General features: G+C 40.5%; 1 protein-coding gene and 2 long non-coding RNA genes across 3 annotated transcripts; 1 reads left to right on the forward strand and 2 right to left on the reverse strand.

Moving 5' to 3' along the window:
- Nucleotides 1-6263: 6263 nt before the first annotated feature.
- On the reverse strand, nt 6264-31722 carry LOC114229143 (uncharacterized). Its single transcript, XR_003615232.2, has 4 exons — nt 31584-31722; nt 29910-29976; nt 13264-13344; nt 6264-6309 (listed from the first exon to the last, which is right to left on the reverse strand). It is a non-coding gene; the product is annotated as an uncharacterized LOC114229143 (long non-coding RNA).
- Nucleotides 31723-41921: 10199 nt separating this feature from the next.
- LINGO2 (leucine rich repeat and Ig domain containing 2) lies at nt 41922-43846 on the forward strand. The gene has a single exon (XM_008160024.3). The coding sequence runs from the start codon at nt 41922-41924 to the stop codon at nt 43740-43742; it is 1821 nt and encodes a 606-aa protein (XP_008158246.2). The 3' UTR covers nt 43743-43846.
- Nucleotides 43847-43848: 2 nt separating this feature from the next.
- Nucleotides 43849-113956, reverse strand: LOC129151629 (uncharacterized). Its single transcript, XR_008558268.1, has 3 exons — nt 113753-113956; nt 47595-47700; nt 43849-44603 (listed from the first exon to the last, which is right to left on the reverse strand). It is a non-coding gene; the product is annotated as an uncharacterized LOC129151629 (long non-coding RNA).
- Between the last annotated feature and the right edge of the window lie 30223 nt (nt 113957-144179).

A 144179-nucleotide genomic window follows, 5' to 3' on the forward strand; every position in this document is an offset into this window, starting at 1 on the left:
GGTGTCGGCCTTCTGGAATGACCTCATGTCTTTCCAAAGTATTTCAGCATTTCATCCCCCAGTGCCTGCCAGAACCTTCCATTCATGATATAGTTTTTTCTATGGTTCCTGTAGACACACACATACGCACAGTTCAGTCCATCAGTGATTTCACAAGTACTTATTGAAAACACACTGTATACTTTGAAGATGAATCAATGGATAAAATAAAGTTGTCATATAAATGGAGCTTATATTCTATTGGGAAGCTAGGCAGTAAAAAATGAGCAAACAAATATACACTACAATCCTAAGGAGTGAGAGAGGCTTGAACAACAATAAATCAGGGTGAGTGGAATGATAAGTGGGCCTTTGATGGGAGTCCTGGACTTAGGGAAGGATTAAGCCGTCGAAAGATCTGGTTATGAGCTTTCCAGGAAGAAGGAAGAGAGATTGCAAATGTCTCCAGGTGGGAAAGATCTGACAACTTTCAAATATCAGTAAAGTTAGTGTAGCTACAGAAGAAGGAATAAAGGAAGAAGAAGGGGAAATTACCATATTAGCCTTGTAAACCTGGTTTAAGTATAATATAAGAGTTTTTTTTTTATCTTTACTTGGAAGCAATAAGGGTAAAGAGTGGGGGAAGGGTGACGTGATTGCTCTGAATGCTACCTGAAAATGAGAGGGGCCAGTGTGTGAGCAACTGTCCAGAAAGGCAATGAGGAGGCTACAGCAGTCACCCAGGCAAGAGAGACTCATGGCTTGAACTAGGGAGGGAGTGGAAAGAGTAGTGAGAAATAGTTTCTTTTAAAGAAACAGCAATTAATCCTATTGCTAATAAATTAGATGAGGGGGTTGTGAGAAAGAGGGTAATCAATATCACTCTAGATTTTTGCCCTAAGCAACTGGATGCTTTGTGGTACCATTTACAGAGATGGAAGGAGCGGGGGAAAAGAGCAGGCTTGAGGGGAGGTCAGTCAGGTTTGGGGGTTTTGGGTTTTGGGGTGTTCTGTGTGTTTTTTATACTTCAAAGAGTCAAATGAAGTTGAGCACCTCATTCTATTGTAAGTGGAACTGAAACTGAACAATAAATGGGTCTGGGCTGCCTGTCACTATTTGAGCCAATTACCATAAGCAGATACATGATTGAATCATATGTGAGTATTTATTTCAATAATGCTGGCAATATGGGAGAGCAGCAGGTCATCCACAAATATCTGCTCTGCTCCTCCCCATAAGCCAGCTGCTTATGTTGGGTAGAGGGACAAAGATTACATGGGAAAGTAGGAATTATGGGGAAGCAGCCAAGTTATAATGGTTACAGGTTATAGGCAATGCAGGCTGGGGTCGTAGGTGGTGGGCACTCCCGGGACCAGCTCATTTCAGCAACAAGGTTGCTCATCTTTCCATGATGATAGGCAGTTCTCAGAAAAAGGAGACTGTTCTGCATTCCTGTCCTGGGGCGTACAACTCTCAGCCAGATTAGAATGTGCTTTCTCTAATCAGAACAGTATAATCAAGGTTAACAGAGCATGATTAATATTTCTTATAATTATAGCTAGTCTCCACTATTCTATTTCTGCCCCTAACAGAACTTTATAGCTCCACATGATTTTATAGAATCTTTCCAAGGCTAGAGTCTGAGCAGCAGATAATATCGTTTATGTGTAAAGCCAGAGGGTAGCCTACACATGTCGTGTCACTTCTCCCGTGGCCAAAGGAGGTTTCTGGCATTCAAAGTAAACAATTTCAAGGCCAAGATGTTGTTAATTTAATACAACAGTGATTGATCTGAGCTGTTTGGGGCATACTACTTACAAAGCTGAAGTTGAAGGTCTAATCTATATTTAAACCAATGAGATTTGAAGAGAGAAACTGTTCCCTATCTATAGATATACTTCATCCTTGAAAATGTTTATCATTCAGATTCAAAATTAAAACTACGTATTAAGATCCGGTATGACAGAAATTGGGTCCACTGTGAATGTTGTCTCATTTCATAAATACCATTTAGGGTTGGGTTTTGAACTCTATTTTATTGAGTAGTAGACTGGAATGGAGAAAAGTTAATCATTATCCCAGGCTTATAAAACAAGTTGATCATAAGTGATATTGAGTGAAAATAGCCCCAAGAGCAGGTCTTCCTGACTCTAAGTTGAGGAAATGATTGACAGGAAGCCCTTATTCTCTTGGATGGTGGGAGAACACCCATAATACCCTCTATGATATTAACCTCACTCCTATAATGTCTGTGAATGCCTTACTTCCTCATGCTTCTGCTGCCTCTCTACCTGATTGCAGAAGTCCTGGGTGCTAACTTCAAAGTAGTATTCTGCCCTTTGCCCCAGTGTCTGTCTGTCTGTCTGTCTGTCTGTCTGTCTCTCTCTTTTTCTTTCTCTCTCTCTCCCCCCCTACTCTTTTCCCCCTCTCCCTCCCTCTCTCCTTTCCTTTCTCTCCCGACCTGTCTCAATCTCAATTTCTTTTCTTTCTTTCTCTCTTTACTTCCTTTCTTTTTCTTTCTTTCTTTCTTTCTTTTTTTTTTTTTTTTTGGAGGATGTACTGAAGATGGTGGGGCAGGGGGGTGCACAGCACGTCACTAGCAGATGTCACACCAGGTAGTGGGCTATCTTCTACTGTCTCGCCCCTCTGTCTCCTCTTGCTGTTTCCTCTCTCCCTCTTCAGAAGCCAGTTCAACCCAAGGCTTGTACATAATTCTGTCAAACCAGATACCAGGTACCATCTATCAACAAGCAAAATACTCTCCCCCAAAATAGAATTCCCTTTCTAAGAGACATTTCTGAGAATAACATGTTTCTCTGTTATAGTAAATATGGTTTTTGAAAGTTTCCCAGTGGAAAGAAGTGTCTCAAGCTAGAGAGGGAATTGAAAATCCTCAGTTCCAGCCAGAATGACTAAAGAATGTGTTCAGTTTGATTTTTACTGTCCTCTGGCCATGGCAATGCTCACCTCATTACAATCTGTTTGTACTTGCTATTTGATCTACTTTTTTTCCATTCTGTTTACTGAAATATTCAGGGAAGTGTTGGAGAATTACAAGGAGATTTTGCATATGCAGACTATATTTCTCTCAGCCAATAGAATAATAGTAAAATAATATAAACATGAGGGATAATAATAAACACTGATTGAGCATTATAAATATTTCCCACCTGCTATGTAGCCTTACTATGTGCTAAACTTTTTCTCATGTTTTATGATTTAATACCAATAATACTCCTAAGAGTTCAGTATTATCATCCTCAATTTACAGATGAGGAATCAATGACTCAGAAAGTTGGCATAATTAGTGTACCAAAATGTGCACAGCTGATTGCTGAGGCCAGAACTGCAGGGAAGGACTTTGAGGACCTACCTGTAGTGTCTTGGCTTGGCAGTCTATGAGAAGAGGGAAAAAGGGGGGGGGGGTATCCTAACTTTTTATGTTGGATACATACTGTGAACTGTATGCCTGATGCTTTGTTATGCAGAAGCTAAATTTTTAAGAGAGGGAAATAAAACCATATTTATTTCTTTTTCCAGATTTATTGAGGAATTGGTATACCAAAAAAACTGACCAAAATAAATGTACACAATTGGTGAGTTTGGACATATGTATACACTCATGCTAACATCACTGCAATCTAGGTCATAAACATTTTCATCACTTCAAAAAGTTGTCTTCTGTCCTCTTTGTTTATTTGTTTGCTTTGTGATAAGAACACTTAAAATGAGGTCTACCCTGGTAACAAATTTCGAAGTACACAAGCAACTCTTGTTAACAATAGGCACTATCTTGCAGAGTAGATCTCTGGAACTTATTCATCCTGTATCACTGTAAATTTTGAAATACTATTTTGACCAACTAAAATGATCACACTTTCACATCAAAGCAGATTCAGAACCAAAAGGAAGTGGGAGAAAAATAATACACATTGTATATACATGATGCACATAGCTGATGTGTTATGACACTTATCTTGAAGAGTGAGAAGCGACTGGCAGACACGCCCTCTCTCCTCATTCAAAAAGAAGGATGACACAACAGTTCTGTTGTCTCATTTCCATGTATTTATATCACATCTAACTGTCAACTAAAATAATTCAGAGAGTCAAGAGACACATGTACCTATTTCCTTTTAAAACAGAAATGATTACTTCAGTTTAATATCTCTCCAAAATACCATTGTTTATGGCTTTTGTCTTATAATTAAATACCCTATTCTCTTCCCTTCCCCAACTGTGATAATTACAACTTGAACAAATAATTTAAACGAAGTCTTTCCTCATTTGTAAAATGGGAGTAGTGCTAATGTCACCATATAGGGTGTTATAAGGATTTTAAAAAGTGATAGAAGATGAATATAAACTAGTAGATTTTTGTCAAGGTCAATCTTCTCACCCTACTCTTCCTCTAGAATGTAAAAGTTTAAAAGGACAAGAACTAGCTATGGTGTCTACTTCAGAGCTAGAGGCACAGAAATTGACAAGCACTTCATACCCTTCTTCACCAGTTTCATTGTTTTGATGATGATGATAATATCTCTACTATTAGCACCTACTTTTTGAGATAGCGCTAAGATTTATAGAGCCTATACCTTGCATGCATTTTCCATAACAAGATGGCAGAATTTGCTCCCATTGCTCTGAAATTAATTCCCCATTGTCTCTGAGACATGAAACGATGCAGGAATCATGATATATGAATATATTTCAAGGACTGCTTGCATGTATTTAATTAGAAATTGTTATGTGTTTTTATGTGTCTGGTTCATTGTGGGATGGAGTTGGGGCAACAGAGGAGGACAAGGTGGGAGAGACACAGTGTGACTGTGCGCTGCATGCACAACTGATTGATGATGTGCATACAGCACTTCACAGTTTACAAAATACCCTATTTCCTGTTTAGCTCCTCTCAGCTGTCAGGAGGGGTTGGTGTTATTATCAGCCACAGTTTGCAGACAGGAAGAGGCTGAGCTTCATCTGAGTGACTTGTCCAAGATCACAGAGCTGGGTAGAGATTCACACCAGGTTCTCTGCTCCCAGCACAGACCTGAAGCCAGGATAGTGGGGTAGTGAAGGGTACCTCCTCTTTACCCAGATTGCTCAGTATTAACATCCCAATTTTGCCCCTTATTATCTGTGTGAGCTAAGTTAGGCAAACCACTTCATTGTTTTGTGCCTCAGTTTCCCATTCTCAAAATGGGAAGAAAACAGAACCTACTGCATTGGGTTGTCAGGGGAATTGAGTGAATGCATATCATGTTCTTAGGTCAGAATTGGCATGTAGGAAGCACTAAATAAATATTAATTTGTGCATGCGTGTGTAGGCACATGTGCCTGTTGTTATTTGCATACCTGTGAGTGTTTTCACCACCCTGCACTGTTTCTCCCATTTCTGGAAATCTCTCACACATTAGCTGCTAAAGTATATTTCATTTCCTTTATACAAAAGAGCCGATTCCTGGCAGTGGCCTGATTATAAAGTACGTGTGGTATATTTATGAGGAAATTGTTGAGTATGCTTTAGATCATCCATTTGGGAACAGGGCCCCGATGTGTAAGAGTGGAACAGAGACAGAATTCTGACCTGTAATATAATCTTCATTAAGACGCTTCTCAGATAAAGCCCCGACGCTTCAAGAGCTGATTGCCAGGGTAACCCCGCGGCCCACAGGACGCACTGCAAGCTGTAATTTAAAATTTCATGCAGGAAGGAAAAGTGACTGTTTTCACGAAGAGTCAGTGGATCCAACGCAAGGCAGGAACTGAGTGTCTGCCCAGTGCAGTGAGCATGGAAGCCGCAGTGTGGCTCTTGCGTTCTTTCCTAGTCAATTTTATTGATTAAACTTCAGACTATCTAACCTGGTGCATGGTGCTTGGATGTCTAAAACTAGCCTTTGAACAAAGTGAGGAGACTCAATCTAAACAGCCAGGGAGTAGAAATACTGTTTGAGATGCTACTGTATTTGCTTTATAGCCGCCTAAAACCAAGGTACCGATGTGAGTCTCAAAAGGCTTTAGGGTCACATGTGCTACATTCTGTTCTTGTCTTGGAGCTGCCGCGCTTGACTCGCTGGCCCTTTGCTAACGTCGGTGAGCATGAAGCTCAGTTCTCTGAACAAGGCAGGAGCAGCAACCTCGGGCCTCCCCGGTGGGTTAAGGCAGCTCCTAGGCTTACTGGTCCAGGGACACTTCCTTGTCAGCCTCATCCTTTATCCTTTCCCATCATCTTTATGGTCAGAGAAGACCAGGACCGTTTGAGTCCATGTTTTGCTTTTTCTTACCTGGTGATAAAGGACAAGTCACTTCTCTCTGCCCCAATTTTCTTACCTGCAAATGGAGATTAAAACTATGACCTTACAAGGTTGTTAAAGGGATTAGATGTAAATCATATATGGGGAAGTGTTTGGGACATAGCAGGTACTTAAATGTTAGTTCAGATAAAGAGAGAGAGAGAGAGAGAGAGAGAGAGAGAGAGAGAGAGAGAGCGCAGGAGAGACAGAAGGCAGTAGCATTAACTGGCTTTTAGAGAAAGAACTTCTAGAAAAATATAGATGGGTGTCTGGCTTGTTAATACAATTTTAATTTGACTGAGATCAATGAAAAGCTCCATGTGTTGACTGCAAATACATACTCATCAGCAATCCCAAGGAAAATCTATCAGGGTATTTCCTTTTGTTAAAGAGCAATATAAATATTGATCAACTCTCCTAATTGACCTGTGGTTTGCTTTCATACATTAAACTCCTGTCCTGCAATTACCTTTGTTCATAATTCATTATGTCACATTAGAAGCTAAACATGAACGCAGGGTCTGCAGCCAGAAAACAGTACCGCTTAAAGGGCCCTTCTCTTATTGCCTTCTTATAACCCCGCCCCCCAACCTGCCTGAGCCTCTTCACAGATGGTCTGAGCAAGAGCGAAGGGAACATCCTCACCCATCCCGGGGAGGCCAACCTCTTACATCTGAAATCAAAGCAACTGCATGGCAGAGCCAAGGAATAGCCCCCTCACTCTGGGCCAGAAATAAACAGCACACCAACTACGGAAAAAGGAATATGGGACTTGATGACACAGGGAGAGATGGGAAAGTGCCAAGACAAACACCTGCTTCATGAAGATGGCTAAGGGCATGCTGATCATCTGGCTAATGGTGGTCAAAGCATTGAAGATACTCACTTTAAAGGCAATGGCAATACATTCAATCTCCTGGATTTAGAAGCAAAAGGGTATTAATTTGTGATACTGGCTGCCCACAATCCAAGACAATGTGCCTCCAATGGCTATGTCTTGCTATGTCATTCTGGAAAGGCAGTTCCCTCTGAAGACCTCAGATTTAACATGCAAATTGACTTTTAAAAATGTACTTTTATTGATTTCTGAGAGGAAGGGAGAGGGAAAGAGAGAGAGAGAAACATTAATCATGAGAGAGAATCATTGATTGGCTGCTCCTGCACACACCCCTACTGGGGATCAAGCCTGCAACCCCGGCATGTGCCCTTGATCAGAATCAAACCCCAGGACCCTTCAGTCTGCAGGCTGATGCTCTATCCACTGAGCAAAACCAGGAAGGGCTGCAAATTGATTATTAATGAGTTTCTTGCTTAGTCACTGCAAGGACACAATGAATAAATGACATAGAAAGGCACTTGGCACCTGCAAGTTCAAATACATTATAGCCATGCCTTTCTCTACCTCTGTTTCTGACTGGCTTCATGACTACACATTATTTTGTTTCTCCTGAGTAAATAGGAATCCTTCTTTTGCATCTTTGCCTGTCAATATCGAGACGAAAGTCTTGCCATCAAGTGAAATACAAGCTAAAACACTCAGTAGGTGATGTTGGAAATAAGAACTATGTATGTCTGGCCCTGTCTCCTTCACTGTCAACATAGGGTGGGGCTGGAACCCAGCCTCCTTAATTAGTGCATGACAGTGACTACCCACATGAGAAGCACACTTTGATGAGTGTAAAACAACATTGGTTTTCATTTACATTAAGGGTGTTTTGGATGTTGTTGGTGTTTTTTTGTTTACTTAATTCTGAGAAAGAGTTGGTTTCTGTTTTTTCCTTGGTACACCTTTATCCTTTTATATGTGATAATGGATGATTTCTACTTATTATAACAGGAAATCTTTCATTTTAATATTGTCACTGATATCAAAGGATCACAGTAGAATACTCTTCCAAGTTTTGATGGCATTGCAGAGGTATGCTAAGGAGGAGGTAAATGCAGCATCCTGTTTTATGTAAAGATGATATATTTTATTATACTTCTACTAGAGGCCCGATGCACTAAGATTCATGCAAGAATGGGCCTTCCTTCCCCTGGCTGCCGGCACCGCCTTCGCTCTGGCCCAGAGCTGCCTTTCCGCCTTCCCATGCTGCACACAGGCCTGGAGTGGCTGGGGCAGTGCAGAACACCATCTTTGGTTGGTTAATTTGCATACTCACTCCTGATTGGCTGGTGGGTGGCATAAAGGTACAATCAATTTGCATCTTTCTCTTTTATTAGTGTAGATTTTATTTTTCATTTTCATTTAGGTAGATTACTCTCAGGAGGAGAATATAAAGCAATAGAAAACAAAATTCATAAGATAATTTAAAAACAATTTAGTTGGTACAATAATTTTAATATACAAGGGTAGGCAAAGGTAGATTCACAGTTGTGAGTACATATATTGTTTTCCATATGAACAACTATAAACTTACTTTTGCCTATCCCTATATATATTTATATGCAAAGGCTTTATTCCTGAAGACCGTCCAATGTAATTCTTTCAGATCATACAGCAGCCCCCCCACCCCAATATGCACAGGGGATGCATTTAATGACCCCCAGTGGCTGCCTGAAACCACAGATAGTACTGAAACCTACATATACTATGTTTTTTTTCCTATATACACATATACCTCTTCGCTTACAGGAAGCACTTTACAGCTTCTCTTTGGTATATCGAAATTGCCAGTGTAACCATATTTGGGGACCATTATTACATAGAATAAGTATTACTTGAACACAAGCACTGTGAGACCAGGACAGTAGATCTGATAACCAAGATAGCCACTAAGTGACTAATGGGTAGGGAGTGTCTAGGGTGTGGAGACGCTGCACAAAGGGATGATTGTGGCTGGGTGGGATGGAGTGGTAGGGCTTGAGACTTCATCACACTACTCAGAATGGTGCACAATTTAAAGTGTATAAATTGTTTATTTCTGGAATTTTCCATTTAATATTTAAGGGCTGAGGATTACCATGGGTAACTGAAACCTCAGAAAGAGAAACTTTGGATAAGGTGCGACTATATGAAAAACAGAGAGAGGAAATGACAACCCCAAGATCACTCAGTGAACAGTGACCAAGAGGATACCAATCCTAGGACTTTCACTTACTGCATTTCCTACCCACACATGTTAAACTCACAAGAAATAGAAATTGGTGACTGCAAGACAGTAAAGTGGCAGTAAAGATGGCAAATCCTGGCAGGAGAGTTGCCACTCACCCAGCTCTGCTAATTGACCTGATCCTCCTTCCTGGGGAGCCCCCACACTCAGCCTCAGAAGCCACCAAAACCCAGTACTTCAGGTCATCATTCCCGGGGAACAGAGCTGTTGTGCAATGTGAAGCACATTTCCTATTTCTGGCTTAGCAATTAAGTGCATGGAGTTTAGAACAACATTGACCAACATTCAAATTCCACTTCCACCTCGTACTAGCTGTGTGAACTTGAACTTAACCTCTCTGAGCCTTGGCTTCTTCTATAAAATAGAAACAATGTTCTTTTCCTCTTAGGGTTGTAAATGATGTGTAGCTTATATTGCATATAGTAAGCTCTCAACCAATAGTATCAATTATTAGTCCAAAAGAATCAACAACTTTTCTGTATTTGTCATTTCAACTTTGCAGCCTTAGATTTGGTCATTTACATTTGGGCGAGTGTCATAGAGCTTCCCAGTGGAGTTTTCTTTTTTTTTTAATTTAATAAATCTTTATTGTTCAGATTATTACAATTGTTTCTCCTTTTCCCCCCCATAGCTCCCCTCCATCCGGTTCCCACCCCACCCTCTGCCCTTACGTCCCCGCCACTGTCCTCATCCATAGGTGTACAATTTTTGTCCAGTCTCTTCCTGCACCCCCCTTACCCCTTTCCCCCTGAGAATTATCAGTCCACTCCCTTTCTATGCCCCTGATTCTATTATATTCACCAGTTTATTCTGTTCATCAGATTTTTAATTCACTTGATTTTTAGGTTCACTTGTTGATAGATATGTATTTGTTGTTCATAATTTTTATCTTTACCTTTTTCTTCTTCCTCTTCTTAAAGAATACCTTTCAGCATTTCATATAATACTGGTTTGGCGGTGATGAACTCCTTTAGCTTTTTCTTATCTGTGAAGCTCTTTATCTGACCTTCCATTCTGAATGATAACTTTGCTGGGTAGAGTAATCTTGGTTGTAGGTTCTTGCTATTCATCACTAGGAATATTTCTTGCCACTCCCATCTGGCCTGCATAATTTCTGTTGAGAAATCAGCTGACAATCATATGGGTGCTCCCTTGTAGGTAATTAACTGTTTTTCTCTTGCTGCTTTTAATATTCTCTCTTTGTCTTTTGCTCTTGGCATTTTAATTATGATGTGTCTTGGTGTGGTCCTCTTTGGATTCCTTTTGTTTGGGGTTCTGTGTGCTTCCTGGACTTGTAAGTCTATTTCTTTCACCAGGTGGGGGAAGTTTTTAGTCATTATTTCTTCAAATAGGTTTTCAGTATCTTGCTCTCTCTCTTCTTCTGGCACCCCCATAATTCTGATGTTGGTACGCTTGAAGTTGTCCCAGAGGCTTCTTACACTATCTTCAACTTTTTGGATTCTTTTTTCTTTTTGCTTTTCCGGTTGAGTGTTTTTTGCTTCTTTGTATTTCAAATCTTTGACTTGATTCTTGCATTCCTCTAGTCTGCTGTTGGGTCTCTGTATAATGTTTTTTTATTTCAGTCAGTGTATGTTTAATTTCTAGTTGGTCCTTTTTCATATCCTCAAGGGTCTCGCTAACTTTATCGGCCTTTTCTAGGAAATTCTTGAAAAACCTTAATAACCATGGTTTTGAATTATATATCCAGTCACTTGTTTTCCTCCATTTCTTTTGTTTGTGATCTGTTTATTTGTCTCTGCATTTTTGCTGCTTCCCTGAGTTGGTAGGGTAGCTTTGTGTGCTAGGTTTCCTATATGGCCCAGTGGGTTGGTCTCCCCAGTTACCTGAGGTGGACACTCTTGGTGTACCCCTTTGTGGACTGTGAGTACAGCCTTGTTGTAGTTAAGTCTTGATTGTTATTGGTATCACTGGGAGGAATTGATCTCCAGGCCAATTGGCTGTGAGTATCAGCTGTGTCTACACCGGGAGACCTTCTGTGCTGGAGACAGGCTTATAGGACCAGACTTGCAAAATTGCAAAAGCCTCTGTGGTCAGCTTGGATGGGGTGGAGTCTCAGGGCTGAGCAGACAGTCTTGGCTTCCCGTCAGCCCTGCCCTTGCGTGTGTGCCTCCAGACCTCTGCCTTTTGCGGCTCCCTTGAGTTTCTACCTGACAGTCCAGATTCCCCCCATAAGAGCATGGGTCCCCAGGGGCTCACCCGGAACTGGGGTTCAGTGCAGTTGGAACTGGGGTTCAGTGCAGTCAGGAGCTTCCGACTCCCTTCCGCTAGGGAAAGGCTGCGGCAACCTCTGCAGTCAGTCTTCTCTGCACGCACTCACGTGCACGCGCCTCCAGACCCCTGCCCGCTGCAGCTCCCCTGAGTCTCCGAGTCTCCATGAGCCTTTCTCTCTACCTAACAGTCCAGACTCCCCCCGTATGAGCCTGGGTCCATGGGGTTTCAGCCGAAACTGGGGTTCAGTGCAGTCGGAACTGGGGTTCAGTGCAGTCAGCGGCTTCCTTCCCCCTCCCTCCAGAGAAAGCCAGCCAGGCACTCAGTTGCCCTTCCTCTCTGCGTGCATGTTTCCATACCTCAGCCCTTTGCAGCTCCTCTGATTCTATGTGAGCTTTTCTCTTTCCTTCTATTTGTAGAATTTCCACTCAGTCAGCTTTCCTGTGGTTCTGGATGATGTTCATTTTGTCTTTTATTGTAGTTTTGAAATTGTTGTGCGAGGCAGCAGTTTAGGTGCTTACCTATGCCGCCTTCTTGGTTTCTCTTCCTGGTGGAGTTTTGGGCCTTGGTGCTAGATTCTGTATTAAAGATCATTGTACATCAGTCTAGAACGCCACTTAGAAATAAAATGTAATTAGTGACCTGTTTGCTCCATTTTCAGCTCCATGTTCTATGTCTTTCCAAGGTATCTATTGCACTGAATTGCAGGCCAGCTAAAGATGGCTCATTTAGAGACTAAAGCAGTCAGGGAAGTTTTTAGAAAATAGGACAGGATCAAGGCCAAGGCTGAATCTAAGCCGAAGTGCTCTTACATCCCATCCCAGGAGCCGAGGGCGCAAGGGACAAACAATGCTCAGAGCGTAGCCAGGTCTGAGGGGCTCTTTCCCTGGATGCCCTTCCCAGAGACCCTGTGCAGGCAGCGGGACCTACTAGTAAAAGCCGTCACACACACACTCAACTGAACCAAAACTGATGTTTCCATCGCAGCCTACTGGGGCTTGTTTGCCGAGCCTGGATCTGGGGCAAACAGCTTGCCACATCTCTCGCTGCCTCGTCTCAGCACTTATTTTATTTCAGATCCATTTCTTTCCTATTAAAAATAAAAACAGCCGCAGTCACTCTTAGGCATGAATTGTTTTCTGGAAAGCGCTGCGCTCACATGAGGTTGTCAGACAGTTGATTTGGAGAGTGACATATTCAGCTCCCATGTGATGGGGGAGCAGTTCAGATAATCATTTTAAATATTTTACCAACACAGTAGTAAAATATTTAAAATGTGTATAGTGATAGTGCTGCTGTTCATCATACTCACATGCCTTTTTTTTTTTTTAGTTCCAATAAAACTTGCCTGTTGAGGATATGCAGTCAAGAGCTCTCCCTAGAATATTATCATTTGTAATAGATGCTCCTGAATTGTTTATTTTTATTTACACTAGTAGCTGGGGAATCGTGGTAACCTGAGGATGTGCAAAAACAAAAACTAATTGTCAGTTGAGGAGATAAGGGTAAGCCACGGGAAAACTTGGTGGGCACCCTTGGAGTGCTCTGGCTCCTGGAATAATGAATAAATCCCCCAGAGGGCGGGATTATTCCCAGTAGCTTAGTCTTCCCCAGCTGTCTGTTGGGAGGTAGAATTCTCACACACTTACTGTTAGGAGTGACTGTGGAACTGGGCTTTGTTTCTGGGGTGTGATTGTGAGCATCTTTTCTCCTTCCTGGTCTTCCCTTCTCTGAAGGAGAAAAAGCGAAAACAGACTCCAAACCTGAGCGTGATGCCGAGTCTATTTCCATGAATATTGCATAATTATTGAGAGACAGCATCTTATGAATTTTCAGGTGTTTGCCTCCGATTCATTTTTTCCCCATTTGCATAAAAGTCAATTGGCACAGGAGTCTGTGTTGCTGCCCTAGTGGAATCTTCTCAAGGGATTTCTCACAGAGATTTATGTGCTGGAAACCAAACTTAGATTTTAAAAATATATACAGAAGGTTCTGCAAAATACCATGGGAGTGCCCAGCTCATCATTCATTCCTATCACACAAACACTTCTTTTCCAGCTAGGCTGACTCCTGGCCCGGCATTTACTCACCTGGAAACTGTACAAAGGGTACAGCATTGAAATTTGTACCTTCCTACAACCCAAGGACTCTCCTTCCTACAACTTAATCCCTCAAAAGAAAGAAGGTAAAATTTTCAACAGCCTCCTTTTAGAAGGGGGGGAAGGGTATGTGGCCTATAGGGCATCAGAGAAAAGTACAGGTGACAGAGCCAGACCTGTGACTAGCATGTGCACCGGCTACATTTCTCATCTGTCAATCGGGGATACACAGCATGACCTAATTCACAGAGTCATGAGGAAGAGTAAGAAGATACACAGAAAGGCTCAGCACCATATCTGGCATATAGATTATAACTATTACTTCATTACTAAGGGTGTTGTTGTTGTTTTTAATTCCTGCTGTTTGGTCTCAAAAATTACTCTGTGGAAAAGCAAACTCTGGACCTGCCTAAGTTGAAAGAAGTAGTTTAAGTCGAGATGTGACAATTCTGATACAAAGAAGAGAAGCGACTTTGCTTCAAAACTGGACAGAATGTGATCTCTTGTGAGAATGAGCCCCCTTTTCCTCCCAGAGGGCTGCCTTTCGGGTAGAGGAGTGGAGGGCAGCACCTCTCCGGGTACCACTCAGACTCAGATGCCAGTTTCATCTTCTGGAACAAAGGGCAGCGAGGCAGGCTGTATGTTGGAAGGGAACGCACCTTCCTGGATTGTTTTAATTCATTGCTCAAGCCATCACTTCACTCACATCCCTCTTATGTTTGGGCAGGTTCACACGTGGCAGTGTACAGCCTGTGGGAAGGTAATTAATAACAATTCAGATAAAGGGAATGGCTTTCCTTTTGGCAAGGGCATCGTAGATCAATTTGAGTTGAATGTGCCCAGTTCTGTTGGAATAATAAACTCTTTCATAGTAGTAGAGATACTATAAAATCCATACACTTGTACAACCAGAATGGGATTAAAGACAGGCAATTAATCTCCTCTGCATTTTCTTATTGGGGAAATAGATTTTTAGACATAAGCTTTGTATAATTTTTAAGTAATTTAGAAACTCGTGCTCTATTTGCTGTATAAGAGATTTCTGTCCCAACTAAATGCAAAATGTTGTTAAAATGTCATAAATGTGTAATCAATCCATGGAAGCCAGATTTAATTACCTTTTACATTAACTTTGCACTTTAGAAATCGTGTCATATCTAATCCCATTTGACCCAATGATGTAATGAGGATAGTCATTTTTGTGCCCACTGATAGATAAGGAAATGGAGGAAAGGAAAATGAAGGGTCTTACCCAGCTAGTGGTGCGTCCAGGTTACAACCCAAGTCTTCTACCTCAAAGTCCCAACAATATCCCTATAAAGGCTTTCCAAGTGGTATAAGCCATAATAATGCCTCCCATCTCTCTGCATATAGACATGTTGCCTTTATTCTGTTGGCCCAGTGAAGAGAGCAATTTAGGTCGCATCAAACCACTAGCACAGCTAGAAATTGGCTGTGGTGGAGTATTCACACCCTGGAAATTAGCAATGAGTTAGGTTTCTGCCTATGTGCCATCATGATAACCAGCACAATGTAGATTCTGGAATCTACCACAAGGATTCTGACTTGGCAGGTTTTATTCTGGGTTCTGAATTAGTATGCTTTGCATAAAACCCACAGGTCTATATTTCATATATACATTTATATTTAAATAAACTAAATAAATTAAATATTTAAATATATTTAATTTATAGCATTATATAACATATAATAATTTTAATATATCTATTATTTAACAATATTTCAATTTTCCAAAGTTTTTAAATTGTATATCATTTAAAATTCAAAAGGAACATTAGTATATAAAAGAAACTTTTGCAGACTCACCTCTGCCTCTTATCTACCTGGTTCCTTCCCCGGGAAGTAACCGATATTATCTTTGTGTTCTTCCAGGGCTATTCTATTCATATAGAGGCAAAGATATATTTAAATTTTTTCTCCTATTTTACACAAATGTGGATCATTTTACATAAGCTCTTCAGGTGATTCTGGGATAGGCAATGTGAGGGCGTTCAGTCAACTCTTCTAGCAAGGGTGTCGACTCCTCTAGAACAAATGGATTCCCATGGTAATCTGAACCAGCAGTCTTGAACTTTAGTGTGGGTTGGAATTACCTCCAGGGCTTGTTAGAGCACAGATTGCTGGGCCTCTGTGGCCATAAAAACAGCAATATGTGGTCTTTATGAGATTGTGGACACTGTCCTAAGCATATATATCTTGTTTGGGCAGTGATTCTATGAGGTGGATACTATTATTATTCCATTTTACAGAGGGAAAATTGAGGCAGACAAGTTAAGTAACTTCCCCAAGTTCACTAATTCAGGTGGTAGGTGGTAAACCAGCCTGACTCACAGGCTTAACCATCAGTCTGTGCTGCCTTCCAGTCCTCAAGACACTTCCTTTCGAATCAGCAGCAGCAATTATGATTAAGAGCCTCTCTCTCTACATTTCCACCTTTCACTATGCTTCCAATTGTGAACATGTAGTAACACAATAGGTAAATATCTACTTTTTTAACAGAAGAAAGTTTTATTTAAGATATGCAAATATAATTCCTTTTGTTAGTTGTTAGTTTCTCCTGTAATGAATTTGAGATATTTCCAAGTCACTAGTAGCTCCTCTGAAACAGTCTTATAAAATAAGGCACACCAGTATTTTGAACCCAGCAACAAATGTTTAAGAATACAGTGGATTTGCTGCCACATTTGATCACAGAAAGTTTATATACAATACATAAATTATTGCCCAGACTCATATGAATGGAGCTATTTAATTTTAAAAAGTAGGATCCAGTTACTCTGTGTGTTGGGTCCAACTCATACCAGATTTGCAAGTGTCAACTGTTACTTTTTCGCAGTTTATAAATGTGCTGATTCCACAGGTCAGCTAGATGGCTGTGGTGGGAGTATTTACACCATGGAAATCAACAAAGGCTAGAAAACAGGCCTTTTTTTTTTTCCTTTGGATAACTGGTTGTTAAATATTTACCAGCATACCACTATTCAGTAGGCCTTGTATCCCAAACCAAATACACACACTTTCCTTAACAGAGACTTTTAAAGAAAAAGATAGTTGAAATAGTACATACATTGCTAAGACTGGCACATCAAATAGAATGTTAATCACAGTATTGACTTAACTTTAATGACTGAATTCTTGCCAGTAACCAAAAATGTGGATCAGACCCACAGAATTTACCTCTCAGCTATTAAGTATAGAAATAATTATTTCTGAAGTCAAAGCCCCTAAAGCTAAATGAATGATGAGAAAAAAGTGCTCCTCTGTCCTCGCTCTGATAGTCCTGAATGCAAATCACAAGTCTAGACATTCAATAGCGCCTCTGGCAACAGAATGAGCAACGTGAAGTGTGTCTGGGGCAGGTCTGATAAGTTAGTATCATGCTTCTAAATCTCCCATTTTTGACTCTTGTCACAAGCATTTCCTAAAAGCAAGTAGCATTTGGAATTTTCTAGCATTAAATAAGATTGGCAGTCTCCCAATTAGGTTGAGATTATGCATCCTATTGGCCTATTGACCCTCTGTTTTGGTAAAAGTGATAAGCAAGGCACTTTCTCTACTCACTTCAGTGATGGCTGCAGTTTCAGCTTTGAGTAAATGTCTTTGGTGGTTATTTTAGTTACCTACTCCATGTTTGTTAAACCCAGCTGTTGATGATGGTCAGTAATTTCATCCGGTAAACCGAGAGAATAGTACTTTGACCGGGAACTTTGAGTGCTGGGATAATCCCTGAGTGAAAGTGTGTAACGCCAAGTGGCAGTGGCATAGCCATGGTGACCAGCATTGTGAGTAGGGGGAGGAGCAGGATTTTCAAGGGCTTTGTGGTTATCCCAACAGAACCTGCAGGCTTTGCTGACTCCAGATGGCTCTTTCCTATGTTTTCACAAGTTCCCATTGTTCTTCAAAATGACATTGAACCCCCAGCACTCAAAAAGCTGCCCAAAAGCTTTCCCTAAAGACCTGCATGACTCCCAGTGAAAGTGCAGAGAAATAAAGGCCTTCATGTGGAGCTGTTTCCTCAGTCCCAGAGGAGTGCAGAGACCTGGAGTGGGCGCGGGTGGGAGGGTGTCACTTCAGCTCAGGACAGGCCCTTTCCTGAATCCCCACCATGGCAGCCTGGGACCCTCATCCTCTCAGGTCCCAAAAGGACAAAGCCAGCTCTCTTTTCGAAGTTCTGTGCTGTGTGTGTACAAAGCATTGTGAGGGGTGTGGCAAGTCATCACATACCAATTACAGCGGAAGTGTGGAAGTTGGCGAATGACTGACCACATTAGCGAGCAGAGTGAATCAATTACTCTCCATATAATGGCATCATTTTTACTTACTCCTAAGTCTATTTGCGCTCTTGAGTAAAAGGGTGGAGTTACTTCCTTACATGTTACCTATGTCATGGCCCCGCCCTCTGGGAATGCACCTTCCAGCAGTACCACACTCGCGTCCCGTTTCAGAACCTCAGTCCCACAGAAGCTGCATCTGGGAGCCTGAGGCTGGGCTGCACCGTGTCCGCCTTCCATCCAGTGTTTTCCTGGGCAGTAACTGACCTTTCCTATGGATGACTGCCCTCTTTAAATGCCTCAGAACTCCAATCTCACAGCTCTCTCTTTAAGTCAGGGAGGCAGTCCCGCCTGCTCTAATGAGGTATGACTTCCTTAGAATAGTCTCCAATCTACACTGCAGTGATTTACTGATCACCTGAATCAGAATCGCCTGAGAGTACTACTAAAAACAAAGACCCATGGGGACTTCTTGAACCCAATAAATCATAATTGCACCCCCTCCCTGCTCTGAGAAGGATTCCTGGATGCACTAAAATTGCAGACCTCCATGCTGTCCGTTAACACAGGTCTGTAGGTGGTGCTCAAGGCAGTGTTGATGGAAGTGAGGGAATGAGAGCTCTGGGAAATTGAGGAGCATTCCAGGTAGAAAAATTGTTTTGATTTCTTCTCACAGCCCCAATGCCATTCCATATGTAATACCCAGCAGTGGACTGGCATGAAAAACACAGTAAAGCCTTTTATTCCTTAAACTGGCCTAACTGGTGAAAAGATCTGGGCTTGGTGGTGAGGTGAGTTCAAGTCACAAGGTTTCCATCGCTGTACATGTCCGTCCATGTCATCCCAACCCTGCACTGTGAGCAGACAGAGGTTGTTTGAGAATGTGTGGGAGGATTTTTGAGGACAGAGAAAGGAGGATTGCGATAAGAAGGGGAAACTTTCCCTTGTTTGACAAACGTGCAGAAGGTCTGTCTTTCTTGTGGCCCAGGTTTTCCAAATGTTGCTGTTCTCATCAGACAATTTTATCTAATTAACATCTATTTTTCACCTCTTTATGCAGTAATCAGCTTTCAATTACCGGAACCCAGCTGCTGATGCTAAAAAGTACTGAAAAAAGTAAATTCATACATTAAATCCTTAGATGCCCTCACAATTTCCTAAATCTGATAAAGGAGTTTGATTCCTTGACTCCCCCCTCTTTCTTTCTTTCTTTTTTAAAATATATTTTTATTGATTTCTGAGGGAAAGGGAGAGAGAGAGAGAGAGACATCAGTGATGAGAAAGTATCATAGATCGGCTGCCTCCTGCATGCCCCCTACTGGGGATCAAGTCCACAACCCCAGCATATGCCCTGACCAGGAATCAAACCAAACCATGACCTCCTGGTTCATAGGTCTAAGCTCAACCACTGAGCCTTGCCAGTTGGTCTTCCCCCACTTTTACCTACATTCCTGCATTCCCTTTTTATAGATCCTTTTGTGACTTTGGTTCCATTCCAGGACCTATTATTAAGGAAGAAGGTCAAAGAAAAGAATAAAAACAACCGTGAACAGTAACAGAAGTTTCCATCTAAGGATAATAAGAGACGTAAACATTTACATATTGCAGCCTTTTTTATTTGGTTTTAAGGAATCAAACCAATGTTGAAGAGCATTTTTATCTAAAGGTAATATTCATGCATCTATTTGCTACAAAGAATTTTATCCTCCAGAGGAAAACTGTTGTTATCCGTTTGCACATGCTTTGTGTTAGCTTTATAAGAGATGTGGTCATTGAAATCCTTCCCAAAAGGCCTTGCAAACTAACTCAACTAATGCTTAATTAAATGGCTAATTATTTTGATAATGATTCATCTTTAAAAGGTCAAATGTTTAATTCTGTCAAATTACTTTCCATTTGCAGTATGTACATTTTATAACAATTTGGCCGCCTTAAGTCTTTGTTTGAATAAGAAGAGGGGAAGGGAAGAAAGAGAAGGAAGGGAGGGAGGTGGAAAAGAGAAGACAGAGAGAGGGAGGACAAAGAGAAGGGGAAAAAAGGAAAATGGAGGAAGGACAGAAGAGAAAAGATAGATTGTGGCTTTTTATGACGGATGTGAAAAATGTGGTGTAGATCTCAAACTTGGTGTGTGACTGCTATTTTAAGTCTAAAGAGAGGAGTGGAAAGCCAGGATTTGCTTAGGGCTTGCTTCCTATATGCCAACTATTTTATGTGCTCCCGCTCATTAACCTTTTGCACTCGGATGTCGAGTGTGACGGTTATTGAATGTATCAATAATTCGAAATATAAAAAAAATCCAAATAAATAAGTTTGTATGAAAAGAAACTCCAGTTTTTTATTCTACTGCCACGCTTTGTAAAATCTGGGGTATTTAAAAAATTAAATCCCGAGTAGAATAAAGGAATCGAGAAAAAAGCAAGCGAGTGCAAAGGGTTAAAAAATGTTAAATAGTTGAAAGATATAAAATCCTTGACATTAGGAAGCTGAGGCTCCCGGAGTTTACATGTCATGATTAACAGAGTTATTACCAGTTGCAAGATCAGGCACTGGAGCCAGATATGATTGTCCAAGACGTCCTGTTCCCTTTCCATGTTATCTATGGTTGGGCTTCTGTTTCCATAGCATACCAGCATGTCTATGATTTCTCTTTTTTTCAGTCACAGTTGATGTACATTATCTTAGCTTAGTGACTAGACATAACTTAGGAAGTGATCACCCTGATAGGTCTAGTACCGACCTAGCACCACGCATAGTTATTCCAATATTATTGATTATAGTCCCTGTGCTGCACGTTACATCCCCATGGATTTTTCATAACTGCCAATTTTTACTTCTTAATCCCTTTCACCTTTCACCCATTCTCCAACCCCCTCCCATCTGGCAACCATCAATTTATTCTCTGTATCTGTGAGTTAACTTCTGTGTTATTTGTTCATTGTGTTTTGTACATTCCAGATGTTAAGTGAAATCAAGTGGTATTTATCTTTCTCTGTCTGACACTTCCCTTAGCCTAATAGCCTCTAGGTCCACCCATGTTTCCACAAATGGTAAAAGTTCATTCTTTTTTATGGATGAGTAATATTCCATTGTATCCGTGTACTACCTCTTTATCCATTTATCTATTAATGAACACTTCGGTTGATGTAAATAACGCTGTAATAAACATAGGAGTGCATATATCTTTTCAAATTAGTGTTTTGGATTTCTTCAGATAAATACCCAGAAGTGGGATTGCTGGGTCATATGGTAGCTCGTGTGTGATTTTTTGAGGAACCTCCAAACTGTTTTCCATCGTGGCTGCACCAACTTCAATCCCACTAACAGTGCAGGAGGGCTTGCTTTTCTCCACATCCTCACCGACATGAGTTTGTTATTTTGTTGATAATAGCCATTCTGACCCTTGTGAGGTGACATCTCATTGTGATTTCAATTTGCATTTCCATGATGATTAGTGATGTTGAGCATCTTTTCATAGGTCTCTTGGCCATCTGTACATCCTTTTGGGTGAAATGTCTATTCAGGTCCTCTGCTCATTTTTATATTGGATTTTTTGGTTTTGGGGGGATAAGTTGTATGGGTTCCTTATATATTAAGGGTACTAACTCCTTATCAGATGTATCATTTTCTAATATCTTCTCTCATTCAGTAGTTTGTCTTTTTGTTTAGTTGATGGTTTCCTTAGTTTGGTGTAGTCCCCTTTGTTTATTTTTTCTTTTGTTTTTCTCACTGGAGGAGACATACACAAATAACATTGCTCAGAGTAATGCCAGAGAGTTACTGCTTATGTTTTCTTCTAGGATTTTTGTGGTTCAAGTCTTACATTGAGTCTCATCCATTTTGGGTTTATTTTTGTATATGGCTTAAGAAAATGGTCTAGTTCTATTCTTTTTGCAGGTATCTGTCCAGTTTCCCCAGCATCATTTACTGAAGAGACTGTCTTTATGCCACTGTATATTCTTGCCTTCTCTGTCATGTATTAGTTAACCCTATAGACATGGGTTTATTTCTGGGCTTTCTATTCTGTTTCATTGATCTATGTGTCTGTTTTTATGCCATTACCATGCTGTTTTGATTACTATAGCCTTGTAGTATATTTTGGTGTCAGGTAGCATGATACCTCCACCTTTCTCCTTTCTCAAGATTGCTTTGGTGATCTTTTGCAATTCCATGTAAATTTTAGGATTATTTTTTTTCTAGTTCTGAGAATTCCTTTGGTATTTTGATAGGGATTTTACTGAATTTATAGATTGTTTTGGGTAGTATGGACATTTTAATGATGTTAATTCTTCCAACCAATAAGCATGGTAAATCCTGCCATTTATTTCTATCTTCTTCAATTTCTTATAATTTGCTGTGTATAGGTCTTTTACATTCTTAGTAAAGTTATTCCTAGGTATTTTATTCTTTTTGATGTAATTAGAAATGGGATTTTTTTTTTAAATTTATATTTCTTGCCCTGATGGGTTTGGCTCAGTGGATGGAGCATCAGCCTGCGGACTGAAGGGTCCCGGGTTCAATTTTGGTCAAGGGCATGTACCTTGGTTGTGGGCACATCTCCAGTAGTGGGTGTGCAGGAGGCAGTTGATCAATGTTTCTCCCTCATCGATGTTTTTAACTCTCTCTCCCTTCCTCTCTGTAAAAATCAATAAAATATATTTTTTTTAAAAAAAACAGGCCCAGAGCAACCACTGTTTAAAAAATATATGTATTTCTTGACAATTGGTTGCAGACTCCAAGTCTTTGAACATGAACTCGACTTCCAATTATTACATTGATAACATGAAAATAGCACAGTCCGTTGAAGGGTTCTTAGACTGAAGTTCATAACAAGGATTAACCCTTTGCACTAGCTTGCTTTTTTCTCGATTCCTTTATTCTACTCGGGATTTAATTTTTTAAATACCCCAGATTTTACAAAGCACAGCAGTAGAATAAAAAACTGGAGTTTCTTTTCATACAAACTTATTTATTTAATGTAAGAAAAGCCCAAATAAAGGAGGAGGGATGGAGGGAGGGAAGGAATGGGCTACCAATGCTAACTGTGTTGAGTCACACTCGACATCCGAGTGCAAAAGGTTAAGTCAAAGGCAATATATTTCCTCTGGGGTTACTAGAATTTGTAAGTATCACTCTTCCCACAGCAAAAACAGAACCCTAAAATCAATGTTTTACTTGAGGTTAAAATGCAACACCTTACTGTTAGTCCTCTGTCTATAAAGATAGCAAAACTCCCAAAAGGCAGGAGAGTCTGCTCAATCCTGGTTCCAGACCTCTTGCTTGATGTCAGACAATTTTCCGCTAAAACTGGATTAATCAATTAACATAAAAGGAATATATTTTTCAACAGATTTACATTGAAAGCACTCAATTAATTTTAAAATCAGCATCCAGGAGAATAGTTATAACAGAACCTGTGAACCCAAGGATAACACCAGCCTATGGGTGTCACTGAGAAATTCTAGATGCTCCCAGGATAGTGGCCATGTAGCCTGCTTTGCCTGGGATGGTCAACTTTTTCACCTGTTGCCCAAAATTATTATGCAGAGTGCGGCCACCCTTCACAGAAGTTTCCCAGTTTGCATGGTATATTTTATGGTCTCTCCACTTGGAGAACACCCAGATCACCAGAGCAGGCACAAAGGTCCCACCTTGGGTTTTGCCATGCTGAGAGCATGCAATGTTAATACATTGGAAGACTTTGATAAAGCCAAAGCCAATAAATTATATAATAAATTCTGCTTGCATGATTTATAAAATATGTTGAGAGATAGCACTTCTTTGCTTCTCTGCTATGGCACATCTGGATTTTCGCAAGGAATGGGCAGAGGAAACGTGAGTGGGCTATGGAGTCACTGACAGACCTGGGTTAGAACCCTAACCCTGCCACTTACTCCATGAGTGGCCTTCATCTAGTTGCTTGGCTCTTCCTAGGCCTTAATTGCATATTCGGATGAGGGGGTAGGAATGCTACCACCTACCACCCAGGGCTGTTTTCACCAGAACAACTAGGGCTTTAGAGCCAGACAGACCTTAGTTTAAGACTGGTGGCTGACAGAGGGGAGGGGCGTTAAGAGGCGGGTGGAGAAGATGAAGGGATTAAGTAGTACAAATTGGTAGTTAAAAAGAGTCATGGGGATGTAACATACAGCATAGGCCCTGGGGAATATAGTCAGTAATATTGTAAAAACTATGCACGATGTCAAGCGGACATTGGAAATATCAGGGGGAACACTTTGTAAAGTATAAAATTGTCTTATCACTATGCATGTACACTTGAAACTAACACAAAATAATATTGAATGTCAGCTGCAATTGAAAAATAACATTTAAATTTAAAAAAATAAAGACCTTAGTTTAAATCACACCTCTATCACTTCTACGCTGCATGACCTTGTGCAAGTAAATTTAACCTAGAGACAGTTTCCCCATCCATACATGGTAACAAGAACAATTCCTACCTCAAAAGAGGTGGTTTTGAGGATTGAATAATGTAATACATATAAAGTAAGCATGCCATAAATGTCTTATTATTCTAAAATATAATATGGGGAGATATTTAATAAGGCCCAGACATAATTTATATCTGAAATTTAGTTAATATTGCCTTTATTTCTGGCCACACATTATAAGTTACCAATAGGCCTACTTGAAATTACAGTTTTCTTCTCTGAAAACCTAACAGCTTTCACCTGGTTTCAAATACTTGGAAGGTTTCACCTACGCATAATGTGTGAATTATACCCCTGAAGTTGCTGAGTTAAGACTTCAAATGACATTGCTTCCTATAAAACGAAGTTAGAATTGCCAGAATCAGTTCTTTATGTAAGCTGTTTTTCACCTTCATTTTTAGTCGTGAAAATCTCAATTTGCTGAGCCATTTATTGGTGTGTGTTTTTTTCAAGACAATTATCTAAATGAGGATAATTAGCATGTATATTGCATGAAGGTAAACTTAATATTTAAAATAATGTGATTCCCTATGATTCCAGAAATATTTACCAAAATACAAATAAACTGGCATATATAGGAGCAGACAAAAATAAAAAGTTTTACAGTTGTGAGCATGCAAAACAGTTTAATCTTGTATTATTTTTTCCATATTAACAATTGTAAACCTACTTTTGCCATCCCCTGTATATAAGCTTCCCTAGTATGTGTGTATCTATACTATATATACAGTATACTGTATATATAGTTGTGTGTTTGTGCATGTATATATAGGGTGTCTCCATAGAATGTCTACACACACTTTGAATAATTATAAAGGCAGTGTTTATTAAAATACACTTCATTTTCAAACTTGAGCTGTTTTGAGGGGACACATAGGTACCCACTCAAACTCACACACATACATGAATACATATGCCATTCCAATGTGATTTTAACATACTAATGTATTTTTACAGTCTTTTGTGTGATGCGGATTTTATTTTTCACTTAATATTCATAATAGATGATACAAATTTATTTTTAAATTTCCATGTCTGCATATATATAAAGTTATCAGCCCTATGTATATATTTTCAACTAAAAGAAATAAACCAAGAAGTTGAGATTCAGATTTGAATGATCTGTACTCTTATTAGAAATTACTCAATTGAAAGAAGACTGTATATTAATCCTCTGTCTGTAGGGGTTGATGTCAAGCAATAAGATGAAAGAGTTGCTGAAACTGCCTGGAGGGGAGAGTGCTAGAGGAAGAAGCTGGAAGTGGTAGCATGTTGAGTGTAGTCGAGGGGCTTCTGTGCAAGTCCCCGTTCCAGCATCTGTTAGATAGTTGGTTGATTCTGTCTTGTTGCTCTGACGGAATTCTGATAAATGGTCAGAAGTGAAAGGTCCATTATATCAGTCTTTTATGTATGGGATCCATTCCAGTGTGATACTCTGATTTTAGGAGGTACAATTTATTCATTCAGTTACACTGAGAAAATGAAGATAAAGCATTCCTTTTTCAGCTTACTGCCCATCTCTGATTGCAATGAGGAGAAAGACTTGGTTTTAACACTGCTTTAATCTCAGCCATTTTCCCAAATGGAGAACAGGTCTCTGGTTCAGAGCTTGGGAGGTGAGAATTTTTAGCCAGAACATAACATTGTATATATTTTTAAATTACTTTTCATTCTGATTTTTACTTTTTTAGAGTATTTAGGTTTTAAAAATGAGTTGATTTTAAAATAATAAATAATAGTTCATGTGATACACAGATTCAACGAAAGTCATAACTGGTATCAAATGGCTGGCATTTGAAAACTGCTATTGTTACCTAACTAGAAAGGGTTACCACCTTCTTGCTTAAGGTACTGTGTTGAGCGAGAGCACTGTTCTCCACTTTCCTTCTTCAGGACACAAATTGGCTTTAAAAAGCACATTCTTACATGAGATGAGCTACCGCACAGGTCAGACAGGCTGATGTGCAGTTGCCCTTCTAGCACCCATGACTTGAGCCCTTCCTTTCCCATTGACTGACGCTCCACTTGTGGACTGGAGGCACCACAGCTGAGAACTGCTATTCCAAAACGGCGCATGGGTACCAACTCAAAGAGCATGGCTTCTAGTAGAGCAGATAAGACATGTGCATCCATAACATAGGGTAGGAAATAGTAAGGTAGTGATAAAACTCTTCAATATTCAAAGGGGAAATAGAAATAGTATCCCAAAAGGAGACTTACCTTCTGCCCTAACTTGGTAAAATGACAAATGAAATGAAAGATATGGCAGGTCATGTCTGCATATTAGTTATCCACTAGGACAGAGGTTTACTGTGATTGAACATATTTTTATGTTCTTTTTTTTCCTCCAAAATGAGTGTAGTATAATGTGCATTGAAAACATTTTTTTAAAAATGAACCAAAAAAAAGACTGATATAATAAATACACACTACTTGTAGCACAATTTAACATATTGATATATTTTTACAGTCTTTCGTTTGATGGTTATTTTTCACTTAATATTCATAATAGATTATACAAATTTATTTTATTTTTAAATTTCCATCCTTGCATCCCCTCCCCTTTAGAACCATCAGCTTGATCTCTATTTCTGTTTATTTTATTTTTTTCACTTATTTTATTTTAGATTCCACATAAAAGTGAACTCATATGATATTTATCTTTTTCTGATTTATTTCATTTAACATAATACTCTCTAGGTCCATTCATGTTGTTGAAAATGGCAATATTTCATTTTTTATTGCTGAATATTATTCCATCATATTTATGTACATCTTTTTTACCCATTCATCTACTGATAGACATTTAGGTTGCTTCCATGTTTTGGCTATTGATAGTTACGCTGCAATGAACATAGGTGTGCATATATCTTTTTGAGTCACTGTTTTAGTTTCCTTTAAATACCCAGATATGGAATTGCTGGATCATATGGCAGCTCAATTTTAAATTTTTTGAGGAATCTTCATACTTTTCCCATAGTGTCTACACTAATTTACAATTCCACCAGTGGTGTATGAGAGTTTCCTTTTCTTCACATCCTCATCAGCATTACTTGTTGATTTATTAATGATAACCATTCTGACAGCAATGAGGTATTCTGGTCCTCTGCCCATTTTTTAATCAGATTGTTATTTTGGTGTTAAGTTGTATGAGTTCTATATTTGGATATTAACCACTTATCAGATGTTCATTTGTGAATTTCTTCTCCCATTCAGTAGCTTGTCTTTTCATTTTAATAGTTTCCTTCGCTGTGCAAAAACTTTTTTGTTAAATGTAGTCACATTTGTTTACTTTTTCTTTTGTTTCCATCCCTAGAGAAATATCCAAGAAGATATTACTAAGGGTGTTGTCAAAGAATTTACCTCCTGTGTTTTCTTGTTTCCTCCTAGGAAGTTTATCATTTAAGGTCTAACATTTAAGTCTCCATTTTAAAATCATTTTTGTGTATGGTATAAAAATAGGTACAAATATATACCTTACTTTTTTCACGTAAAAAATTTCTCTGTGTTATTAAATATCTCATCCTATCTAATAAAAGAGTAATATGCAAATTGACCATCACTCCAACACACAAGATGGCAGCCCCCATGTGGACACAAAATGGCTGCCACAAGATGGCCAGCAGGGGAGGGCAGTTGGGGGGGGGGGACCAGGCCTGCAGGGGAGGGCAGTTAGGGGCAATCAGGCTAGCAGGGGAGCAGTTCAGCATCGATTAGGCTGGCAGGCAGAAGCGGTTAGGGGCAATCAGGCAGGCAAGCATTTGGGAGCCAGCATTCCTGGATTGTGAGAGGGATGTCTGACTGGTAGGACTGGGCCTAAATGGGCAGTCGGACATCCCTCAAGGGGTCCCAGATTGGAGAGGGTGCAGGCTGGGCTGAGGGACAACCCCCCATGCACGAATTTTTTGTGCACCGGGCCTCTAGTATAATCATAATTTTAATTCCTACATAATAGTTTAAGGGGATGAGTTACAGATAATGCAATTATTTCTCCATGCTAGACATTGCTTTTTTTCATATTTTATTATATTAAATAATGTTATAATTGCATTCCAGTTTGGGAAAATATTAACTATATTAATATTTTCCCAAACTCTGTCCAGTAAATAAGTTAATTATCCTATATAATAAAAGGGTAATATGCAAATAGACCAAGCGATGAAACGACTGGTTACTATGACATGCACTGACCACCGGGGGCAGATGGTCAGTGCGCTCCCACAGCAGGGAGCACCACTCAGCCAGAAGCCAGGCTGACAGCTGGTGAGCACAGCAGCAGCAGTGCTAACAATGCCCAACTGTCAGCTTAGGCCCACACCCTGTGGGAAGCAGACCTAAGCCGTCAGTCAGACATCCCCGAGGGCTCCCAAACTGCAAAAGGGCGCATGCCGGGCTGAGGGACCACAACCCCCCCGCCACCCCCCCCCCCCCGCCACAGTGCATGAATGTCATGCACCAGGCCTCTAGTATTTATAATTATACTATATTTATAATTATACTAGAGGCCTGGTGCACGAAATTCGTGCAAGGGACTTGGCCCCTGCCCACTGTGGCTTTGTCCAGAAGGAAGGACGTCTGGTCTAATTAGCTTATTATGCTTTTATTATTATAGATTAATATAATTAACTTGTTTACTGGACAGAGCTTTCCTACTAGATTATTAAGTGTCTGAGAATGAGAATTGCCTTTACTCATTTCTATGTCCCCAGCTTTCTTCTTTGATAGTTTCCCACTCTTTCATGGAGGGAATTCAAGCAATTAGTTGGTAGCCATTAGTTACTAAAAATAAGGGAAAGTCCCCAAATATCTTCTAAAGTTAGAGGCTGAACTCTGTTACGAGTGTCTTAGAATGTAAAGAATTATAAGTTCTTGCTTAGACTATTCCAGATCCTCTTTACAGCCTATCCCTAGGATGGATTACATCAGGAGATTTTATTTGTTATATCCTGTAAAACTCTGCATGTTGCCTTCATTTTCTTGTCTAAAAAAGTAGCTAAAAAATGATAATTTCTATCACCTAGCCATCTAATAATGATTGAGTATGAATTAAGAACAGGCACATAAATGGGAACTTTAGGTGCAATTCTCTAGCAAAGATAGAGAATTAGTTATATCAATAAATGCTAAAATTGAAGCATTTTGTGGCAAGCTATTATGGTGTTTGTTTCTAAAACATGCAATTTTGCATTCAGCTTTTTTTTACATCTGTGATATTTTAGATGATAACTTTTCTAGATGCCTAAACCTTTATGGAATAACATAAATAATACAAGCTTAAATATATCCATAATAATATCAACTTATGTTTATTTGGCAGAGAAAACCTGACTACTTACCAAACCTGCTTTCTCTTCTTCATAGGTATGTAGTTGTGCCCTCATGCCTGAGTTCTGGCTGATAAATATGAGCAGAAATTATGAGTGCTCTTGTCAGGTCTGATTTATGAAAAACTCACCCGTAATCCTTTTTGGCTTTCCCCATGTGGAATGGAAAGGACTCTGATGATCTAGAAGAGGGAGAAGCTGCAAAACACATAGGCAGAAAATACAAGAATAGGCACAAGTCCCTCCGTTTTCATGGAGCAGAACTAATAAACTACTGATTTAAGCCACTGAGATTTCAGGCTTTATCTGTTACAAAAGCTGGCAGAAATTTCTATCGGTTCATTTCCAGAGTCTTCCAGATGGGATTTAAAACAGCTATCTTGTCTGAACAGCTTTAAGCAAGAAAGAAGCTAAAATGTCTAGGTGCCTTTAGCACCAAGTAATTAAAACCAGGTAATCTCCTGAGAGACTCACTCAGGCATACACACACTTCAGAGAGTCCAGCTTGCTTAGAACAGTAGATAAAATGGAGGAATCTGAAGGAGGAACTACTTAACAGAATTCTCCTTCATTTGATCTTACTTTCCCAAGTAAAACTTACTAAGCTTATGAAAGAGAAGAGTTATTTTCTGAGGTCACACCTTTTATCTGGGTGAATCTTGAGGACTGAACAACAATTACCAAAAAAAGATTATTTTGTTTGTTTGTTCAATCCAAAGTGAGAAACATATTTCAAAACTTATTAACAGGAATGTTTGCCCTTCGCTATGGTTACCTCAGTTTTCTCATTTGTACTATGAGATACTTAACAGACCTTACTATCTACCGAGACAGACGAATCCAGTGCCTTCAAGTTACTTAGGAGGTGACTACATCAGGAAAGGTTTTTCATTCTTCCTTCAACTAAGAGATTTTATGTCTAAGAGATACCATTTGCAATATTCATGTTTCTATAAATAAGATAATCAACATATATAGAGCTCTGACTTTATATACATTTTTACATCTTATTCTCAAAATAACTCTGTAGGATAGTTGCTATTATTCTCATTTTAGAGGTAAGAAAACTGAAAATAAGAGAGGGTTAGGATTTAAACACGTTTTTATTGTTGCATATCTGTGCTCTTATCCAATTACCTTATACTGCCCTCCAGATTTGGAGCATTGAGTATCACATTTGTGAGGCCATCAGCATCTTATGCTAACTACCCTTTAAGTAATCCTATTAATTTCAAAGAGACATCTCAAAGCTAGACAAAAACTACTTTCGTGTTTAAAAGATTGAAGTAGAATAGGCATACTCATGTCCAAGTATTTCTATGTAGGCCAAAAGGAGACCCAAAACTGTAGAAGAGCAAATAATTTGCATTTCAAAGAGACCAAAATAAACACAAGAACAGAGGGCTCTCCAGTTTCAGGAAAGATTAAACAAACTATTAATGAATGACTTAGGACAAGCTTTGATAATTGCTTACTAGTCCCTTGAATACAAAATAAACTCCATGTTTTGAAATAGATACAGTCCAGGAGAAAGCTTGTTTGGAACCATGAAAAGGATACCAAAGCATAGTCTGGAGGGAAGAGGAGGAAATTTTAGGTTCTTCTCTATTTTTAAAAGGATGCACTATTATAAAAATTGTGGGTTTTTTTTAATAGTTATAGTTGCTATCTATTTGAGATGAGATGTATTTGTGATAATGTATAAGGATGGAATAAGTACAGGGTAAAGGTTAGGGCTCTGCCTTTGAATTAAAAAAAAAAAAAACCACATAGAAATACTGGCTCCATTACTGACACAGGCTAACCTTAGAAAAATGATTCAACAAGCCAGAGGGTGCATCCCCTTCTCCTGAAGACAGGTGCTTCAACAGGACATGTGGAATCTTTCAGAGTCTTCCACTCTAGTCAAGGGCACATCATGACTTCTGTGTGGGTTCTTCCTGCAAAAAATCTAGAGAAAAAATGTTAAGCTAGTTAGACTCTTCTGTGGTAAAAGAATATTATAACTATTCTTCATTGACAAAGGATTTCTGGGCAAATGAGTGCTCCCCATGCCAAATGAGGACAACCTGCATGAGAGAGCCAGTATGGCTTATCAAAGGTCTTTTCAATAATCTCCCATTGAGGGGCCTCAGCAATACTAGCTGGAAGTGAATATTCCTAGGGACTGTGGAATAACTACTCAACAAACCAGGACAGAGATTCACTCATCCAGATCAAGGGAACTACCAATGAGACATCCCTTGATTGTGGGTCCCAAAGAGCCCCAGAAATTGCCCCATGAAAGGAATCAGCTTTAAAATCTGCCATTCCCAGAGAACACTAAGTTATCTATGACAGTTCTAGTTTAAATATAACTTTTCTGATCTCCTTACCTCTCCTCAATAAATTATAAAGAGACAATAGAGGGGGAGGATTAAGGTCCTATTTGACCACATCTATGACTGCTGCTGGTTCAATTTACTAGTTGTATGACCAATTTATGGCAATTTCACTGCATTAAAATACATGAAGAGCTAATTTCATACAGAGTCTAGCATTATCTATATAGGCTTCTAACTAGATGATAATTGCAAGCATTTAATACTCTCCAAGAAACTAGATATCAAAATGTCATCTTCAGGTATTTATAGAAATGCTACTCTGCATATGGTGAATTGAGAGTTATCTACAGTGGTGGATAACTGCTTACCTATCTGCATGAGCCACTGAGTCATTTTATCATTGTACTTGTAAGTTTTAAAATAATTTGACAATAATATAAAACCTATTGGGTGCTCTCCAAATCTGGTTTCATGTTGGCTATTTCCACATTAAATGTTCAAGTTGAGCCTTAAGATTGAAAGTTTCCATTTCCTCTTTACCAAAATGAGTAAAACAAAAAGGATAAAAATACAATGCTTTGGAGGATTACTGGGAATCATATAGAAAGATAAACTTTATATTGTAGAAAAACAGTTTAAATCAATTGTTTCCTGCGAGATAGGGGATTTTGCAGTTCAATCTCAAGTTCATTGGGTCCTTCAATGAACCTGGTGACTTAAGACTTGCTCACACTAAAATGGATTTTTCATTTTCAAATGTTTTATACAACTTTCACAATTCTTCATTATCTAACTTAGGCACAGACCAGTAATTCTGAGTTTACAGTTTAGACACCTGAAAGTTATAACCTCAGATGTATTTTAGACACCTTTATTCATTAAATCATTTCTTTTACTTTTTCCTACCTCACCTCCCTCATCACCCACCTCTCTCCATTTGAGAAATAACTTTACTGGGGCGAAAGTTACAATCTATGCTTTGGTATCTTTTTCAGAGCTAGTGTGAAGGTTTAAAGAGATTTCTGTGCTATTCATTTATTGTCTTGTGCCCTTGTTCCATTGCAGTCAGAGAACTAAATTAATCATAGAATTCCCAGGCTAAGCAATTTATCATTATCTTATCATCCATCAAAGCAGTGGTTTCTCTTCTAAACTTTCTTTTTAAACAACCTACAACCATCATCTCTTTCCTTTCTTATATTTTTGAAAACAGCGGCTGTCTGAAATTCTTCATTTCTCCTCCATTCTACCAATCTATTTCTCTTTATCATTGTGTCACCCATTTGAGGACCTCCTTCTGCAGTGTCCCGCTAATCAGTCCCCAGAGGAAGTCTATGTCTTTCTTTGGCATGCATTCTGTCTTACTGGATATTGCTTCAATTATCTCATAAAATTTTAATAATGGCAGCTATTTATGTGCTAAGCATCTGAAATATACCACCTGTGATCCTTTCTGCTTTATTTTCACAAATTAACAGGAAATGATGAGAAAAAATGATGGTATTAGCCTACCCATGTCCCATAGCTAACAAATGTCAAACTCAGGATTTGAACCAGGTATTTCTGAGTCCAAATGTTTGCTATTTCTATTCTTTCATATTGGTTCTTTAAATCTACTTCCTAAAGTTTTTGTTTGTGTTTCTTTAACTAATAGAATGGACTACAAATACCTCACACACAAAAAGTATAAGTTTGAAACTATCCAACTTCACATAGTAATCATTGTGCCTGAGCGTCCCTTTGATCAGGAGCAATGGAGAGTCCCTTGTCAGATCCCTACAGATTTTAGTTTCCTGCTTTATTCTTAATGAAACGAAGTTCAACTTGTCAAACCTTGGTCACAGTTGGACATTATGAGAAAGCTTTGATTGTACAACTTCTGACAGTGAAAGCTAAACGGAGTCAGCAGTTTGCCCTTCTGAACTAAAACTGAGATATATTTGTGATGAGAATAATAGAGCACAACCCTCCTACACAGTTTCTAAACTACATCAAAGAACTATGATGAGATATGGCCCAAGTTTGTCTACTTCTGCCGAGACAGTAGTAGAAGGGGAGAGGTATTCCAGATCCCAAGGGGCCTGTCTGCCGCCTGCTTACTAAGTACTTACCTATCCTTCTTTGTAATCATCCTTCACTTTGGAACCAAAATAACCAATTTTAAGAGGAAAAAAATGCTAGATACTATCCAGCTAAGTTGAGCTTCTTTCTGGTTAAGTTGAAGCCATGATTGGATTAGATGCTGTCATTTCCATGTTAGACAAACTCGGGACAGATTAAGGGATTTATGCAAGAAAATAACCTTTCCCGAAACTAACCTTTCCCGAAACCACAACTGAAATAGGATGCCAGCTATCTCCTTATCTAACTAGTGATGTGTAGCTTGAACAAACACTGCCAGAAAAGACTGCTCTAAAAAGTAGCTTCCTCTTCACCATCAATTTAAAATAAACTGAAATGGGGGAGGAACCAAGATGGCGGCACAGTTAAACAACTAATCTGCTGCCTCACACAACAATTTCAAAAATACAACTAAAAGACAAAACGTCTACCACCCAGAACCACAGGAAAGCTGGCTGAGTGGAAGATTTACAACTAAGAAGAGAAAGGAGCACAAACGCTGAAAAGCTGAGGTACGGAGGCACGTGAATCGGGCTGGCGGCGGGCGACTGGGTGCGCGGCTTTTCTTCAACCCACAGGGAGACAAGCTCCCAATCACTCTGAAATCCAGTTTCTGGGGACACTCGGGGGTCCCAGACACCTACGGGGAGAAGCTGGACTCTCGGCCATCGGGTAGGAAAGTGAGAGTGACTTTCTTGCAGAGGTGCGCCCAGCAATCATTGTTTACTGCGCTGGAGCGCGGGACGCAGGGACTTGGAAAAGTGGAAAGGCAGAGACGGCTGATGCCAGCCATCGCCGTTTGCCACGCCCTAGCCTAGTGACGCCCTGAGACCCAACCCCACACATTCTACAAACCCACGCAGGCTCCACACAGCGGCTTTTGCATATAAATGGCCTGTTCTGTGGCAGCTCAACCAAATTAACTGCAGCTCCAGTCAGACTGCTCCAAAACCACCCAAGCAAAGGAGGAGAAAACTAGTCCTTGCTTTAGCTCCTGCTGGGGGACACACAGTACACAAGGGTACACCAAGAGTGTCCACTTCAAGTAACTGGGAGGCTGACCTGTTGAACCAATAGGACACCTAGTACACAAAGCTACCATACCAACTCAGGGAAGCAGTGAAAATGAAGAGGCAAGGAAACAGATCACAAACCAAAGAAATGGAGGAGAACAAGTGACTGGACATAGAGTTCAAAACCACGGTTATAAGGTTTTTCAAGAATTTTATGGAAAAGGCCAATAAATTCAATGAGACCCTTGAGGATATGAAAAAGGACCAACTAGAAATTAAACATACACTGACTGAGATAAAAAATATTATACAGAGACCCAAAAGCAGACTTGAGGATTGCAAGAATCAACTCAAAGATTTGGAATACAAAAAGGCCAAGGACACTCCTCCAGAGAAGCATGAAGAGAAGAGAATTCAGAAAGTTGAAGATAGTGTAAGAAGCCTCTGGGACAACGTCAAGCAAACCAACATCAGAATTATGGGGGTACCAGAAGAAGAGAGACAGCAAGATGCTGAAAACCTATTTGAAGAAATAATGAACGAAAACTTCCCCCACCTGATGAAAGAAATAGACTTACAAGTCCAGGAAGCGCACAGAACCCCAAACAAAAGGAATCCAAAGAGGACCACACCAAGACACATCATAATTAAAATGCCAAGAGCAAAAGACAAAGAGAGAATCTTTCAAGCAGCAAGAGAAAAACAGTTAGTTACCTACAAGGGAGCTCCCATATGATTATCAGCTAATTTCTCAACAGAAACCATGCAGGCCAGACGGGAGTGGCAAGAAATATTCAAAGTGATGAATAGCAGGAACCTACAACCAAGACTACTCTACCCAGCAAAGTTATCATTCAGAATTGAAGGGCAGATAAAGAGCTTCACAGATAAGAAAAAGCTAAAGGAGTTCATCACCACCAAACCAGTATTATATGAAATGCTGAAAGGTATTCTTTAAAAAGAAGAAAAAGAAGAAGATAAAAATTATGAACAACAAATACATATCTATTAACAAGTGAATCTAAAAGTCAAATGAATTAAAAATCTGAGGAACAGAATAAACTGGTGAACTTAATAGAATCAGAGGCATAGAATGGGAGTGGATTGATAATTCTCAGGGGGAAAGGGGTGTCTGTGTGGGGAGTATGGGAAGAGACTGGACAAAAATCATACACCGATGGATAAGGACAGCGAGGGGGAGGTAAGGGCAGAGGGGGGGGGGGGGGACTGGGTGGTGGGGAGATATGTGGGGAAAAAGGAAAAACAATTGTAATCTGAACAATAAAGATTCATTAAAATAAATTAATTAAAAAAATAAAATAAAATAAACTGAAATGCACAGTGTATAATAAAAGTTTTATCTTGAATGTAGAGTCATATAATTGTAATAGGAAAAAATAGTTTTTCCTGCCCTACCAAAGAAATGCTAAAAAGTATTTGAAAAATATTAAGAAGTATAAAATCATTTATCTGCCTAGGGAACCCACACATCTTGGCCCCGTGATAGACATATAGGAGGGAACCAGAAATTCCAGATTATGTTACTGCTATTAAGCTTGCCATCTCAGTGAATGACCAGGTCCCATCCACTTGACAAAAGGCTAGAAATCATCTGTGCCTCTCTCTCCTCACAGCCAATCCTTAACTAAAGCATTTCTATTCTGCTTCAAAACTTCTCTCAGATCCGTCCATTTATCCAAGCCTACTTCTATGACCCTGATCGAGAGAACTTTTATTCTGTCTTAAATTAAAGCAACAGATTTCTGAGTTTCCAGCCTCATGTTTTTCTTTCCTGCAAGTCTATATTTTTATTGCTTCAGTGAGATTAATCTTCCCAAAATGTAAATCTGATCATATCGCTCTTTTCATAAAACACTTTAATGGCTGGTCATTGCCCTCAGAATAAAGGGCAAACAGTCTATCACAGTTTACACACCCCTCGTAAATCATTCCCCTAATTATCTTTTTAGCCTCTACCCTCTCCTGTTTTGCTCCAACCATTCTGGACTACTTTAATCCTCCCATCACAGCATGTTCCCCAAGATTTCCATGCCTTTGCACACATACTGTTCACTTTTCCTAGAACACACATCTCACTCCACCAGGATTGAGGGGAGGGATAAATGGAAATATATTGCTGCAGGGCTACTATATATTTTCCTTGAAGCAATTTGTAACTTTAAGTAGATTGTAATAAATTAAAGATGTATACCATAATCCCTAGAGCAACAAATAAAAATAATGTAAGTAACTATATAGGAAATTAAAGGAGAAATTGAAATGTAATATTAAAAAATAATCTATAATAATAAAAGCATAATATGCAAATCAATCAAATGGCTGAACAGCAGAATGACCTTCAGGGTGAAGCCGGGGCTGTGAAGGCCTACTCTTGCACGAATTTCATGCATCAGGCCTCTAGTAAGACAATAAAGGAGAAATAAAGGAACAAAAAATTCAAGAAACAAATAGACAACAAATAAAGTGGCAAAATCAAATTAAACTATATTAGTAATTATACTTAGTTTAAATGGATAAAGCAATCTTACAAAAGGAAGAGATTGCAAAGATCGTCAGACTGATTCAGAAGCAAGAAGTAGCCACGTGCTGCATATAAGAGAAGGTCTTTACTACAAAGACAAACCTGTTGAAAGTAAAAGGATGGAAAAAGTATACCATGAAAACATGAAGCTTAAAACCACCAGAGTGGCTATCTCAATCATTCAAAATGACCTGAAGACAAGGAGTAGTACCAGACACAGGATGGACTCCTTCCAGTGATAAAAAGTCAATACATCAGAAATTAATCATGTGCTTAATGGTAGAGCTTCAAAATACATGAAGCAAAAACCTACAACACTTAGGGAAATATAGACAAATTTACTTTCATAGTTGTAGATTTTAACAGGTATCTCTCAGTAGTTGATAGAATAACTTCGAAAAAGTTACTAAAGACTTGGAAATCTGGACAACACTATCAACACTATTAATGACTTTTACAGGCCATTGCACCCCAAACAGCAAATACAACTATTTCAAGTGCACATGGAATGGTCACCAAGATTGATTTCACACTGGTCCATGAAACACTCTCAGTGGATTTCAAAAGATTGAAATTTTGCAGAGTATGTTCTCTGACCACAACAGAATTAAATTAGAAGTTAGAAATAAGATTATAGGAAAGAAATAAGATTATAGGAAAGACTTAAATACTTGGAAATAAGGTAGGTAACTCAGTTCCCAAACCATCCATGATTCAAAAAAGAAAGCACAAATTAGGAAAAAATGTTTTGGCTAAAATAATTTTTTAAAATATATATTAAAATTTGTTAAATGCTTGGGGGATAATTATAGTTTTAAAAGCTTATACTAGAGAGAAAAATAAATGATATAAGGTTCTGCCTTAGGAAAATAAATAAAAAGAATAAACTAAACCCAGAAGAACCTGTACCAAACATCTGTGTATATGAGTTACATTATTTCCTTATGGTACATTTCTAGGGGAAAAAAGGTTCATGAGATTTACTCACTTTTGGAGGTGATGGATATAATATTGCATAAACCGTGTTGATGATTTCACAGATGTATGTTTATCTCCAAACTCAAGTTACATGCATTAAATATGTACAGCTTTTTATATGTCAAGCATACCTCAATAAAGTGTTTATAACCAATTTTTAAAGATTAACAAAGACAAAAAGTGACTCAGTCAAAGAGATGAACATGTTTAACATTGATATATTTAAAGTCAATATATTAACTAACCTCATTGGTGTATCTGAAGCTCCTGAAGATTGTACCAGTTTATATTCCTTCTCTCGGTTCCTTCTGCTCTTGTTAATTCTGAGTAAAAATAATTATTGAACTTTGTCAATCTGACAGGCAAAACTGATGTGCCCCTGTTGTTTAATTTGCATTTCTTTGCTTACTAGTGAAGTTTTTGATCTTTTCAGACATTTTTTAGCTGCTTTTAGTTTTTATTACATTCACCTCTTTTCCTTATTAATTATTAAGAGCTGTTTATTTAGTACTATCTTTAATCTATTATGAATCTAAAATGTATTGTTTAGTTCAGCAATTGCCTTTGTGTGTGTTGTTTATTTGCTCATCTGTTATTTTTTAAATGCATAAAATTGAACAGGTGGGTTTTTTTATGATTTCTAGTTAAGTCATAGAAAATGCATTTCAACTCTATTATAAAATTATTGAGCTTTCTTCTTGTATTTTTATTCTAAATGTACCTGGAATTTATTTTATTGGAATTTATTTTAGTGAAGTTTATGTGCAACTTTTCCACTCAATATCTAGCCAAGTATAGCCAATCATTTATATTTTTCTCACTGAATGAAAGTGCCACCTTTCACATACACCAGTGATGGGCAACCTTTTGAGCTTGGTGTGTCAGACATCGCCAAAAAACTGAGCATAACTCGGGTAGTGTGTCACTTTGAGGAAAAAACATTATTTCGCAAATGTTTCATCCTCGGCATGCGGCCGCCTCAGTGGCCGCGTGTCATCAGAAATGGCTATGTGTGTCAGTGCTGACGTGCATGTCATAGTTCGCCACCACTGACATACACTGACTTTCCAAATATATTTAGATATAATTCCTGATATTTGTTTCATTGACTGTATATTTTTGTATCACTATCATGCTGCTTTATTATTTATAATTTTATAAGTTATATTTAAATACCTTATAGGGTAAGTCTGTGTTTATTACCATTTTTAAAAGTTTTTGATTATTCTCATATTTATGTTCTTCAAAATAAACTTTAGAATTTTTCAAGTCCAAAAAGTAATCTTGGTTAGATGTATATCTAGCTATTATCAAATCTTACTATTAAAATATATAGTATATCCTTTGATTAGTTCAGTGTATTTCTTGTTAAGTTTAGTCTAAGGAATTTGTGTGACTTTTTTTTCAGAGATTCTGTGACTGGAATTATTTTTTACAATATTTTCTGCTTTATATAATGTGAAAAAACAATTAGATTTTATAACATGTTGATTTACTTAATTCTCCTATTTGTTAGAAATTTTAATTAATTTTCTTTAGTTTTCAAGGCAGACATTAATTTGATCTACAAACAATAGTTTTACCACATCTTTTTCAATAATTAGAACTCATATTCATATATAATTGATTTTGCTAGCACTTTCTGTATCTTTGCCTTGTTTCTACATTTTGGCAACATTTTTCTAGTTAGTTATTCACCATTAAGGTTGATCCTAGTTTTCATTTATGGATGATTTGTTTAGATGTAGAGAGATATACCTGCACATAGACAGAGACATATATGTAAACACTGTGATTGGAGACCTGTACTCTTATTAATTGTTGTTTTACAATTCAGGAGTAGACACTGAAGCTTGTCAAATACTTTATCTAAAAATATTGCTTTAGAGTTGTCACGCCTAAGGAAAGGTGTTTATGGATGAAGTGTACGCCGGGAACCTCGGGCTGAAAAGCACAGCTCAACAACCACCTCTGGTTACTCATGTCTTCTTAAGTATCTGCAGTTAAAACATACTCACTTCTGATCTCATTTGCTACCTCTTTGGTTTCAGTTTACAGGTTCACTGGATTTGAACTTGAATATGAAAGAATGATCGCTCATTTATTATTTAAAAACATTTTTCTTAAAATTCTGACTCTTCCCACTCTTCAGTATTTAACCTCAAAACTTAAGAAAACATTTTCATCATCATCGCTATGTTGGTGCCTTGTCCTGATGACAAACACAAAGAATACACAGAGATTTTGAGGCTCTTTTTATCTCAAAAAAGAAAATCCGTTCATACATCCAAGTTACTGAATTCTGAAAGAAGAAGTATACTTTGTAATTAAAGGTTCTTTTTTTAAAAATATATATTTTATTGATTTTTTACAGAGAGGAAGAGAGAGGGATAGACAGTTAGAAACATTGATGATAGAGAAACATCGATCAGCTGCCTCCTGCACACCCCCTACTGGGGATGTGCCCGCAACCAAGGTACATGCCCTTGACCGGAATCGAACCCAGGACCTTTCAGTCCACAGACCGACGCTCTATCCACTGAGCCAAACCGGTTTCGGCTAAAGGTTCTTTTTTAAAGTTAAAGAAGATATTATATATGTAAGGGAAAGTCTTATACTTGGATGTAGCCTTTGTTTTATCTTTGACCCTATGGCCTGGTGTTGTATGGAGCTTCTGTTGGCTTCATTTCGAACACAGGACAGCATCCCAAACAGGAGAGGTGCAGACACTGATTCACACTGAGCAAGCAGGTTTTGTCTTCGTCACTCCCCATTTTGTTCGAGTTCAAATAGAGCCTTTTGTAAAATGTATGTGGCTTTGCCTCACAGTCTATGCCGGACAATGTGCAGTCTCTGATCGTTTTCAAATACTGTAATTGTCCTAGCTCTAGGAAGCTACTGTTATCATCCCCATCACCTCCATGTTTTAGCCAAGAAAAGCGGGGTGCAGGGAGGTGAGAAACTTATCCGAGACCATGCGGCTCACGTTGGAGGCTCTCAGATTCCAGTTCAGAGCTGCGTGATGCCCAGCCCTGCGCCTCTCCACTGGACTTCTGCCTTTTGGTTTCCCTCTCCCTTTTTCCATGCGCTGGCTCACCTTCTCTCCTCTCTTCTGCCGCTTCCCCTGCAGGCCCGTGACCAAGGCGCAGACTAAGAGGTGGCGTCATGCTTCACTCGGCCGTATCATGCTGGCAGCCGCTCCTGGGTCTGGCTGTGGTGATCATCTTCATGGGGTCCACCATCGGCTGCCCGGCTCGCTGCGAGTGCTCCGCCCAGAACAAATCTGTCAGCTGCCACCGCAGGCGCCTGATTGCCATCCCAGAGGGCATCCCCATCGAGACCAAAATCTTGGACCTCAGCAAGAACAGACTGAAAAGCGTCAACCCCGAAGAATTCATATCGTATCCTCTGTTGGAGGAGATCGACCTGAGTGACAACATCATCGCCAATGTGGAGCCGGGAGCATTTAACAGTCTCTTCAACCTGCGTTCCCTCCGCCTGAAAGGCAATCGCCTCAAGTTGGTCCCCTTGGGGGTGTTCACCGGGCTGTCCAACCTCACCAAGCTGGACATCAGTGAGAATAAGATTGTCATCTTACTGGACTACATGTTCCAGGATCTGCACAACCTGAAGTCTCTGGAAGTGGGGGACAATGACTTGGTTTATATATCGCACCGGGCCTTCAGCGGGCTGCTGAGCTTGGAGCAGCTCACCCTGGAGAAGTGCAACCTCACCGCGGTACCCACGGAGGCCCTCTCCCACCTCCACAGCCTCGTGAGCCTGCATCTGAAGCATCTCAGTATCAACCATATGCCTGTGTATGCCTTTAAAAGATTGTTCCACCTGAAACACCTGGAGATTGACTATTGGCCTTTACTGGACATGATGCCTGCCAATAGCCTCTACGGCCTCAACCTCACCTCTCTGTCGATCACCAATACCAACCTGTCCACGGTACCCTTCCTGGCCTTGAAGCACCTGGTCTACCTGACCCACCTGAACCTCTCCTACAACCCCATCAGCACTATCGAAGCAGGGATGTTCTCTGACCTGACCCGCCTTCAGGAGCTTCACATCGTGGGGGCCCAGCTCCGGGCCATTGAGCCACACTCCTTCCAAGGGCTCCGCTTCCTTCGCGTGCTCAACGTGTCTCAGAACCTACTGGAAACTTTGGAAGAGAACGTCTTCTCCTCCCCTAGGGCTTTGGAGGTCCTGAGCATTAACAACAACCCCCTGGCCTGCGACTGCCGTCTCCTCTGGATCCTGCAGCGGCACCCCACCCTGCAGTTCGGCGGCCAGCAGCCCATGTGTGCTGGCCCCGACACCATTCGTGAGCGGTCCTTCCAGGATTTCCACAGCACTGCCCTTTCCTTTTACTTCACCTGCAAAAAACCCAAAATCCGTGAGAAGAAGTTGCAGCACCTGCTCGTGGACGAAGGGCAGACGGTCCAGTTGGAATGCAGTGCGGACGGGGACCCCCAGCCTGTGATGTCCTGGGTGACGCCCCGAAGGCGTCTGATCACCACCAAGTCCAACGGAAGAGCTACCGTGTTGGGTGACGGCACCTTGGAAATCCGCTTTGCCCAGGACCAAGACAGTGGGGTGTATGTGTGCATTGCCAGCAACGCTGCTGGGAACGACACCTACACAGCCTCGCTGACTGTGAAAGGATTCACTTCAGACCGCTTCCTTTATGCCAACAGGACCCCTATGTACATGACCGATTCCAATGACACCCTGTCCAATGGCACCAATGCCAACACCTTTTCCCTGGACCTTAAAACAATACTGGTGTCTACAGCCATGGGCTGTTTCACATTCCTGGGAGTGGTTTTATTTTGTTTTCTCCTCCTTTTTGTATGGAGCCGAGGGAAAGGCAAGCACAAAAACAGCATTGACCTTGAGTACGTGCCCCGAAAAAACAATGGTGCTGTCGTGGAAGGGGAGGTGGCTGGACCCAGGAGGTTCAACATGAAAATGATCTGAGGGTCTACCACGCACACTTGGCTCTGTGTCATTGTCCCGTAGGACAACCTGGCACAGCCGATTACTAGGTCAAAAGGCAGCTTAGTGCAGCTGCCCCTGTGTCAGAGCAGGGTCTGTGGGAGCAGGAGGACTGATTATGGGGACGCTCCACCTAGAGGCAGGCAGGCTGGTGTCCAAGCCCTTCACACAGTGGGATACTAATTGTTTGCATTGCAAATATTGGCATTCTGGGGATCTCAGTAAGGAACCTGAACCTTGGCTCATGCTCATGGACGGTTATTCAACATTTTCTACCACTGCAGAAACAAAAGAAAAAAATTAAAAGGAACAACCTACAATGTAGGATTTACATATTAAAAAAAGACACATTTGTCTAAAATATACTCTACCGAAAAATTTGTATCTATGATTATCCTTTATTAAATCCTTGCATCATACCATACTGTTGGTTCGACACCACAAAGAAATCAATATATTCTTTATTCTTCCATTTTTTTTGAAGCATATATGCTGTATATGTTTTAAAGCAATATGAATGAGAGGTTGTGCTTTTAGTTACTCACCACTATAGATCCAAGTGTGACTTCACCTTCCTTTACATCCAGATAACCCTGAGACCAGATCCCCGGAGTTGTGGGCGGAGATGTGTTGAAAGATGCATTTGTCTGATGTAGGATGCCAAGAAATAGGACCCAAGGCAAAAACTGCTCGACTCTGTTAACTTCTGTTACTATAAATAAAGGCATGTGCCTAGTTTTGATACAGAATGGAATATTTTTTATACTTGTGATATCACACTGGACCAGTGTACTGTAACCAAGCCCTTGGTTTCTCCAGAAGGTGATAGGCCACTAGTTGTACCTGTAAAATGAAGGTAGGTGGTAAGAATGAAAACAATCCATTCAACGACAACTTGATATTTCTTCCATCAGTTGCTACTAATGGGTTAATAGGAAACAAAAGAGTATATACTTATTATATAGCATACTCATGGGGTAATATTCACCTCATAAATAAGATCAAGAATTCAGATGTTCAAAAGCTCGCTGGATAGGTTCTTCTCAGATGCCAACACAAACCAGGGTGATCCATCCATGCAGAACATGATGTTAATACAACTAAGAGGCCGTTTAAAACATGATAGCTGTCTGAAGACTGGAGTGTTGCCAAAGGAAGCATCTAGCAGCTCTGATGTTGTCTATCCAAGTACTAGAGACAAAGTATTACTTTGAATGGGCAACTTCAGGGTTTCTCCCTGCTTCCTTACTAAGTAGAGAATTGGTTCTTGTTTTGAAAATTATCCTGTGTAGACCAAGAGGAATCTGTCTTGTTTTTAAAGAAGTGAGGAAAACAAGGTGAATTAAAAAGTGCTTACCAATTTTTCCCCTCTGACCCAAGGATATTGCCAATTCAATTTTTTAAATGATTGTTACTCAAAGTTAAAATATTATAGTTTGGTTTTTTTAAATGGCATCATGCCATTGCCACCAGTGATCTGGTTCAAGTAAGATATGGTATAATTTGCTAAATGTTGAGTGAATGGATTTTCAAAATATATTCATATGATCTCAGAAAGCATTGGATATAGAGGGTATTCATGAATGTGATCTATTTAACAGCACAGAACAGAGAGGAAATTCCTACAGTTTGCACATGTTGAGAGAGACCTGAAAAAGAGCCCCCTTTTGGATAGCATATAAGCTGGCATAGAAGGTTTGCTTCTTCACATCAGATTGGGGGTTTGACATTCAAAATCTGGCATTTGTTTTAATATTTAAAATCTTGAGTAACTTTAATAAAATTAAATTGCCCCAATAAAAAAAAAAAAGTAGCAGGTCCAGAAATTGTCTTGCCAATTGGCTAAACCCATTCTCCCTTAATAAAGGGTGGAAAATGAGATAAAAATTGAAGACTTGCCTGTTTGAGTCATTTGTAATTTGACTTTCCTGATGATTATCATAGATCTTTCAGAAATTAATTTTCCAATTGTGTAATTACCTCATTTTATCTAACAATACAAATCAAGGTCTGTTGTAAATTCTAGCAAAATTCCAACTTCTGTGCAAAAGGAATGGGTCTTTCAAAATTAAAACACACAGAGAATAAAGATAAAGAAGGTAAAGTAGAGAAACAGTCTATCTTAATTTTTCAGTACTGTGTGGAGCAAATACTTAACTTTGTTGTACAACAACAAAGACAGAAACATTGAACCATTAATTAAAGGGCTTTGTAATTTAACTGTTTTCAGTCAAAATTGATAAAATTTGCTTATGAAATTGGATTAAAGTGAATCCATCCTTGAAAAGATTTAGTTTTTTAAAAAGTTAGTTATTTTATTGGCAGAGGAGAGATTACACTCTCTCAGGGTTTCCATATTCTGGTCCATGGGAAAAATAGCTACTAAGATATTAATAACCATTCTTCCAAAAAAAAAACAAAACAACAGTCCCATAAACGAAGTTGGAGAATGCTGCATTCTGTAACCACCTCTTATAAGTTCAAAATCTATGTGAGCCTAATAAATACTCCAAGAATTCCTGTAAAAAAGATTTCTCTTTAATATTGTTTGTCTTGGGGTTTCTCTAACTTATTTGAGCATGAAGCACTTCTTTTCATGTTGTAATTGTAATCTGGAAAAACCAGCTCTGCAGAACCCACTTTGGTCAACATTAAACTAAAAAGTAGCTCGCTTCTAAAATACTCCTAAACCCAATGTTCCTAACAAAAGAAAAATTACATATTTGAATTGGGCTCCAGTAGATTTTAAAAAAGCATAATTCTTATATAACTGATCTGATTATATAAATGTACTGGCCAGATATTTCTAGGAGAACTTTCTGCCCGAAGCATCATAATCATGGATTTATAGGTAATTGGTCATTCAATTTTCTACTCTTTCATGGTTGGTGCAGATCTTAGGTTCCTTTATACATCTGCAAAGCTCTCATCTTGGGCTCCGCTGCCTGGAGTTCTGGGCTCTAGGATTCAGTTTCACAAAAGGAGCTTCCCCTCATGACTTCAGATTACCTCTTCGTAAGATCTAACTAGGTCATGTAAGATCTAACTAGAACATGGCAGAGACGAACAGCTCAGACCAGCACATGGCCACATTTTCCCGTGAGGAGCCATCTCTGAGTCATCCTCTTCCTAGAGGATTTGTCTCTTAAGAAGTTGTTTAGCCCAGCATTAGTACTTGGGTGACGGGTTATTTGTCTGTGTATATTCAGCATTTCCAGAAAAGTATTTATTCTCTCTAGACATTAAATCTCTAGAAGGAAGAATTGCCTGACTAGAGCCCTGATGGTCCGAAACAATTGACTCATGTCCCAAAATGTCTGAAACCATCTTATGATAACTCACCAAATGATGTGCTTATGTGTTGCTGGCAAGGGATTTCTCCTCTTACAAATTCTCATGTTACTCACTTTTTAAAACCTCTTTCATTTTCATTGTGTTTATCATTATGAGTTTTCCAAATATTCTCAAAGTTTGAAAATGCCAAGTATTGTATTGCCAAGACTGGTACTTCCTAGTTTCTGAGGACACTTGTCAGAACTCCAATTTTGTTCAACTTTCTAGAAAGTTTGCTCATCACCAACAGCTCCCCAGTAGGACAAAGACATTCAGAATTTGCTCTAAGGTGGATTCTTTTTTTCTTTGTCCTGTCAAATTTTCTGTTCTCAGTTCTGAGGAGCTCAGAATTATAATAGAAAAATATTTAAATCGCACCTGCATTGAAGCCTGCCTTTTGTCATTTTCCAAGACTCAAGTAGGAACAAAATATCTGTACAAAAGAGAAGATGTGATCTTGGAGAAGAAAAATTGAGTAGAGCCCCAAGTAAATTAACTTACCCTGCCAGGGTCTCCCTTCATCTGCATGTCTGTCAATACATTTGTTGTAACTTCAGGGACTGTGCTCAGAAGCTGTTCAACAACACAGAATGTGTCTTGGGGCTTTCTAGGAAAGAACAAAAATACATTATTTTCAGTTTAGAAGGCTAAGAAGTGACAAAAGATATATCAAGAGTTTAAAGAAAGGTTGGAGGGAGACACTTGGATCCATTTTAATTATATTCCCTTTATTACTAATTTTGATAGTTTTCTAACTAGCGAAAAATCAGAGCTTATGTTCTTCTTTAACTTTCATAGGTGTCTTTTATACCAGTTCCCTGTGTCCTGCTCAACCTTATATAGCTCACATGAGCTATTCCACTTGGATTTGTGGCATGTGAACCGAGTAACAAAACCTTTGGGACCACAGCCATTCACACTACTTGGTAATCAGGCAAATATTTATCATCTTTGTTGCTGCGATTAAGGTATGAGACACTCCCCATTAGACTATACATCATATGCCTGGTAATTTCCACTGACTTGGCAACACTGGCTTTGGAAGTTCCATCCTTTCTGATAAAAATCTTTGATATTTTCTGATTGAAGAGTTTTGGAGTTATTCTGCCTTTATGTGTGGAAAGCCTTGAAGGATGAAATATTATCTGACTTGTTGATTTTAGAATTGCATCTTTAGGTGAGGCAACAGAGGGTGCTTCTTGGTACTTTAGCACACTTGACATGACTCAGTTACTCCTTCAAGAGCCATTCCCATTCTCAGTTACTCCTTCAAGAGCCTTCTCATTCTCACTCCAGCAAAAGTAGGACAACGGGGGAAGGACAACTTCGCAACCTAATTCTACAAGGTCAAAACGATAGCCTTGACATTTGGGCAACTTACCCAACAAAAACTGGTCTAGGGACATAAGTCTGGACTTGTAAGGTGTTAGCCAAGTAAACTATGCTTTAAATGAACAATGATAGGTTTTCACATCTGAAGTTGGTTTGTCTGTTTTGGGAGCAGTGAATGTAGCTGCAAATGTTCTAAAAAAAATGTTAGAGAATAAAAACTGCTTATCTTGTATAAGCTTTTCAACAGATTGCCCAAAATAAAATACTTTCATCCCCACCCCCCAAAAAAAGGCATGATTTAAGAAGTTTGCAAAAAGTTTGGTTTTTTAAAAACAGGCCTGGAGCTGATGTTCCTCTTTCAAAATATGGGAATCGGATCAACACAAGCTTGCATGTGCCCCAGAGTGCCCTTCTCCTTTGCCACATCCTTTAATGTCTCTTCCTCTCTCTGGAGAACATCCTAAACAGGAGGAGGAAAACAGCAGAGACTGCTACCCCCCCTGAGACAGCCCACAGAGAGATGAGAGCTCTGGTGTGCCCCACAGCTCCCCTTCCTGACACCACACTGAACTGCTCCCTCATCCCCCCTCTGCCTTACTAACCACTGTCGCCTTCCAGCTGCTGTGGTACCTCACCAATGAGCACTCTCTCCAGGGAGGTCTTCTTTCATTGGTACTCGGAAATTCTTGGGTAATTGTTAGACTGGAAATTGCTTTAAAAATAAACCCTCCAGCCTATCTCACATAACACTTTAAAAGTGATTATGTGATTTCTATTCACAAAATCACAAACTGACAGCAATCTGCAGGTTAAGTGATTCTCTCTCTCTCTCTTCTCTCTCTCTCTCTCTCTCTCTCTCTCTCTCCTCTCTCTCTCTCCCTCTCCCTCCCTCCCTCCCTCCCTCCCTCCTCTTCTAGAAGCAGGTGGATTAGTATAAAGCCAGCCTTAAGTAGAAGCTTATTTATAGCCTTAGCAGAATGAGACAAGAGCTGGTACAATCAAGAGAGTCTGCATATTTTAAGCAAGTCTTTACTTTTAATATGCAAAATAGCCATTAGCCAACAACAAAAATGCAAATTTACTTTCCACTAAATTGGTTAACTATATTAATTCCAATGAAGTTCAAAAGATATCTTTCCATATTGAAAATGGGTCACAGTAAAAACATGTGTGCCTAGTCTACAAAGGCAAAAGAAAAAAAAAGCAGAAATGTTGTTGCCATGTTAACTTTCTTCATTTTGTTGCACACCTCCTATTCTAAATTGCTTTAATATCATTACTCCCCACTAAAAGATAATCAATATAATCTACAATACCACATAATTAACAAATAATGATTAAACAAGAGATTAATTCAGACTTGAAAAAAAAAGTTCTCCCAATCTCTATAGCAACATGTGTCCAGCTACACATGGATTCATATACATATCTATGTGATAGCAAGAGACAGGAACTGAGTCATGGATAGACCTTGTTTAGAGAATATTTGTATGGAAACATGTTCTTTTCTTCTCCAGTTATAAAATCAGGTATACCACACACATATGCACTGTCTTTTTCTGTTTTCCACTTGGTGTGGAATGCCCCAAATCATAATTAATTGAAAAGTTATTGTTTATATATACATATATAAATATGTGGGGGAGGGTGGTATTTTTATGTGTTTAAAATGTAACTGTTTTAAAAGTTGATAAGCTTGAGCAAGATGGGGGAAAACAGAATGTGTGTCTATGTTTTTCTTTAATGTCTTTTATCAAAATCTATTCTGGGAACATCCCATGATTGAAAGTACTAAACCAACAAGCTACAAAACTTTTTTTTAAAATGCCTGTTATCTTGTTTTTATTTGCAAAATGTTAGTGCTAATGACAAAAGTATAATGATTTAGGTTTGCATCTCATTGACTAGTATTATTGATTTCTTATTGTGGGCATGATTTTAATATATAAAAATAAGTTCTTATTAATATGTGAAATAAGTTAAAAAAAACAAAGGGCTTAAGCATCTGACATCTCAGTTAAATCCATTGGGGTATAATTAAGAAATGAAACATTATAAAAGACAATTGGAGTCACATGTTAGAAGATAACTCCTTATTGAGAGAAGAAAGTTATATGAACCTTATAGGAAACATTAGATTACTTAAACATCTTTAACACTGTTATTAGATCAAATAATCTTCAAATAATCTCTAGTCAAAGAAGAAGTAGGTCCAGGGAATGGGAATCTAATGTGTGTTGGTGGGTACCACTCAGAGAGGGATATAAGGCCAGGCTATCTGGTTCTAGGCAACATTTCCAAGGCCATGGTTTGACCTGCTGGATATCCAAGTCTAGGTAATATCAACCATACTATAAAGACATGAAGATAAATCCAGTATCACTTGCAAAATTATCTCATATACATTTGACTTGGTTACATAAACCAATAATGACTATAGACATGACTTTAGGTATGAAATATATTTAAGCAAGAACTGAAGAGTTCAGCAAGCCATACATACAACATCATCACATAGTTTTTCTCTCTGAGTTAGCTTCTACTCAGCCAACTATCAGTGATTCAAGACACTGTGCAAAATAGAAAGGCACACGAACAAAAGAGAAATCTTTTATCTCATCCTCAGGCAAATTGGTAACAAGGGGAAGAGAGGGTTTGTTAAGTGTTCAAGAGGGAAAAAACTGAACATGTAAAAACTACATTTGTTCAGTCTTTTTTGTTGAGAATGAAGGTGGTCTCTCCTTATCTTTGGTACTTAAAGGAATAGGCTTTAGGGAGATGAGCTGAGTTAGTGGTCATCCTATGTCACAGACACACACACACACACACACACACACACACAATATCTCGCTAGATGCCTTCCAGTGAAAAGGGACTAGTGGAGGAGGAGGAAGTGAAAAGCTGGCAGGAATGGTATCTGGAAGCCCTACTGGTAAATGATCAGAAAGCCTGGATTCACCTCCAGGCAGCAGCATATACTCAAATTCTGAGACCCTTAGCAAGACATTCACAAAATTTCCCCTTAGCTGTTCTTTAATTGCAAAACGAAGCGCTTGCTGCCAGAAGGGAATTCCTTCCTGAAGACTTTCTGGTAATGTCAGAGCTGCTGGGGGAAGAGTCGTGTTTGACAGTTTTATACTCTACTGAACTAGCATGGCTAAAGCCAAGAGAGTTCTCATGAACACAGTTTGAATGTATTGAGTATATCCCTTTGCCAACAGATGCATCACAAGTTACATAAACTCACTGATCAGGGAGATGTTTCTAGCACTCCAGGACTTGTTCTAAAACAATGAGAAAAGGAATATACAATGAAGTCACGTTTTTAAATGAAACTAAATTTGCATTTGACTCAGCAGCCTCACTCTGGCTCTAGGCTCATAGACACACTCTGGCCATGTGCTGCTTCCTACCTTTGGGAGCCCATCATGGTTTTGTGTTTCTGGGTTTTTGTTTGGATTTATTTTGATTTTTGTTTCATTCCTCTCATTTTCATTGGTCACAAGCATACTGTTCCAACTAGCTGCCTGTTAATATTCCTGTGTCATTTGATGTAGTCAAAATAAAAGTTATGAATTCCTACCTATTCCCTTTAAGGCAGATATGTTTATTATGGAACCCAACAGTCTTTTCCTAATTACCTCATTGTCAGACCTAAAACTCAGGACATGAAGATTAATGTGGAATAAGGCCAAGTGAAAAAGGAAACAGAGAAACCTTAATGGGATTCCTGAGGAGAAATTCACCTAGGAATTCTGCCACTGACTGATGGAAAACCTGAAAACATTGGCTTTGAAGGCTTGTCACTCTGGTGCCTTTCATCAACTCTTACAAACAACCAAATGCAGAAATTATGATCCTCTATCAAAAAAATTGGATTGAGAAAGAAATCCTTTAGGATAGCTATGCAGACATTGTTTCATTTCATAATACTCTAAACTGGGTAAATCAGAATGTTGGGACACATCAACAAATCTCTCTAAATAGTACATCTATTTTAATGCCACACACACACATATTACTAAGAACCATCTGAAGAAAGAAAAGGGAAAAGAAAAGGCAAGTGGAAAATATGTGGCTTACCTGTGGATGTTTACTATTCTGTTTGTCCTCTAAGAAGAACAATACCAGAACTCAATCACAAGAAGTCAGAGTCTGAGAGTCGAAAACCCAAGGAGAGTCTTCACAAAAACAACATACTACTCGATAGGTTACCTCTTTGCTGGAAAGACCTAAATCTTACATGTGATTGCAGAAGTTAAGTCTATATTGAATATATTGAATAATTTTGTTCACTGTCACATTGGGAGATAAATCTACTTACCAGACCCCACAGGGGAAACACTTATATGAGCCACTTCTAATTGCAGCATCAATAGTCATATTTTTAATCACAATTGATCAAGCATGTTGGTACCATAGCACAGAAGCAACTCACCACATTTAATCTCACCATGAGCTATTAGCTGGATGTACAAAAGAATAATAGGTTACATCTCCTATATACATTCACGGCTGGCACAGAATGAGATAAACACTTTTTTTAAATGCACACACAAATCCATACCATGGCATCCAGAGTTTTGTTAAGCCTATCAGTTGAAACATCCTATGAGGATTTAATTCACTAAGTACAGAACAAGTGTGTAATGCAGAGAGATTACAAGTCAGCTCCACCATCCTGATTTCTACAAGCTCTTCTATTTTGCAACACCCGAAGAATTTGGCCACCTCCATTTTAGTGGTCTCAGGAGCCTCCCATGGCCCTGAATAAGAAATGTTCTGGTATTGACAAGGGACTGGTTTCAATACATGGCAGCTGTTTTCTGTCATGAGTCTTCAGGCAGAAAAAAATGGGTTTACCAAAATGGAAAGTACTTCAAAAGTTGGTGAGTCAACAGAAGAGTGATTCATTGTTTTAGTTCAATGTCTTTTCTTTTTTAAATATATTTTTATCGATTTCGGAGAGAAAGATAAAGGGAGAGATAGAAACATCAATAATGAGAGGGAATCATTGATCAGCTGCCTCCTACATGCCCCACAATGGGGATCGAGCCCACCACCCAGGCATGTGCCCTGACTGGGAATCGAACCGTGACCTCCTGGTTCATAGGTCAATGCTTTACCACTGAACTACACAAGAATTTCTTTTCAATGTATTTTCAAATTAGCATTTGGTAAGAACTGGAGAGCACACACTTTTCAAATGAATGACAAGGAAGACATAGGTATACACGAGAGAATTTCATTTTGAAGGAAAAGGAATATAGTCCTGTCTCTAATATTAACCTTCATAGTTTGGGTTCTAAACCAACAAGTATACAAACTCTATATTAAAAATTATTTTAAATAGCTGTGTATTTATATCCTTTTAATGCCACAAGTATTAGCTTAAATACATACCCACAGATAATTCAGAAATCTAAACTCCTTATTCTTGTTTAGAAATTGGAAATCAGATTTCTCCAGCTTTTGTTTTAAAATATGTAGAACATTTAATTTTCCACTTATCCAAGCACAATCTTTATTCATTCTTTCATTCATCTATTTAATCATGCAACATCTGGGTATCTGTTATCATAATTACTGAACAGCACATCAATAAATAAAGTCATTATTGAAATGTGATCCAAACTTTAATTCTGCATTGCTCCACATTAACTTCTTTGGCTTCCATGTTGACCACAACCTGTTTCTCATCCTATCATCCAAATCAGGTGGTTTAGAGAAGGGCCTTAGTGTCCAACTGGCCAGGCACTAGTCTGGCTTTAAGACCTACCTGCTTTAATGATCCACTCTCAGGGAGTCAGAATCGTTACCTACTAAATAGACAAGGATCTGGAGTTAGAGTCCCCAGGACTCTCACTGGGTTCCTGTTTCTTTATGGACAAGCTACTTAACAGCTCTGCATCCCCATCTCTCAAAACGACCATAACACTACCTACCTCACCAGGGTGCTGTGAGGCTTACAGGGAAAGCATGAGGGAATGGTGAGTAGAATTTGGGGCCTACTACAAAGGTGGTACAGGATGAAGCTGGACAAAGTCATTGAGTATGCACCCCTCTCCCCCTGGGAGTCCCAGGTCTGCCATGATATGTTTACTCCCTTTACAACTAGCATCTAAAACAGCATTGACCATAAATTGGCTTGGTTTATCTTTCATATGAACCTCTACATGAAATCTACAAGATTCATCACAACCCCTCCCCCTTTTCTCTTTGAGAGATACTGACTTAGAAAAATTACTAAACTAATTTTAACAAAGGATAATAAAATATTTCACTTCCAGGTGCTGGGGGTGAGGGAACAGTTATTTATTTTAATATGAAACAAGAGTTTGAATGGATATCTTCAAGGGTATGGGTTTTATTGGAGAAATTTATTGCCTGGGGCTTTCTGTTGTTTTCAGTCTGACTTCCCAGCTCTCTGTACCATTGTTTTAAAGTACATCTCCTTCCCTTTTATTGGAAGGGAAACTACAATCCTGTTTCCAGATGATTCTTTTCATGTAGTCTGTTTTGCTCAAAGGACAAATTCTTTTCACAACTGTTGTAATTATTTTTCTAGAGGGCCATTTTAATTGCCACATTGTTTAGCTAAGCCCTATTGTCTTGGTGTCCTTCAACATTGTCAGTTGCTTTAAAATACAGGGGTGGGAGGGGGAGCTAATAAGCACATTGTTGTAATTGATTTATATGTTTGAACTGTCTTATCAGAAAACAAGGTTATGAATTCATCTGTTGAGACACAAAAATAAAATACTTTCCTAAAAAATTATATTTAGTTTTGAATGTTATAAAACACCATTTTTTTTACCTTTTTAATGTTTCATTAATAGTGTTGCATTATTAATCATATAAGAAAAGTTTAGCCTTCTCCTATATTCACTGGTATAGCTCAGTTCTTTATTACATATCCTTGGAAAACAATAAAATAAAACTGTTCCAGGTTTAGAATTGAAAGAAATCAAGAAGAGCCCATTCTGAGGCATCTGCATTCAAGGAATTATACAAGCAGATGGCTATAAAGAAATAGGCCATCCAAGGTATATTTTGCCTTTTTTTTTTCCAGCAAAAAATGTCATTGCAATTGATGGGAAATAATCAGGAGATATTATTTTTCTCAGTTGGGAAATTTAAGAAATGGAATAAAGATAATTGAGCTTGACTAAAAACAAATCTCTGGCCAAGGTCTTGCCATAGTAATTTAGAGAAACTGATTTTTTTAAAGCCAAACATCATTTGTATCTTACCTTGGGCTGCCATAACAAAATACCATAGGTGGGGTGGCTTCAACGTCAGAAATGTGTCACATTCCTGGAATCTGGAAGTCCAAACTCAAGATGTGAGCAGGGTCAGTGTCTAAGAGGGCTCTGCCCTGGGCTGCAGACAGCTCCTTGCTCACTGTGTCCTCACATAGCCTTTCTTTGGCGCACTGCATGTGGGGAAAGGAAGATACTGCTTTCTTCTTCTTCTTCTTCTTCTTCTTCTTCTTCTTCTTCTTCTTCTTCTTCTTCTTTCTCTCTCTCTCTCTCTCTCTCTCTCTCTCTCTCTCTCTCTCTCTCATTTCTTCAATATATTTTTATTGATTTCAGAGAGAAAGGAAATGGGAGAGAGAGAGAGAAACATCAATGATGAGTGAGAATCATTGATTGGCTGCCTCCTGCACACCCTCTACTGGGAATCAAGCCCACAACCCGGGCATGTGCCCTGACTGGGAATCCAACTGTGACCTCCCAGTTCATAGGTTGATGTTCAACCACTGAGCCATGTTAGCCAGGCTCTATCTCTTTCTTTATAAGGCCACCGATCCTATCAGATTAGGACCCCACCCCCATGACTTCATTTCCTCCTAAAAGCCCTATCTCCAAATACAACACATTGGGGGATAGAGCTTCAACCTATGGATTTGGGGGAAGGGGACACAGAAGAGTCCACAGCAGTTGGTTTTTGCACATTTATTAAAGTGCTACATCATCTTTATTTACCAATAGCATGCAAGATGGTATATGATATTAGGAAGGCGAGTTAGGGAAGTCAGTATAAACAAGTAAGATAAATTGAGACAGATTTCAATAAGAAGTAAAAACCCGGTCCTGGTTTCGCTTGCTTTACTACTCTTCGACTCTTCCAGACTCTGGCATAGTGGCACTACTTTGGGGGCAATTACATATGATTTCATTCTATATCACCAAAGTCCTTAAAGAGCCATGCCTTTATCTCATCATCCCCGGAGTTATGTTGTGATTTCTCAAAAACCTTAACTTCTTATTCAATAACATTAATTAACTTCTTTCTAGAACACCCATCCCTCATCTGATGCTCCTCTTAAACCCGAAGTTCTTGTTTGACTCTGCCCTCTCCCTCACCCACTAAAGAAAACATTACACAGATTCTATTTTCAAGGAAAAAGATACAGCACTATTCTTCTCAGGGTGAAATGGACTCATCTTCCAGGTCAGCCGGACCATTTTCAGTAGGCAGACTGGCTCACCCGTGCTTGTGTTAAGACCATTTGCTTGAGCTGAAGCGTCCTAGTGAATATGCCGGAGAGACCCAAACTGTTGGAAGAAGATAGCTGCCTAAATGAAAACTTGCTCAAGATGCCCACACACTTCCCTGTCGCTATTGCTACTGGCTTTGCAGATAGTGCAGAACCTGGTGCCAGGCTCAGTGTGATAAGCCAGCATTTGGTTGATTTACTCACGAGGTTCCCAGTGAACCAAAATGCTGTGTGGGAGGATGCATAGAATACAGAGTTCCCAAAACTGGGGGAAGTCAGGGAGAAAGAGAACAAATTTTTCCAAGATTGTATTTGTGTTTACAAGCTAGATTCCCTCACATGAAACATTCTGTTATGAACACTGAACGGGTCCAGAGTCCTGGCCTATCTTGGCTGTGGCAATTTCTGAGGCTGCCATTTGAATTTCTAAACCTCTCACACCTGACCATTTTGCCAGGAACAAATTCCAGCATGTAATAATTACAAGATTTTCCATCAATAGGTTGGTGAAGCTTGGTGGACTCAACAATGGCTGAGCCACATATGTAGTTTACCTGTTAGAAAAGGCTAAATGGCACTTCCCCCAAACCTGAATAGGATTGTTAACTTCCAGACAGCTCAGGGCATTTTATTGCCTCCTGTTGGCCAAACACCTGAACAGCTGTAGGCTATTCCCCAAAATGACAATGCTTCTGTACCCTTTGAAACCTTACCTTTTGAAGTGTATTATCTCCACCTTGCCTTAGGACAAATTGTGTTAAATAAATAGCATGGGTCCTTAGTCAAGGTGTAGCCTTTCAGTTCCTTTAGCTGAAGGTCCTCTGACCCCCCATTGCCTTTCAAAATTATCTTTTGTTTTTGGACTCCTTCTTGAATCTACACATCAGCCCCTTTCTCCAGAATGCTGAACTCTTTGTAAGGCTGGGACAAGAACCCCAACACCATTTGGCTATGCTTCTCACACATTCCTCTTCCAAAGGCCCAGGGCAAGATACATGTCACTGAAGTAGTTAACAGGGGCTCATTTTATTTTATTTCTCCTAATTATAATATATGCTGGTTCATTGTAAGAAATCTGGGATATACAGAGAGGTTGAGAAAAATAAAATTCTATGCCCACCTGTCACAAGAAAATAGTTATTATTACAGCCTAATCCCTTTTGATATTTTCAGAATAATAACCTAGTTCATAAAATAGAGAGTTAAAATGTTCCACTGCCACCATGACTTCTTCCTCTTCTACTCTTTCTTCTCCTCCTGAACTTCCTTTTTTCCCTACTTCCCTCCACTAAACAGAAATAACCTGCCTACTTCCTCACCACTCTACTCAGGATATTGCAGAAGGGTTACGGGAAAGTCCTCTGTAGTGACCATGATGGGATGGGAACTGTATCCTTAAACATTCCTTTTCTTAAAAAAAAAATACTCTTACTCAGACCCTGGTCCTTTTTGAAATTTACATAAAGAAACTAGAGGCAATAATGGCTACCAATTAGTAGGCACCGAAATTTTACAAGAACAAGCTCATTAATCTTTGCGAAAGCCATAGAATTGAGCATTATCTTTATCATTTTATAGTATCCATCCTCCTTCTATTCTGCCATGCTGTCTCTCAACTCTAAATTTTTTCTAAGTAGAGCAAAACCTTAAGATCTATCATAAGGAGACATATGACTACCATACACGGCCATCCAGCTTCCAGCACTTCCTTTGCTATTTCTTGATATTCTATTCTTTTCTGTGCTCCCCTCTCCCATACCCCAGCACCCCTACACACACCATCCCCACCACCTGTATCCCTTATTCATTCCCCCAATGTTCTTTGCAAAAACTTCCATCCGGTGAACTCTCTTATTGCTAATGTGGATCTAACAAGGGATGCTCTGAAAATGCAATTGTAATTTGGTATTAATTAAAAACTAAATGATAGCTCAGTGTATGCTTTGGTCCCCTGTTTGTAAAAGCTTCTTGACTGTCTTAATGTGCAAAGGGACATTTTTTTTCCTCTGAAGTTATCATCTAGTAACTGTGATCACAGCCACCACAGGGGAAAGGGTTATTGCTCCTCATCAACTTCAAAAATCTCCTGCCCTTATGATTAATAAAGTCCCCTTTTTATTGGCTCATTTGGGAAGTTGGTTATGTAATCCAAATACAGCCGAATTGGCTGATTCTTTGTGTTGCGTGTTTTTTCCTGACATATTTTTCTGGATGAGAATAGGATTTTCCTGGAATTGAAGTAAAACAGAAGATAAAACTAGACTGTGCCAGCCATAGGGAGAGAAAAACCCAGCATGGCCTTCCCCGGGAATCATCTGTCTGTTCTGCAGAACTCCTGTTCTCTTATAGAGAAGAGCCAGTCTTGGGGTCAGTGAAACACAGACGCATATTTGCCCAATTTGAGAACATTGGGTATTGAGTCTGGCTGAAAACTTCTGCTCATTGGAAAAGGAGAGATGTAGAGACAGCTGTCTCCACCTGGAGGTTAATGACGCAGAAGGACACCATGTACCAACTCTGACCCAACAGCCCTCACAACCACCTCCCCCGGAGGATGAAAGCTCCCTTCGGACCACCAGTGGTTGCCTGCTGGTGTGGAGCGAGGCAGTCCAAGCACACCACTGGACGTCCATCTCTCTCAGAGACAAAGAATGACAGAGTGATTTCAACACGGAAAGTGCAACGTAGTATTTAGGTTTCCAATTAAAGGCCTTCATGTTCAGCAGGGACCAGGCCAACCGTGCAAGGGTCTTTCACAATCTTTGCAACCTAACGTGGATTATTTATGTGCCTTCTCATCTCCCTCATTTGCCATAGCATGCTTTCATCTGTCAGAGTTATTACGTACGTAGTACACTTCCCAAATTCCTTCTCATTTCATGTGCACCTGAGAGGAGAAACCAAGAGAAAGGGTTCCATTCTTGGGTGCTTTCAGCAAGATTAGAAACAAGCAAGCTGATATCTGGCCTCTTTGTAAATCATGCACGCAAGGATTTATTGAGTACCTACTCTGTGTCAGTTAATATGCTAGCCTCTGGGGGTCCTGCGTTAAACAAGACACCTGAAGAGGGAGGTATCAAAGCACTGCCTATTCCTAAGCTGCTGCTCTGCCTGGAAGCCCTTCATCGGGTTGGCTTTTATTCCCTCCTCTGTCCGTTTTGTGAGGTGGAAATTGAAGTAGTTATATCAGCCCTGACATGAGAAGCTGGGCCAGGCACAGTGGCCTAGTGAGGAGAAGACCTCAGACAGGTGTTGCAGGCCAAAGGTTCAATTTTACTACCAAAGAGCAGCTCTATGGACAAAAATATATTAATTAAATTAAATCAAATAAATAAAAATAATAAAAAATTAAAGTCTTGTTACAGTGGACTGTCCAAAAGGAAATGCCTTGGGATGGGGCTAATAGAGACACTTTCCATTTTAGAAATGTCATCAAGAGAAAGGAGATGAAGTGCTGTGGGTAAGTCTCTCCTCTGTCCTTGGAAATGCTTACAATGGTGGGGAAGGGTTGTGTCAATACCCCTGCGGTGGAGGGACAGCCAAATACAGAGTTTGGCATACAGTAAGTGCTCCATAAACGTATGTCAGATAAATGCGTATACAGCCTAAAAAAAGAACACACCATGAGGAAGCATATTTATAAATAAGGAGTAGTAGCTCATCTGCATGAAGCTCTGGAACCAATCATTCACTTTTCTACTTGTGTTTATTTTTATGTATTTTAATAACATAAATAATAAATGTTCATTATAAAACCATATCCGAAGAAACTAGAAACACCAATCAGAAAGGATATATGCACTCCTATGTTCATAGCAGCACAATTCACCATAGCTAAGATTTGGAAATAGCCTAGGTGCCCATCAGCAGATGACTGGATCAGAAAACTGTGGTACATCTACACAATGGAATACTATGCTGCCATAAAAAAGAAGGAATTCTCATCATTTGCAGCAACCTGGATGGAATTGGAGAACATTATGTTAAGTGAAATAAGCCAGTCAATGAAAGAAAAATACCACATGATCTCACTCATTTATGGATAATAAAGAACATTATAAACTTGAACAAAAAGACAGATACAGAGACAGTAAAGCATCAAACAGACTGTCAAATTACAGGGGGAAAGTTAGGGAGAGGTGGGGGAGATAAGAGATCAATCAAAGGATTTGTATGCATGCATATAAGCATAACCAACGGATGCAAAACTCTGGGGGGTGAGGGCATATATGGGAGTGGGGTGGGGGGTGGCAATGGTAAGATATGTACACATATAATACCTTAATAAAAAAATTGAAAAAAAAAAGAACAGATAAGAAATAGAAAACTTAAAATTTTTAATAACCTAAAGGGATGACTACTGTTAACCTTTAGGTGGTTAAATCAACATGTACTTTTAATGGGTACAGACTGTTTGATCAACTTCTTTGTCACTTAGCATTTTATTAGGAATCTCCATCTGAAGTGGCTGCACAGAATTCCATTGTTTAATTGTACTGTAATTATCTGATGCAATATTTTTGGATATCTAATTTGTTCCTAACTTTTTCTTACTATAAATGACTGTGTAGTGGATAGCTTTGAAGATAAATTGTTACTTGTGTTCATAATTACCTCCATAAGCTAAATTATCTGAAGTGGAATTGAGTCAAAAATTAATGCAACTTTTTGAGGTTTTTGATAACTAGTAACCCCAGTTTACAGTTTGAGCCACAGGGTAGACAAGGGTTATTTCCCCTGAACTCTCATGAACCACTCTAGCTTTCGATAAAAGCATCCTACCTAATAAAAGAGTAATATGCAAATTAATCATCACTCCGCTACACCCACAAGCCATGCCCACCAGCTACACCCACCAGCCAATCAGAGCGAGTATGCAAATAAACCCAACCAAGATGGCTACAGCCACAGAGAGCAGGAGGGAGGCTTGGGTTTCCCAGGCAATGGAGGAAGCCAAGCTTTCCGCCTGCCCTTGATGGCCTAAGCCTCCACTCAAGGCTACAAAATTTCAATTATAGAAGGTAAACAAATCCAAACAGAAATGGCAGCAGCCACAGAGCTGGAAAGAGCGGGAGGCTAGGGTTGCCCCCGGCAATGGAAGAAGCAAAGATTTCCACACACCCTGGCCGGCCCAGGCCTCCACTTAAGGCTACAAAGTTTCAATTATAGAAGATACACAAACCCCAACAGAAATGGCTGCTGGCCAAAAGCAAGCAGGAGGCTTGGCTCTGCTCCAGGCTACAAAGTTTCAATTGTAGAAGGTAAATAAATTCCAGATACCAGGGCCTCCGTTTGGGTCACCAGGGGGCATGGCTGGCCTGCAAACCACCACAGGTCCCTCGCTCAGGCTGACCCACACCCCAAGGGAACCCCCACCCTGATCCGGGACACCCTTCAGGGCAAACCAGCTGGCCCCCACCTCTGCACCAGGCCTCTATCCTATCTAATTAAAGAGTAATATGCAAATTGACCATCACTCCAACACACAATATGGCTGCCCCCATGTGGTCAAAGATCCTGCCCCCATGTGGACACAAGATGGCCACCACAAGATGGCCAGCAGGGGAGGGCAGTTGGGAGGCATCAGGCCTGCAAGGGAGGGCAGTTGAGAGGGACCAAGCCTGTAGGGGAGGGCAGTTAGGGGTGACCAGGCCGGCAGAGGAGGGAAGTTGGGGGCAAACAGGCTGGCAGCAGAGTGGTTAGGGGGTGATCAGGCTGGCAGGCAAAAGTGGTTAGGGGCAATCAGGAAGGCAGGCAGGCGAGCAGTTGGGAGCCAGCAGTCCTGGATTGTGAGAGGGATGTCCGACTGCTTGTTTTGGGATCGGGCCTAAACGGGTAGTGGGACATCCCTCGAGGGGTCCCAGATTGGAGAAGTTGCAGGCTGGGCTGAGGGACACCCCCCCGACCACCACCCCGTGCATGAATTTTGGGCACCGGGCCTCTAGTGTATAATAAAGACTGTCACCTGTCTTTAGGTGAAGTACACTCAGATCCCACCTGACCTCACATCATTGTCCTGCAATAACATCAAACTCTTTGCCTGTAATATTTTTCATCACCCTGTGCAATTTCCACTCAGGTTCTTGTATTAAAAGTCATGTGCCTAACAGGGCCTTCTGAGTTTAATAACTTGTATTCACTTGACTGCAGGTAAGAACAAGAACTCATTCATTCATCCAAGAAATACATAGTGAATACTTTTAATGCACCAGACACTCTTCAGACCATGCTATAAGAACTGAACAAGATAATAAAACCCCAAATCACAAGAGAACATATTTTGAAAGATAAGAGAGTTCTAGAAAGGTAGTCAGGGAAGTCCTTTCTGAGGAGACACCTGGATAAAATGACCCATCAAACCATGCTTACATCTGGGGCAGTGGTCGCAAACTCATTAGTCAACAGAGCCAAATATCAACAGTACAATGATTGAAATTTCTTTTGAGAGCCAAATTTTTTAAACTTAAACTTCTTCTAACGCCACTTCTTCAAAATAGACTTGCCCAGGCCATGGTATTTTGTGGAAGAGCCACACTCAAGGGGCCAAAGAGCCGCATGTGGCTTGTGAGCCGCAGTTTGCCTACCATGGATCTGGGGTAAGAGATTGTCAGGAAAACAAAAGAAGAGCATAGGCAAAGGTCCTGCAAAAGGAAGTGAATTTGGCATGTTCAGAGAACAACAGGAAGGCCAGTGTAACTACAGCAAAGTAGGAAAGACAGATGGTGGTAAGGAAGGAGGCTAAAGAAGGGACAAAATCGAGAAGGGCCTAGGAGACCCCTCAGAAGACTTTGAATTTTCCCCTAAATGATGGAAAGCATTTGAGAGTTTTATGCAGGTGTGGAGAGATCTGATTTAGATTTTCTAAATCTCATTTGGATGGTTGAGTGGAGAATAAACTATGGGTACCAAGTGAAAGTAGGAAGACGAGCTGAAATGATCTTGTAATAGTGTAGGCAACTAAGCATTTCAAGCTCCTGAATCCTGTTTTGGAAGGAGGCAAGAAATTTAAAGGTGATATGAATACTCCTGGTTAAAAGCAGAATCCAATCATTACATTACCTGGCTCAGTGACTAAAGAATGCCTGGTCATCTCCACGTTATCATTTCTACTACTTGTCAGATTGGTTTCCATGTGAAGGTGTCTATAGAGCATGCAACGAGAACTGTTAGTGCATGAAGGAACTCTTTCAGCCTCGTCTGGTACATACTAGTACCTGGACCACACTGTCACAAAAAGCCTCAACCAACATGTCCTCTTAAGGTAGAGGTCAAATTACTAGATGGGACTCGAGGAAATTCTGTGGTGCCCTTTCCCTGTGACTCTTGGCCAGTCTTGCCATTGACCATGCCACACTTTGAATTAAGAACTGAGTTGAAAGCAACAGCATTGCAAATATGAGAGTTCAGTTATTGATCTATTTATAATCCAATGTCTATTCATAAATATTATGGAAGACCTAAATTGAAAGTTTGTTTCTAATATTTCACTGAATATTATGTAAGCTTTTGAGAGGGTAAAAGCACAAATAACTTTATCATTTTAAGGAACACTGAATTTTTTAAGAATATAAAAGCAGGGTTTAGTGTTTTTCTTTTAAAATGACACACACAAATAAAAAGACTTCCGAACCCGCAAGGACATACACTCAGCAAAAGTCTGGGGAAAACCGAAATGTCTGGTTCTCTGTAAGTATGTCTTTTTATTTTGAAGCTTTTCCTTTTAATTCCCTCTGACATGAATGTGTAATGCTGAGAATCCATGCTAATGAAGAATGTGTCCACAAGATGTATAATGCATGCCTTTTAATTAGTTCTGCTGCTACAATTGATTAACATTTTGCCTGTGCAGTACTATTACAAAAAGGAGCAGTGCAACACTGTGCGTGCCTAGTCCCTGTAGGGGGAAAAGCACTGAACATTGCCATTGTGTACCATCTGCACCGCCAAAGCCAGCGTGCTCTTCCTATTGAAGGTCTGTGGGGAGGTGCTTTAAGCAGCCTGGAAAAAAGCAGCAGAAATAAAAGACAAAATTAAAGGGCAAAAGGCCCAGAGGAGTGAATATGGGAAGTGTTATAAGAGGAAGGAAAGAGATCAAGACAAATGGAGTGTGAAAAACCCCATAACTCTATTTGGAATCTGGGGCAGATGGCATAGATAGAAATAAAAACAGAGGAAAGAGAGACTGTGAATGCAAATTGTGTGCATATACGTGTGTATCACCACATGTATATGCTCAGGGAAACATGTGTGGGTGCATACATATATGTTATTGTATGTGAAATGACAACGACAGATATTAACTATCTATAATACTAAAAGCATAATATGCTAATTAGACCAGATGTCCTTCCAGACGACCTTCCAGACGAAGCCGGGGCTGCGAGGAAAGCCCGGGTCCCGGGTGCCAGAGGGAAGCTGGTGCCAGCAGCCGGAGTAAGGAAGGCCTACTCTTGCATGAATTTCATGCATCGGGCCTCTAGTAGAAACATAAGGCTCCAGAACAGCACAGAGCCTGCTGATTAAGTGACTTCCCCCGGGGCCAGACCCACCTGATGCAGCATTTCCATCAATCACACATCCTTCATCACCTGCCCCAGGTGACAGGAAGGACCATTCATCATTGGCCCCCAGGCACATACAGGGTGTCCTATGTATGAACTCTGTGCTGGGTGCTGCGGAGACAGTGCTAAAGAAAGAAAAATTCCTTGCTTCAAGTTGATTACAGTCCAGCATGGAGAGGACAAGGCAACAGGGAGTTAGGGTGCTATGGCCTCACAACGCGAGAGCAAATACATGCAGACTGCTGGCACAAAGCTTGGGCAATTTGGGGAAGGATTTCCGACACAAGCGATTTCTATCCTGAGACAATCATATGAAAAGCAGGTGGGAAAAGAATGCTTCAGGTAAGGGAACATTCTATGCAAAGGACTTGAGAGAAGAAACGCAAATGGTCCAGGAGGATGGGGAGGGACCAGCGGGTTGGGAGACTGACGAGTGGCAAGGTCATTAGGCAGAGGCCAGGTCATGAGGCCCTCTCTTGGCGGAGCTGGTTTCAACAAAGGTCAGCAAATTTACTCATTTTAAGACTTCTCACAGACCACGCAGTACAATGAAGGGCACTGTGAATTTCCAAGTGAGTGAGACAGCAGGCAGAATTCCTTAGTCTTCCCCCACTAAGCTGTGTTCTTTTCTAGCAAAATACCTGCTCATATCTTAGGTACTTAACAAAAGGCCTGTTAGGCTCCATCTGAGCATCACTCCTAGATAAGCATTTGAACTCCACTTTGGATCTTCCATAACCTACCCCCTCAGCCTACCCATTCAGATACTGTAAATTCATATTCACAGTAGTCCTCCTATGTTCCTTTTTCCCTTTTATGATCATCTCACTTCTTTATTCTCCCTTACAGCAATTTCCAAACTCCTTTCAGATCTCCAGTTTTTCCCCATCACTCCTCTCTCTCTCAGCACTTTACAGAAATTAGAAGCCATCAAATGGAAACTGCTTCGTTTCCTGCTACCAAACTCTTACTTCTCCCACATGAACACCCACCTCCCTCTTATCACAATAGAGGAACTTTCCATCGCCCTCTTCATTTAAATCTTACCCCTCCATTAGTTCAGTAAACTAACACTATGAAGTGTCCTTTCTCACAACAGTCTCCCATTAAAACAACACTAGCCATTAACCCACATTCCTCTCCAGCAAGGGATCTCTCGCCTCCTCACAGAGTTCCTTCATTTGTTGCTGTCCCTTAGTCTCTATTTCCTCACTCATTTTTCCACTTGCATTTATCCCTGAAAACAGCTCTTGCCAAGGGTTGTCAATGCCTCTCTGAGACTAAGGCTAAGGGACCTTTCACCGTGCTCAGCTTCCCTTGCCTCTCACTAGAACGTTAGTTACCCTGTTGACCACACCTGTCACTTAAAACACCTTTCCCTAGTCCTCTTACCTGGTTTCCTCTGTAATCTCCTTATCAGCCTCCCACACAGATGTGTCCTTCCCCATCATACTGTTAAATGTTTCAGTTTCTCAAACGCCGTTCTTCAGTCCTCAGTCTAGTCTCCTCCCTGGATAAAGGCATCTGGTTCTGTCTTCAATTACATTTTGAAAATCTCTTGAATTCCATAGACTCATCTCAGGCTCATTGCCACCAATCTACCACCATTTTTTCTCATATGATTGTTGTGTCCCCCCCAACCAGTCTCCCTATATTCTCTTTGGCACTCTTACAACATGTTCTCCATGCCATAGCTAGAGTGGAAGTTTTATAGAGTAAATCTAAATTATGTCGAACCTTTTTCCTTCTGTACGTGCACGCACGCGCGCACACACACACACACACACACACACACACACATTTAGAACATTTTTATAGCTTCCTATCATTCTTAGGATAAATACCAACTATACTTAACATGCTCTATGCTCTATATGCTCTGGGCCCTCCCTATATCGCCACCCTCATTTCACACTTCTCTTTCATTCACTCTCTGTGCTTTACTATACTATTGTTCACTGTTAGGTTTCTCAAACACACGATCCTTTCTCCCACTCCAAACTCTTTTTATGTTCTATTCTCTCTGCCTGAAACACTCGTGCCCTTTACCTATTAAATGTCTTCTCATGACTTAACTCTCAATTAATTGTAAATTATTTAGAGGAACCTTTTGTGACAACCAGGCTCTCCATCCTAAACCGTGTTGGAAGCCAAAGGTCTTATTCTGTACCTCATCATTGAAAAAATGGATATAGTCCCAGCTGGGATAAAATACCTTGTAGAGTTGGAGTGATGTCTTGTAACACACATATATGTCTGAACCAATGGCCAATAAATCATCTTGTCTTTTCACCCACCACCACAATAAAACATATGGGAGCCACGCTGCAGAAGTATGGATGGTACTTATTTTTTTCGGGGGGGGGGGGGGGGGAAGGGGGTGATGGGACTTCTTAATGATACATCTACTGGTCTTGATCCCATACTCAGGATTCCACTAGTCCTTGGGTTTAATGCCTATGGGGGGAACATTCCTACCAAGGCAAAGATATTTCCACTAAATGAAAACTGAGTTTCAGTATGCACATTCAGGTACCGTGTGCAAATAAGAGGTCATAAGATTGACACTAACAATAACAGGAAGTGCTGTTGCTACACAAGGATTTTTGAAGCCAGAAGATACCTTAAACCACCTCCTGTATCACTCTGATAATGTGAAGGGCAGACTCTCTCAGACTACACACAGCTAGGACCACTAAAGTTTTGCCTTCTCAGGAAAAGAATTCTGGTTACCACACTATATGAATACTGGATAGAGGAAAGGAGACTGTGGAAGAGTCAATAATGAAAATAGCAAAAGCAGCTGTGGCCTCAAGACTCACTATAGACGTAAGCTGGGGTGTCTACTGGTGTGTCCTTGCTTGCCTTTCTTCCCTCTTCCTGTCCCTTAGTACTTATATGAGGTATGTTGTGGTGGTTTTCTTTCCCATTTAGTCCAGAAGTTGAAGAATATTGAGGTGGATTCATGACCGAACAAAGGAGAAAGAGATATTACCCAGAAATCCTAGGTGCAAAGAACAGAGATACCCTACTATCCCTGCCTGAGTTTTGGAGATGGACACTTTGGCACTTACCCATATATTCACTGATTCAACAATACACCTGAAATAAATACAACCCTATTATGACGGTCCACAAAGGGCTATGTCAGGAAAGGTGGTTTGCAAGCTGGATCCTTGAGGTCTCTATACAAGTTACAGCAACACTGCACTGCCCAGGTTCTGGACGCCGTGTATTTACTGTGTCCTCGTATAAGCAAAGACAAGACTTCAGCAGGACATCATTACACTTCCTGTCTCTTAAATCACACTGTCTTTCTATGAGTGTTATACACTCTGTTTCAATCCTTGAATATTTTATAGTTTGCGATTATTCCTGTAAAGGAGGGTAGCCTGGGAAGCCCATGATAAATTCCAACAAAATTTCCTGCATTTTCAATAAACAGCAGAATCTGCACTGCAGATAAAGACGTGAGTGGGACCAATACATGTGTCCCTGGGCGCACTGCCGTGTTCACCGTGTGTCTAGAGACAATGCCATGCAGGTGTCAGGGTTTCCCGCGTGGAAGTTTGGTCTTGCAGCCAAACGTGGCTGGACTCGTTGCTGTGGCACGTGGTGCTCTGAGGTTCCAAAGGGAAAAGCATACGCCCTGGCAGACTTGGATGCCAGTGCCTCCACATTTCCCAAAGAAGTTCGACAGGGGAGCTGAGGAGAAAATGCCTCCATCGGCATCAGTATTCTTTGTACACCTTGTTAACCAATGGAAAATGAGCAACTTTCATAGTGACTAAGTCCATAAAGTTACTCAAAAATGTCTGGGGACAAAAATCAATGGCATTCATTTATTGAGCACCTATTAAGAATCTCACAACACCCTGAGGATTTATCTGCAAATATAACAAAACCAAAGATCTACATATTTGAAAATGTTAACTGTACATTGTTGCAAGAAACTGAAAATCATTTTCGTGCCCAAAAATAAGGGAATGGCACCGTTACCTATAATCTATCGACAAGCTAGAAAATTATGCAATTGATAAAAAGGAAAATTTGAAGATTATATAGATGCATGAATTGATTCATGATGGTGTGATGGGGGTGGGAGGGAATGCAGAATTCAAAATGCTACATGCAATGAGAACCTGCAATGAGATCAACAAACAAAGAAAAAGATAATATAGTTAAGGAACATAAAAATAGTTTTTGGTGAGGTTTAGGAATTTTAAAGCTTTCTTTTTACTTTTCAAATAGTACTAAAATACCATTGATTCAAATCCATTCAATTATACAAGTACAAACTACCGAATAATCACACAGTACTTTCACAGCTGCTGAGCACTGTGAGTATTGGCAGAGGGACAGGATTTTGCAAGTAAAATCCTGCCCCATCTACTGGGGGGAGGGGGGGTTGTTCTATAAATTAAACCAAATGCATCTGAAGCATTAGTGAACAATACAAGATCTTTTATTATGAAGTTCTAAGCTCACAGAAGAAAGAAGATGAATGGAAACAATGAAGAACCGCTTCAAGAAAGAGAAGTTGTCCCTCCGAGAAGTTGGCAACCATTCATTACTCAAGCACATTTCATGGCCCTTGAAGATACAGGTGGAGGTGGGAGAGGACAGTTCAGCCAGGGCCGTCTCACACACAGCAGAGGCGCTGGCACAAGAATGATGCAGCTTTGTCTGAGCTTTTGTTTGCTCTGACAAAGCCCAGGCATAGGTAATGGAGGAAGAAAGAGTACCCTGATCAGAGGAGAAGATGAGGGATGCTGGAGATTAGGCTCTATTTCTACCTCCACCTCAGGCACATAATAACTGAATAAACTAGGGCTTCTGTTGTGTGTTAATTTATTATCTGCTTAGCAGCCACAACCATTATATTCTTATCCTACAGCCTCTTCAAAGTCACTAACATCCAGGTAGGTACTCAATTGGTGTTGGCTGTAAGAGAGTCAACGTTTATAGCAAAGATGATCCCTCATATGCAAAACTGGTTCTGGAGGACTGTGGGGCTGGGGTGTGTGTGCTTGCCATGTGCTGATGCCCGAATCCTCCCTGATGCCTGAAAGTACTTGCATAAGGCCGCAGTGGTCCATTTAAAAACCACCATTAGCCAGTGGACAGAAATGCCACAAGCTGTCCATCTTGCTTAAGTAAAAAATAGCATATAAAATAAGTCTTAAAATGTATGGATTCCAATTGCAGCAGTTAAAATCAGAGCAGCCCATTACCCAACAGGGTAAAGTCACCATCAATCTACCAAGGCAAAAACCTTTCTAGTTTCTCTTGCATCTGAAACTTCATCCTTTTTATATTTGTCAAGGCTTATCCTTTTTGTCCCACTCCAGTTCTCAACCAAATAAGAGAAAGACAAGAAAGACTAAGGCATAGAGTGGCCAAAATACTACTTCCATACGATAATGTGGCTTAAAACTGCCTGCAACGAAACTTCCTAATAATAATTCAACCCAGAATTCAAAGATTTACCCACCCATATATCTTCTCTCTCTCTCTCTCTCTCTCTCTCTCTCTCACTCACACTCACTCACTCTCTCACACACACACACACACACACACACACACACACACACACACACACACCCTAGACTACAGCATAGAGGGCCGAGTAGAAAGTGTGCTCCCTGCAGGCAGGCAGCTTCCAGAAGAAGGGAGTCAGGTTGGGGCAGAGCTGCTACATGTGTCCATTTCTCCTTCCAAACTCACAAACCACATCTGTCATTCCCTTCAACCTGGGAGGAAGCCTCAGGACTATGAAGAAAGGATACCCTCTCTCCCCCCAAGAGATTTGTCTTGGCAAATCTTTGCAAGCATATCCACAGAGTAAGTCCCTAGCAAAGAGAATTGTGGGTCATTGTTATCTTCATAAATATTGCTGACTGTCCCTCCGAGAAGTTGGCAACCATTCATTACTCACAGCAACCAAGCGTGAGGATTCCCACTCACCCTCTCACCACTAGTTCTAGATGCCTTAAACATTTTTATTTCCCCCAATCTAATGAGAGGGAAGAGGAATGGCATCTCATGGTTGTTTTGATTTGCATTTTCTTAATTATGAACAAACTTAAGTTTCATTCTTTATGATTTGCATTTGCTTTTTCTATAATTGTATTTTATATGTTTCCTCCCTTTTTCAAGCTTATCCATCCTTTCATTACCGATTTGTATGAGCATATAGGGAACTGAGGGAGTCACTCATTTTCTTTAGGTGGTGAACATCTGTTTTTCTAGGCTGCTATTCTCTTCTGAATTTTTTTGCCATTACACAATTTTTAATTATTATGCATATAAATTGAACAATATTTTCTGTTCTATTTCTATTAATAAAATGCTCATTTTATAGTGGCTTGTTCAGCTAAATGAACATAACAAGTGCAGATTTAACTGGATTTCTTTCCCAACCTTGACAATAAACACTATGTGCTCTCCTTTAAACCATGTTTCAGGCTTCCATGAGGGTGAGAAGTAGGCTCTAAGCCGATTACCTGCTTTTACAGAGCAGGTCGGATTCTATCTGTTCTATTCATCATCTTCTGTATGAATTTTTATTTTAAAAAGAAGTTGAATGCTGCTCAAGTCAGTGGGATGGGGGAGAATGTTGAAACTCACTCCGATGTTAAATTGTGATGCAGGAAACCAGAGACTGACACTGCCAGTCCACGCTGAGGCCAAATTGACGATTGGCGCTGCACACTGAAGGCTGTCCTCCATACTCCCTCGCCCTGTCCCACTCCAGCCTCCCACATCCGGGTCCAGCTGACGATCACTGCTCTGGTGGAGGAGGGCACACTAGCCCGACCCTGTGCCTTGCTCATTCATACACCTACCGTTTTACCATTTGTCTGATGAGATGGCAGAGACTGGGAACAGGACTGGAGAGAGCCAGTCATCTTTTCGCATCTGCCATTGGAGACTCTCCTCTGGCCGCAACAATGACCGCGTGCACTGTAGCCAGACGCGTGGGCTGGAAATCTCCCATGGCACGAATATCCACTGCTGAGGGCACAACTCCTACCTTCTGGTGGCCATTGGCTGAAGGTACCTCCTGAAATGGCTGTATGTCAGGGACCCCCACTCATCTGTGTGGTGCTTGGCAGTGAATACAACACTCCCGTGTGCAGACTCTCACCACAGTATAACAAAGGTATCACTGGGCTTATAACCAGAAAATGTGGCTTCTGCTTGAATTCTGTAAGTCACCTGGATGTAGGCAAATGTTCCTTTAATAGGAAACAATATCCACAAAAAATGTACATGTTAGATTTAATTAAGTTTAGAAACTTCCAATCAAAAGAAATGAATTTTCCCCTTACTTTCTTTAAAATAGATATGACTGTTTAAAGTAAAAATTACAACATAGGATCATGAAGGTGAAGTGGGTTTCTTTGCAACACATATGGTTGGGTCTCTTCTATTGAATCTAACAATTTCTATATATTAATTAGAATGTTGGGACTATATATTTAATATAATTATAAATATCATTATGCTTATATCTACTATCTTGTTTCATTTTTTAATTTTTTTTAAATTGATTTTTAGAGCAAGAGGAAGGGAGACAGAACATCAATGGGAGAGGGAAACATTGATAGGCTGCCTGCTGCATGCCCCCTACTAGTGATCAAGCCCACAGCCCAGGCATGTATCTGACCAGGAATCACACCAACAACCTTTCAGTGCATGAGATGACACCCAACCAACCGAGCCACATTAGCCAGGATTGTTGGCTATTTTACACTCAAGTTTTCAATTTCTTTTTCCCTACCTTGCTGCTTCCTTTTTGGGCTGAGTCTTTATTCTGTTTTTCTTTACTGCTGGCTAGTTTGATTTACTTCTTTGTTTTATGTTTCAATGGTTATGCTGTGCTTTACAATATGCAACTTTAACATATTTCAATTTTACTTCAAATAAATATTATGTCATGTAAAATGTATTCCATCTACACTGTATCCTTTGAACTATTGTTGCCAACATATATTGTAAACCTCATGCCACACTGTTATTTTTGTTGAACCATTCAGTTATTTTAAATGAGTTTTTTAAAAGAGAAAAAATATTTTATATTTACAGACACAAAGATCTTTAATAAAATATTTTCAAATCAACTCTAGAAATATGTAAAAACTAGAGGCCTGGTGCACAAAATTCATGCACAGGAGGGGGGGTGTCCCACAGCCCATCCTGCACCCTCTCTAATCTGGGACCCCTCGGGAGATGTCCGACTGCCGGTTTAGACCCCCTAAACTGGCAGTCGGACATCCCTCTCACAATCCAGGACCACTGGCTCTTAACCACTCACCTGCCTGCCTGCCTAATGTTCCCAACTGCCCTCCCCTGACGGCCTGGTCACCCCCAACTGCCCTCCCCTGCCAGCCTGGTCACCCCAAACTGCCCTCCCCTGCCAGCCTGGTCACCCCCGAGGCCCTCCCCTGCCGGCCTGGTTGCCCCCAACTTCCCTCCCCTGCCGGCCTGGTCACCCTAAACTTCCCTCCCTGCTGGCCTGATCTCACCCCCAACTGCCCACCTGATCTTGCCCCCAACTGCCCTCCCCTGCTGGCCTGATCTCACTCCCAACTGCCCTCCCCTACTGGCCTGATCTCACCCCCAACTGTCCTCCCCAGCCAACCTGGTCACCCCTGATTCCCTCCCCTGCCAGCCTGTTTGCCCCCAACTGCCCTCCCCTACCAGCCTGATCTTGCCCCTAACTGCTCTCCCCTGCCAGCCTGATCTCTCCCCTAATTGCCTCTGCCTCGGTCCCCACCACCATGGCTTTATCCAGAAGGAAGTTGGACATCTGGAAGATGGCCAGTTGACCCGGTCTAATTAGCATATTACCCTCTTATTAGTATATAAAGATTATATAGGATGGCATTACTTAAATGGGGGGAAAGCCTTTTTCAGCAGGAGGAGATGCTTTTGGCCGACAAAAATACATAACCCCTATATCTGGACTGATAGCCAGCCATATGCACTATACTGCCAAACCAGTTATTAAAAAATTGAACCACTTTATCCTTTCTTACACCTTACATCAAACTGCTGTTGCCCTTAAAACCCCTCCTCAGCCACCACCTGAGGTTATGCCTTTGTAGTTCACCCAGATTAGGTTCTGATTGGTCGGTTTCTATGCCAGTCAGCGTCAAAAGCTCCACCTCCTAGGCAGCCATTGGCTCCTCTGGGAAATCCAGAATGGCCCTGCTGACAGCTGTCTCTCTCTCCAGGCCTATCTCCACGCCTGATCTGCAGCCTCTGAGGCAGCTGCATCAGGCCCTGCCTCTTTCTCCGGGCCTCCTGCCAGCAGCCTACTGTTCAGTCATCTGTCCTGTCATTTAGGTCATGATGGCCCCTGACTTTTTATATATTAGGATGGTATTGCATCATTACCAAGGATGATTTACCCCACAAATGCTTGCTAGTTTAACATTCAAAATGTAATCATTGTAATTCACCATCTTAATGGAAAAGGGGTAAAAATTTATATAATCATCTCAAAACACATAGGAGGATCATTTGACCAAATATAATATCCATTCATAATAGTATATCTCAGCAATCAGAAATATAGGAAAACTTTCTAAATTTCATGAATCTCTGAAAAACCTTGAACTGAAATCATTTTTTCCCCATCACCATTTATCCCCCCTATACCCTCTTCTACCTTTCCCACCGCCCTCATCCCCTACAATTATCACTGTTGTCCTTTTCCATGAGTTCTCTTTTATTTTTATTTTTGCTCAATCCCTCCACCACCACCCCAACACTCCCCACCTCACCAGCGCTATCTGCCTGCTCTCTATCTATTGAATCTGTCTCTATTTTGCTTGCTAGTTCAGTTTGTTCATTAAGTTCCATATATGAGTGAAATCTTATGGCACTTGTCCTCCTCTGACTGTTCTCCAGGTCCATCCAGGCTGTTCCAAAGGGTAAAATTTTCTTCATTTTTATGGCTGAGTAGTAATGCATTGTGTATAACTGTTTTATCCACTCATCCACTGATGGACACTTGGACTGCTTCCAAATCTTGGATAGGAGAACATATTCACTGATACGTCTGATAAAGGTTTAATACTCAAAATTTATAAAGAACTTATAAAAATCAACCCCCAAAATAGAAACAATCCAATTAAAAAATGGGCAAAGGACCTGAATAGACACTTCTCTAAAGAGGGCATACAGATGGTCAATAGACAAATAAAAAGATGCTCAATGTCACTAATCATCAGAGAAATTCAAATCAAAATCATAATGAGATATCATCTCACACCTGTCAGAATGGCTATCATCAATAAATCAACAAACAACAAGTATTAGTAAGAATGTGGAGAAAAGGGAACCCTTGTGCACTGTGGGTGGAATGCAGATTGGTGCAGCTACTGAGGAAAGCAGTATGTAGTTACCTTTAAAAAATTAAAAATGGAACTGTCTTATGACCCAGCAATTCCACTTCTGGGAATTTATCCAAAGAAACCTGAAACACTAATTCAAAAGAATATATGCACCCATATGTTCATTGTAGCCATTATTTATAACTAGAGGCCCGATGCACGAAAATTTAGTGCAAGAATAGGCCTTCCTTCTCCCGGCTGCCAGCACTGGCTTCCCTCCGGCACCCGGGACCCAGGGCTTCCCTCCTCCGACTGCCCACAGGCACCTGGGACCTGGGCTGGCTTCCCTCTGGCTTCGGCTTCATCAGGAAGGATGTCCGGAAGACATCTGGTCTAATTAGCATATTACCCTTTTATTATTATAGACAGTCAAGATTTAAAATAATTTATAAGTATGAAAATAGTTAAGGGTTTCTTCTTGAAACTTAGAACAGGTAAAGATATTCACTCTTAATACATTTATTCAACAATAGAGGCCTGGTGCATGAAATTTGTGCATGGGAGGGGGCATCCCTCAGCCCAGCCGGCACCCTCTCCAATCTGGGACCCCTCGAGGGCAGTCAGACATCCCTCTCACAATCCAGGACTGCTGGCTCCCAACTGCTCTGCCTGCCTGCCTGCCTGCCTGCCTGATTGTCCTAACTGCTTCTGCCTGCCAGCCTGATCACCCCTTAACATCTCACCTGCCAGCCTGATTGATGCCTAACTGCTCCGCTGCAGGCCTGGTCACCCCTAACTGCTCTCCCCTGCTAGCCTGATCACCCCCAACTGCTCTCCTCTGCAGGCCTGGTTGCTCCCAACTGCCCTTCCCTGCAGGCCTGGTCCCCCCCCCCCCCAACTGCCCTCCCCTGCTGGCCATCTTGTGGTGGCCATCTTGTGTCTACATGGGGGCAGCCATCTTTGACCACATGGGGGAGGCCATCTTGTGTGTTGGAGTGATGGTCAATTTGCACATTACCTCTTTATTATATAGGATTTTAATGGGTGCCCTAGTAGTGCAATAAGGCAAAAAAAAAAAAAAAATAGTCCATAATCTCTATTCATAGATAACATAATTGATTATGTGGAAAATTCTAAGAATTCTATAAAACAATTAGAATGCAAACATAAATTTAGCCAGGTTGCAGGATATAAGGTAAATAGTTTAAATCAATTATATTATAATTATATTTTTTTGTATACTGGTGGTGTCAATTTCATTTAACCCTTTGCATTCGCTTGCTTTTTTCTTGATTCCTTTATTCTAATGCTAACTGTGTAGAGTCATACTCAACATCCGAGTGCAAAAGGTTAAAATGGCATCAAAAACATAACATATATACTAAGGAATAAATTAGTATGTGACTTCTACATACTAAATGAAGACTACAAAACTCTGCTGAGCATGACTAAGTAAGACTGTAATAAATGAAGAGATACAACATACTTATGGACTAGGATGTGCAATATTTCTTAGATGTCAGTTCTCCCCCAACACAATCTTGCAATACCAATCATAATTCCACTAGACTTTTGGTAGAAATTAACAAGTTAATTTTAAAATTATATGAAAATATAAATGACCTAGAATAGCAAAAGCTACTTATAAAGAATAACAAAGTTGGAAGACAAAAGCTGCCTGATGCCAAGATTTACTATAAAGTTACAGGACACTACAGTATGAGCACAAGGACTGACAAAATGGTAAGTATAATAAAATAGAGTCCAGAAATAGAGCCACATTTATATGATCATCTAATTCTTCACAAAGGCCAAAGATATCCTTGAGGAAATCAAACCCTTAACAACAAATGATGCAGAACAATGGGATATTCATACAAAATAAGTAAACATTGACCCCCTACCTCACATCATACACAAAAAGTTATTTGAGAAAAATTATAGACCTAAATGTGAAAGCTAAAACTGGAAAGCCTCTAAAAGGAAAAAAGACTATCACTTGGAGGTAGGAAATGTTTCTTCAATTTTCACAGAAAGCAACAACCATATAAGAAAAATAATAATATGTTAAACTTTATCAAAATTAGAAGCTTGTGCTCATCAAAAGACCCCAGTAAGTAAATAAATAGGGAGGTGACAGACTGGGAGAAAATATTCACAAAACATATATCTTACAAGGATTGGTATTGAACCTATATCTGAAATTCCTACAACTCAATAGTAAAAAACAACACAATTCAAAAATGGACAAAAATCTTGAACAGATACTTTTGAAAAAGAAGATATTAAATGGCCAATAAGCATATAAAAGTGCTCAATATAATTATTCTTCATAGAAATGCATATTAAAACCACAATGAGATATTAATACACATCCATCAGAATGATTAAAAATGAAGACTAATAACTCTAGTTGTTGCTGAGGAAGTGCAGCAACTATAAAAGAACTCATATATTACAGGTATTTATCAGAAACATGAAAGCATATGTCCACAAAAAGTCTTGTAGAATAAATTATACAGATTTACTCATACTGATACTGTTGTAATTAGCTACATTATTAATAACTAGGGGCCCAGTGCACAGATTCATGCACCTTGAAAGGAACTGTGGGCCGCCAGGCTGCAGTGGGCACAGGGGCAGTTTTTAGCCCATCCTCCGCACCCCCGCACGGCCCCTCCCACCGCAGCCCCCTGTCCCGTCTGCAGGCAGCCCCACTCCCACCACTGCCACTCCCACACGCTGACAGCGCTGGCCCTACTCACACCCACTGATGGTGTGGAGCAATTGGGGCCAGTGCCAGCAGCGGGTGCAGACAGGGACAACACTGTCAGTAGGTGTGAGTGGTGGCTGCTGCCCCAATCATGCCTCAGGAGCAGGAGGAGGTGGAGAAGCCCTGAGGGGTGGTCAGGGCCAGCAGCCACTGCTCACACCCGCTGATGGCACCGAGTGATTGGGACAGGTGCCAGGCGCCAGCAGTGGGTACGAGCAGTGGCTCCAGTGCCAGCTGTGGGTGCAAGTGGGGCCAGCACCAGCAGCAGGTGTGAGAGGCGGCTGCCATCCCCGATAATACCTCAGGAGCAGGGGGAGGTGGAGAAGCCCTCAAGGGCAATCGGGGCTGGCAGCTGTCACACCCACTAATGGTGCCAAGTGATTGGGGCCAGCACCAGGTGCGGGCAGAGGGTGCAAGTGGGGCCGGTGCCGGCAGCAGATGTGAGCACCAGGCAGGATTGCAGCATGCAGGAGCAAAGAATTTTCAGTAACCACAAGAGGCTTGCCCTCATGACAGTGACAAGTGCACTGCCTTGGTCTGGTGCCCCCACTCACCTGCTCCACCATCCTGCCATGTCCGACACCCGCCATGTTCCACACTCTGCCACCTCCTGCCTCCTGATGGTCAGTGATGGTCAGTGCACGTCATGGTGACCAGCTGGTTGGTTGTTCCACCTTTCAGTCTATTTGCATATTAGCCTTTTATTATATAGGACTAGAACCCCGGTGCACAAAATTCGTGCATGGGGGGGTGTCCCTAAGCCTAGCCTGCACCCTCTCCAATCTGGGACCCCTTGAGGGATGTCCGACTGCCCGGTGGGATCAGGCCTAAATGGGCAGTCGGACATCCCTATCACAATCTAGGACTGCTGGCTCCCAAACATTAGCCTGCCTGCCTGCCTGATTGCCCCTAACAGCTTCTGACTGCCAGACTGATCACCCCCTAACCACTCCCTGTCAGCCTGATCGATGCCTAACTGCTCCCTTGCTGGCCTGTTCCCCCCTAACAGCCCTCCCCTGCAGGCCTGGTCACCCCCAACTTCCCTCCCCTGCTGGCCTGGTCACCCCCAACTGCCCTCCCCTGCTGGCCTGTCTCCCCCAACTTCCCTCCTCTGCCGGCCTGGTCACTTCCAAATGCCCTCCCTGTAGGCCTGGTCACCCCCAAACTGCCCTCCCCTGCTGGCCATCTTGTGGAGACCATCTTATGTCCACATGGAGGCGGCTATCTTTGACCACATGGGGGCAGCCATCTTGTGTGTTGGAGTGATGGTCAATTTGCATATTATTCTTTTATTAGATAGGATAGGAAAGGAGCAAGGGTAGAGGCCAGATATTATAGTCATGTCATTTGGGCAGCTTCACCAGGAAGCTGCAATTTCACATTCCCCAGGGAAACATGGGCTCGTTCCCTGCATATCACTGGGGGGAGGGGTCCAACAAAAGGGAGACAAATACATAGTGAATTTGGGGTAACACAGGGAATGTACTTGCCTGTTAGTCAAACCTGGGGACAGAGGTGATTAGCCATAATGAGCATGGCCACTGCAAGCCCATGAAAATTTAGGAATACATAATCTCCTACGTAAACAAAGGGGTTTCCTCTCTTATTGATCTTGTGACCCTTGGTTCTTGGGGTTCCCTCGCTCCTGCTTCCTTGCATTTGCCCATGTTTCCTCCATAGCCATGTGGCCCTGCAGCCCCCACATGCAATGGACTGATGGAATACAGTGGGCAACAGAAACTATCCTAGCTTGATGCTGAATTGGACCCAGCTCCCACATGGGAAGCAAACTCTGAATCCTGACTGATTCCAGCCCTATTGAAACTACAGCTACACTTCCTTTACATGGGACTGAGGAAGAGGGGACCTTGGATTTCAGAGATGTAATTCTATAGAAATAAAAATCACTCATTCTCCCAGGTGAGTCTCAGAAAATTCTTTTTCTCAAGATATACAAGAATTACACTCCCACGGAAACAGGTGCAGATGAGGACCGTCTATTCCACTAGTAACAATACTAGCCCAAAACCCAAAACTGTCCTGATGTTTATCAAGTGGAGAATATGAACACACACACACACACACACACACACACACACACACACACACACATTTAATCATGGCATCTACACTAATAAAAGAGGAATATGAAAATTGACCGTACCTCTGAGACACCCATCAGCCAAACAAAGATGGAGGGTTAATTTGCATACACAGGCACAAAGTGGCCGGTTGGGGCTGGACACCTACTATGAGGGGGAGGGCGGGGGGCAGAGGGAGCTATAGGAGCGGTGCTCCACTGGGAGCGAGGACTTGTAGGCTCCCAGGCGGCCAGGAGCAAAGCCAGGGGAAGGAAGGCCTATTCTTGCACAAATCTTCATGCAACGGGCCTCTAGTATTCAATAAAATACTACTTGGTGCTAACAAAAAGTAAGATTCAAAAATATTATGCTGAATGAAACAATCCTTTCACAAAATAATACATATTCTAGGCTTCCATTGATATGAAGTTCTACAATAGGCAGAATTACAATAAGATGAACAAAACATCAGGACATGGATTGCCTCTAAGGGTTAATCCCATGACTAGGAAAGGACATGAGGGAGTTTTCTGGGGTAATGGCAATATTGTATATCTGTGTGTGTGTGTGTGTGTGTGTGTGTGTGTGAATCCTCACCCAAAGATATTTTTCCATTGATTTTTAGAGAGAGTGGAAGAGAGGGGGAGAGACAGAGAGAGAAAGAAACATTGATGTGAGAGAGACACATCAATTGGTTGCCTCCCTCATGGCCCTGCCCAGGGCCAGTGATCCAACCTGCAACTGAGTTACATGCCCTTGATTGGAATTGAACTCAAGCCTGTTCAGTCAGCAGGCCAACAATCTATCCACTGAGCCAAACCAACTAGGGTCATTGATCTATATCTTTTTTTAAATATATTTATATTGATTTCAGAGAGGAAGGGAAAGGGAGAGAGAGTCAAAAACATCAATAATGAGAGAGAATTATTGATTGCCTGCCTCCTGCAAACCCCCCTCTGAATATTGAACTCTCAACCAGGCATGTGCCCTGACCAGGAATCGAATTGTGACCTCCTGGTTCATAGGTTGATACTCAACCATTGAGCCACGCTGGCTGAGCTTCTATATCTTGACAGTGGTTTGGGCTACCCAGGTGTATGCATTTATCAAAAGTCCTAGAATAACATACTTAAGATTTGTACATTTTATTATATGTAAATAGTGTCTACATAAGAGCACTGTAAACAAATATTAAACTATAATTAATAAGCATATTGACATATTTAGGGATAATATATACTAATATTTGTAACTTAAGAATGCATCAACTCCCATTTGACCCAGTGATCCCACTTCTAGGAATATATCCCAAGAAACTAGAAACACCAGTCAGAAAGGACATATGCACCTCTATGTTCATAGCGGCACAATTTACCATAGCTAAGATTTGGAAACAGCCAAATGCCCATCAGCAGATGAGTGGATTAAAAACCTGTGGTACATCTACACAATGGAATACTATGCTGCGCTAAAAAAGAAGGAATTCCTACCATTTGCAACAACATGGATGGAACTGGACAGCATTATGCTAAGCAAAGTAAGCCAGTCAGAGAAAGACAAATATCACATGATCTCACTCATTTATAGAATATAATGAACAACATAAACTGATGAACAAAAACAGATCCAGAGACAGAGAAGCATGGATCAGACTGTCAAACCTCAGAGGGAAGGTAGGGGAGGGTGGGGGTAAGAGGGAGAGATCAACCAAAGAACTTGTATGCATGCATATAAGCCTAACCAATGGACACAGACACCAGGGGGTTGAGGGCATGAGTAGGGGGGGGGCAATGGGGGGATAAGAACACATATGTAATACCTTAATCAAGAAAAATAAATAAATAAATAGAGATTCTCTGAATTCAGTCCAAAGGCAATGAATAAAATGATCCCCCCCCCCGAAAAAAAAAAAAGAATGCATCAAACATTGATTGATACAGATAGATATATAATGGAGCAAGTACAGTAAAATATTAATGGCAAATTGAGATTGTCGGCATATGGATCTTTATTGTATAATTCTTTCAAACTGTTCACACGTTTGAAAATTTCCAGAATAAAATGTTAGAAAAAACAATGCATGTGAGAACCTTATATCAACTCCAAAGTGCTACACAAATACAACATGTTCTTAACATCTCACTTAATTCTTGACACCTCTGACTCTGAGAGTTTAGGTGTTAACTCCTACTCAAATCATATTCTGATTAACAAAGTGAAAATATGGCATCACCATGGGTTCTTAAAGGGACCCCTTGAGATAAGAAGATGAATATAAAAAAATAATTTTTATAAGAGAAGAGCAGAACATTAAATTAAAATAAAATTCTTTAAACTTTTTCTATAATATCTACAATAAATGGTGCTAATAATTAGTTTGTTACATTCCTATTATGCTTCAGTTTACAAAAATCTTTATTTACTTTATTTATTTAATACTCACAATCACGTTGTGAGAAATTTAAACCAGTGTGTCTCCAAAATCCATGTTGTCAACAGCTATGCTTCATTTACTCGGTCTGAACTTCAAGCCATGGGAGAATTCAGAGTCATCTCAGATAGCCTGTTCCATTGCTTGAAATATTTCTTTTCCTTGGTCTATAATTGGACCCTGAAACATCTACAAAATATATAGTCTACATTTTGCCAAGGTGTCCTTCTTGTCAAAATCAAGCAAACTTTGTCTTTCCAATGTCCTTGTTCCCTGTGAACATCCCAGGAGAAAACGTGCAAGAAAGAGAGAAGACAGAGGAGAGAGGAAGAGGTGGTCCTAATGTTGGGAGAAAGCAGGTGTCTAACTGTTGGCAAAATGTTAAATCACCAGAGCAATTCAGTTTCCCAATTTACTATGATGCCAGCTCCCCAGAATTAAAAAGACCTGCATATATCAGCAAACAGCTGAAGATAATTTTCAGCAACACTGTGCCCAAAGCAAAGAAAGACATTTCAAAGATCTCATTAAACCTTTGGAGCCTGAATGATCAACTGATTTCATTGTGAGCCACACACTTTGCCTCCTGCACCCTCCAAAGTATCTCTCGAATCAACATTTTCTGGGAAAATGATGTGTCACTGTGAACAAGCCTACCTGCCAGGTCTTGGAAAAATCAATCGGCCTGGTGGCTCTCTCAAAGGCCTGTGAAACAGCTCCATTTGTCCTGTTTTGGGTTTGATGCTGAGTGTTTTAGGGATTGCACTTCTCAAAAGGACCAAAATATAAAAGATAGTTCTTTAGCTGCCTGTCATCTGTGAAATGAGTGAGGTTTCTGATATGGCTTATCCACCAAGGCAGACATAGAAGGTCTCTATCCTTCCTGTACATCAGTTTCCCACCTCTTTAACTGGGCATGCCAATATCTTTACAGAGTGTTTTTAAGGTTTTAGAGAACCAGTGTGAACTTCCTAGAGAATAAGTAAATTGTTCACAGATGTTCAGGTTGACTGGGGACCATTCAGCAAATGGTACCTTTGAAGTTGTATTTTAAGAGCTTGGCGATGTCCCCTCTCAAAATTCCTTCATTGCATATCATAAAGCAGAAAGAGAGAGAGAGAGAGCAGAGAGAGAGAGAGAGAGAGAGAGAGAGATATCAGCAATTCTTAATCCTAACCAAGTAACTGGGTCCAATGACATGAAATAACCCTCCTAGCCCTAGCCGGTTTGGCTCAGTGGATAGAGTGTCGGCCAGTGGACTGAAGAGTCCCAGGTTCGATTCCGGTCAAGGGCATGTACCTTGGTTGTAGGCACATCCCCAGTAGGAGCTGTGCAGGAGGCAGCTGAATTGATGTTTCTCTCTCATCAATGTTTCTAACTCTCTATCCTTCTCCCTTCCTCTCTGTAAAAAAATCAATAAAATATATTAAAAAAAAAGAAAAAAGAAATAACCCTCCTAATTTTACCCCCACCCCCTGCTCAGGGAGCTCAGGGAAAGCAGTGGCTCCAAGTCAGGGGCACTTGTTTCCATGACTCTCAGACTCTAAAATTGATGGACACATTTTTTTCTCCCTCTGTCTGAATAGGTCAATGGGACCTAGGTCAATCTGAAAGCTAGCAAATTCTTATTCCAAATGCTACTCGGAAGATAGTGGGAATACAGAAACAGGAGAAATGTCAAGAACCTTCATTTGAGTGCCGAGTTCCACCGGGAAAGGAAAAGTTCACTTTGAGCTCCTAAACTGTGACCCTCAGTTCAACAAACTGCCCCACCTGCAGCAGGCCTAGGCCTGCAAGTCTGAGTGATCTGAATGACAGATTGTCTTCTCCTCCCCCCATCAAATGTTACCAGCCAGCTGAGAGCTCCTGAGTGTCATGTCAAATTTAGAAGGTAGGACTTACACATGAGTTCAGAAAGGAAAACAAAAAACAAAAAAAAAAAACATGCTTTTATAAAAGCCAAATTCTAACAAAATAGAACAGCCTCAGACCTGTTTTTAAAAAAAAACAAAAAAAAAAAAACCAGCAATTGGTAAACCCAACATCAATCTCTAAAAAACTCTAGATGGCATTTGAAATAAACAGCAAAAGCTATATTCACAAATGTATAAGGAAAATGCTTATAATGAAAACCTTTTTTTTTTTTCCTTCCATTAACCATAAACAGAATGGAAATAGGAGTTTTTAATTAACATCAGAATTTTTGTTTTGTATGTTTGGTTTTTGTTGATTTTTATTTTGGCTTGGAGCACTTCTGCTGAATTCACAGGCAATTAAGTCTGTTCAGAGTGGTGGCATCTTTTTTTATTATTATTGTTATTATTGATTTCAGAGAGGAATGGAGAGGGAGAGAGAGATAGAAACATCAATGATGAGAGAGAATCATTGATCAGCTGCCTCCTGCACGACCTCCACTGGTGATCAAGCCCACAACCTGGGCATGTGCCTTGACCAGAATCAAACCTGGGACCCTTCAGTCCACAGGCTGACACTCTATCCACTGAGCCAAACCAGCTAGGGCAAGCATGGTGGCATTTTATGCACCTTGAAGGTTATGATGCTATGAAGGCAGAAGGCAGCAGGAAATGCCACACTGCACTTGCCTTTGCTGTTGGTTGTGCGAACTTTGTTTACAAGCACTGTAAAAGGCAAATTCACCTCAATATTCAGAGTGCCCCCAATAATTCTGATAGATCAGAAATGCAACCACAAGAATCTTTCAAGTCAAGACCCCCTTTTTCAGGTACCACAGACTGAATGCTTTTCTTCTTAACTTGACCTAATGTTGACTGAAACTACTAAATCTTTATTCACATAAGAATAGGGCCATGCTGGGAAACCAAAGACTCATGTTTGAATTATGCTTCATATGCCTTTTGCCTGGAGGATAACACCTTCTGTTTTCCTAAATTTAGAATCAGATCATTAAATGTAATGGTCAGATTCTCATCAAAGTAAGTCATACAGACTTTGGCTTAGTGGTTGAGCATCGACCTATAAACCAGGAGGTCACAGTTCAATTCCTGGTCAGGGCACATGCCCAGGTTGTAGACTCAGTCCCCAGTGTGGGGAGGGCAGGAGGCAGCCAATCAATGATTCTCTCTCATCACTGATGTTTCTCTCTCTCTCTCCCCTCCCCCCTCTTTCTTTCGCTCTGAAATCAATACAAATGCATTTTTTAAAAATAAGTCATACAGATTTCCCTTTCTTTGGAACTTCTAAGGGAATGTTTTTAAAGTTTTCACATTAGAAGAAAGATTAAAATTCACTTTCATGGGCATTTCTTCCATTTAATAATAGATGCCGTAGACTTGGCAAAGTGAGTGTTCTATATATTCCACCTCAAAATTATTTACAGGGCATCTTATCAAAACTCAACCTTTTATTATTTCTGAAAAGACAACATCCAGAAATAAAGTACACCTCTTTATCCTTTCTGAATCTCCCCATTCCATTGCCTTCTGTGTCAGGATCATGACTGATTGGGGACTTCTTTCTCTGTGTGACACAAGGCGGTTAACACAGTCGTTGGACACCAAATGGATATATAGCAAGATGGAAAACCGTCACCTCCCCAGATTGCAGGCTGTTAACAGCCCCCTTCTAAAGAGGAAGGGCATGAGATGCAAAGAACTCTGCATTAGAAATGTGCAGATTTAGATTCTGACCCAAGGTCGTGAACCTGAAGAAAATCACAATACTTTTCTGTGTCTTGGCTTCTTTGCATAAATAGTCAAGTTTTTACATTAGGCCTATTGTGACAGAAAGGCCTAGTGTTAAAACTTTACTATTTATACAAAGAAGCCAAGGTGAAAGAAAACCAACTCAAAATACATGAAGTAAAAAAAACAAAAACTTGAATTTATTATTTCACATCATCAAAATTTCCATGTAGCAGGCCTCAGGAAAAGCTGAATCTAGGTGCTTAAGAATTATAATAGTCAACAGTCTCTCCTCAGCCCTTCACTCAGTGCTCCTGACTATTGGCTTCATTCTCAGAGAGGCCCTCCTCAAGGGCCTCAGTGGTATGTCCAAGAGAAGACAAAGAAGACCTTGGAAAGCTCGGGTTTATATTTTATCTGCTGGGTAACAGTAACTGAAAAACATGTGTTTCTCAATAGTATCGGCAAAAGTCCTAGAGTTGATTTTCATGAGCTTTAATTGACATGAGCTGAGCTAATGGCAACTCCTAAACCAATACATGTCCACGTTGGCTTGAGTCTGAATCATATTCTCACCAAACACAATTCAAAAGAAGTCCATGGTGCCCTCAGGAGAAAAAAAATGCAAACAGATATTACTGCAGGGGAAAATAGCAGCTACCAACTACATGAAGGAAATAGATTAGAACGTATCAAACCTCCTTTCACACTCTAATAAGATTGATTATTGTAGAATCCTAGTTTTAAAATAGTAAAAATAATGGAGAGATAAAAAGCTTAACTTCATTATTTGCCCAAATCAGTTTTAATCTTTTCAAATAATGAGTAACAAATCATTGTTCCTAAAATGGGATAGTTGTGATTTGTATAATTAAAAAAAAAAAAAAAAAAGCAATGATAGTAGAATTTGTCAGAAAATTTTCCCATCACTCTCCCCCAAGAGAAACATAAGGTCACCACTAAGGTCAGTTGTGTGCCCAAAGAGCAGTTTATTTTATTCATAATGGTAAACAATTAAAAATAAAGTGGAAGATACGAGTGTATAAAAATCATTTATTCTCAAATGGAATAGGTAAAAATTAGAAATACATCATGAATAAAAGGCAACTGTGGAAAAATTCTTTAGATTATCATAAGATATGTGAACCAAATTCTTGGATGGAAAGCAAGATGAGAAGAGTTAACTGAGACTCCTGAAGGTATACTCTCAACTGTAGGAGTCAATGGAGGAGACACTAATATTAATACTAAAAGAGGAAAAAATGGCAACCCCATAGAAATGAATCTCATGATTAAAATTTTAAAGGACATTATTTGTGATGGTTAATTTTATGTGTCAACTGGGCTGGGCTAAAGGATGCCCACAGAGCTAGTAAAATGTTACTTCTGGAGGTCTGTTAGGGTGTTTCTGGAAGAGATTAGCATTGGACCCTATAGAGTGAGTAAAGATCTGCCTTCCTGCCCTAGCCAGTTTGGCTCAATGGATAGAGCATTGACCTGCGGACTAAAGGGTCCCAGGTTTGATTCCAGTCAAGGGCAGATCCCTGGGTTGAGGGCTCAACCCCCAGTGGGGAGCATGCAGGAGGTAGCCAATCAATGATTCTCTTTCATCATTGATGTTTCTATTTCTCTCTCCATCTTCCTTCCTCTCTGAAATCAATAAAAATATATATATTTTTTAAATCTGCCTTCCTTACATGAGCAGGTATCATCCAATCCCTTGAGGACTCACAGGCATAGGAAGAGTCAGTTCTTGTTCTTGAGCTAAAATGTCCATCTTCTCTTGCCCTTGGACATCAGGGCTCCTGGTTTTCAGGCCATTAGACTCTGAGATTTATACCAATGGCCTGCCCCATCCCTCACACCTTCACAGGGAGTGACATCAATCAGCTCCTGGTCTTTAGACCTCTGAACTCAGACAGAATTATACCACTGGCTTTCCTAGTTCTCCAGCTGTCAACAGCAAAGGGACACCATGGCTTATCTCAGCTTACAAAATCTCATAAGCCAATTCCATAAATAAATCTCCTACCTTTTTCAAAATAACTTTTTATTGATTTTTAGATAGAGGGAGGGAGAGAGTAAGAGAGAGAAACAACAATGTGAGAGCTGAACATCCATTGGCTGCCTTCTGCACACTTCCTACTGGGGAGCCTGAAACCTGGGTGAGCCCGACCTGGATGACACTCAATCAAATGAGTCACACTAGCCAGTGAAATGAGCCAATCAGAAAAAGACAAGTACCATATGATTTCACTCATACGTGGAATTTAATGAACAAACTGAACTACCAAGCAAAACAGAGACAGACTCATAGATAGAGAGCCTCTGGGGTGGGGTGTGGGGGAGAAGGAGGAGGTTGATGGGGGGCTGGAAGGGGATTGAGCAAAAATGAAGAAAAAAAAGAGAACTTATGGACATGGACAACAGTGTGGTGATTGTGAGGAGAGGGAGGTAGGTGGAGGTGAAGAGGGGATAAACAGTGATAAAAAATAAATAATAAATAAATCTCTATCTACATCTACTCTCTATGTCTATTATCTATATCTACATCAATCCTATTGATTTTATTTCTCTGGAGCACCATGACTAATATAGTGTTCATGTTTCACTTTTAAATGGTGGTTACATAAAGGAAGGTTCCAATTGCTTTTTCCTTTATTAAAAACCATTCCATGAAACCACATGCACTCTGCATTAGCCATTTTTCTTTCCCTTTCCTTACTAGTCTTAGTCCCTTTTCCTCCATTTGCTGTGAAAATTCTTAACCCCTTGAAGTATTCACTGCACTCTAGAATTTTCTCTATCAAGGTCATATTTGTTGGAAGCATCGGCTCTGTGGAATGCAAGACTTTTTCCTCCCAATAGAAGCAATCACCCCAGTACCTTAATAATGACACCATTATATATGCCACTAATGGATACAATGATTTTCCAGTGCTCTAGAATGTCTCAAGAAGTAGCAGAGATAGCTTGGTAATAAATCATTGCTAGGTTTTATAGATACAAAAATTAAATGGCCCAGCGAGTGTGTCTCAGTGGTTGAGCATCAACCTATAAACCAGGAGGTCACAGTTCAATTCCTGGTCAGGGCACATGCCTGAGTTGTGGGCTTGATCCCCAATAGGGGGCATCCAGGAATCAGCCCACTGATGATTCTTTCTCATCACTGGTGTTTCTATCTCTGTCTTCCTCTCCCTTCCTTTCTGAAATCAATACAAATATATATATTTTAAAAAGATTAAATGGTCTTTCAATGTTGTTCACAGTACGCGATGTATGCATGTAATCCACTTTTTTGTTGCTACCAGGTAGCCACAACCCGTGGCTATAGAGCCAAGGTTCATTTGTTAGTGTAAGGCAGAGAATAACAGTAGATGAAAGGTTTTCTAAGGATTTGGAGGATCTTCCAGAAAACACCCATTTTTCTCTTATCACTTACACCTCGTCAAGACCTAAAAAACATATGTAATCAAAGCTATGGGGTTTTAAAGACAGCATTATTTTATAGGGCAGGGGTGCGGAACCTTTTTTCTGCCCAGGGCCATTTGGATATTATAATTCTCAGGCCATACAAAAACAACAACTTAAAAATTACCCCACTATTATTTGGTCAAAACAATTAATTAACTCACCCTAATGCCTTGGCGGGGCCACACCAAGTGATGCTGCCGGCCTTATACAGCCCTCGGGTGGGACCACCCACCCCTGTCACAGGGCAATGTCAGTCTCTCTCACCCAGCCGGCATTTGGCACATCTGTATACATTTGTGCAATAGGATTCATTAGGAGGTTGCCGTGTAGTCTGAGCAGAGTTCCTGTATTTTAGAGGCTGAGCCTGAGGCAAGAGTAGTAGAGGCTGAGCACCTGCAATAATTAGTAAATTCTGTGACCTGATAGAAATGGTGTCAAGAGGTATGAAATATAACACTGCATGGATATTAGTCATGAAAGGCTAGATTATGCTGCAGTCGAACTCTCCCAACCCCTAGTGGCTTGAAAAGCAAAGGTTCATGTCTTATACTACATGTCTTCATGCGTCTGCAGGGAAACTCTTGCACCCTCGAGGCACCGGTCTGATGGAGGAGTCACCTTGTTGAGTGTTACCAACCCACTAGCCAATCCAAAGGGAAAAGAACACTTTGTAGAATTTCCCACGGATAATTAGAAACTCCTCCTGGAAGTGGCACATGTCACCCCGGTTTTTAAGGGATGGGACCTCAAATCACCTCACCCTGAAAGCCCATGGAGCATGCATTCAGGAGTCTGGTGGGATGATAGCAAACAAAGAAGCAGTTGCTAATGGGCACTTGAGCACTTGCCAATCCCCCTCCCCAGGGCTCAGCACAGGGAGGAGGGCAAAAATGCAGGTCCCCCAGCTTTCCCTGAGGTTGTCACTGCACACTTCAGAAGCTGCTGCCTCGAGGTGCACTTCTAATCAGCATGCTTTGAGGTGCTGACTGTGATGTTCCTCGGAGCCTGTCTGTTTTTGTTGTTGAAATTTTAGAAATTCTCTATATATTCTGGATATTAATCTCTTATCCTATATAATAAAAGGCTAATATGCAAATAGACTCAGCGGGTGCGAGTGGGGCCAGTGCCATTAGTGTGTGGAAGCAGCGGCAGTGGGAATGGGGCTGCAGGCAGACGGGACCAGGGGCCACAGCGGGAGGGGCCAGGCAGGGGCACAGAGGATGGGCTGAGACCCGCCCCTGTGCCCACCTCAGCCTCGCTGCCCACAGTTCCTTTCAAGGTGCACAAATTCATGCACTGGGCCCCTAGTAAGATATATAATTTGCAAATATTTATTCCATTTTGTGGGTTGCCTTTTCACTCTATCGATAGTGTCTTTTGATGGGCAAAAGTTTTTAATTTCAATGAAGTCTAATTTTCCTACGTTTCCTTTAATTGGCTTTTTACATAGATGCTGACAGAAAAGACGGATTACATGCAACTTTTTTCCTCAGTTGGCTATTTTTTAGACAATTATAAACTATGAAATTATGTTGGAAATTTGTTGGAAGTCGCACCATAATTTCCAGTCACACTGGCACAGATAACAGCCCCAAGGAAGCTTAAAAAATACTTCTGAATGTTGAAATCACTTTTTGGCAAGCCACAACGGAAGCTTCTTCTCTTCTCATATATTCTCCTGAGACAGCATAGGACCTGGGCCCAGGATCCCAAGGACACCAGATAAAAAATAAACACAGAACTGGCCCCATCCTGCCACCCCTCACCAGGATCTCAGGGATACCAAATGGCCAAAAGCACACCAAATAAGCTCAGCACAAGAATGCAGCTGTCCCTCCACTCCCTTTGAAAAAAAAAAAAAAAATGTCTTATCTACACTTGCTTCTCCTACCCCGACATAGAAAATTCCACAAGCCCACTACTTTTTTCCCCCAAAAAAGTCCACTTTGTCCCCCCCGCCCCCCCCGCAGCTTATAAAAGAGCCAAGCAAAGCCAGCCCCTGAGACAGTTCAGAGGACCTTCATTTCCTCCTTGCTGCCTCCCTTAATAAAAAGCTTAATAAAATCTGTCTGGAAATTTCTCCTGGGTTACCTCTTGATTTCTGTCTTGGGGAACCCACGAGCCCCACAGGCAGTAACAGTTTGGCAGGAAGTGTATCAATATATCACCCTTCCTGGTGGCTAAGGCTGCCTCAGCATCATCAGTAGAGGCCCCAACTCCAGGGACTGGCCAATCTCCTATTCGACCACGTATTTTGAATTTTATGCCATGCAGAGATGTGTGCCAGTGGTGGCACATTTCCCCCTCACGGGTTTTCCAAATTCATCAGGATTCCTCCAAAGCCCACAGCGTTGTCACGGTGCTGTCACACAGCACAGCCCCTCTCAATGGCATCCAGGCCAGAACCTCCAGACGCCAGTGGCCTCCGTAGTGCTTTGGTCACTCTCTTGGACCAGCACTTGGTTCAAGGGTTGAGGACCAGGGCAGAGGCGTGTGTTGCAGAGGAGGGCTGGCCCGAGCAGGAGCAGCTGGGCAGCAGAGGCAGGCTTGATGTCTGCACCCTGCCTCCCGCCGGCCTGACAAGCACAGGGACAGGTCACAGGCCAGGGCAACCGGCACAGACCTGGCTGGCTGCTGGCCTCCACTTTCATTTCTGGTTTTAGTAATTTGAGGCTTCTCTCTCTTTTTCTTAATCCATCCAGCTATGTGTTTGTCAATTTTGTTGATCTTTTTGAAGACCCAACTTTTAGTTTCATTGATTTTCTCTCTTGTTTTTCTAGTCTAATTTCACTTATATCTGAACTAATGTTTATTATGTCCTCCTTTCTGCTAGCTTTGGGCTTATTTTGTCCTTTTTCTGGTTCCTGAAATTGTAATAGATAATGTTCTTCTTTGTTCCTTATAACCTTTTGGTTTGTAGGCTTTTGACTTAACGTCTATTTTGTTTGATAATAGTATAGCCATTTCTGGTTGTTTTATTTCTGGTTACTATTTGCATGAGATTGCTTTTTATGTCCTCTCACTTTCAATGTATTTGTGTTTCTGGATCTAAAGTGAGTCTCTTGTAGACAGTGTATAGTTGACCATGCTATCTTAATTATCTTATCAATCTTTGCTTTTGATTAGAGAGTTTCATCTATTTACGTTTAAAGTAATTATTGATAAGGATAGACTTCTGTCACTTTTTTATATGCTTTATAGCTTTATTTTTGTCCCTCATTTCCTATACTACTGTCTTCTTTTATGTTTAGTTGGTTTTCTGCAGGAAAACATTTTAATTCTTTTCTCATTTCCTTTTGTGTATATATTACAGACATTTTCTCTGTGGTTACCATGGGGATTACATTTAACACCCTAAAGTTATAACACTCTAAGTTGAATGTGTACCAGCTGAAGTTTAGTAGCATATAACATTCTGCTTCTCTACAACGCTGTGCCCATCCCCTTTCAGTTACTTATGCCACAAAATGACATCTTTATACACTATTATGTCTAAAAACATATACCAATAATTGCTTTTATGTATTCTTTTAAATTATATAGAAAACAAATGCAGAGCTACAAACCAAAGTTACAATAATACTAGCTTTTATCATTATGTATTTCCCTTTACAGAGTTCTTTATTTTTTCATTTGGCTTTGAGTTACTGTTTAGTCTTTGTATTTCAACTTGTAGTACTTTTAGTATTTATTGCAGGACAGCTCTAGTAGTGATGAACACCCTCGGCTTTTGGTTATCTGGGAATGTCTAAATTTCTCCCTCACTTACCAAAATCAGTTTCTCCAGATCTAGGATTTTTGATGGAATGATCTTTTTTTCAACACTTTGAATATGTCAGCCCACTGCCTTCTGGCCTCCAAAGTTTCTGATGAGAAATCTGCTGATAATCTAATTGAGGATATCCTGCATGTAAAGAGCTACTGCTCTCTCACTGCTTTCAAGATTCTTTCTTTGTCCTAGGCTTTCAACAGTTTCATTATAATGTACCTCAGTGTAGGTCTCTTTCAGTTCATCCTGCATGGGGTCCATTAAGCTTCTTGGCCGTTTATAGTCATGTCTTTGCCGTCATGAATTTTACATGTAGTTTTCCAGGCCATTTAATAATATCTTATGTAAATATGTATCCATGTAATAATACATAGTGTTGCTTATATATGTAATATTGAAAATAATATAAAAGTATCATACATAGCGTGCTTTTCTTCAACCTACTACTTTTACCCTATTATTTTTAAGTCTATATGCATTAATATATTTTCCCTTAAAATTTCTGTATACTATTCCATCATATGAATTTATCACACATCATTTTTCATTCTATTTTGGTATTTAGGTTGTTATTTTGCTGTTAAAATATTGCTTTTCTTACAACATTGAGTCCATGATTTCTTGTGTACATGTACAAAGGTCTCATTAGAGTATTTTCAAGCTTACAATATATCTAATCTTGAACCATACTTAAAAATAAAATCTAGCCAAGAAAAAAACTGACTTTAGAATTAGAAGAAAATTTAGGAGAATATCTTTGGGAGGATTTAATTAAACAAGACACACAAAAAACACACATATTGAAGGAATTTGACCATATTAAAACTAAAAATATTGCCCTCATAAAAGGTCCATAAAGAAAGTTAAAAGGCAAACCATAAACTGGCAGATGATATTTATAATACATTTAAAATATAAAGTATTATAATAAATATATATATATATATATATATATATATATATATATATATAGTAATTCTTTAAAGCAAATAAGATAAATTTGTTTCTTAAAAGGTCAGAATGTGAAAGACAAATCACAAAAGATGAAATATGATTGAAAAATAAACAGATAAAAAGCTATTCCCTCACTAGTAATAAAGGACATTGAAATTAAAATAATGAATGTCACTTTTCACCCATCAGGTTGACAATAACAAAAAAAAATCTGATAATTGCTCTGGAAAATGTAGAGAAACAGGAGTTTGCACATGCAATTGTGGAAATGTAAATGGATATCCCCTTTGACAAACAACTTGAATGTATTAGAAATTTGAAAATGTGCATATTCTATAACCACAATATTTCAAACAATGTACTGGTTTAAAAACAGACCAATCAATGAGAATTAGATCAGATGTATATGCCTGTTTCTTCATATAAAAGTGGCATTCTGAGTTAAGTGAGGAAAGATAAGTAAATAGCACTGGCCACTGTGAATTCCTTCTACCAAGACATCTCCCTGCTGTACTTTCAAGAAGTCTGGGCAAGAGAAGTTACTACCAACAATCCATTGCAGAGAAAACCACTTGAGGGCTGACCTCACCCAATAGCACAGCATATCATTACAGTAGCTCTAGCATAAGGAAAGGTATAATTTGCCACAACACCCAAATATGACACAGACTATGGCCGAAGAGAGGCAGACCCAGTGTTGACAATCACAGAGGAGGGGTCCTCCCAGCCTAAGGGAGTACTGGGGTCCCCCTGCTGATGAAAGACTGCTATGAAAACAATTTCTCTATCAGGAACAGCAAATCACATTAGGCTTCAAACCATGTATGATCAAGATGTGCTATGGAACTTTGGGTTTCTGAGGGTCAATATTCCTTGCTACATTTATTGATTTCTCATAGATTTCAATAGATGATCTGTCTCATACTTTACTTCCTGTGTACTTTCAAGGGATGGAGTTAGTGTGGTTTTGGTAGGCTCTCTGTTGAAAAATTTTCTTAGGTGGAAGTTTGAGTCAAGAGAAGTATGACAACTCTATAAAAAGACCCCAGCCATTCAGAATACCAGCATTTCCCACACAGGCTAAACCTCAACTTGACGGCTGAGATACACAGATTGAAAGAGCGAAGTTGCAGTTCCCTTAGGAACGTGTCCAAGGTTTAACTAAATTAAGACCTAATATTTCTTATCAGTAGCAGCTTAAAACTGAAACCTCCTGTCCTCCTTTATTATAACGAGGACAATAATACAATTCACTGTGAAAGTGAAAAATGCTTCCTTAGGACCGTGGTCGGCAAACTTCGGCTTGCGAGCCACATGCGGCTCTTTGGCCTCTTGAGTGTGGCTCTTCCACAAAATACCACAGCCTGGGCGAGTCTATTTTGAAGAAGTGGCGTTAGAAGAAGTTTAAGTTTAAAAAATTTGGCTCTCAAAAGAAATTCCAATCATTGTACTGTTGATATTTGACTCTGTTGACTAATGAGTTTGCCGACCACTGCCTTAGGACATCTTTCTTACCCACTGTCACACCCAACTCCCGCCTCGGTAAAGTACCCTCCTCTGGACCCCCACTGCACCTGCACATCCTTCATCATTGCAATTTAAACATATAACTGCCAGCTTAGTGCACTCTCCTTCTAGAGACTAATCTCTTGGAGGGTTTTGTCTACTTTCTGGCTCTACCCTCTGGACTTAGGATAGTACCTGGCATAGTGTTTACCCATTAAATAGTTACTGAATGCCAATTAGTTAGTACAGTCAGCAGTTATAATCTTGCATATGGCTATTTGCTCTACTGTCTACTTAAAGGACAGAGACCATGCTGATAAAGTTACACGGTACAGAAACCAGGCAAGGAGCTGTGCTCATTTTGTTTGTTTGTTTGTTTCTATCTGTTTGGTGCCTAGAGCAGGGGGAAATCAAATGAGGATCAGTGGAAGAGAGGATGAGAGAGAGGAAAGAAATAGAAGGGAATTCAAAGGTAACGTCTGTACTGATTCTGCCAAATCCAGGCACTGACCACACACAGTTGAGATTCAAGTGGCTGAATAAGGGCTACTGACCCCGTGCATGAAGCTCTCTCTCCTGGAAAGCTATTTGTCTTTCCTCTCAGTGGCTGTTTCTCCTGTCATTTTTCAGTGTCCACAGTGGTCATAATAGCAATCGGTCAGCCCCCAAACCTTTACCAAACATGGAGAATAAAAGGCTGAGGAAATTCATTTAGCAAACCCTAGAAGTTTAACACATTGCAGTTAGAAGCCGGTCTGACCCTGCAGTCTTATATCATCATTGTTTAGACGGGGAAATCAGTATATATATTCTTTAACGCAGTCTATTTCCCCCTAGGGGAGTTCAACACAATGTTTTTCTTCCAAGGAACTGCAAACATTTTTAAAGTTGTTTTGCCTCTCAATATTCCTCACTTTCGCAAAGAAAATTATGCCATGTATGAAACTGTGAAACATGCAATGGATTTTAAAATGTTTATGATAACATGTTAATGCTTATAATGAAATTCATCGCTAATTCAAGAACGAATTATATAATGGTCCCTGCTTCTACTTGTCTTTTAAGTACTTGAGAGCTTTCAACTTTCTTTCCTTAGCGCTTGGAATGACCTAAGAGAATACAAAATAAATTAATAATATGTATAATTATAGATTGTATCTGTATAACACAGTTTACAAATCACTATTACCTATATTTGTCATTTATTACAATACTTTTTAGTTAAGTGTTACTCCCAACATAGAGATCAGAAAAATGAGATTTAGACTGCTGAAGAATTTCCTGGGGTCTTACAACCAGGATATGACAAATGTCGGGCTTAAACAAAAGCTTCTGAGTCCTAAACAGTGTTATTCCACTCTCTATGGAAATTCATGGGTGTTTTTATGGCTCTAAGAATTATCTCTTACTTAAGGATATAGCAACGTTACAGGTTGAATTGTGTCCTCCCCAAACATGATAAATTCCTCTCCCCCAGGACCTGTGACTATGGAAATAGGGTCTTTATAGAGGTGACGATCAAGTTAAGATGAGGTTATTAGGATGGGCCCCAATCCTAACAGAAAGGGACAATTTGGACAGAGAGAGATGTGTACAGAAGGAAAATGAAGTGAAGACACAGGGAAATGCCATCTACCAGCTGACGGAGGCCTGAGGCTATAAGATGCTAGGAGAGGGGCATGGAACAGATTCTCTCCTCACAACCTTCAGAAGTAACAAATCCAGCTGATGCTTTGATTTTGGAGTTCAAGCATCTAGAACTGTGAGAAAACAAAATTTTGTTGTTTAAGACACCCAGTTATTATTACTTTGTTAAGGCAGCCCTAAAAAAAAAATACAATCAGTGACAGCCTTTGACCAGTCTGTCGTCTATTTGTAACCTTGAAATCAGAGCAACTAGGGATAACAATAACGTATACTATACTATACTGCTCCCTACTGAAGGGATGTAGAACATAACTAAGGAAGTTCTTTTACTTCATTGACCCTCCTCCTGTGCAGGTATTGAAGCCAATTCTGAGCAAGACAAAAAGTTTATTAGGAAGCTGATCACCATTAACAGAATTAAATGTATTGCTATGGGCTTGCCTGACAAAGAAGTCTGAATGCGAGCATACTCCATTCACCAGGATGTATACTTTAATTAGTCCATATCTTGCCTCAAAAGCTTCCTCATCATTCTAGAAATACCCCCCACACACATAGGCATTAGCAGCAAAGATGATAGTCATTTGACTTCCCCCTCTAGGCTTTTTATTGCATGCTTATATGAGTTCATGTGTCTAGGGAGAGGATGAAAACTGGCTTTACACACCCGTCTATAGCTACCCCTTAAATCTTCACACTATGTTTCTATGTTGGTCCCACCTCTAAAACTGAGTTTCCGGCTCAGTTTTCTTCCCTGTACCCTGTCCCTGCCAGAAATTAGAGTTTTTTGTTAAGCTAAGCCCATGTTTCTGGACTCCTGATACCGATTAAGCTTTTGTCAGTCTTCTCCCCCAAAAGAGTGGATGTTACCACTGGATGAAATTCTATTTCAAAATGTAACATATACCAAAATCTTGATAGTGATTTCTACCTGTTTTATATTTAGTCTTTGCTCTTAAAAAATCCAATCTCTGTCCCACTCACCCTTAGATAAGGTTCCCCACATATATCAGGTTCATTATCTAATAGCTACCAGTCATTTAGAGGTTTTATCGTTACTAGGAAAGATGCATAATTCATGTATATCTTCCAATAACCATTAAGGGAAATTTTACACAGAAACTTGAACTCAAAAAATTTGGTAAAGATTTGCCTCTCACCGTCTCTAATTTATTGTTCTATTGCCCCAATTGTAACACACTTCAGGATGTCAAACAAATTAATGATTTAGATATTGGTATTAGTGTCAAAAAAATGAATGACTCTACTGACTTGATTTTCAAAAATTCTCTTGTAAGTCAAGGAGTTTCCAATTCTTTCCCTTCAACTAGACTGACTGAAAAACTTATCAGTTGACAGCTGTTCATGAAGAGTGTTTTTGATGATTAATCATTATGTGATTTTTGTCATGTCTCTCAAAAGGATTTCAAAGTGACATTGCTATAACAAAACTCCTTCCACTTCTATTTACTTTTCAGTAAATAGTACTTCCCAGACATGAAGTAGAAATACAATTGATGTTGATCTTTATCTCATTTAGCAATAACATAAATACATAAACTAATTGGAAAAAAATAAGGTCCCATCCATTCCACTGAAAGGTGCATCCCCCAAATTTACCCTGATCAAGAGATAAAAGAGCTAGACTAGCTCTCATTTACTGGCAGGCATATTTTGGTTGCCTCAAGTGATCTTCAAACTTCAAAATCAACATGAAAGTCCTGAATTGAGAATATTACATAGTTCCAGTAACTGCACAGAGAACAGTCATCTTAAGAGGAACAATTTGGTCAAATTTGAATAAGTGACAGCTTATGAGATCAAACTGATTATCTCCACCTATTTAAAGAAGGTCTACATAGGTCAACACTGATCATTATTTCTGTCCCACTAGAGTTCAATAGGCAAAGGTTGATAAAGAGTTACTTGATGCACCATCTAAAAGTTTTCATGATCTGTATTAAAACTCTCCACTCAAATATATCAGTTAAGTGATACACCATAATTTTCTATTCTAGCAACCATATCAAGAATGTAAGTTGGGACAAATAATTTGGTTTTGCATCTTAATAATAGGCCAAATCACAGATTACTATAAGAATTAAATTACATAAGACATGGTATATAAAGTATCTACTACTTAACTTTTTGGAGAATGAAAGTACAAAGACCTACATTTTTTAACTCAACAAGTAGTACATAAAAAAACAGATGTTTCTTAATGTATAAGATCACTTTGATAATCTTAAAAGCAATTAAAAGTAAAGCTTGATTTAGAAATTATGTATGTAATTTAATATCGCCATATATATAAAACTGTCCACTTAGATATATCAGTTCAGTGATACACCATAAAGACCACTTAGCTTTTAACAGTGGTTATATTTTGTTTTGACAAATAGTAAATATTTTTTTCTTTTAATTAAAATCAACTTTATTGATATATAATTCATGTACAATATATTGCACACATTTTAATGGTACAGATCAATGAGTGTTAAGAAATGTGTACAACTATGGAACCACCACTGCAATCAAGATAGAATATTTCCATCATCCCCAAAAATTCCTTGTGCCCCTTACCTGTCAACTTCCATCTCTGACCCTCTGACTTACCTGCATTCTTCCATTATAGGTTATATTATTAATCTCTAGAGTTTACTATAAATGCGATAATGAAGCATGTATTCTTTTATGTCAGTTTCCTTACTCAGTACTACATTTTTGCAGATATCAATAGTTCATTTTGTTTTAAATTTTTTAATTAAAGTTTTTAGAAAGGGAGAGAGAGAAACATTGATCTGTCGCCTCCTGCATGCTCCACAACTGGGAATTGAACCTGCCACCCCTTGATGCACCAGACCACCGCTCCAACCAACTAAGCCACACTGGCCAGGGTCATAGTTCATTTTAATTGCTGAGTAGTATTTTATTGTATGAATATACGATAACCCTTTATTTTCTTTAAAAATTTTTTTCTGGTTTCAGTGAGGAATAATTGACAAATAAAAGTTGTAGTATTAACTATTGTTATCATGTGTACATTACATCCCTAGTACTTATCCTATCTAATAATAGACAAATATGCAAATTGACCATACCTCCGACACACCCACAAGCCACGCCCACAAGCCACACCCACCATCCAATCAGAGCGAGTATGCAAATTAACCCAAACCACAGATAGCAAGGTTTCCTAGGTAACAGAGGAATCCAAGCTTTCCACCTGCCCTTGCCAGGCCTAAGCCTCCACTCAAGCTACAAAGTTTCAATTATAGAAGGTAAACAAATTCAAACAAATGGCGGCAGAATGGAGCTTGAGAGAGCAGGCCAGGGTTGCCACCGGCAACAGGGGAAACAAAGCTTTCCGCACACCCTGGCCGTGCCCACCCGCTTAAGGCAACAAAGTTTCAATTATAACCCCAACACAAATGGCTGCCTGCCTCGGAGGGAGCCCCAGGCTTGGCTCCACTCCAGGCTACAAAGTTTCAATTGTAGAAGGAAAATAAATCCCAGATACCAGGGCTTCCGCTTGGGTTGCCAGGGGGTGTGGCCGGCCTGCAAACCACCACAGGCCCCTTGCTCAGGCCGCCCCACACCCCAAGGGAACCCCCACCTGATCCGGGATGCCCTTCAGGGCAAAAAAGCTGGCCCCCACCCCTGTACCTGGCCTCTATCCTATCTAATAAAAGAGTAATATGCAGATTGATCATCACTGCAACACACAATATAGCTGCCCCCATGAGGTCAAAGATCCTGCCCCCATGTGGACACAAGATGGCCACCACAAGATGGCCAGCAGGAGAGGGCAGTTGGGAGGCACCCGGCCTGCAAGGGAGGTCAGTTGAGAGGGACCAAGCCTGCAAGGGAGGGCAGTTGAGAGGGACCAAGCCTGCAAGGGAGGGCAGTTGGAGGTGATCAATCCTGCAGGAGAGGGCAGTTAGGGGTGACCAGGTTGGCAGAGGAGGGAAGTTGGGGGCAAACAGGCTGGCAGCAGAGTGGTTAGGGGGTGATAGGCTGGCAGGCAGAAGCGGTTAGGGGCAATCAGGAAGGCAGGCAGGCAAGCAGTTGGGAGCCAGCAGTCCTGGATTGTGAGAGGGACGTCCGACTGCCCGTTTAGGCTCGATCCCACAAGGGGTCCCAGATTGGAGAGGGTACAGGCTGGGCTGAGGGACAACCCCCCTCCGTGCACGAATTTCGTGCACAGGGCCTCTAGTTTATGTTATAACTGGAAGGTGGTACCTTTTGAGCACCTAAGACTTAATTTAATAGCAGATCAAGTAGAATCTTGGTTTGCTGCCTCACTAAAATGCTTCTGTCTCTGGTGTGAGAGTTGCATTGACATTAGAAAAATCTACAACTGTAAAAGGCTTGGAGAAAAGGCACTATTTAAGTTTTCCCTTTTGACTTAAGTATGAGAGATGACCCTTAAATAACCCTAATATACGAAGACCTGAAGGCAGTGTCTGTAATTCCATTCTTTCACTAACAAACCTTTGTTAAGTGCCTGATATGTTTCTGAAGCTATGACTATAAAGCCAAAGAGAAAATTAACCTTCGCTTACTCTTGAATAAGTATGAAAATTCATTATAATTTGAAGTGAAATATGCTTTAATAAATGCATGTATGGCACATAAGGTAATTAAAAGAAATGGGTAGGATCACAGAAAGATGATTTTAGAGGTAACAGTTATAAGATGTCCTGGATTTGTTCAAAGGGCAGGAAGAGAGACCATGTCTGTTATGTTCACCACTGGGTTGGCACATTGTTGGCACTCAATGATTATTGGGGGGGGGGAGGGTTTGTTTGTTTTTTATTTATCTTTATTGTTGAAAGTACTACAGATGTCCACTCTTTTTTTCCCCATTGACCCCCTCCTCCCCACACACAACCCTCCCAAGCCTTGGCCACACTTGTCTGTGTCCATGGGCTATACATACATGCATATAAATTCCCCAGTTAATCTCCCACCCACACTCACCCATCCCCACCTTCCCTCTGAAATCCATCAGTCTGTTCATAGTTCTTTGACTCTGGATCAATTTTGTTCATCAGTTTATTTTGTTCATTAGATTCCACATATGAGTGGGATCATGTGATACTTTTCTCTCACTGGTTTATTTTACTTAGCATAATATTTTCCAGGTACATCCATGCTGTTGCAAATAGTAAGAGTTCCTTCTTTACCACTGTGTAGTATTCCATCATGTAAATGTACAGTTATTTTATCCACTCATCTGCTGATGGGCTCTTGGGCTGTTTCCAAATCTTAGCTATGGTGAATTGTGCTATTATGAACATAGGGGTGTATATATTCTTTCTGATTGATGTTTCAGGTTTCGTAGGATATATTCCTAGAAGTGGGATCACTGGGTCAAATTGGAGTTCCATGTTTAATTCTTTGAGGAAACCCCATACTGGTTTTCCACAGTGACTACATGATTATTTGTTGTCAAAAAATCATTTATTAAATATTATGTCAGTGAATTAATAAGTGAGTGTATGAAAAGTCTATATGCTTAGATCTTAATATGTATGTTGGTGACTTCAAATAAGCTGCAAAAGTGTTTGGGTTTCTTTTGTGCAGAGCTATCTGTAATTAAGTTTTACCATGAAGGCAAGGTAGAGAGCATACCCTCTGAATTCACACAGAACAAACTCCTCTCTCACTGGACAATTCTTATTACTACTTGCATGTTCTAGTCTTCACTTCTCTGACTTCAATACGCCCAATACTATCTATCAAACATTTTTCAGCTGACATGAATTCTAGCCCTTTCCCTAAAGTTGTCTTTCTTCTTTAGATGTGCATCAAATTTTTTAATGTCTATAGTGAGACATGATATTATTGTTTTATAAAATAAACACTCAAATATATGATCCAACACTTATGATCTAACACTTAATATATTTTAATAATTAAAATAATTATTAAGTGTTGATCCAACATAAAAAATTATGATCCAACACTCAAATATATTGTTACTAATTCAGGTGAGAGTAGGACAGATGACAGTAACTTCCTTTACACATTATTTTCTAATAGAAGGTACCCCAGTGGGAAGGAACAAAGATGCCAACACAACCTAACTGGGCAAGATCTTTTCTTGTCATGGTTTGCCAAGTATGATTCCCTTTCTTTCCCTCTGTTCTTCTGTTGTTGGGAAGAAAAAACACCCATATTCTGGTGAAAGAATGCAATTTTAGCATTGGAGTAATCTGTGCATTTATAGCACATAACTTGAAAAGCCAGAACATTCCTTAGAATTCTCCCAGAAGCTCAGCAACCATCTGACCTAGTTTCTGCCCCGAAAAGACTCAGAAGATAGAAAACACTAGATCCACAATGATGGTGTCTTATTTTCCAGATGGCCCATCTGCACAGTCTCCTGATGCTGGTCTAAAGCAGGTGGACAGCCCTGCATGGAGCTCCCAGACCCTTGGCATCCTAAGCCTTGTCTTCTTCTGTTTCCTCACTTTGAGCCATTCTAGAGCTCCAGACACTGTCTCCCTAGATGCGATAGAATTCCTCTTTCTGGCATTGAGATGACCTCTGAGACTTTTGTAAATAGCACAGCCAAAGCACTACAACTTCCTGTTTTCACTAACAATGGAGAGCAGACAAGTAACAGAGATACTACAGAGTTCTGGCAAGTAATGACTTTGGTATTAATGCATATGAATTATGGGTTGCTGCGTGCTTTTCTAATATTCTAGGTAGGCATGGTCTCCACTGGAGACTGTCATCAGTTATGTGGGGAGGAAGTGAGGGCTTTTCTCCTCCATTCCACCATATCAAGTGATCTGCCATAAGCTCACAGAAGCCAGTCATGTCTTGTAAACTATGTTTGCATGGTATTCTCCATTTACTTCTCTTTTGTTGTTCCCCAACTTTCAGATAAGTCTTACATAAATAATGTAAACATCCCACCTTCGGCCTAAATGTTCATAGAAGGTCAGATTCTCTCTTACACAAGAAAGTTCAAAGGAAAACAATACTGTCCACCTGTGACATCATCAAGAAATTCACAAGAAACACCTTACAGACAGGAAGCAACTCAGCTCTTCGAGTGAACCTGGGATACAGCTCTGGGCAGATGGTAAGCACAGGGTTTTTAAGCACTTATTTTAAAAACTCATCTTTTGCACACCAACAAGTAAAAGCACATTTTTAAAAAAACACTAAATTCATTCTCAACGTACTCAATGCTCAACCTGGCCACTTACTATTTTTTTCATTTTGTCAGTCAAATTGATATAGAATTTTGAACCATTTGAAATGAATTAGGGAACAGCCTGCTCAGAAAACATATGTGAGTATCCAGAGAGGTCGTTCCTGCATCAGACCTGATGATCAGTTTCCAGATACTTCAGATTGAATAAAATGGAGAGGGGCTATAGTGAATTTATGAGTAAATAATTGCCGAGATCATGTTCATGGATTGGAATACTCAACATAGTAAATACATCAGTTGTTCTCAAATTGTCCTAGAACTTGAACAAGAGTCTTAAAAAAATCCCAGCAAGATTTTTGCAGACACAGACAAACCTCTTCTAAAATTGATATAGGAAGGGTAAAGCCTTACAATAGCCAAATCACATTTTGGAAAAAAACAATAATGCAGAAGGAATTGTCTTTCTGATGTTAAAGCTTACTATTTAGCCCATAGTCAGGACTTTGTGGTCCTGGAGGAGAGATAGGCACATTGATCAACTGATGAAAACAGAAAGCTCAGACACGTCCATGGAAATATGTCTACTTGATTTTTGACAAAAGTGCAAAAGTAATTCATTGGAGGACAAATGGTACAGAAATATCGGATGTTCATTAAAAAAAAATTAACCTTGACCCTAAACCAAAAATCACATACAATAATTAATTAAAAATCCATCACCAACTTAAGTACAACATGTTAAACTATAAAACTTTTAGAAAAAAATGGAGAAAATCTTCAGAACCTGGGACTACTTGACACCAAAAGCATGATCCGTAAAAGGAAAATGACAAATTGGACCCCATCAAAATTAAAAATTTATTCTCTGTGAAAGATGTTAAGATGATGAATAGATAAGTTACAGAATGAAAGAATATATATGCAAACCACATATCTGAAAAGTATCTAGAATATATAAAGGAATATCCAAATCAACAGTGATAAAAATAAACAATTAGAAAATATCGAATAAGAAACATGGCAAAAAGAAAAAAACAGATTTTCTGAAGAGGTTATACAAATGGCAAATAAGCACATGAAAATACATTCAACATCATTGGGTACTAAAGAAGTACAAATTAAAACTACAAGAACTTAATCACACACCTATCAGAATGATTAAACCAATAAAATGACACCACCAAAGGCTGGTAAGGATTTAGGAAAAACGATCACTCAAACGTTGCTGATGGGCACACAAAATGATTCATTCATTCTTAAAAACAGTTTGGCAGTTCATTTCAAAATTAAAACTGCAATCCTACCTAATAAAGAGGGACTATGCTAATTGACTGCCACTCTCTCAACGATGGCAGTGCCCACAGCCAATATGGAAGGAATATGCTAATTGACTGCCACTCCCTCAAAGATGGCAGTGCCCACAGCCAATATGGAGGGAATATGCTAATTGACTGCCACGCCCTCAAATATGGCAGTGTCCACAGCCAATAAGGAAGGACTATGCTAATTGACTGCCACGCCCTCAAAGATGGCGGTGTTCACAGCCGCAAGATGGCAGTGCCCAGTCCCCTCAGCCCCGCTGGGGTGGCAGGTGCGCAGCAAGGCCAGGCCCACTCCGCACCTGCCTCTGAAGTCCCCCAGTCCCCTCAGCCCCCAGCTGCCCAAGGCTGGCCCAAGGTGCAGGCAAGCCTCGGATGGCAGCTGCACAGCCGATGCCTGAGATACCCAGGGCTGCCCGAGGCTCAGATAACCAGGGCTGGCCAAGGCTTGTGCTGCCTACTGTGGCAGCAGCAGAGGTGTGATGGGGTGTCGCTTCTCCTGATCGCTGGGTCACCTCCCACCCATGAGGGCTCCCGGACTGTGAGAGGGGGCAGGCGGGGCTGAGGGACCCCCCTCCAGTGCATGAATTTTCATAAGGAGGGAATATGCTAATTGATATATAGCAAATATATATATGCTATATATTTATATAGCAAATATAGCAAATATATATGCTATATATATATATTATATAGCACCAGACCTCTAGTTATTATATAATACAGCAATTGTACCCTTGGACTTTTATCCCAGAGGGATAATAATTTATGTTCATGCAAAAACTTGCACCTGAATGTTCATAGAAGCCTTAATCATAATAGCCAAAAAATGGAAATAATCCAAATGTCCTTCATTTGGTGAATGTGTAAACAAACTGTGATGCATCCATACCTTGAATGCTATTCAGAAATCAGAAGAATGAATTACTGATACATCCAATAACTTGAATGAACTTCAAGGTATTATACAGAGTTTAAAAAATAACTGATCCCAAGATATTACAAAGTATGTACTTCCCTTTGCATTACATTTTTGAAATGACAAAATTATAGAAATGGAAGATATATTAGTGGGCATGGATTCAGGATGGGGAAATGAGCCAGGTATGGCTATAAATATGTAAAATCATATGGAGCCTTATGGTAGTTACCCAAAGCTACACACATAAAAATATTGCATAGAATTACATTCACACATACAGTGAGAGAGAGAGAGAGAGAGAGAGAGAGAGAGAGAGAGAGAGAGAGAGGTGAGTATGTGCATAGCTGGAAAAATATGAATAAACTTTATGGATTGTATCAATGCCAATTTTCTGGATTTGATATTATACTGTAGTTACGAAAGATGTGAACATTGTAGAAGGCTAGTCGGAGGATGCATAAAACATCCTATAAGTTTCTTAGCAATTTCCTGTAATTTATAATTATTTCAAAATACAAAGTTTAAAAGAAAACTGACTAAATAAATAAATGGAAAGGGCATCCCCTTTTACCCCCATGCTGATTAATATTCAAATTTGAATAACTCCAGCCTTAAAAAGACATATTTCACCATGAGGCATACAAAGCAGAGTCTGGAGATATAGTGAATTTTCAAAATTTTCCTCTATGTATGGGAGACTCTTTTGTATGTGCATACACTGCTTCTGAGGCTAAGGTAAACCAATAATTTTAGCTGTATGTTATTCTCTAATAAAAACACACACATATATTGAAGGACAACATGAATTATTTTTTTAAAAATTTCAGCTATATTAAATGGTAATAAAATAGTAAAAATGTGCTTGATGTAGCTAGCTTTTAAGTAACTAGAGGCCTGATGCACAGATTTGTGCACCAGTTGGGTCCCTCAGCCTGCCCTGCGGGGATCAGGCCAAAACCGGCTCTCTGACATCCCCCGAGGGGTCTTGGATTGTGAGAGGGCAGTTCTAGGGTGACACACCCTGGAATCGGGCTCCCTCCTCTCTGGTTCCGGGTGCGTCACCCAAGAACTGCAGCTGTCAAGTCACTGCAGCTCAGCAGCTCCTGCATTGAGTGTCTGCCCCCTGGTGATCAGTATGCGTCATAGCTACTGGACAGTCAGCTGGTCGTTTAGGCTTTTATATATATAGATTGCCAAACATTTCTTAGCTTACAATGAAAGCTGGCCCATGAGAGGAAAACAAAAAAGTGGACACTGTGTGACAAATGTTTAAGTAAAGAAAACATTCAAGTGTGTGTTTTTGTTGCAACAGCCTAGATGGCAGACTGTGGGAAGCCAAATATAAGACTCAGGTAAGGAGACCATGTGGTTATACTATGGAGAGGCCCAACAGTCTCAATGATGAAGTCAAGCATTAAATAGTTATGTTAGAAAAGATGAAAAGTAAAAGTTAATGCTATGATCACAAATTAATGAAAGGCAAAACAAAGAATTAAGATGTTCAACAAAACCAAGAGTTGGTTATTTGGGAAAAAACTACCTGAAATAGACAAATTTCTGAAGAATATGAATATCAATAGCCCACAAATTAATCTGTAGACTCAACTCATTCTAATTAAAATCCAAACAAGAACCTTCCCAAAAGTTGACAAGCCTACTATGAAATTTATATGGAGCAGAAAAGTGTCAAGAATTCCCAACAAACTCACTCCTGCAGAATGTGGTGTGGAACTTACTATAAAATGAGATCTGAAGAAAAGAGGAAAGGAGAAGAGAGGAGATCACGTGTGTGTACATATGTATTCTGTCCACTGTAAACTGTATTTCACACTGAGTTGTGATAAAAAATAAAAATGTGAAAACCCCAGTCAAGAGAAACTTTTCAACATGTGAAAAAATATGTTCAAGAATGTCCATAGCAACACCAGTGGAATAACAACAGAAAAAGCTTTAACCAACCCACATGCTCACCAATAAGAAACTTATTCCAGTGGAATATTAATCAGCAGAATAAAAAATGAACCATAGTTACATATTATCAACATGAATGAATCTCATACATTTTAATAGAAAAAAAAAAACAAGTTGAAGAAGAATACTTACATTGCAATTGCATTTATGTACAGTATCAAAACCAACAAAACTAAATGTATCACTTATAAATGCAACTTTATAGTAAAACTATAAAGAAAAAAATGTCAATCCCATGGGAGAGGTGGAGAGGATGTAAAATGAAAATACCAAAGGGAAAGTTACATAAAGGGCTACAAAAATATTAGTAATCTAGCCCTGGCCAGGTGGCTAAGTCGGTGGAAGTATTGTCACGTACACAAAAAGATCGCACGTTTAATTCCTGGTCAGGGTGCATACAGGAGGCAACCGATCCATGTTTCTCTCTCACCCTGATGTTTCTCTCCCCTCCTCCCTAAAATAAAATTTAAAAAAACATATCCTCGGGTGAGGATTTAAAAAAAAAAGCATCTATTTTTACACTGGGTGTTAGGTATAGGCTGGGTTTATACTCAAAATATGTAATAATCCAAACTGACCCCCAACAAATCTAAAAAGACAACTGCTAGAGTAATTTATCAGAGTTCAAACTGTGGCTACTTCCCAGGCATCATGTCTTAGAGATGGATCTTAAGAGATGTGCAGGTCCAAGCAGCTAGGGCAGTTCTTGGAGGTTCAGATCTGTAATTACCGACCAGCCTTTATGTCTGTATCTTAACAATAAGTACAGCCATACTAGTGCCTACCTTCTGAATAATAAATAGCCCTGGATATATGAGTGTCTTTTATGCCTTATAACATATAGTATACATTGTATTTTTGTATATATACAGCACTCCCAAATCCTATGTAATGAAGAGCTAATATGCTAATTAGACTGGACGGTGGAACGACCTTCCAGAATGACCTTCTGGATGACCTTCCGATCTTCTGGATGACCTTCCGGAAGGACCAGTGGGTGGGGGGCAGGGCCTCTAGTAGTAATATAATGCAAGCCACAAATATGAGCCACATATGTAATTTAAAATTTTCTGTTAGCTACATTATAAAAAGGGAAGCAGAGGAAACTAATTTTATAACATTTTGTTTAACTCAATATTTCCAAAATATCATTTCAAAAGGTAATCAGTATCTAAAATTATTGATGAAATATTTGATCTAATTTTGCACTAAATCTTCAAATCTAGTATGTAGTTTACACATATGGCACCTCAAAGCTGAACTAGCCTCATTTTAAGTACTTAATGTGTCTAGTGGCTAAGGTGTGGAACACAAGCACAGAATATCTCATACATTTAAATAATAGAGTAATAGGAATTTCCATTTGTGTAGATATTGAAAGATCTCTCAGATATATTATTTAGTGCAAAAAAAAAGATGTAAAACTACATAAAGACAGCATGAGCCAATGTACACCTCTAAGAACTTTAATTTTTTGAAGTGTATACATGTAATATATATATGTATATACTAGAGGCCCGGTGCATGAAATTCGTGCACGGGTGTGTGTGTCCCTCAGCCCAACCTGCACCCTCTCCAATCTGAGACCCCTCGGGGGATGTTCGACTGCCAGGCCTAAACAGGCAGTCGGACATCCCTCTCACAATTCTGGACTGCTGGCTCCCCACTACTTGCCTGCCTGCCTGATTGCCCCTAACCGCTTCTGCCTGCCAGCATGATCACCCCCTAACCACTCCCCTGCCCGCCTGATCAATGCCTAACTGCTCTCCTGCTGGCCTTATCATCCCCAACTGCCCTCCCCTGACAGCCTGGTCACCTCCAAATGCCCTCCCCTGCATATTCCCTCTTTATTAGATAGGGTTTTTTCTTTAACATATTGGACAGCCCTAACTGGTTTGGCTCAGTGGATGGAGCAATGGCCTGCAGACTCAAGGGTCCCAGGTTCGATTCCAGTCAAGGCCATGTACCTTGCTTGGGGGCACATACCCAGTGGGGACTGTGCAGAAGGCAGCTGATCGATATTTCTCTCTCATAGATGTTTCTAGCTCTCTATCCCTTTCCCTTCCTCTCTGTAAAACATCAATAAAATATATATATAAAAAAGAAACATTTAAGATTCCTCCACATCTGCCTGGCTGGTGTGACTCAGTGGCTGAGAACCTAGGCTGGGCCAGGAGGGGATCACTGCATGGGTGGGTGCAGGCGCCGCTGCTGGCCTGAGACCCCAGGCTGGGGGCACGGCTTGATCGCCGTGGGTGCAGGCGCCGCTACTGGCCTGAGACCCCAGGCTGGGGGCATGGACCCAAACCTCCCCTTGGTGCTAGCATTCCCAAGTGGCTGCCAGCGGGGCATAGTGATGCGGGGACGTTCCCACCCTGCCCCCAGCTGCTTGGCCCTGCACTCATAGGCTCTGAGAGGCCAGGGGGCATTCTGGGACCCCTGCCGCACAGGGCCTACTGGCCTACAGGCTAGGAGCAGCCTGGGTCCTGAGGATGTTCCGGGACCCAGGCCAATCAGCACATGTGTATGCAAATTACCCACCATCTTTGTTGGGTTAATTTGCGTACTCGCTCTGATTGGCTGGTGGGCGTGGCTGGTGGGCGTAGCAAAGGTGCGGTCAATTTGCATATTACCCTTTTATTAGGTAGGATAGGGTGGGGCAAAAATACATTTACAGTTGTGAGTACAAGAAACCGTTTATTCTTATATTATTTGTTAATTATTGTTATTTTCCATACAAACCACTGTAAACCTACTTTTGCCCCACCTTGTATATCAAAATTTTAAGAATAGAGATATAGTTAATCAACAAGGCATGTAACAATGGAAAAATATTGTGAAATCACAATAGTTAATCTAAGAGGAACTATACTCACATTTCCTACCAAGATGCCAGCACTACTGATTCTATCACTGTGACTATTGGGCCTTCTCTGCCTGTTTTGACAGACAGGCATCCTAGACAGGCCACCGTCATCACTTGCCCTGTGAACTTCCTACTGTTCTCAACATTGCAAATCCTGCCCTGACTGAAGCTGGAAGTAAGTTTAGGGAAGTAGGTAAACCAAGAAGGAAGCATGTCTAAAACCTATATGGCCTGTGGCTTTATTTTAAGTCAAATGCACTGGAACATAGGAGATGCCCTAGACATACCATTCATTTAGTCATCCTTTTAAAAAAGGAAGTGAACTTATATCTGACTTAATTTTTTCCTGACACATTCATGTTTGTCATTATCACTTCCTTTTAAGTAAATCTGTGACAACACGTATGAAGAATTTTATTACAGTGTTTCCTAGGGGTCCCCTCAGCATCCTATATAATAAAAGCCTAATATGCAAATCGATCAAATGGCAGAACGACCAGTCAGCAGGGAGCGGGACTGGCAAGTGGGTGGTGCCAGGCCAGCAAAGGTGGGTGCCAGTGAGCAGAAGGAGTGGACAGTGATGAGGGGGCGGTGGTGACTGGTGGCGGTGGGGTAATGGGGGAGCAGGGCTGGGCACTCGCTGGCCTGCGCCCTCCGATCACCTCCTGCAGAGGGAGGCCACCAGCAATGGTGGTGATTGGCCTTCCAGTTGCCTCCTGCAGAGGGAGGCCACCGGTGGCAGTGGTGGGGCAATGGGAGGTAGGGTTGGCCCCTTGCTGGCTGGCGCCACTCCTTGATTGGCCAGCTGGTCACCTCCTGAAGAGGGAGGCAGGGAGTGGCCTAAGCCATCAGTTGGACATCCCCCAAGGGCTCCCAGACTGCTAGAGGGTGCAGGCCTGGCTGAGGGACCCTCTGAGTGCATGAATTTTCATGCACCGGGCCTCTAGTTACTGGATAATATTCCAGTCTTCTTTTTGTTTTTTTATTTTGTTTTTTTGGAAAATCAGAAACACATAGTTCCATATTTCCTTCTGACCCCTTTTTTTGTTTTCCATATATCTTTAGGACCTACAGCATTGTTCAGGAATCTCTCCTCAAAGTCATAACAGTGTTCTTAGAGCAATATTGATCTACAGTTGAACCCTTTTAAGGTGGTTCTATTCTATCTACTCTACTTCCTTAATAATACTAGTTATGTGATCTTTAATCCATAGGGTATTTTTAATGGTGGAGAAGGGGGCAGAGAGAGATTTACAATTTGAGCAACAAGGCCTCCATATCATCATATGTTGATACTACACTACTAGCCTCAAACAGTAAGATATTACTTATCCTCAAAATGAAAGTCATTCTCAGCTTTATCACCTTAGTCCTGTTCTTCAAAGTTGCTACTGCTAAGCCTAACAAACAGCTTCCGGCCCATGTGGTCAAGAGGTGAGCAGAACTGCACCTGGCCATGAGGGAGCAGCAGAAGCTTGGAGCAAGGTAGTCAAGTGGCCAATTGTGACTGTGACCAAGGAAAAATGAGTCAGAACCTCCTGATGTCACTGGCCATGAGCCCACAGAAAGACTGGGAGTGCATCAAGCATGGCCTGAGGAGGCCATCAGTAATTCCATTAATTTATTCAATACTACGAATAAACTGAAAAATTAGTTTCACCTTTTTATTTATTTATTTGTGTGTGTGTGTGTGTGTGTGTGTGAAACCTCACCCAAGGATACTTTTTCCATTGATTTTTTTTTTTTTTTTTTTAGAGAGAAAGTGGAAGGGAAGGAGAGAGACAGAGAGAGAAACATTTATGTGAGACACATCAATTGGTTGCCTCCTGCACACACCCCAACAGGGCTGGGGATAAAGCCTGCAGTCGAGGTATGTGCCCTTGACTGGAATCAAACCTGTCATCTTTCAGCCATGGGCTGACGCTCTAACCACTGAGAAAACTGGCTAGGGCTAATCTCACCTTTTTAATCGAGTATGCCTTTGTCTCATTTTATGCTCTATTTCAGTGTCTTTAAATATATCATGCAGGCCATCATAGTCAAAGACCCATCCCAATAGTTTCTGATTCAGGAGATCTGCAGCCAGGTCGAGGAATTTGTATGTGATCCAACACCACTAGTGACTCTCATTCACATTGAAGTTTGAAAACTATGTCTAATCCCTTAATGAATCCCATACAATTCTGTTATTTAATCTTCTTTTTTCTTCTATGCTCTATTATCTTTGTTCTTTATAGTTGCTAACATTGTTAACTTTTATCTTCCATTAATTTTTTTCCTTAAGACTCTCAGAGTCTTATTCACTCTCTCCTGAACAATGGTATAGGGGTTGTATGAACAAGAAAGGGGTCAGAAGGAAAGATGGAACCATGTATTTCTGATTCTCTAAGGAAAAAAAAAAAAGACTATGTTGGAAATAAGCAGGTTTCCAAACCTACTTATACAGCTACAAATAATTTTAGAGGCAATGGAGTATAACAGAAGAAACATAATGGGCTTTGAAATCAGACAAACCTCCCCAAGCCTCAGTTCTCTCAATAATTTGAAGATGGAGAGGAAAAAATGGCGACGGAATAGAGTCGGGTTTGGAGTCTGTTCCTGGGGCGGAGAGTCGGAGCAGCAGAGGCTCGCAGAGGGAGTGTATGTGGGCAAGCCAAGGGACAGCTAAACTCCAGGAGAAGGCGGGGGAGTGCTGGGCAGTGTTCCTCTGACCGCGCAGCACCCACAGGGGCTGGGCCCCCTCCCGGAGCTGCGGGCTCGCCAGGCGCCTCGCCATCTTGCAAGGAAAGGAGGATTTTAGTGGAAACCTGACTTTCCGCGACAACTGCAAACACTGAACTGCTGGGAGCACCAGACCACCGGTCCCCTATCAGCGCAAACATTCAGATTCAAAGAAACTCTTCACTGCACCACGGAAAGGTCAGATTTCGCCTGAAATGAGGGGCGGTTTCTAATCCCCGCGGTGGGTGAGGGAAGCGCTGGGTGAGGGAAGCGCGGCAGCCGCAGGACCGGCAGGAGCCGGGAGGTCTGTGCCTAGAAAAATCAGCGGCAGTTGGAACTGCCGTGATCCGTGAATGAGGAGGGGGGTCTTCTGAGCTGCTAACAGAAGTGACCTCTTGAAAGCAACTCATTTTAATCTGACGAGGAGGGTCAGACTAAGAATTTTCAAAGGAGTGCAGGCTCCTTAGCCTGGCGCACAGACCCACGGTCCGCACACCTGGGCTCTTTCCGACTCTGATTGCTAAGCCCAATACAGAGGTAAACCCAGGTGGAAACCCTGAAAGACTGCAGGGGGAAGGTGTTTTTTCGGAACCTGGGGACCAGAGCTGCGTGTGACCATCAGAGAGGCAGCTCTGAGGCGCACACCTCCACAAGCTCTGAGGCACACACCTCCACAAACCGGTAGTGAGTGCCATAGAGGGGAAAAAAAAAAAAAAAAGAGCTAGAGAGGCCCGGAAGTCAATTCAGAAACACTGCCACCCAGGGGCTGAAACGCTAATTGTCTCTGGTGTAATAAAAAATAAATACGAGAAATTAAGACACGGCTGACTTAAAAAGCAGGACTGGCTTCCAACACTGAGGAGCCCTGGAATGAAGCTGAACTGAAATACCGCCCAGACTGGGAAAAAGGCGTACCAAACAGAATAATAGAGGAAGTGAATGACAGCCGCTACTGCACATTTTAGTCTTCCTATTTTTTAAGTTTCAATTCTTTTTTCAATTTTTTAAATTTTTTATTCTCATATTTTTTATTTTCATTTTTTGCATCTTTTACTTAAGAAACTAATTTTTTTTCTTTTTCCTCACTCGATTTTCACCTTTTTAATTATTACATTTTTATTTTCAATCAGCACTGTTATTACTATTATTTTACTTTTTTTTTTTTAATGCCATTTGATTTTCTCTTTCTTTTATTTTTGGATTAGTGTCCTACATTCGATTTGCATCTTTCCCTTACAATCGCTTTACCCTATCTCAAAGCTAACATTATGCCATCACTCTCCTCCTAACCTTTCTCCCTTGGTCCCCAGTTTATCTTAACCCTTTCTGGCTTTAGATTTTCCCTACTTTTTCAGTTTACTCCCTACTAAAACTTCACCCTACTTATATATCTAATTCCCAACCCCCTGCTCCAAATCCATACAAACCTCTATCTACGCTACCTTAAAAAAATTATTTTTCTCTCGGGCCTTTTGTTGTTGTTTGCTTGAATGTTGATTAGATTGAATTTTTATGCTTTTTTATGAGATTGTTTTGATTATTCTTTTTGTTGGTTTGGTTGGTTCTTTTGTTTGCTTTGTTTTTGTTTGTTTTTTACTTTTGCTTTCCCTTGCCTCACTTGATATTAGCTGCTGTTGCAGTTTGTATTAATCTCCAGGCTCGTGTTGCTGGAATTTGCTGGGAATAGTGGTTGTTCTAGTGGAGTTTACTCCCCATATATATAGTTTGTTCCCCTTTTCTCTCTTAGTATCATTCTTGTCTCTCTTACTTTTTTTTTCTTCTCTTTTTCTTTTCTGTTATTTCTTTTTCTTTTCTTTCTTTCTGCTCTTTTCCCAAGTTCAGATTCACACTCTTTGTTTTTTGTGTTTTTTTTTCATTGTTGTTCTTTCTTTTTACTCTCCCTCTTCCACTCCTATTCCCTAATTTGTCTTTCTCTGGTGGTTACCTTTATTGGAGGTTATTAATATCGTGAATACAATTCTATTCAGTGCCTTGTCTGTTGTGCCTGGTTGTGTTGTATTTTATACCTTTAAATCAACGCCAGAGAGAGAAATCTATATAACCAGACATCCGGAGAAGAGAGACCATGAGGAGACAAAGAAACAGCCCCCACAGGAAAGAGAAGCAGGCATCACCAGAAAAGGAAGTAAACGATTTAGAGGCAAACAACCTATCAGAGAAAGAATTCAGAGAAATGGTCATAAAGTGGCTGAAAAGGATGGAAGACAAATTCGACAATATGAGTAAGAACCAAGAAGAAATGAAGAAGAACCAAGAAGAAATGAAAAATGACATCGCTGCTGTAAAGAACTCAATAGAAAGCATCAAGAGTAGACTAGATGAAGCAGAGGACCGCATAAGTGAGCTAGAAGACAAGATGGAAAAAAATACCCAATTACAACAGCTTCTAGAAACAAAAATTAGAAAGATTGAGGAGAGCGTAAGAGAACTTCGGGACAATACAAAACAAAACAACATCAGGATAATAGGGGTGCCAGAAGGAAAGGAAACTGAGCAAGGAATAGAAAACCTGTTTGAAGAAATAATAACAGAAAACTTCCCTGATATAGGGAAGAAAAAACCCACACAAATCCAAGAAGCTCACAGAGTTCCAAGCAAAATGAACCCCAAAAGACCGATGCCAAGGCACATTATAGTTAAGTTGGCAAACACCAACGACAAAGTAAGAATCTTACAAGCGGCCAGAGAGAGACAGACAGTTACATACAAAGGAACCTCCATCAGACTAGCAACTGATTTCTCAACAGAAACTCATCAGGCCAGAAGGGAATGGAATGAAATATACCAAGTCATGCAAAGGAAGGGTCTAAATCCAAGAATACTGTACCCAGCAAGGCTATCAATCAAAATTGAAGGTGAAATCAGGAGCTTCACAGACAAAAAAGGACTAAGGGAGTTTATCACCACCAAACCAGCAATGAAAGAAATGCTAAAGGGTCTGCTGTAAAAAAAAAAAAAAAAAAAAATGAAATAGGAAGCAAAGAAGGTACACAGGGGTATAGAATAAAAATGGCGTCAAATAAGTACCTATCAATAATAACTTTAAATGTAAATGGATTGAATGCCCCAATCAAAAGACACAGGGTAACAGACTGGATAAGAAAACAAAACCCAGATATCTGCTGTCTACAGGAAACCCACCTCAAAAAAAAGGATGCATACAGACTGAGAGTAAAGGGATGGAAAAAGGTTTTCCAGGCAAATGGAAATGAAAAAAAAGCGGGGGTTGCAATACTTATATCTGACAAATTAGATCTCAAAGTGAAGGACATAACAAGAGATAATGAAGGCCACTTCATAATACTAAAGGGAGAAATCCAACAAGAAGAAATAACTCTGGTAAACATATATGCACCCAATACAGGAGCACCAAGATACATTAAAAAACTCCTGGAAGATATCAAAGGAGAGATTGACAGTAATACAATCATAGTAGGAGACTTCAATACCCCACTATCACCATTGGACAAATCCTCTAAACAAAAAATCAGCAAAGAAACATCAAACCTAAATGACTCACTAGAACAGATGGAATTAATCGACATCTTCAGAACATTTCACCCCAAAGCCACAGAATATACATTCTTCTCAAGTGCACATGGGTCATTTTCAAAGATAGACCATATGTTAGGACATAGGCAAAGTCTCTCCAAATTCAAGAAGATAGAAATCATATCAAGTATCTTCTCAGATCACAGTGGCATAAAACTGGAAATCAACTACAATAAAAACAACCCAAAGAAATCAAACACTTGGAGACTAAACAGCATGCTATTAAACCATGACTGGGTTACCAAAGACATCAAGGAAGAAATAAAAAACATCATGGCAACAAATGACAATGAAAACACAACAATCCAAAATCTATGGGACACAGCGAAAGCAGTCCTGAGAGGGAAGTTCATAGCTCTACAAGCCTACTGCAAAAAACAAGAAACAATGGTAATAAATTACCTAACCCAACAACTCAAAGAGTTAGAGAGAGCGCAACAAGATAAGCCCAGTGTAAGCAGAAGGAAAGAAATAATAAAGATCAGAGCGGAGATAAATGACATAGAGACCAAAGAAACAATACAAAAGATCAACAAAACCAAGAGCTGGTTCTTTGAAAGGATAAACAAGATTGATGTACCTCTAGCCAGGCTCACCAAGAAGCAAAGAGAGAGGACCCAAATAAACAAAATCAGAAATGAAAGAGGTGAATTAACAACAGATCCCGACGAAATACAAAGGATTGTTACAAAATACTACGAACAACTCTACTCCAACAAACTGGACAACCTAGAGGAAATCGACATATTCCTAGGAAAATACAACCTTCCAAAACTCAATCAGGAAGATTCTAAACAGCTCAACATGCCAGTAACTATGGAAGAAATTGAAGCAGTCATCAAAAAGCTTCCGGCAAACAAAAGCCCGGGGCCAGATGGCTTCACAGGAGAGTTTTATCAAACTTTCAAGGAAGAACTAAAACCTATCCTCCTCAGACTATTCCAAAAAATTCAAGAGGAAGGAACACTTCCAGGCTCCTTCTATGAAGCCAGCATCACCCTAATACCAAAACCAGATAAAGACAACTCAATGAAAGAGAATTACAGGCCAATATCCCTCATGAACATTGATGCCAAAATCCTCAACAAAATTCTAGCAAATCGGCTCCAGCAGTACATCAGAAAGATCATACACCATGACCAAGTAGGATTTATTCCAGGAATGCAAGGATGGTACAATATCCGCAAATCAATAAACGTGATACATCACATAAACAAATTGAGAGATAAAAATCACATAGTCATATCAATAGATGCAGAAAAAGCATTTGACAAAATCCAACACCCTTTCTTGATAAAAACTCTCAACAAGGTGGGAATAGAAGGCTCATACCTCAACATAATAAAAGCTATTTATGATAAACCCACAGCAAACATCATACTCAATGGGCAAAAACTAAAACCATTTCCCCTAAGAACAGGAACAAGACAGGGATGCCCACTCTCACCACTCCTGTTTGACATAGTACTGGAAGTATTAGCTATCGCAATTAGGCAAGAAGAAGAAATAAGAGGCATCCAAATTGGAAAAGAAGAAGTGAAGCTGTCCTTATTTGCAGATGACATGATATTGTACATAAAAAACCCAAAAGATTCCATCAAAAAACTAATAGACTTAATAAATGAATTCGGCAATGTAGCGGGATACAAAATTAACGCCAAGAAATCTATGGCTTTTCTATACACCAATAATGAACTTACAGAAAGAGAGACTAAAAAAGCAATCCCATTTACCATCGCACCAAAAAAATTAAGATACCTAGGAATAAACTTAACTAAGGAGGTAAAAGACCTATACGCAGAAAACTACAGGACACTGAAAAAAGAGATAGAGGAAGACGTAAACAGATGGAAGAACATACCATGTTCCTGGATTGGTAGAATCAACATCATTAAAATGTCCATACTACCCAAAGCAATCTACAGATTCAATGCACTCCCCATCAAAATACCAACAGCATATTTCACAGACCTAGAAAGAACTCTCCAAAAATTCATCTGGAATAAAAAAAGACCCCGACTAGCCTCAGCAATCCTCAGAAAGAAGAATAAAGTAGGTGGGATCTCAATACCAGATTTCAAGCTGTATTACAAAGCCACTGTTCTCAAAACAGCCTGGTACTGGCACAAGAACAGACATATTGATCAATGGAACAGAATAGAGAACCCAGATATCGACCCAAACCACTATGCTCAATTAATATTTGACAAAGGAGGCAAGAACATACAATGGAGTCAAGACAGTCTCTTCAATAAATGGTGTTGGGAAAACTGGACAGATACATGCAAAAAAATGAAACTAGATCACCAACTTACACCATACACAAAAATAAACTCAAAATGGATACAGGACTTAAACATAAGACGGGAAACCATAAAAATACTAGAGGAATCCACAGGCAACAAAATCTCAGACATATGCCACAAGAACTTCTTCACTGACACTGCCCCTAGGGCAATGGAAGCTAAAGAGAAAATTAACAAATGGGACTACATCAAAATAAAAAGCTTTTTTACAGCAAAAGAAACCATCAACAAAACAACAAGAAAGCCCACTGCATGGGAAAACATATTTGCAAATGCTATCACTGATAAAGGTTTAATCTCCAACATCTACAGGCAGCTTATGCAACTTAATAAGAGGAAGATAAATGATCCAATAAAAAAATGGGCAACAGACCTAAACAGAATATTTTCAAAAGAAGACAGAAGAAAGGCCAAGAGACACATGAAAACATGTTCAAAGTCACTTATTATCCGAGAGATGCAAATCAAAACAACAATGAGGTACCATCTCACACCTGTCAGAATGGCTATCATCAACAAATCAACAAACGACAAGTGTTGGCGAGGATGCGGAGAAAAAGGAACCCTCGTGCACTGCTGGTGGGAATGCAGACTGGTGCAGCCACTGTGGAGAACAGTATGGAGTTTCCTCAAAAAACAGAAAATGGAACTCCCATTTGACCCAGTAATCCCACTCCTGGGAATATATCCGAAGAAACTAGAAACACCAATCAGAAAGGATATATGCACCACTATGTTCATAGCAGCACAATTTACAATAGCTAAGATTTGGAAACAGCCTAGGTGCCCATCAGCAGATGACTGGATCGGAAAACAGTGGTACATCTACACAATGGAATACTATGCTGCCATAAAAAAGAAGGAATTCTCATCATTTGCAGCAACCTGGATGGAATTGGAGAACATTGTGCTAAGTGAAATAAGCCAGTCAATGAAAGAACAATACCACATGATCTCACTCATTTAGGGATAGTAAAGAACATTATAAAGTGGTGAACAAAAAGATAGATACAGAGACAGTAAAGCATCAAACAGACTTTCAAATTACAGGGGGAAAGTTTGGGAAAGGTTGGGGAGTTTTGAAATCAAATGAAGGACTTGTATGCATGCATATAAGCATAAACAATGGACGCAAAACTCTGGGGGGGGAGGGCATGTGTGGGTGTGGGGTGGGGGGGGTAATAGTAAGATATGTACACATATAATACCTCAATAAAAATATTTAAAAAAAAAAGAAATAATAGCAGTAAAAATAAAAAAAATAAATAATAATTTGAAGATAGCATATCACATAGTTGACATGAGGTTTAATGAGATGATGATATGTGTTAATACTTAGAGTAGAGATGACATAAATTTCAATAAACAGTAGCTTTACTTCTTTTATTCTTTACAGTAACCAGAGCTATGTAATTCACATCCTCCCCTAGTGCCCGTCTCCAATTGTCCTACTTTGGAGAACAAGGACCCAGACTATCTTGCTGAGTACGTTGTTACAGGTAGAGGAGGGAAGAGCACTCGCCTTGCCTGAGAGGAGACAAAGGTCTGAATGGAAGGGAGAAGAAGAAGTAGCAAAATACTGAGCCCCAGTGGAAGAAAAGAATTCAGGGGAGCTGTAGACACTGATACTACTTAAAAACTGCATTAAGAAACATTCACTGCTGGGGGAATGTAAACTGGTCAGCCACTGTGGAAAACAGTATGGAGGTTCCTCAAAAAATTATGAATAGAGCAACTCCTCTTCTGGGCATCTACCCAAAAAAATAAAAACATTTATTCCCAAGGATATATGTAACCCCTATGTTCACTGAAGCAATATTCACAGTGGCCAAGACATGGAAACAACCAGTGTCCTTCAAAGATAATTGGGTAAAGAAGATGTGATACTTATATACAATGGAATACTATTCATCCATAAGAAAAGATGAAATATTGCCATTTGTGACAACATGGATGGATCTTGAGAATATCATGCTAAGCAAAAAAAGTCAGACAGAAAAAGTCAAAAACCATATGATTTCATTCATATGTTAGATATAAAGCTGAAAGCAACAAATGAACAAACAAGACACACACAAAGAAACTCATAGACACAGACAACCAGAGGTTATCAGAGGGAAGGGGGTAAAGGGACTGTTAGAAGTAAAGGGAGTCAAATATATGGTGACAGAAGATTTGACTTTGGGTGGTGGGCACACAGTGCAATATGAAGGTGACATATCATAGAATTATACACTTAGAACTTACATAATTGTGTTAGCTAATGTCACCCCAATAAACTTAATAAAAAGAAAAAAATAAGCCAAAAAAAAAAGGAAGAAACAATGATGTAATATTTTAACTCAAAAAGTTACTCTACATAAAATTTGAGATCAAATTGAGTGGTGTCTATACAAAATGTTTCTAGAAATGACCATGGCTTTTGACCATGGCTTTTCTCATATTTCCTATATGAGAAAAAAGATCAAGATGAACTTATTTTTATAGTTATTGATTATTAAAATAATTGGCAGACCATCAGTATTTGTCCTGGAGACAACCACTATAGCAAGCAACCACCAGTCTAAACCAATATTGTGTGTGAAAAATAAAGATAGCCCAAATAAATAAGAAAATACATATAGAAAAAAAATCACAAATCAGTTATTCTGTGTAGTTCAGAGAAACATTTCAAAATAAAAGTTAAAAGAAATTATTAATTTAGCTCAAGGGTTTAAAGCTACAGATACCTTTACCAAACCTATCAGTAATTCCCTTCATTCACTCTGTAGAACTCTAATTGCAATGACCACAAGAGTGACTAAAAGGGCCAGGCAACTACAGAAGCATTTTTATCAGTTTTATTTGAAAATTGAAATTATTGTTCCAGATAACACTTCTAGATAGAAAGATGATGCAGATTTCCCCACATCATCCTAATACACTGGAGTGAGGTGGCATGTCTTCTTTGAACCTCAGTTTCCTCCTCTTAAAGTGATCATGAGAATACAAACCTCACTAAACAAATAGAAAGCACATCAAATAGTAGTTACCAAATTATAAATCTGTACTGGTACTCCCTCCAGTCTTTCCTTTACCTCCCAGAGTGACCCATGTAATATCATAGCCAAGTGCAGATGTCAGTGTTTATAATCCTGCCTTGCTTTAAAGTTTCTAAGTCAGTGATGGCGAACCTCTGACACGCGTGTCAGTGCCATTTCTGATGACACGCGGCCGCTGAGGCGGCCGCATGCCGAGGATGAAACATTTATGTTATTTAAACTATAAATATCACGAAATAATGTTTTTTCCTCAAAGGGACACACTACCCAAGTTATGCTCAGTTTTTTGGCGAAGTTTGAAACACCAAGCTCAAAAGGTTGCCCATCACTGTTCTAAGTAATATGTGACAGAAGTAATTCATTTCTTTGTTATACTTCTTAGCATTATTAGAAAAAGAGTAGAGGTAGGCATTAGTAGCTACTGAATTTTATATAAAGATATTTTTAGTAATTTTCCCCTTGTTCTTTCATCATAGATACTCAACATTTACTGGGTCCCTTTGGCTGATTAGTTTAGCTGACTAGATCAAAGCACAGGGAGTTCAAAATCATGGAACTCATTAGGTATAATGAAAGGGCTCCTAGGATGTAGAGAAAAAGAAACCTTTGTACACTGTTGGTGGAAAAATAAATTGGTACAGCCATATGGAAAAGAATATGGAAGGTCATCAAAAAGTTAAAAATAAAACTACCATTTAATCCAGCAATCCCACTTCTGGATATATATCCGAAGGAAATGCAATCTCTGTCTTCAAGAGATTGCCCTAACCGATTTGGCTCAGTGGATAGAGTGTCGTCCTGCGGACTGAAAGGTCCCAGGTTCGATTCCGGTCAAGGGCATGTACCTTGGTTGCGGGCACATCCCCAGCGGGAGGTGTGCAGGAGGCAGCTGATCAATGTTTCTCTCTCATCAATGTTTCTAGCTCTCTATCCCTCTCCCTTCCTCTCTGTAAAAAAATCAATAAAATACATTTTAAAAAAAGAGAGAGAGATATGCACCCCCATGTTCATTGCAGCATTATTCATAACTAGAGGCCTGGTACACGAATTCGTGCACCAGTGGGGTCCCTCAGCCTGACCTGTGAGATCAGGCCGACATCCCCCAAGGGGTCCCAGATTGTGAGAGGGTGCAGGCCAGGCAGAGGGACCCCACCGGTGCACTATCGGGGCCGGGGAGAGACACAGGAGGTTGGCCAGCCAGGGAGGGACCGTGGGAGGGCTCCAGGGTGAGTCTGGCCTGTCTCAATCAGTCCTGATTGGCCAGACCCCAGCAGCAAGCTAACCTACTGGTCAGAGCATCTGCCCCCTGGTGGTCAGTGCACATCATAGCGACTGGTCAACTGTCTGCCCCCTGGTGATCAGTGCACATCATAGCGAGCGGTTGAGTGGCCTTAGCATATCATTAGCATATTATGCTTTGATTGTTTGAATGGCCGACAGGTCAACCAGACACTTAGCATGTTAGGCTTTTATAGGATAACCAGGATTTGAATACAACTACATGTGTGTCCTCAGAGGAATGGATAAATGTTTGTGGTGGAATACTATTCAGCCTTAAAAAAAGAAGGGAATCCTGTCATTTTCAAAAACATGGATTGACCTGGAGGGCACTGTGCTAAATGAAATAAGCCTGACACAGAAAATCAAATACTCTATGATCTCATTTATAGGCAGAATCTAAAATAGTCAAATTCAAAGAAGCTGAAAGAAGAATAGCATCTGCCAGGGCAGGTTGGGGGTAGGGTGGAGGAAATGGGGAGGTGATGGTTAAAGAGTACAAAGTTTTAGTTATGCAAGATAAAGAAGTTCTGGAGATCTACGATATTAGCACAGTGACATAGCTACTAATACTGTACTGAATACTTAAAATTTGTTAAGAGGGTACATCTTATGTTAAGTATTTTTACCACAGGAAAAAAAGGGGGCAGGAAGCAGCATTAGGAGGTGTTTATGTATATGGCCTTGATGGTGGTGATGGTTTCATGGCTGTATACCATCAATTTGCACACATTAAATATGTAAAGCATTTATATGTAAGTCATACCTCAATAAATGGGTGTTAAAAATATAAAAGGGCTACGGTCAGTGTGGCTCAGTTGGTTGGCTGTTGTTCAATGCACCAAAAAGTTGCCAATTCATTTCCTGGTCAGGGCACATGCTCAGGTTGCAGGCTTGATCCCCAGTAGGGGGCATGAAGGAGGCAATCGAATGATGTTTCACTCTCACATCGATATTTCTCTCTCCTCCCCCCGCCTTCCTCTCTTTCTCTCTCTATCCTATCCTATATAATAGAAGGGTAATATGCAAATAGACCAAACAGCAGAACGACCAGTCGCTATGATATGCACTGACCACCAGGGGGCAGACACTCAATGCAGGAGCTGCCCCCTGGAGGTCAGTGTGCTCCCACAGGGAGAGCGCTGCTCAGCCACAAGCCCAGCTGACACTAAGGATGTCTGACTGCGGCTTAGGCCTGCTCCCTGTTAGTCGGACATCCCCGGAGGGCTCCCAGACTGTGAAAGGGCACAGGCCGGCTGAGGAATGCCCCCACCCCAAAACCCAGCCCAGTGCACAAATGTCTTCTATTCACACTTCATTCATTTTATGTCTCACCAACATCTTTTTTTTTTTTTAAAGAGTACCACATTATTTTATTTCAGTAGCTGAAAGAATATCTTACAGAGACATGCATATTTTTGTCTAGCACAAACCAGAACCATTTTTAACAGAAAAATCCCTATATTGAAAATCTACATAAATTGTCAGGGGTAAGAAGTCTCTATTTTGCAGCTGCAAGGTAGAAGTGGCTCAAAAGATAAAAACTTTTCTATATATGGTCCACCTGCATATGGACATTTCAAATGTGCTGGCCTCACAAAATCAGTGACACTCTCACTCCTCAACTGACACACTTCACTTATTAACATGACCCACAACTGTCTCAGCTCTAAAATCCTAAAGTCAGTTTCCTACACTAAATCTGTGTCCCTTTACTTATCTCATTTTATCACTTTTATTATATCTACTCTATAACTTTATTAAAAGCTTGAGTCCCTTGAATTCTATTCTCCTAAACTATGAGTTCTATCTGTACTAATAAAAGCCTAGGTGGCATCTTGCCCTTGCATCATCACAAGATGGCCACTCTCATGTCATCACAAGATGGCCACCACAAGAAGGCTGCCACAAGATGGCCGGCAAGGGAGGGCAGTTGGGGGCAAGGGAGGGCAGTTGGGGATGATCGGGCCAGCAGGGGAGCAGTTAGGTGTCAATCAGGCTGGCAGGGGAGCAGTTAGGGGGTGATCAGGCTGGCAGACAGAAGCAGTTAGGGACAATCAGGGAGGCAGGCAGGTGAGCAGTTAGGAGCCAGCAGTCCCAGATTGTGAGAGAGATGTCCAACTGGCAGTTGGACATTCCCCAAGGGGTCCTAGATTGGAGAGGGTTCATGCTGGGCTGAGGGATACCCCCCCCCTCCAAAGTGCATGAATTTTGTGCACTGGGCCTCTAGTAGTGAAATAATTTCCTTACATATTTAGTCTGGACATCACCAGTTATTTGAACTCAGCGACTCCCACAATTTCATTATTGTCTTGCTCTCTGGCATGACAACCTTATATAAACCTAATCACCTGGCTTCCCTTCATTCATTCACGAGGCTAAGCCCTGCTGGAGAAAAATGTACAACCATCCAGAACAATATCCCCACAACTGGTGCTCAGATGGACCCTATGTGAGTCAATTCTCCTCCTCCCTTCCCATTACTCGTAACATCTTTTCTAAACAGTCTCAGCAGGTAACATAATTTCTCAGATTCAAGGAGAAAAGAGAGGCCCTCATTGTCTTCCTCAATGCTGTTCTTTGTTGAACATTTTGGGGGGAGGGGAAGAGAGGAGGTTAATTGAGTTCTTTTAGCATTCCATTTTAGTTACTCTATTGGTTTATTTGCTATGAAACTTAATTTTTTATTTAAATCATTTATCTAGAATTTATAATATGCATTTTTTAATCCACTATGGTATGCCTTCATTAATATTACATCACTTCATATATAATGTAAAAACCTTGTAACACTGTATTCTAAGATAAGACCCTACCCCCCCCCCCCACCATATCAACTTTGGTGTTATTGTTATAGATTTTACTTCTATACATGTTATAAACCCCACAATACATTATTGTTAATTTAAATGTTTAACTATATTTTCGACAAATATTGGAAAGAAAGTATTTTATATTTATCTGCATGTTTATTTTAGCATAATTTATCTTCAATAGATCCAACTTTCATCTTGGTATTTTCCTTTAATAAAAAGAACTTTCTTAAATGTTCCTTGTTTCATGGATCTATTAGCACTAAAGTCTCTCATACTTTGCTAGTCTAAAACTGCCTTCTTTTTTTCCCTCCTTCATATATTTTTTTTAAATGAAATTCTAGTTCAACATTTCTTTCCTTTCTTTGAAGCCCTTATAAAAGCCATTCCATTGTTTCCTGGTTTCTATTGATCCTAATGAGAAGTCAAAAATATTATTATCTTTGTTTCCCTGGATTAAAAGTGTCCCTCATCCCCTTTGGCTGCTTTTAATATTTTCCCTTTATTACTGGTTTCAGAAATTTGATTGTGATGTTCCCTAATGTGGTTTTTGTAAGTGTGCTAATTTTATATTATTTTAGCTTCATCGAGCTCTAGGTATATAGCTTTAAGCAATAAGAAAATGTTTTCTCATTATTTCTTTAAATATTTCCCTGTTTTCAGAGCACCAATTGTATGCATGTTAGTTCACCTGACATTGTCCCACAGGTCACCAAGACTTTGCACACTGGTGTTTTTTTTTCTTTTTAGCCTTTTGTGTGTGAATGCTTTGAATAGTTTATATTGCTCTTTGTTTAAGTTCTTTGAGCTTTCATTCCCTAGTACCTTACTGTTGTTAAGCCAAGCCACTGATTTTTTTCTTATTTATGTTTTTCAGCTTTAGAAGTTCTACTTGGTTATGTTTTATATCTTCTCTTACTATTATCAGTGCATTCATTATTTCATTTTAATCTTTGAACATTTTTATAATACTGTGTTGAGTTTGTCTGATAATTTCATTACCTTTGTCTTTTCTGAGATCTGTTTATATTAATGTATTTTCTCCCAGTTATAGGTTACATTTTCCTTTGCATGTCAAGAAATGTTGTATTGTATGCTAGGAATAGTATGTTTTATGTTATGGAATGTCTGAATTTTATTGTCTTCTTTTAAATGGGGTTATGTCTTTCTTAGGCACACAGATTTCATCCTGGTATATTTTTTTTAGCCGTGTTCTAATATTTTAAAGGCAGATCTAGAATTTCACTGTAAGAATAGGTTAGCCTGACTACAAAGAGTGGTCTTTCTGGTATCTCCACTGAAAGTCCCAGGTTCTACCAAGTCTCCACGCTAGCTGGCCAAATTCAAATATCCCCACGCCTGTGTAACCCTGGGAATTATTCAGCACACAGCTACCATGTGGTTCTTTCTCTAGTAGCTGTTCCTTGTACTGAATATAATGAACCTGCTTTCTTTACAATTCTAAGTCTGTACACATAGTTTGGGCTTAAAGGTGATCAAAAGAGGAATAGAGAGGAATACCACCCTGATTATTATGCATAAGTTTAGTATATGTCATAGCATTGTGCTAATTGTAGGCTGTTTGTATAAAACTTAAGATAGCTTTGCGCCAAACCGGTTTGGCTCAGTGGGTAGAGCGTTGGCCTGCGGACTGAAAGGTCCCAGGTTCGATTCTGGTCAAGGGCATGTACCTTGGTTGCGGGGTGTGCAGGAGGCAGCTGTTCGATGTTTCTCTCTCATCAATGTTTCTAGCTTTCTATCCCTCTCCCTTCCTCTCTGTAAAAAATCAATAAAATATATTTTAAAAAAAAAAGATAGCTTTGCATTGGGTCTAACCAGCTTGTAACTTCTGATTTGGTAAGTGTTAGTCATCAAGCTTACAAAGTTCTTACTCTCCATGATCCTCAATGATAAGGTTTTATATAACCTAGGAGAGACTCAGCTTATTTTTAAATTCCTAAACACTCTGTAGAAGCTAGATACACACAGCTAAGGAATAATCTTTACTTTTCCTAGAGAACTGGCCAAGACTTGTCTATTTGAAGGAGACAGAATCGTGTGAGGCTACCAAATGGGCCACGTCCCATACTTGCATATAGTCCTTTCCCTGGACCTTAAGATAGCCTGAAAGGACATTAGAGACCCTACTGGCTAAAAAAAAAAAAAAATTAGAAATAGTTGTTCTTTATTTTTTTACTGGTGTCTCGATTCTAGCATAGCATTTATATTACTCTTTCTAGGAGAGAGGTGTGGCCTGAGATGGAAAGACAGGCAGAAAAGAATTACAAAGAAGTTAGTGATTGTTTTAGGTAATGTGACAAAACAAAGAGGAGAAAATTATCAATTTTCTTCTCTTTGTTTGAAAATATAACTTAGTTTATTAATTTATTTTAAAGAGAGAGAAATGGAGAAAGAGAGAGAGAGAAGAGAGAGAGAGAGAGAGAGAGAGAGAATTTGTTGTTCCACTTATTGGTTGATTTTTGTATGTACCCTGACCAGGAATCAGACCTGCAACTTTGGTGTATCAGGACAATGCTATAGCCAACTGAGCTACCCATGCAGGGCCTGAATATCTAATACTATCTAATAAAAGAGTAATATGCAAATTGACCGTACCTCCACCACACCCACAAGACATGCCCACGAGCCAATCAGGAGCGAATATGCAAATTAACCCAACCAAGATGGCTGAGGCCACAGAGCAAGCAGGAGGCTTGGGTTTCCCCAGCAACGGAGGAAGCCAAGCTTCCTAAACACCCTGGCTGGCCCAGGCCTCCGATCAAGGCTACAAAGTTTTAATTATAGAAGATAAATAAATCCCAACAAAAATGGCTGCGGCCACAGAGTGAACAGGAGACTTGGATTTCCCTGGCGATGGAGGAAGCCAAGCTTCCCACACACCCTGGCTGGCCGTGGACTCCACTCAAAGCTACAAAGTTTCAATTATAGAAGATAAATAAATCCCAATAAAAATGGCTGCAGCCATTGAATGAGCAGGAGGCTTGGGTTTCCCTGGTGATGGAGAAAGCCAAGCTTTCTGCCTGACCTGGCATGCCCTAGCCTCTGCTCAAGGCTACAAAGTTTCAATTATAGAAGATAAATAAATCCCAGATACCAGGGCCTCCTCTTGGGTCACCAGAGGGCATGGCTGGCCTGCAAACCACCACAGGCCCCTCACCCAGGCCACCCCACACTCCAAGGGAACCCCCACCCTGATCCGAGACACCCTTCAGGGCAAACCAGCCAGCCCCCACCCAATGCACCAGACCTCTATCCTATCTAATAAAAGAGTAATATGCAAATTGACAATCACTCCAACACACAATATGGCTGCCCCCATGTGGACATAAGATGGCCACCACAAGATGGCCAGCAGGGGAGGGACCAGATCTGCAAGGGAGGGCAGTTGTGGGCTATCAGGCCAGCAGGAGAGGGCAGTTGGGAGGGACCAGGCCTGCAAGGGAGGGCAGTTGGGGGCGATCAAGCCTGCAGGGAAGGGCAGTTGGAGGGGACCCAGGCCTGCAGAGGAGAGCAGTTGGGGGGGACCAGGCCTGCAGGGGAGGGCAGTTAGGGGTGACCAGGCCTGCAGGGGAGGGCAGTTAGGGAAAACTGGGCTGGCAGGGGAGCAGTTAGGCACCAATCAGGCTGGCAGGGGAGTAGTTAGGGGATGATCAGGCTGGCAGGCAGAAGCGGTTAGGGGCAATCAGGAAGGCAGGCAGGCGAGCAGTTGGGAGCCAGCAGTCCTGATTGTGAGAGGGATGTCCAACTGCCCATTTAGGCCTGATCCCACCAGGCCTAAACGGGCAGTCGGACATCCCTTGAGGGGTCCCAGATTGGAGAGGGTGCAGGCTGGGCTAAGGGACACCCACCCCACCCCCATGCATGAATTTCATGCACTGGGCCTCTAGTTTACATATAGAAAAGGCTTGACCACAATTTGCCCTTGGAGGTAAAACTCCACTGAATTTTACCTCCTAGAGGCCACCTATCAAAGGTCTTTACCTGGTCTATCACGAGCCTACAAATTCTTGCCTTTCTTAGTTTTTCCTAACTGCCTCAAAACAAATCTGGCCAATAAGGAGCAGAAGAAACCAGAGATGAGCCTAGTGACCCAGCTAAGGCCTACTGCTGCCTAGAATTGGTGCATATAGATGTTGATTCTAATTATGGCAGGTCAGGGTATCATTAAAAGATGGTAAACATAAATCTTCACCATCTCTAGTAAACCTAGAATCACATGCTCTATTGTTTATGACAGAAGGTAAGTTCTAAGGGAAAACACTAGTGTTTCTTTAAGCCCAGAACTTTATTCCCAGATTTACCATCTACAGCAGGAGATCTTAACTTTGGGGGGACATGGATTCCTTTAAAAATCTCATGAAAACTTTATGCCTCATCCACAAAATGCATATTCACATGCATAAAATACGTTTATATTCTTTGATTCCTCTCCCTCCCCCAACTCTCTCCCTCTCTCCCTCTCTCCCTCTCTCCCTCCCTCCTTTTCTCTCTCTCCCTCTCTCCCTCCTCCTTCCCTTCCTCCCTCCCTCCCTCCCTTTCATTCCAGGAACCATGGTAGGTAACAAATGGCTCTCAAATGTTTGCTAATTAACAACCACCACTACTGAGAACTGTGGGGCAGAGTGTGACATTGATTCCCCTTCAACATTCTGGTCCAAGAGAGAACAAGTAATTCTCTTAACAGCTGAGTCATAGCTGAAAAAACATAAGACTTGATGAAGGCCAGGAGATATGAAAGCGAAAATAAACACAGAATAAATTATAACCAAATAAGCTGATTTACCAGGCACAGCTGCCTTCCAGGGACACTGACTCAATCACCTCAGCTCTGCAAAGCCCAAACTAAACAAAGGAGACGCAGAAAAAAGGTAATCGGAAATGAAGTTCTTTTGAAGGACAGAAAAGGAAGCCTCATTTGTTACCTTTTAGGGCTTTAGAAAGGTGGGTATTGACAGGCTTTCTATTACCTCATGACAAGCTTGAAGTGGTCATTAAAGTCTGTGTAAAAAATTCATTCTTTCTATATCAACAGTTGCAAAGCCAGGCCATGAACTCAGAGAAGAGGTAAATACAGGCTAGCAGGTAAGACTTCTAAAGAGTAAATAAAACATGGAATTGCCTTCACCTTGAGATGACTTAGAAGGCAAAACTGCCATGAGAGTTCTGGCACTTAGCAGGGGTCCTCAAACTTTTTAAACAGGGGGCCAGTTCACTGTCCCTCAGACCGTTGGAGGGCCGGACTATAGTTTAAAAAATTTTTTTGAACAAATTCCTATGCACACTACACATATCTTATTTTGAAGTAAAAAAACAAAACGGCAAAAACACCCGCATGTGGCCCACGGGCCGTAGTTTGAGGATGCCTGACTTAGAGGATGGGGGGGAGGGGGAGCAGTTTATGAGGGATCTATGGCCAAATTGGGGAAAACTATCTTTTATGCTTTTAATAGGCATCTATCTTCTCTTGGCTCCCTTAAAGGAATAGAGGCGTGAAGGATAGCAGAGAGCATAGGAAAAGTAGGTGGCTTCCCTTGGAGACAGGGAAAGAGCTGTGGTCTGAAGGAGTGAAAAAGCAATAGGTATTGACAACTAAGATGCCAAAAGGTGGAGGCAAGGTATCTGGAAAGGGGATTAGGAATCTCTTGCTTTATCTGATCTTTCTGCATCTATACTCAATTGTAACAGAGCCCAAGATGCCATCAGAGAGTGGGGTTACGCGCAGCAGAAGTAACTGCGCCAAGGATTTGGGCTCTGGTGTGTCTCTGTGACAACACCAGCTCCAAAAGGAAAGAAATCCAACCTTCCCTTTAAGGAGAGAGAAGCTTATTAACCTCCTGAAGGCTGCAAATGGAGGATGAAAAAAAAAAAAATCTGGAGGGCTAAGGGGCCTCTGTCCCTGTAAACAAGAGAATATTAAGGTGGCAAAAAATAAAGCCATTTTATACAGGAATTAACATCCTCTTGTACCAATATTCTTTGGACATACGAAAGAGTGCTAAAGAATTAACTGAGTGGACCCATTAGCAGGTGTGCATAAGCTGAAGCAACCTTTCTGGGGCCAGTTGATGGATCCCTGGATGTGTAGGGAAACATATGTCATAGCCTCTTGAGGTAACTTAGTTCATTTAATGAGAACCATTGCTTTAAAAAACTGATTAGGAATGCAGGAGGTGTTCAGACAGTTGAGAGATGAGAGTGCTGCAGCCTGTGGGCACCGTCTGTGAAGGAAAGCCCAGGGCTGACAAAAGCACGAGGGAGCCTTCTCAAACACGCGTGTATCAAGGTGACAGGGTCAGAATCTCACACCGGGGAACTCTGTGAACTCTTTCAGAGAGACAGGCATGAATAAAATCATGTGTTCTTTCGCTCTATGTTAATACAGCCCTTCAATCCTTCATCTTTTCAGCTGGGAAGAAAAGAAAACTGAAACAGAGAATCACAGACTCGGGAGGGCCTTTAGAAATGATCTAGTCGAACTTTCGTTTTACAGGTGAAGAAAGTGAATGAGGCCAGAGGAGGTGGAGTGATTTGCCCAAGGTCACATACCTGACTGGTTCATAAGACATCTGGAACTTAAGCCCATAGATCATCTCTTCTAGTCTAAGATTCTTTGCAACACTCATTTTTATCTGTACCACAAATTCATCTAACAACTTTAAAGGTAAAAACTTGATAAAGGGAGACAACATGCTATCATCATTGCTATCTCTGTGGCCTAAGAACAAATAAAATCAATTAGTGAGAAAGCATATGATTGGACAGACTATATCTGTCATATGCAAATTAGCCAGTCCACTTGTGACTTGTGCTGAAAATGGACATTTTTAAAGTTGTCCCAATAAGAGACTTAAACATAGTGAAGATTACCAACATATGTAGAATTTTAAACATTGTTAGGATGTTGACTTATAAGAGACATTCCTAACACAAGCTACTTTACAATGCTAGTTTCCTCTTTGAGATTTATCCATAATAAGGAGAAAAATTCAACTGAAATTCAAATTTATCCTTATATGAATATAAATTTTGGTTTCTAATGGTTCTCAAAATACAGATTCCAAATACTTCATAAACATCATAAACAGAGAACACAATACACATGTTTTAAACTTTACTGATAAGTACTGTTAATATCACACTGTAAGTAGGTAGAAGAAATTTTTTAAATCTTCATTTATGGAAATTTCAAAAACTAGAATTTATATTTTCTATTAGGGTACAAGTTGGCTAGGAAGAAGGAAGGTGACTTCTTGCTTTGAGTTCACTGAGAACTGTGACTTAATAGAGAAAATCATTCCATGAGAGTAATCAGAAGCATTGCAAGGAACACAGAACGGACATCTGCATGCAACCACGCCACCACCACCAACACATCCATGCAGACTGCAAGGAACATTGCATAAATCAGTTAACTCAGAAATGTGTAAGACATCTGCTGCTGTATTTTAGGCAAGGTACTATATTGTATACCAATCAAAGTTATTAGAATGATACAAAATTGGTGATATATTCATTTTCCATGAAAAAAAAATATCATAAGTATTGACAATGCATTGTAATGGTTCTTATTCTCACCCAGGACATGGCATAAATTATTCCTCTTCTGTATAATAGCTAAAGTAAAGTTCCATTACAATTCTGATTTCAGACATTTGTAAGTAAAGCGACAAAAATAATTTATTACATTTGCTCACATCATATGCATTTTAATAATTACAAAATAGAAGAAGTGGAGAGACTTAAGCTGTCACATGCTCTCTGAGTGAGATGCTAAGTCTTTCTGGCCTCTGGGGCTGTTAACTAGATAAATATGCTAAAAAAATAAATACCTGAAGAGTAATTAGAATATTAAGATGTCAAAATTAAACCTCCATATGTTGTGCTATACTCTAAAAGGCTGGTCTCAAACAATTTTATCATATTACACCAAATTACATTATGTAGTATCATGTGGGCTGTTCACTTGATCCAACGTACAGGTAGGAAAGAAAAATGAAGGCCAAAACTCACCCTGGAGGTCCTTGTCTTTAACCACACACAATGGTGGACATTTTATCCCATGTGATGACCTTAAGAAAAATTCATCTAACGGGATCACAATATTGAGAGTATCTGCCAAACAAAGAGAAGAACTCACCTAAAGATACAAATAAGCATTTGTAAGGGTGGCCTCCCCAGGACACCACGCCGGGAGGAAGTTTCCCACAGATGGCTGCAGATTGCGTCTCCCCTGGTGTGTTTAGGAGACATCTCCACTGTCTCATTTAGAGAGGACTTTCTGGAGATTGACCACCTGCTGCTTCTCCAAACAGCTTCCTTTGGGCCGGAACTGACACCTGCACCCCAAGCCACCCACGGTCTTCCCCCTGTAGCATGAGGCAAGCTAATCAACAGCCTGGCTCCATTCTCACTGTACTCTCTGCATTTCCTCTATTTGCTCTGCTCTTCTGCTTCCTTGTTCAGAGCCTTTTCAAGGAAAGAACATCCCATAGAAAAGTGAATTAGGAGGTTCCACCGGGGTCCGGACTTTGTCCCCGACTAGCCGAGTGACCTTGGCCAATTCACTCTACTTTTGTCTCACTTTCCTCACATGTCATCGTTGCAATCGTACTTCCTGTGGTTTTTTGTGAGAATCCAATAAAATGAGGTAAACAGTAAAGCGTTTTTGAAAAGAACAGTGGGTTAAGCGCAAGTACCCAAATCTTTCAGCCTACAAGCACTAATGTTGATATTGTTCTAAACTTTAACCAAAGGAATAGACAGACTGGAATACAGGGAGTGACACTCCTAGCAAAGTACAAGGGGGAAAACTATCATTAGAATTCCAATGTCCTCACTGGGGGACTTGGTATTTTCCTACAAAACCACGAAGGGTCTCAGTTCCCCTGCCATTGATCCTTTAATAGAGAGAAAGAGGTTTTGGGCTGGAAGTGGTCAAAGTCTGTGACAAACTGGATTCGGCGGACACAGAAATATGTTCTGGCTATCGATTACCCAAAGAGTGGAAAGCAGAATCTTGAAGTGTTTGTGGAGGTACAAAATTAGACTGTAGGCTGTGCGGAAAGGAAAGGAGCTACAAAAGGAAAAGAATGGATGTTAAAAATTACTACAGGTTCAAGAGCTGCCTCAGATCTAATGAATCATTGATCCTTTGGGGAAACCATGAAATATCCTATAAAAGGTCACAGTGTAGCCCTTTTCTAACATCGTCTCTTTGCACCTCATCTCCTATACCCTCTGCTGCAGCTGCCTGAGCATCCCAGGGATCCCAGAGCCAGCTGCTTTCTTTCTGTCCTCATGCCTTTGTTTGATTCTTGGCTGGAAAAACTCTAAAGCCCGTAGTCAAAGGAAGGACTGCATATTTGGACAAAAGGAGCTGCCCTGAACCTCCTTTGACATTGCAGCTGAAGAAAATGGGTCACAGGTCCCCTCCATTCTCTAACAATAGGCGTCAGACACCCTACAGGCCTTGCCCGTAGGAGGAAGTAAAAACAGTCAGGTGTCTTTGTCCAACACACACATCCAAGGCGGCTAGGGTTTCACTGAGGCAATTAGTCAGGACAGATTCACTAGAGGTGATTCAGTTATTGAGCTAGGAGGGAAAAACTAAGCCATTTCCCATCCCTGTTCTCCCCTGGCTGGAGGTAAGAGACAGGAGCTTAAGAAGCAGTGTTGTGCCCTAGCCAGTTCCTCAGGGGGTAGAGCATCGGCCCGAAGACTGAAGGGTCTCTGGTTTGATTCACAATTACACCCCCATTAAATCCTAACTAGAAGAATCCCCAAGGAACTTCCCCTTAGCCAGCTCCCCAGAAATTCATACTAAAGGGAAAGTATTTCAGATGGACAATCAAATGGAGAGAGACTTCAGTCTAAACTGCCTGTGTTAAAATAGCTTCCTCATACCAATTTTTCCAAAGCAGGTGATTATAGGAATACATTGCTAGGGACTCTCCTGGGGCCCTAGTCAGAGCCTGCGCTGGGGAGGGGCTCTGAGCTGAAGGGTCCCCAGCCCCTGAGTAAATCAACTGCATGATTTGCAGTTGTGCAATTGGAGTAGGAACTGAGGCAGAGTCAGATTATCAGCTGGAGAATGCACAGCCCACGTCAGGAAATCACGTATTTCTAAGATCCAGAGCCTCCGAGCACCCAGTACGGCAGGCCATGGAAGAGCATCTGGAAGTCTGCTATGATGAAGGGCATTAACAGTCAAGGAAAACAGACCGCAACAGCCAAGTGAAATGGCATGGGTGCCCCTCTGTCACTCCCTCTCTCCTCCCAACCTCGAAGCAGCAGGAACAGCAAGGTGAACAGGGGAGGGGGGATGGGCAAGAAATGGGAGAAAAATTAAAACAGGTTGGGCTGGGCCTAGGATGAAGCAAGTGAGGTTCCTGGGGAGCAAACTTTAAGGAGGTGCTCATGCAAGTCCAGGCTCTGAGACCATGCCCTATGCCCACCCCTTTCCAGGCCACGTTTCAAGTGTGGTGAAGGGAAGATGTCTTTGGTTGAATGAGAAATGAGAATTTTGACTCATAGCACATTGGACTTTCTAATGAGGTTCTGATCACATCCAACTGAAAGTGACAAAAAGCTATGAAATCTTCCCCATTCAGGCAGAGAACCAGCAGCCTTAGAAGACAGTGGTGGAATTAAGCTGTTTCTTGGTTGTACCCTAATGAGCACTTCCTGTTTCATCAACTGGCTAATTTTAAAGAAGGAAGCAACTGCTCTTGCTGCACACAGAATTGAGGAGCTCCCTGGCTTGGCATACAAGAGCTTCCATCTCATCCTCTACCATCATCCCTGGTCCCGCTGCTGCTGTCACCACTGTAATGCAACTCATTAGGCCCCTTCAGCACTCCGCCGGGCCTCTGATGCCCCCTCTGCCTTGAATCTTCTCTCCCTTCCTACCATTCCGTCCAGGTGAAACATCACCTCCTTGGGGAATCTTGGCTTTACAACCTCAGATGGAATGAGTCACTCCATCCTCTGAGTTCCACCCACACGCCTTTTGGCCCCTCGTGAGGGCACTTAAGACACTGCAGTATCTTTTATTGTTTCTAGTTCTGCCTCCCGCTCCAGGCTGTGGTATCCTCGAGGTAGGGAGTGTGACTTAGTCCACCTTGCTCTACAGTGTTTTGAACACAGATCCTGGCACAGGTGGTTTGTTTCAATAAATCTTAGTTACATGGGTGAATGCCTTTTCATCCCCCGTGTAAAAAGCTGCACAGTAAGAGTGCTCACCCAGTGTGAGAAGGAGCCCTTTGCTCACGGAATGCATTCATCACACATTTGTTGCCACTGCTTAAGGAGGCTTACGCCGTCCATCCCCAAAGATGTCACAATCAAAGGTGAAGCTCAAAATAAATTCTTCCACTCGTGGTTATCTGTGCCAACTAGGCACAGATAGCAAATAACCCTCCCAGGCAATATTTTACGTAGTTAAGTATGTAAAATACTTAACTACCTTTACCATACGGCTCTGGTGACTTCATGAGAAAACTGCTCTTAGAGTCCAAGGATTCAGACTCCCAGCAATAACTAAGTTAGCGACTGAACACAACTTCCCCAGGTAAATCTCACCGTGTTCTTCCTCTCCTTCCTTCTGAAATGCAGCCAGCTCCTCTGGCAATCCAATTTGCCTTTCATCAAAGTACCACAATCAGGCAATCGGAGAAAGCATCTTCTAAGATTTGCTTGAAGTGGAGATGCAGGTTTTAAAGATACTCTGATTACTGTACTAATGCCATTGATTTCAATCCATTGTTATCTCCCATCTCCCTTTAATCCTAAAAATTTAAGCTCATCCTGAGTGTTAGACAACCTCTGCTTTAATCAAGTTTCTGAGAGAAAAGCCAGATAGAATTATTCCTTCTATGAATCTGTCTTGGGAACCGGGCAGTGTTCCTGGGGAACACGTTTGAACAGCAAACTAGACCAGAAGAGCTTTACAGAATCTCCTTTTCAGAGTCTGAGAGTCATAACTGGGACTGTAAGATTTCTCAAGCCTCTCCAAGTTGCTGAAGCATGTAATTCTTTTGTTATATATCTTGCTGCTATGGCAGGTGGCAGGGGGTCAGTCACCAAAAGGAGTAACAGAACTTTGTGGAGGGGGCTCAGGGAGTGCTACCTGCTCCCTCGCACCTTCCCACTTGCCTGCTTGGCTGAGACCCCTCCCTTCATTAGCCTCCTCCAGTCTCCCCTGGAGTGGACCCCTGCCTTACCCAGCGCTGGGGACCAATGCTCTATAAGGGCTTCCCTCGTCCTCACCGCACGGTCCTCTGAATAGCACACTGGTCCCTAAGCCGTGCCGCCATACACATGCACTCTATCTTAGATTTCTTCCCGTGGAAAAGGGGGCCTGTAAACCACTCATTTTTACCTCATATCCAAATTACCTCGTATCATCTGAAAGTGAAAGGAGATGCTATTCAAAATTATATCAGGATAACAATAATAAACTACATCCCTCCTAGGCAAACCGGGGGAACACTCATCCAACTTGTGACATCAAAGCAGAATAAAAGTAAATGATGACAGAATGGATGGAAGGGCAATCATGGCAAACAAAAACAAACAACAAAAACAGGGTATCAAATTTAAAGAGTGAGAAACCTTTTTGTCTCCTCCTCAGATCTGCTACTTCGTAATATAACTAATCTCTCCTAAGAATCCACCTCCCATTGGATCCTACATGTATGGCAATGTATAATAATAATAAAGCATATTATGCTAATTAGACCGGACAGCCAAACAACCTTCTGGACGTCCTTCTGGATGACCTTCCGGATGAAGACGGGGCTGCAAGGGCCAAGGCTGTGAGGCAGGTGGCACTGCGAGGCAGGTGGCACTGCGAATTTCGTGCATCAGGCCTTTAGTTCCATTATAAAATAGCTACTGCAATATAATTCATAGAACTTCCGGGAGGAGTCCCAGCCCAGTTGACCACTCATAATCCTCACAGAGATCTGGAAGAGAACCATGTGCTGGCCTCTCTTTACCCACACATCTCTAACAATATCCTCTAGACAGCTCCACCAATGGCTCAGGAACTTCTCATAAAGATTTTCCCTGACAAATGGGCCCTGCCTGGTCAATTTCCTTTATGTTCACATCTGCCAATCAAAGTACACCTCAGGGTTATGTAAGCCAAATTATGGTGTATATGTTTGCTGGTAAATATAAACTCACTATTCAATAACCAGTCAGAGCGGACCATAAAAGTAACATTACACTGAGTGGCAAGATTATTATGATCTCTGAACACAAAATAATCTGGCCACTCAGTGTATATCCTATGTAATAAAAGGCTAATATGCAAATTGTCCCCTCGACCAGGAATTCGACCAGCAGGCAGGCTGGTCAACCACCCATGTCTCCTCCCCCTAGCCAGGCTGGCTGGACCCCACCCATGCACGAATTCATGCACCGAGCCTCTAATACACACACACACACACACACACACACACACACATTCACTGAGTGGCCAGATTATTATGTGTTCAGAGATCATAATAATCTGGCCACTCAGTGTAAATCAGAACCAGAGCATGGGTTTTTTAAATGTATTTTGAATCTTTAGATCTTATTGTTTTAGTCTGAGGAACTTACCTTTTTTCAGAATATACTTTATACATTCCCACTGTTTAAAAGTGTTTGAGCAGCTCACTAAAATATAAGCATATGTTCACAACATAAAGAGATATCAGAAAATATAAGAAACAAAGAATTCTATCTAAATTTTTCTAAAATCATACAATAAAATAATTTTAAAATATGAAAAGTAGAAATCCAGGAACAGGATAAAGGGGAAAATCATTATGTCAACAAAAAAGAATTTACTCTTTAGTTTCTAGATAGTTAGGAGACATGAAAATTGTGATGTTAAAAATATATTTTTTACTTAGAAGTTTTAGAAAACTATGCCCATGATTGGGTGTTATTCAAGTTATATTTAAAAACTAGTGGCCCAGTGCATGAATTTGTGCACATTGAAAGGAAATTAATTAGAAGAAATATTTTATTATTGCTATTCATCCTTTCTCTATAATAGAAGTGTCAACCAAATTCACAATCAACCATGACAGATGGAAACACATGTGTACAATTGGCACCAGCGAGAGATTTATATGTATCACACATGCGCGAGTCAATGTAGCCTTTTATAGATATAGAACAAACTTGCTTAATTAGACTGGCTTTCTGATTTAGATAAACTTTTTCCAGCCCAGTGAAGCACCCCAACTTCTCTTTCAGGTAATTGTCAGCAACACAGCAGTAGATATCAACACAAAGCAGATTATTATTGTAGATCACGCAGGGAGAACAAAGGATAAAATATTTAACTGCCGCAGTGTTTGACTATATTCTGCACAATGAGAAAACCTGAAGTCATTTTCAAGGTCCACCATTTCTTACTTCTTTTTTTCAGGTCAATTTTCTAAACTTTCTATATCTCCGTTTTCCGGCTAATGAAAAGAAAATAGGATTCCACTGAGTCTCCTATCTACCTACTCCAGGACTTCTGTGAGGATCAAATGAGATGAGGCATGGGAAAATGCTTCACAGACATTTGGTTACAGTATAAAGTGTTTCCACCTGGCTATACAGCAAGCTGTGTTCCTGGGCTGAAGAAACTGCAAGGAGGCTAGTCGTCGCTAGGGAGAGGAAGCTGGGCGTTGCTATATGACATCATTACCCCACTGGAGGGAAGGACACTTAGCATATTTGCCTTTTATACATATAGATGTTTTAAGTGTGTTTTTATTGATTTCTGAGAGAGGAAGAGGGATAGAAACATCAATGATAAGAAAAAGAAACACTGATCAGCTGCCTCCTGCATGTCGCCTACTGGGGATTGAGCCTGAAACCCAGACATGTGCCCTGACCAGGAACCAATCTAGTGACTTCCTGGTTCATGGGATGATGCTCAACCAACTGAGCCTTCACTGGCCGGGCTCAAATTATATTTTTAAGAAATATGAAACCCTCCTTTTCTTCACTTCATTCCCCAAGTACAAAATTGTCCTCTCTCCTAATCCTTCACTCCCCTGAGTCTGGGTCTTCGTAGTGTACAGCACAGGAAAGATATGATTTTCCAGAACATACAGACAAGGCAGCAGAGGATCAATGAGAGGCCAGTCACACAGAAGAAGCCTGTCCCCGGTTACTGTCTCGGGAGGAGGGTAATTATCAGGAACACTGAAATGGATCGTTAGAGAGGCCGCGTCTTGAGAGGCAGGAAATGAGAGGGCAGGGGAAACATGAAACGTGTGCCTTTGAGCTGATACATTAGCACATCGCTGGCCGCCTAAAAAGGTTCAGCGGCTGCCAAGCTGGAGAGAACAGTGGGGGGAGGAAGGGCAGCCTCGATTAATGATTGACACGTTGCCAGGGCAGAGCAGGAGAATTACTTAAAAGCATCTCGAGTGGGATTTGATTGCACACCCTCATGAAGTGCCTGCCACATGAACGCCGCACATTTCCTGGCTGCCAGAGTGGTTGCAGAACTGACCAGCCATCTCTTGTCGCGGAGGTTTCAACATTTCTGAATTCGAATCAGCACAGCCTGGCGAGTCTGAGGACCTACATCTGATGAGCCCGGTAATTAAAGGCCCACATCACCTCCGAGCAGCCACTTCAGTGCCCATTTACTTTTTCACTTGAGGTGAAAAATCTAATTATATGAACAAAAAAATAGTGTTATTTTTTTTCCCTCCTGGCAAAAGCCCTGTGTTAGGAGTCACCAATTTATTTAGCTAAGCATAACTCCATGCACGCCACCGCTAATCTCTTCATGTCATCCTCTATTCTGGGTCAAGAAGTTCATTCTCACTCAGTTGCTAATGAATCTCTTTTCTTGGATTCACCAGGTATGACCACAGCAACACAACAAAGAGCGACTTCAGCATAAAATTATCTCCCGGATAGACTCCTTTCTGTGCCAGGTAGAAGCAAGAAGCTCCAAGTGAGAACTGATTTCAAATCCAGTAGATTCACCCATTTAAAAATTCAAGATCTCCCCACTTGAGAGGTGCTGTTC

Source organism: Eptesicus fuscus, chromosome 15, assembly GCF_027574615.1.
Source record: "Eptesicus fuscus isolate TK198812 chromosome 15, DD_ASM_mEF_20220401, whole genome shotgun sequence".
NCBI lineage: Eukaryota > Metazoa > Chordata > Mammalia > Chiroptera > Vespertilionidae > Eptesicus > Eptesicus fuscus.

Excerpts from the sequence above, each read along its gene's own strand:
- LINGO2 (XM_008160024.3), top strand. The coding sequence starts at position 41,922 with ATGCTTCACTCGGCCGTATCATGCTGGCAGCCGCTCCTGGGTCTGGCT.